General features: G+C 47.1%; 1 protein-coding gene across 1 annotated transcript; it reads right to left on the reverse strand.

The window, feature by feature from the left end:
* Window positions 1–1772: 1772 nt before the first annotated feature.
* Window positions 1773–96313, reverse strand: LOC137318230 (serine/threonine-protein kinase MRCK alpha-like; the record flags this gene model as incomplete). Its single annotated transcript, XM_067981161.1, has 10 exons — window positions 96165–96313; window positions 50702–50795; window positions 49869–49898; window positions 43072–43272; window positions 36993–37241; window positions 30364–30443; window positions 26604–26770; window positions 25037–25159; window positions 9223–9356; window positions 1773–2015 (listed from the first exon to the last, which is right to left on the reverse strand). Coding segments are annotated over exons 1-10 (1470 nt in total), but the record flags the coding sequence as incomplete, so codon positions are not given.
* Between the last annotated feature and the right edge of the window lie 18063 nt (window positions 96314–114376).

Genomic DNA, 114376 nt, shown 5'->3' on the forward strand with positions numbered 1-114376 from the left:
GGAGGAATAGAAAGGGTCAGTTACCGCGGGACTAGTTTGGAAAATGCTAGTGACTGGTGTACGGGGATATCCAACTCGTGTAAGTCTGTGGGGGTGTTCATAATACGGAAGTGGCCTCAGAACCAGTTGATTGATATTGCACGGTTTGAACAGGATCCAAATGGAGTTCGCAAAGCACTGATCTGCTGTACGGTGTCGCTCAATTTTGGACAGCTCCATCACACCACGGTAAATGCTATATTCAAATCATCCCCTCTCACTCTTGGTCACAGAACAATTCTTTAAACAAAAGTTTCAAGCCTTCTTTCTGAATTTAAAATTATGAGTGAGAATATGCCACATAATGCACAATGTCTTCTCCTCTTTCCTCCCAAAAAATAATAAAGATAGGCATCCCACGAGTGGCTGATCGCCTTCACCAGGGAGGAACACAGAAGATTTTCAGATACAACATATTTTGTGAGCAGGGACTTAAAACATACAAAAAATGTCCGTTTCCTAGGTAGCAATGAAGGGCAATAGCTGTAAGAGTGGGAAAGGTTTCCTCCACTCAGTGCTTTAAGTTTTACCAAGAGTATGTGTGAAGTCCGCGGAGTGCTTTGTCTCTATTTCCCTCCCCCTCCTCCATGTCATGGAGGAAATAACCAACACTGGCACTTAAACGCGCTTCAGACTCTAATTTAAACAGTGCCTGTGAATGGAGTGGAGGGCATCAGCTGATTACTGCTTAATATTCAGCAGCACTGGACTTCACACGTACTCCTCGTAAAACTTAAAGCCTATCCCCCCCACCCCCCCAAACAAAATGTAACACAACGGGGAGGCGATGAGAGAGCGAGACAAAGCAGATGTGGTAAAGGTAAAAATTGAAATTCTGTGAAAGATGCTGTTTCACAACAGTTATTGTGCAGGCAATGTCGAGCTGTTCATATTTCTTCGCTAGTTGCACAAAATTTGGTTCCACTATAAACCATAACTCTAACTGTATTGTTCAAGAGATGGCCCATCCTGGAACTGGACCTAGCTGCACAGATAAGTCAGAGGTTAACACTCCATCAGTGCAGTTCACCTCTCTGGATATCCATGAAGGAGAAATAAAACTAGATGAATTTTTTTTGAAACAGGGTGCCCTGATGATCCAGTGGGTAAATGCATGATTTGTTGCGGTGCTGAGCCAAAGCAGCCCCAGGTTTAATTCCTGGTCTGTTCCCAGTTAGCTGACCTATGGGATGTGAGAATTCCTGAGCCAAGGAGAAAAAGATCTAGAATCAGCCGAGGCTTCTGCTCTCGATTGTTATCCAGTGACTCAACGCTGAAAAGCGTGCATGTGGATATCGGTTAAGGACAGCATCAAGCTGGTCTGTGAAGCCCACCAGGCAAATTGTCTGCCAACACTCACTGTCGAGGCTCAAGGTGAAGAATAGCCACTTGGACGAGGTGCTGAACAGCTGCAGTGCTCCAGCATGAGATTGTAGAAAGAAAATTTGGAGCAAATTACTTAATGCAGTCAACTTGAAGAAATTTTAACAGTCAAAAACTAATAAAAATCATGTGTGGAGAACAGCCCTCCGTATTGCAACTCCACATGAACCCAATGCTTCTAATCCCTTGGGCTCTGGTCTTCCAGAATCCAAATACAAAGCTTTTCACCTGTGAGTCCTGAAGAATAGTGCAGTGGAGTTGTAAGTGAAAGGCAAAATGTGGAGGAAAGGGAGGCTATTTACTGTTAACTTGTCAGCTATCCCGATCCAAAAACAGACGATCAAACCCACCTCTTTTTTGGCCCGCTCCACTTTCCGTAGATCCTGGCGCAAACTCTCGGCTTTCTGCATCGTCATTTCCATCTCCTCTTCTTTGTCCCGAAGCTGTCGGGAAAGTTTCTGTTTTTGGGAGCGCAGGTCTGTGACTCTCTCGTTCATCTCCGAGAACTCCTGCATGGCCAGTTTACGCTGGCTGTGGGCATCTTTAAGCTCTTTGGTTTGCGATTTCAACCTTTCACTCGATTCAATCATTTCCTGTATTGAGGACACAGATTAAAAATATTTGAGGATTAGCAGACCATTTTAGATTCATTAAAAAACAAATGATCCAAAATGGCAAAGGAGAACAACAGTACAGTCCCAACAGTGTGAGTGAGCAGAACTAACAGACAAACTGTGCTAAGATCCGTCTGTGAGCTTGGTGTAGTAACAATGTAAACCCATTCCATACAAAAGTGTTTATAATTTCGCCACCTCTAAATGCACCTCCTTGCATGTTGCTGAGATATATACTGCACAGGACACAGTGAAGACTAAAACTCCTGACAACATCCCAACTGTGGTGCTGAAGAACTGTACACCAGAACTAACCTCCCTCTGGCCCTCACCCCACCCAAGCTATTCCAGTGGAGCCACGACGGTGGTATCTAACCAATATAGAAAATTGCTCACGTATGTCCTAACAACAAAAAGCAGGGCAAATCTAACCTGGTCAATTACCACCCATTCAGCTTGCTCCCAATCAGCAAAGTAATGGAAGGGATCACCATTAGTGCCATCAACCGACACCTACTCATCAGTCAGCTGCTTCCTGATGCTCAATTCGGGTTCTGCCAGAACTACTCGGCTCCTGATCACACCACAGCCTTGATCCAGGCTTGGAAGCGAAAGGCGAGGCGAAACTGCCCTCTACAAAAAAGCAGCATTCATCCCAGTTGGCACCGAGGAGACCTAGCAAAACTGAGGTCAAGGTGGATCAACAGGAAAACCCTCCAGTGGCTGGAGTTATGCCTGATTCAAAGGAAGATGGTCGCAGTAGTTGGAGGCCTATCACTGCAGCAAAGTGCATCACTGCAGGAATCCCTTAGGACAACGTCCTTGGACCAACCATTTGTTCCCCTGCTACTGGTCACAATGTCTACCCTCTCCACCAATGGCGCACTGTGCCTGCTTTATCAATGACCTTGCCTCCATTATAAGATTAGTAGGGCTGTTCGCTAACGATTCCAGTGCTCAGCTCCATTCACAACTCCTCGATAACGAAGCAGCCTATGCCAGCCTACAGCAGAACCCAGGCAACATTCAGGCTTGTGGCAGGCAACATCTGTGCCAGTTAGTTGCCAAACAATGACCATTTCCAACAAGAAAAGATCCAACCACCCTCCCTTTAACCTTCAACAACCCCACTATCAACATCCACGGGGTCACCATAGACCAGAAGCTAAATTGAACTAGCCATATCAACAAGAGCAGCAGGGTAGAGGGTAGATACTCTGGAATAGGGCCTCATGCCCTGACACCTCAAAGTATCTCCCATCATAAGGCTCAAGTAGGAGCGTAATGGAATACTCACCATTTACCTGGATGGATGCAGCCACAACACCGCCATCCAGAACAGTGCAATCCCCTGTTAATATCTACCCTCTCCATCACTCCAGTATATACGATCTACATGATGCACTGCAGCAACTCACCAAGTTTGCTTCAACAGCACCTCCCAAGCCTCATGATTCCTACCACCGAAAAGGACAAGAGCAGCAAGATCATTGAAGCACCACAGCTCCAAATCACACACCATCTTGACTTGGACATGTTTCGTTGTTCCTTCATCATTGCTGGGTCAATATCCTGGAATTCTCTACCTAGCACCAGCGTGGAAGCACCATCACTGAAAGGACCGTAACAATCCAGGGAGAAGGCCCATCACCACCTTCTAATGTAACCTTGCTAAAGTCGCCCTCATCCCAACAACATATATAAAAAAACACAGAACAAGAAAGTCCCAATATTCGATTCTGGCCTGTGCTGAGTTAAGGTAGTTGGCTGAGATTGACACGCCAGCCAACAAAATAGTCTTTTCCTGTTCATCCCATCAAAACCCTTCATAATTTTAAAAACCTCAACTGACTCTCTTAGCCTGCTCGGCTCCAGTGCAAACAGCCCCAGTATCTCAAGTCTCTCCTCATAACTACAACTTCCCATTCCTGACAGCATCCTGGTGAGTCTACATTATATGCTTTCTATGGCTTTAATGTTCTTTCTATAATGAGGCACTCAAAATACCAAACAAAACTCAAACTGTGGTCTCATCATTGTCTGGTACAAATTTACTATTTCTTCACTCCTGTACTCTTATATGATACTAGTTATGAAATCTAAAACCAAGGGAGGGCTAAGAAGCATGCACAAATAGCTCCCTTAATAATAGTTCAGGTTGGATGGCCATTCTAATATTTTTTTTTATTATTCATGGGATGTGGGCGTTGCTGGCGAGGCCTGCATTAATTGCCCATCCCTAATTGCCCTTGAGAAGGTGGTGGTGAGCCGCCTTCTTGAACCGCTGCAGTCCGTGTGGTGAAGATTCTCCCACAGTGCTGTTAGGTAGGGAGTTCCAGGATTTTGACCCAGCGACGATGAAGGAACGGCGATATATTTCCAAGTCGGGATGGTGTGTGACTTGGAGGGGAACGTGCAAGTGGTGTTGTTCCCATGTGCTTGCTGCTCTTGTCCTTCTAGGTGGTAGAGGTTGTGGGTTTGGGAGGTGCTGTCGAAGAAGCCTTGGCGAGTTGCTGCAGTGCATCCTATGGATGGTACACACTGCAGCCACAGTGCGCCGGTGGTGAAGGGAGTAAATGTTTAGGGTGGTGGATGGGGTACAAATGAAAAGCTCTAATGAAAAGTTTGCTTTAATAGTCTCAATGTGATTCAAAAACATTGATAAATTGCACAAGAAAGGCGTTTAATAAGAGTTATAAAATCAGCTAATACGATGGCAATGTGAAATTATTGCATATAGGACAATGCACAGGATGGAGCGTGATCCAAAGCAGTAAGAGTTCAAAGAGTTCAGGTGACATCATGAACTGCAAAAGATTGGCTTCAATGGCTCAGTGTATCTCCAGAGTTCAGATTGTGTGTCTTTGATATACCCTCCACAAAATATACATAGGTGGAGCTCAGAGGGCACTATACACAGAAGATGTTGGAAATACACAGCAGCTAAGTCGGCCTCAAAAAGGCAGCTTAACATTTGGGTGGGATCCTTCCTTAAAAACTGTTCAGTCAAAGAGACCACCCAAAATAGTGAGCCATCTTTACCCTTTCAGATGATGGACCTGTTGTGTTTCCGACACCTTGTTTTTATTTCCATAATTTAAAGAGGGGTTTTCTCTTTACCTTAGTGGCTTTATCAGAGATGTAGCAAGCAGGAATGGAATGCAACATAAAATCTTACAGCACAGGAGGCCGTTTGGCCCATTGCGCCGATGCCGGATCTTTGAAAGAGCTATCCCATTAGTCCCACCCCCCTGCTCTTTCCACATAGACCTGCAAATTTCTCCCCTTCAAGCATTTATCCAATTCCCTTTTGAAAGTTACTATTAAATCTGCTTCCACCGCTCTTTCAGACAGTGCATTCCAGCTCATAATAAGTCGCTGTGTAAAAAAAATTCTCATCTCACTTCTGGCTTTTTTGCCAATTATCTTAAATCTGTTTCCTCCAGTTACTGACCCTTCTGCCAGTGGAAATAGTTTTGCCTTATTTACTCTATCAAAATCCTTCATAATTTTGAATGCGTCTATTAAATCTCCCTTAACCTTCTCCGCTCGAAGGAGAACAACTGCAGCTTCTTCAGTCTCTCCACATAACTGAATTCTCTCATCCCTGGTATCAGTTGGGTAAATCTCCTCTTTTTTTAAATTCGTTCATGGGATGTGTGCGTCACTGGCAAGGCCGGCATTTATTGCCCATCCATAATTGCCCTTAAGAAGACGGTGGTGAGCCGCCTTCTTGAACCACTGCAGTCCGTGTGGTGAAGGTTCTCCCACAGTGCTGTTAGGTAGGGAGTTCCAGGATTTTGACCCAGCAACGATGAAGGAACGGCGATATATTTCCAAGTCGGGATGGTGTGTGACTTGGAGGGGAATGTGCAGGTGGGTGTTGTTCCCACGTGCTTGCTGCCCTTGTCCTTCTAGATGGTAGAGGTCGCCGGTTTGGGAGGTGCTGTCGAAGAAGCCTTGGCGAGTTGCTGCAATGCATCTTGTGGATGGTACACACTGCAGCCACGGTGCGCCGATGGTGAAGGGAGTGAATGTTTAGGGTGGTGAATGGGGTGCCAATCAAGTGGGCTGCTTTGTCCTGGACGGTGTCGAGCTCCTCGAGTGTTGTTGGAGCTGCACTCATCCAGTCAAGTGAAGAATATTCCAGCACACTCCTGACTTGTGCCTTGTAGATGGTGGAAAACTTTGGGGAGTCAGGAGGTGAGTCACTTGCCGCAGAATACCCAGCCTCTGACCTGCTCTTGTAGCCACAGTATTTATATGGCTGGTCCAGTTAAGTTTCTGGTCAATGGTGACCCCCAGGATGTTGATGGTGGGGGATTCGGCGATGGTAATGCCGTTGAATGTCAAGGAGAGGTGGTTAGACTCTCACTTGTTGCGGGTGGTCATTGCCTGGCGCGAATATTACTTGCCACTTATCAGCCCAAGACTGGACGTTGTCCAGGTCTTGCTGCATGCGGGTACAGACTGCTTCATTATCTGAGAGGTTGCAAATGGAACTGAACACTGTGCAATCATCTGCGAACATCTCCATTTCTGACCTTATGATGGAGGGAAGGTCATTGATGAAGCAGCTGAAGATAGTTGGGCGTAGGATACTGCCCTGAGGAACTCCTGCAGCAATGCCTTGGGGCTGAGATGATTGGCCTTCAACAACTACTACCATCTTCCTTTGTGTTAGGTATGACTCCAGCCACTGGAGAGTATTCCCCGATTCCCATTGACTTCAATTTTACTAGGACTCCTCGGTGCCACACTCGGTCAAATGCTGCCTTGATGTCAAGGGCAGTCACTCTCACCTCACCTCTGGAATTCAGCTCTTTTGTCCATGTTTGGACCAAGGCTGTAATGAGGTCTGGAGCCGAGTGGTCCTGGCGGAACCCAAACTGAGCATCGGTGAGCAGGTTATTGGTGAGTAAGTGCCGCTTGATAGCACTGTCGATGACACCTTCCATCACTTTGCTGATGATTGAGAGTAGACTGATGGGGTGGTAATTAGCCGGATTGGCCTGCTTTTTGTGGACAGGGCATACCTGGGCAATTTTCCACATTGTCGGGTAGATGCCAGTGTTGTAGCTGTACTGGAACAGTTTGGCTAGAGGCGCAGCTAGTTCTGGAGCACAAGTCTTCAGCACTACAGCTGGGATGTTGTCGGGGCCAATAGCCTTTGCTGTATCTAGTGCACTCAGCCGTTTCTTGGTATCACGTGGAGTGAATCGAATTGGCTGAAGACTGGCTTCTGTGATGGTGGGGATATCGGGAGGAGGCCGAGATGGATCATCCACTTGGCACTTCTGGCTGAAGATGGTTGCAAACGCTGCAGCCTTGTCTTTTGCACTCACGTGCTGGACTCCGCGATCATTGAGGATGGGGATGTTTGCAGAGCCCCCTCCTCCCGTTAGTTATTTGATTGTCCACCACCATTCATGACTGGATGTTGCAGGACTGCAGAGCTTTGATCTGATCTGTTGGTTGTGGAATCGCTTAGCTCTGTTTATAGCATGTTGTTTCTGCTGTTTAGCATGCATGTAGTCCTGAGTTGTAGCTTCACCAGGTTGACACCTCATTTTTAGGTACGCCTGGTGCTGCTCCTGGCATGCTCGTCTACACTCCTCATTGAACCTCGTTGATCCCCTGGCTTGTTGGTAATGGTAGAGTGAGGAATATGCCAGATCATGAGGTTACAGATTGTGCTGGAATACAATTCTGCTGCTGCTGATGGCCCACAGCGCCTCATGGATGCCCAGTTTTGAGCTGCTCGATCTGTTCTGAATCTATCCCATTTAGCACGGTGATAGTGCCACACAACACGTTGGATGGTGTCCTCAGTGCGAAGACGAGACTTCGTTTCCACGAGGATCGTGCGGTGGTCACTCCTACCAATACTGTCATGGACAGATGCATTTGCGACAGGTAGATTGGTGAGGACGAGGTCAAGTAAGTTTTTCCCTCATGTTGGTTCGCTCACCACCTGCCGCAGGCCCAGTCTGGCAGCTGTCCTTCAGGACTCGGCCAGCTCGGTCAGTAGTGGTGCTACCGAGCCACTCTTGGTGATGGACATTGAAGTCCCCCATCCAGAGTACATTTTGTGCCCTTGCTACCCTCAGTGCTTCCTCCAAGTGGTGTTCAACGTGGAGGAGGACTGATTCATCAGCTGAGGGAGGGCGGTAGGTGGTAATCAGCAGGAGGTTTCCTTGCTCATGTTTGACCTGATGCCATGAGATTTCATGGGGTCCGGAGTCAATATTGAGGACTCCCAGGGCCACTCCCTCCTGACTCTTTATCACTGTACCGTCACCTCTGGTGAGTCTGTCCTGCCGTTGGGACAGGCCATACCCAGGGATGGTGATGGAAGAGTCTGGGAAGTTGGCTGAAATGTATGATTCTGTGAGTATGGCTATGTCAGGCTGTTGCTTGACTAGTCTGTGGGACAGCTCTCCCAATTTTGGCACAAGTCCCCAGATGTTAGTGAGGTGGACTTTGCAGGGACAACTGGGCTTGGTTTGCCTTTGTCGTGTCCAGTGCCTGGTGGTCCGATGCCGGATGGTCCGTCTGGTTTTATTCTTATTATGACTTTTTGTGGCGATATTGTACAACTGAGTGGCTTGCTGGACCATTTCAGAGGGCAGTTAAGAATCAGCCACATTGCTGTGGGTCTGGAGTCACATATAGGCCAGACCAGGTAAGGACGGCAAGTTTCCGTCCCTAAAAGACATTAGTGAACGGTCGTTTCATGGCCACTATTATTGATACTAGTTTTTTTTTGTTCCAGATTTTATTTAATTAATTGAATTTAAATTCCCAGCAGTTTGAACTCATGACTCCAGATTATTAGTCCAGGCCTCTGGATTACTAGTCCAGTCACAGAACCACTATGCTACTGCACCCTCTCTAAGACCTTGACATTCTTCCTAAAGCGTGGTGCCCAGAATTGGACACAATACTCCAGCTGAGGCCTAACCAGTGTTTTATAAAGATTTAGCATAACTTCCTTGCTTTATCAGGTCCATCAGGTTTTATATCATTAACAGGGAAATAGCAGGCCCTGCACACATTTTATCAGATACTTCTAAGAAACACAGTTGAACCATGTGTGACTATTTTACAAACCTTGGCCACCATTCTGGCACCCTCATCCTTTCTGTCAAGTGACAGAAGCAACAGTACCTGAATATGCAATTACCTTTTGAAGATCATCTTTCTCCTGCTTCATGGATTTGATTTGCTTCTCAAGTGCTTTAATTTGCCTACAACCCTCTTCAAAATCTCTCCTGATGATGCTCGCTTCTTCGAGCTGCTGCTCCAGCTGACCAGAATCTGGAACAAGCAGCAGAATAATTGGTTACTTCACCTCACAGAAATGTCATCTTTTACTGTTTAACAGCTGGCTTCTGTTTTAAACTGTTCCTCCTCAAAAAACATTATTAAAAGGATGGCCTATTGTGAAAACTAAAAGATTAAAGATGTTGCATTTAGTGGGGTACCAGGGCTGGCGGCTGACACAGGGGTCTGGTGGCAACACAAGCGTAAACTTACATTGTCCCCCACTTACAGTGGTGGCTGGTGTACACCGTTACGTAGTTTTCTCTGAAATGGAATTTTGCATCAACAGAAACTCAGCCCCTTCCAATTACGATTTAAAGACTATATCTAGATTCTGTACTTAATGTAAGGGGAAGAAAAGGGAAAAAATACAAAGATAGGCTCTGTTCCCTCACTGAAAACTTGTAAGATATCTAGGTTGACAGGCTGAAGTGCAGACAGTGCAGAAATTAAGAAGGGAGCCTTTGATGGAATACAAAATATTCCTGGCTCCTGAGCAGCTTTTGGTATTTTTAAAAATTCGGACCATTATTACAGGGACATGATATATATGGTATTTCAGTTTGAAAAACATCTTAGAGCAGAGGCTCCACAACACGCCACTACCGGTCTTGCAATGTAGACACTGATAAAATAGTTCAAGGTGTAACAGTATATGCAATCCACTTGGATTAGATGAATTTTATGGGATTAAGAGTGGAGTGAGTCAGAGATGGCTCCCCTCACCCCCGGCAAATTATTTCCTGATATAATCACCAATTCCAGAATGCCAGATAGGATCCTGTACAGCATCAGGCCAAGCAGAGGCAGGGTGGACAGCAAGAAAGATACCAGGACTCATTTAAGCACAACGTTAAGCTCCGTTATCTTGGTGTTAACAGCTGGGAAAACGTCACAGCTGATCACATGAGATGGCCAGCAGCGAAATGGGATCAATGCCAGCAATAGCGTTCTGCCCTCCTGAAGAAGTGGCAGAAACGTGAATAGTGGTTGACTGTCGAGCCCAGGAGGGTGTCTGTGTCTGTGAAATTTTCAGAAGAGTTTGTCTCTCTTGTATATATTAGCATCACAATCATCCACCGATTGCCTTTCTAACGGTTGTTATCTTCAAATACGAAGGACTCCCACCAACACAACTTCACATCCCACAAATCATGTTGAATATTCCTGCACTATGAAGCACCACAAGCAACCTCTGAAGTAGTGTTGAGAACCAATTCTTGCCCCTGCTTTAAGAAGGAGGTGCTCGTGATCTTTCAGCCACCACAATAATACTCCTTTGACTGAGAGAGCAATATAGTCCCTCAGGACAGTGAATGCTGCTGCTACTTGTTGTCAGCTCAAGGCATTTTCATTCCTCCTTTCCCCCAGGATTGAATTCTGGGTAAGCCATGTCCTTTTCACACCATTGGTGCATTAGGACTTTTTGAATCTCACCAATGTCTGATAGGCCGAGTGCAACACTTCGCATTGGATTATTTAATCTCCATTCCTCCTCCCCCCAATGTATATCAGACATTTGAAACTCCAGCTCTTTTCACAGTCGTCCCTCTTAGAAGGTCAGAGATTACAAGAGGTTTTAAGACATTTGGAAATCTCCAACGCAATGCATTGGTCTTTTGAATTCTCATGAATAAAACAGTGCAGCATGGAGAGCCCTATTTCACACTTCCATACTGTTCCCTAGGGCTCGCACCTGTGCCTGAAACAAATCAATAATCTATATGGAGAAATTCCAGGGACTGGGAAGGGTGATTTTGCAATTGTATTCTGGTGGGAGGGGGCTGCCATTTGGCGCAGAACCCAGATGCGCCGATTCCTGGCCCATGTTCATTTTGCTGGATACATGCAGAGGGGCCAGGTACTTCTTCGGCCCACCCACGTGTTACATCCAGGGAAATGTTGGGGGCATGGCTGGGGGTGTTGACAGAAATTCTGCCCAGCTTACACACGTTAGGCTCAGCAGGACTTACACTCTGTCAAGAGCAGGCACAGGCTCTACTCTGGGCTTTAAGAAGGCCCCATTGTTGCAGCAAAACAAGTAATCGATCCCAGAGGGAAGTAGGATCAAACATTTGACTCCTTCTCTTTGGTACACAGGAGACCCCCATCGGAGCAGGGTGCCACTCAGACCTTCACCACCTCATTGGGGCGGGCACCTCAGTTGCACCTCCACAGCACACCTCTTCGCCATTCTCTGTACAGCAGTTAATGCTCCAATCCCTGCCAGTGTGGGAAGGTACCAAGGAGGGACCAGAGAGCAGGACAAACGCCTAGAGTACACCACTCCATCACACCACCCAGCAGCACTGGCAATGGTAAGCTGTCAAAGAACAGACCAAGCACTGGCCCCATCAGCCTGAAGTGCTGCATGAAGAAGGGAGAAAATATCAACAATTTAAAAAAACACATTGCTGTCTCACCATCAAGCAATAAAAATGTGTGAGGCTTTCAACATCATAGAAGTTTCACTATGGGAGGCCAATCATCCCAGTGCCAGTGCTATTTCCCAATCAGAGCAGGGCTGACTCAATAATCCCGGCTAAAAAGCTGCCAGGACTATTGCACAGGGGCCAAATTTCTCCCCACTGGGGTAATAAGCTGCAAGTCTAGTTCATGAATCTCATTTGAACACACTTGCGCAGGGAGTATGATGAAAGAGTCCGAGCAGAATAGTGGGAGGGTACAACTCTTAACGAGTTGCTGCTGAAAATTACAGGGCTAAAGAGTGCATGTCTAAAAAAACACGCGTGAGTGGACAGGGGAAAGAATGACAATCCAACATGGAGTCTGTAGGTGGACGGCAGGGCAGTACTGTTCTGCTGCATGATGTGGAAGCCTAGTTTGACATTCCAGCATGTGACCTCCAGAGACCTGCAGTACACTATGTCTGACAGGTGGGGGTGGCCAGGCTCAGCACGGTTTGCAGTACTTGCAGACGAAGAAGACGGCATACTCAAAGGAATTTGGTACAAAATAACCATCCAACAATACCAGGTACCAGGTTAGATGACATAAGATTCCATGCCACAAAGTGATGCCAATGAGGCTGTTCCACATTTAGTGCTCATTCATGCCATGCCCTTCCTTACCAATAGTTCAGAAAGGCACAAAGTCAAGATGCAACATACAATTGAAAGCCTTACCACATTCACACCTTCCAAGGGCTTCATATATCAAACCACTGTAAGATAAACATGACCACTTACTAACAACATGGGCAGTCATTGGGCAGTCATACTATTCAGTGAGAAAGGACATAAAGTGATTGCAACGGTCTGACCAACTCATCAGTCATCTGTGCGATCCATGTCTGGGTGGCACGTTAGCTAATATTGCAGTGCTAGCTGAGAATTAGCCATAAGCATGATGAGGGTAGCGATGACCTTGTCATTCACTGGCAGCGCCATCCTTGCTGCAGATGGCACACTCTGTCCTGCTGACTCGGAGCAAATTGAGGAAGCTGCCCTGGGTCACTGGCAGGTAAATGTACCATGGTATACAGATATACTGCTGAGCCTCCGTCATGCCTTCTTTCATATTGTACCACCTCAACCATCAAATACAGTATTCGAAGTGTTTTGAAAACAAATGTAAACATTACAAAAAGACGCAAAAAAATTTTGGAAAATAAAGATTTCAGAAATATGGAAAAAATGTTTCACAAGTGACATTGTTTAACAAGGATACTTTAAATTTCAGCATGAAAACATATAACGTCAATTCAAGAGCTTCTTTGGCCAGGGAGCTTCCCTTGTTCTCATTCCAACTGGATGCATAAAGAAGAACAAGCAAGCCAAGCACAAGTACAACTGAAAAGTGCTGGGTACTAAATTTAACATCTTTGCTTAAAACATGGAGCTGTAAAGCCAAAGTGGGCCCAAATATGTTAGCTCACTAAAATTTAAAAGGCACCCTCTTTGCAGGCTCGGAAGGAAGTGGCACATGGCCTGCTCACCCAGTTCAGTGCTTCCTCTATGCCAGTTGTGCAGCTGCTCTCTTACATAGAATGTACAGCACTGAAACAGGCCATTTGGCCCAACGGGTCTATGCCAGTGATCATGCTCCACTCGAGCCTCCTCCCTCCCTACTTCATCTAACCCTATCAGCATATCCTTCTATTCCTTTCTCCCTCATGTATTTATCTAGCTTCCCTTTAAATGCATCTAAGCTAGTCGCCTCAACTACTCCTTGTGGTAGCGCATTCCACATTCTCACCACTCTCTGGGTAGTGACGATTCTCCCGAATTCCCTAGTGGATTTATTAGTGACTATCTTATATTTATGTCCCCTAGCTCTGATCTATCCTGCAAGTGGAAACATTTTCTCTATGTCTACCCTATCAAACCCTTTCATAATCTTAAAGACCTCTATCAGGTCATACCTCAGTCTTCTCTTTTCGAGAGAAAAAAGAACCCCAGCCTGTTCAGTCTTCCCTGATAGGTATAACCTCCCAGTTCCAGTATCATCCAAGTAAATCTTTTTTGCAGCTTCTCCAGTGACTCTATATCCTTTTTATAATATGGAGACCAGAACTGTTCACAGTACTCTAAGTGTGGCTTAATAAAGGTTCTGTACAAGTTTAACATAACTTCTCTGCTTTTCAATTCTATCCCTCTAGAAATGAACCCCAGTGCTTGGTTTGCCGTTTTTACGGTCTTATTAACCTGCGTCGCTACATTTAGTGATTGTGTATCTGTATCCCTAGATCCCTTTGCTCCTCTACCTCTGTTATTTTCCAAGGAGTATGTGGCCTCCTTATTCTTTCTACCAAAATGCACCCTCAGCAAATCCTATTATGCCAGGCTGTACGACGCAAAGCCCACGGGCAGTACGGCCTCCCAGTCCTTCCTGTCCTCTATCACGGAAGTCTTAGAGGACAGCGAGTGGGACAGCATGGATCGGCCACTGACCTTGGACGAGCTGACAAAGACCACCTGGTCCTCTGAGAAAAGTAAACTCCCGGAAGCGACGGCTTACCGGTCGAGTTGTACTCGGCTCTGTGGGACTGGATAAGCCCAGACCAACTGGAAGTGTACGGGGCTATGCTTCTGGCAGGCAGCATGTCAGAGTCCATGAGGAAAGGCATCATCACCCTCATCTACAAGTGGGAGGGGACGAGGGAAGAAATCAGAAATTGGCGACCCATTTCCTTGCTAAATGTTGACTACAAGATTCTGTCTAAGGCCATCGCCAGCAGGCTCAAGTCTGCTCTGGAGTAGGTGATCCATCAGATCAGACCTGTACTGTACCCAGCAGGAAGATCTTTGATAGCCTTGCGCTGCCCAGGGGTATGATCGTGAAGGGGGGTGAACATCTGCCTCATCAGCCTGGACCAGGAGAAGGCCTTCGTCAGAATATCCCATACGTACATGGTGGACGTGCTCTCCAAAATGGGTTTTGGGGAGGGAATCCACGATTGGATCCGACTGCTCTACGCGGACATCCGTAGCGCAGTCCTAATCAATGGGTGTGAGTCGGAGAGGTTTCCGATCAGATCTGGAGTCAGGCAGCGTTGTTCTCTCTCCGGTCTTGTTCGTATGTTGTATCAAGCCATTTGCTGCGTCCATCAGGAAGGACGCAGGTATCAGGGGGGTGACGATCCCAGGCAGCGGAGGCTCTCAGGTTAAGGCTTCACTGTACATGGACGACGTCACCGTCTTCTGCTCTGACCAGCAATCCACACACCGGTGGGCATCTGCGGTCGTTTTGAGCTGGCCTCGGGGGCCAGAATGAACTGAAGTAAGAGCGAGGCCACGTTTTTTGGCAGGTGGGAGACCCGATCCTTTGTCCCCTTCACTGTCAGGTCCGACTACCTGAAATTGCTGGGGATCTGGTTCGGGGGGTGGGGGGTCCCTGGCTTGCACGAAGAACTGGGAGGAGCGGATCGTCAAGGCCAAACAGAAGCTTGGCACGTGGGTGGGCCGATCCCACTCCATAACTGGCAGGAACCTGGTGCTAAGGTGTGAGGTGTTGCTCTACGTGGCCAAGGTCTGGCCCATTCCTCACTACTTCGCTGTTACAGTCACCCGAGCTGTCTTCCACTTTGTCTGGAAGTCCAAGGTAGATAGTGTCCACAGGGTCACCATGTACAAGCCCTAGACAAAGCGGGGGAAGAGCGTCCCCAATGCCACTCTGATCCGGATGGCCACCTTTGTGTGTGGCTGCCTCAGGATGTGTATGAAGCCCCAGTACACAAACACCAAGGGCTCGATATTAGCAGGGCGGCGGGTCGACTGGGTGCGTGGGTAACGCGCCCGATGAAATCAGTGTGCTCTGCACGCAATCGCAGGTTAATTGGAGCCACTTACCTGTGCTTCCGCGTTTCCAGCTGGTAAACTGCATGGCAGGCGGACTGCGCATGCGCAGCAAGGTCTGTCAGCTGGAGGAGCCCTATTTAAAGGGGCAGTCCTCCACTGACTGATGCTGCAAGAAATAGGAAAAATTACAGTATGGAGCAGCCCAGGGGGGGAAGGCTGCTCCCAGATTTAATGATGCCTCACTCCAGGTATCATTGGATGGGGTGAGGAGAAGGGGGAGGACAGAGATCATCCCCCTGGCGGGCAGGAGGAAGCGGCCTGTCTCTGCCACCAAGGCCCGGCTCGAGGTGGCAGAGGAGGTCATCAGCACCACCAACATATCGAGCACCTGCATACAGTGCAGGAGGCGCTTCAATCACCTAAGTAGGTCAGCCGAAGTGAGTACACTTACTCATTCCCCTCCCCTCCGTCTGCCACATCACCGCCCCCACCCCACATCTCCTTCTGCACTGCCAACACTACTCTATCACATCACCCCACACACCCACTCAAACCTCATCCTCATCTTACCTGCACTTACTCACCTCGCCAGTACTCATCCCGCCACTACCACTCAACCCAATCCTCATACAATCTCATGGCTCTATCTCATACTCACCCGCTCATGCATCTCTTTCACGGTCAGCCTCACTCAACCTGCCACTACCTGTGCTGCAGCCACAGGGCATGCATCACATATGTGCAGTGGGAAGCGTAAGGCAAACGTGTCATGAGCATGAAGGGGATGCACAAGGGTGTTTGAGGGTTTGTCTGGTGTTTACCTATATTTAATTTCTGATCAACTCACATAACATATTATATTGTCACCACTACTGCCACGTCTTTGCGAATCTTGTCTGGTTTGTGCAATAATGCCCTTTCCTAAGGATCACAACGAAGACCCGCAACTGATGCCACCCATTGTGTCACTGCAGAGTGGATATAGGTGTATTTGCAGGGCTCTTTTGTGCAGATGACTGAGAGACGTCACAATGTCCCAGGTGGCACCTTGGAAGGATGCGGAGGAGAAGTTGTTGAGGGCAGTGGTGACTTTGACAGCGACAGGTAAGAAGATGGTACTCGGGCCAGCCGGGAGCAGCTCGGCATGAAGGAGGCTGCAGATGTCCACGACTACATGTCGAGTGACTCTGAGCCTCCATTTGCACTGCTGCTCAGAGAGGTCCAGAAAGCTGAGCCTAGGTCTGTAGACCCTGTGCCGAGGGTAGTGCCCTCTGCGACGCAAATCTCTCTGCCGTTGCCCTCCCTCCTGCTATGCAGGTGGATGTGTCACAGCACTGTGTTGTTGAGATCCATGTGTCAGAGGTGGACGGTGTGGCCGGCGAGGCTGGTGATGCTGTTCGCCCTCCGAGGAGGTCATGACTGCAGCTACGGCGGCGCCCATCCGAAAGATGTACATCTGAGGGGGTCCGCAAGGTAGGTAACATGTCTCTGGACCCCGGGGTAAGTGTGCAAGTTGGTGAATTTTATTGTTAGGAGGAGGGTGGTGGAGGCCAAAATTTGTCCAAAGTGACAGAGTGGCCTCCTGCAATGAGTGAGGGTCTCCCCCCCCACCTGTAAAATGGACCTTTGCAACTGCCACAGGCTGATGGCTGCAATACGTCCATTTCAACTGGGAGTGTTTCCCCCAGTACGGGAAACAGTCTCAGTTCATTGCAAAATCCCATCCCTGCTAAAATATCAGGTCAATCAGGTTTGTAAACAACCTGAATTACCTGTTTAAGTACTTTAAGTGGCACCCCGTCGGCTTTAATTGCCAGCGGGAGTCCTGTATGCAGGGGCTGCGCGCATCTAAGCGCGTCACTGGGGAACCCGGAAGTGGGCGGGTTGGAGCCGGGCTCCAGACCCGCTCCGGGAAGGCCCGATTTTCGCAGCCCCCCCGCCACGAACGCACCCGATTGCAGGTGCTAAAATCGAGCCCCAAGTGTCACTACGTGCTGAATTTCTACCTGTCCAACACACTGAAAAGGCTGGGTCTGGCCATGCTGGCCGTGCAGGAGCAGGATGTCCCGTCAGGCTGGACCGCCCTGCCCTGCCCCCAACACCCCCACCTAACTCAGGTGGAGAGGTTCCTGAGGAGAAACCCCTTCAGTTCTGAGAGCCCTGCAAGGAATGGAGAAGGTGGATTCAATTGGGTTTTTCCCCGGCCAGAAGGTCGATGCCATTTGGCAGAACTTCTCGTCCCCAGAACTGACAAACAGGCACCAGGATGTAGCCTGGATGGTGGTGAGAAGGACCCTCCCAGTGCGGTCCTTCCAACACGCACGGAATCTCAGCGCCACCACGAGCCGCCCTCGAGGCTGTGGCGGGGAGGAGGCCGAGGTCCACCTCCTGATGGCCTGCCCCTTTGTGCAGAGGGTGTGGGGAGTGATGCGTTGGTATCTGTCCTAGTTCATCCCAAACAGTTTGCTAACACAGGACGCTGTGCTCTACGGGCTGTTCCCCGGGACACACACCCAGACATTAACTGCGGCTAGAAGACCATCAACTCGGTGAAAGAGGCCCTTTGGTTCGCCCAAAACCTGCTGGTCTTCCAGCTGAAGGAGCTGTCCACGAGTGTTGCCGACTGGCACGCTCCAAGGTACAGGAGTACGTGCTACGAGACGCACTGAAGCGAGGTGCAACCTATGCAAAAGCGCTGTGGGGAAAGGCCACCCCACCTTATATTGTACAGAATGTATTAGAAAATATGTATTTAAAATTGTAATAATGAGATTATAGCGTATACAATCTGCACTGTATTGCCTGGAACTGCCTTGCTGCATTTTGTATCCTTCATTGAACTGTGTGCATCTTTAAATTTTATGGAATAAAGTATATTTTGAAATTTAAAAAAACCTACCAAAATGCACCACCTCACATTTATCGATATTGAAATTCATTTGTCAATTACACGGCCATTCTGCAAGTTTAATAATGTCACGGTGCACGGAACTGCTATCTACCCTAATCCAATTTCTTAAACGCCTGTTCATGTTCTCACTCAATCTAATTTCCTTCAATGAACAAATGCAATTCCTTCAGACTCTCCATAACTTTTGAAGACTTGCTGCGTTCCCTCTCCAATTCCTCAGGGCTCTTTTGAAGGCAGGGTGCTAAAAACTGCACACATGATTCCAAAAGCAACATCAACTTGGAGTCAAGTGCCCCAGAGATGTATGTCTCCTAGTTTAAAATTAATGCCAATAGCTACATTTTAAAAAAAATAAAGGAAGCTGGGTACACTTCTTTTAATTCATTCCTATATTCTTTGGGGTAGTCAAGAGTTCAATCGGAAATGTTTTGTCACATTAACTCTACACGATCCCCAAAGTAAAACAGAAAAAATAAGACTGTGCCACAATACTGCAAACCCGGCAAAGGTTCGTGAACATTGGCAAAGCTCAGCAACTGTTTCTGGTTAAGACATCAACGGAAAAGAAAGTCGTGCGCAGTGTAATACGGCGGGCCGACTGACTATGAACCCACTTCGCACAACCAGCGAAGACCAATTTCACCCCCCGTGAGTGCATAGTTTGGTCAAGTATTTGCAGGTTCGTTCAATATTCTCTACAAGTGAACACTGATCTTCCCATACTTGGTAACGTGGCTATTTCTTATTCATTTACTACTTTAAGCCTTACAATAAAGTTATAACCTTGACCACACTCTCCTAAAATTGGAAACACATGGTGTTCTGAATGCACAAAATGTCATGTTTTATCAAATTCCCCATAGGATTTAAGAATGAAAAGCCTGGCAAACTGAGCCAATAATCTTTTTTTTAAAAGCAGGAAATTTCATTAGGAATTCATCGACAGCAGGATTGAATCCCTTCTATACAAGTGTCCCTTTCCCTTTTATTGATCACAGGCACTGATCTCCATGTGTTAATTTAATGTAATGCACTGCAACGGATTGAGTGATTCCCTGAATTTACCCCTCTCTTGCACAAGTGCCTTCCCAGTTGTGTGCAAACTGCTCAAGCTAAAAATGCAGAGGACAAGGGTCAGTATGCTGCGATTAGAGTCAGAATTTTTCACATTTCATTCTGGGTCTTCTCATTCTGAAGAGCTCCATTCAGCCCTCTTGGAGATTGGGGGCTTAATACAAAGCAGGCTAAGGAGGAGAAGTAGGACGAAGGTGAAAGAAAAGAGCTAAAGAAAACCTCCAACGTTATAGCCTGAAATATTAGGAAGCTGAAATTTTGCCTACTGATGACCTACTATATCATTTGGAAGTGCGGAGGACCCTACAATCCATTAGAGTTCATTCCTTTACAAAATAAATTAAAATTGGCCAGCAAATATTTCACTGCAACCCAAATTTGATCAAATTTCACTTTTGTATATAACTGCTTGATGTAGAATTTGGCACATATAAAGGCATTTCCCTGAGGAGCAAACTACAGCACGATAATCCATCCTTCATTCTCTCCACTGAAATCCCGACAACATTCAAAACTGTGAATGTCCCTGTGGTTTTTTCCAATTGTATTTCCTAATCAGGTTAGCAATGACAGCCCTAGCTAACTAGTTAGATCTCCCTTTACACTGCATCCACAAGCACACTCGGGTCAGAGATGGCATGAGGCAGCTGCAGAATAAAGCTCCCTCAGGACAGAGATAGCATGAGGTAGCTGTAAACTCCTTCAACACAACCTCACAAGCACATTCAGTCAACAATGTGCCACAATCTCAAACCTCAAGAGCATGAGCCCCAACTAAAACGCGACATTTCCAGTACTGATGCCGGCATTAGGCACGGCATCGCCAAGTAAGTTTCCTAATTTGTGCAGTTTTGCAGTTGTACGCTTCAGATGGAGGCTGGCCAAACTTCACTAAGTATAGCAACCTGGAATTTACAGCTGCAATTTCCCAAAACCGCACGTCAGAAACATTATTTTGGGTTTGATTTGTGATTTGTCTCACACAGAATCCATTAAAGGTCTGTAAAGGAAAAGCAATTGAGCAACTGGCAGCCTCCTTTTCTCTTCCCTCCCACAGTGAATAATTTCCATAGCGTTAAACTTGTTTGTACTCTATAGTTACAATTAACGGTGTGAAAACTACTGCAGCTTTTGGGTTGGTCCATATTGTCCTCTTTCTCCCCTGGTGATGCTGACTGTCGCTGGGATATGTTGGCAAATTTGCTATAGCCCCAGGTTCCCCCTGGCATAGGCAGTCCTCCAGTCACCATTCTTCACTCGACAGCTTAGACAGCTATTCAAAAGGGTAGGGCATCGCAGTCAAGCTGGATTCTCTTCTCGCACACTTGCACATTTTTAGCAGGGCACAGTGGATTATGTATGTTTCTCCCTCCCTCCCTTCAGAACCCAGAGGCACTGAGGCTAATTGTAGCAACTCAAATACCTTCCTACCTCCGCCCAAACCGAGGACTGAACTGGGAACTTTCTGCTCTGTGTCCCTACCCATTTCCTAAGACGATGCAATTTTTGTTCTTCCGTAAGCTTGCACAAGACAGAGCTCTCCAATGTGAGCAAGATACGTAGGTTTATTGCAAGTGAGAAAACAAGGTACCTGCCTTCCCTGGGAGCTGTTCTATTCACTCTACAGGCTTTTCATGTGCTGGCAAACCTATTTAATTGATTCTGGGACACTGTACACAGCTGGGGATCATTAAATGATAAATCATTCAAGTAGGGCACTTTTAAAAAAAAAATCCTTGTGAATTATCGCTTATATAGGAGGCTAAAATAACATTAATTGCAACAGAATACAGCAGTGTAACATGCATCTGGATGATCAGTGAGTGAGGGAGCTGAGCTCAACAGTCTCAGATTCAGGTCTCTGTAGTTTTTATGTTTCACAGCAATCACTAAATAAACCACTCACATGGTAGCAAGAAACAAAAGCCTCCTTTGGCTTGTGTGTGCATATGCATAATTGCCCCTCTTTCATTAACCTACAGAAGGGTAATTTGGGTATCTGGCTTGGTTTGTATCATTCTCACCTCCAAGTCAGGAGACTGTGTATTCGAGCCTCAACACTTCAGCTCACAATCTAGGCTCACACTCCAATGCAATACGAAGGGGCGAGATGTTGAATCATGACCGCATTTGCCTGTTACTTGCAGAAGTGTAAGATCAGACTTTTCAATCCACCATTCACTCGCTGTACACAGAGCCACAATAAAAACACTTCCATGCTTTTCGCGAATATAAAGTATATCTCCTGACTAGGCACAACACACTCTGTTTTCACCCTTGTGCTTTACACAGTTGACTGCACTAACTGCGCTAAAGTCGTACTACACCATGTATAATGTGGCATCCTCTTTACAAATTAACTGCATAAACCTTAAGCCAAAGCGTTGACTTGGCAGAAAGGCTTCCCCAGGGTAACCATTTCTCCCTAAAAATATATGGCTGTTTATAGTACACTGATACTCCATGAGGTCCCCCTCTTTTTTTCCTGCTGTCCCCTAGCTATTTTCTCATTGAAATCGTCTCTCCATTGGCTGTAAAGGGCTTTGAGATGTTCTGAGATTGTGAAAGGCGCTATATAAATACAAGTCTATCTCAATTTGCTTTCTTTCCTTCTCCTCTACCCTTCTGTCCTCACTCAACCTCACATTAAATTTCAGCTCTCCCACCCATACTCATCAGCATCCCCCAACCTTGCAAATTCACAAAACCTTACCACCTCCGAAGTCTCGATGACTGACGAGGTTCTCTCTGGCTATGTCCTTATTTCCCTCACCATGCACATCCCTCTGCTAGTCTCCAACCCCTCTACCATCACCCTGTGCCCCTGGATACAAGTTTCCCAGTTACCTCTCCAGGACCCTCTCCAATTCCTAACCATCTCTGGCATTCCACCTATCACAACAATGCCACTTGCACAATCTGCTCAACAGGCCCTCCCTTGCCGTTATCCCCTTCAGATCCCTCATACATTCCATGCTTCTGTCTGGTATGACACCCACCTTCCGGTCCTCAAATCTAAGGGCTGCAGGATCAAATGCCCATTTGGCCTGGTCTTCCATTGTTAGATGTGGCTCAACCACCTGAAACAATATCGCTTCTCCCTTTCTATGGCCAATTGTCATTCCAGGATCGTGCCGGAAAGCAGGGGCAACACCAACCTCATTTTCCACTGTAGATCATGTCCTTCGATCGCCCTCCATCCTCAATTCTGATGTCAGGAGCCCAGGGATAACTTTGCCTTATAAACTGAGGCTATCCATTCAGCTGTTTCCTGTCACAAGCCCTCCTCAACTGCCACCGATCCGCTAACCCAGCTCTGATTCTTAATATGCTGCAGCTTCTCCCGTACCTCCAACCCAGCCCTCATCAGACAATCTTCTCCCCTCTTGTATACTGATGCCCTTCCAACCAGGATCGACTCAGCCCAATGCCCACTGGCGCCATCAACTGTTTCCTCGTGCTCTGCTCCTCCCTTTCAAAACTGAAATCACCGCCCTGCTTGAAAAGCAATTCTCAACCCTTACATCCTCCCCAGCTACCACCCCATCTCCAACCTGCTCCTTCCCCTCCAAGGTTCTGGAACGTGCTTTCAACACCCAACTCCATGACCATCTCTCCCTGTTTCAATCCATCTGGTTCACTTTCCAGGGACTTCTCCACAGTTTTCCACACAGTCAATTGTGCCACCCTCCTCCTCCATGGTCCATCTACATGTACTGCTTTCGCCTTTTCCCTTCCCCCTTGTCTCAATGCAGGAAGCATACCTCCTGCAATGGCTATTACTCCTGTGGCTGCAAGGTCACTTCTGGCATGCCCCAAGTTTCCATCTTTGACCTCTCCTACTTCTCATGTATATGCTGCCTCTATCTGTGATGAGAGGATATAGGTACGATAAGAGATTCTAAAAGTTAGGGGCAAAAAGACCCACGAACATGCCTCGTTTTTTTTAAAATTCCAGCTTTGGGAGAGGGGGTGCTGTGAAGAGCCCTTAGTATTTATTTTTCTGATTGTAGCTCCCAGGGTTTTCTCCTTCTCCACCCCCCCCCATCCCATCCGGCCACACTTACCTTCCTGGTTTCAGCAATGCTGCTACTTCCAGCCCCACTCCAACAGCCGTCAATTCTCTCCCCCCAACGCACTGAGCCTCTAAATCTCTTCTACCTCCCCGACAACCTCCAATACTGATTCAGTACCCCAGCTCCCCACTTTGTGTCTAACTCTGCTGTACCACCCCACTCCCTTCCTCGATCTCTATCCCGGATGTGCCTTCCCCGTCCAGCTTCACCCTAACCCTTCATTAACTTATCTATCCAGACTCTAACTCCACTCCATGTTCTCCCCTGCCCTGACCTCTAATCCTGCTTTACCTTTTCCTTTAATTCCACAGCCTCTAACCCTCCTCTACCATCATCCATACACCACCTTGTTCTACCTTCCATCTTTGGCCTCCATCCTCGCAGACGTATCTCTGCCTTTGTCCAATTAATACTTGCCCTTCAACCCTGCTTGACCTGAAGACGGCACTTGGTCTTGACTCCGAGTGTGCAATGCCACAGGTGATCGACTAGTAAGTAATAAAACAGGGGAATGGGGAAACTGGATTACAGTGAATAGCTCCAGTGTGGAGCTAGAACAGGCACTTTCTATCATTCCATGGAACAGATCAGGCTGAAGGCCTGCAACCGGACGCCCATTAAAGAAACTCCACAGTCACTAACCAGCAGGTGATTCTTTCTCCCACCCTCTAACCCTTTCCGTAAGGAAGCTGGTTACTACCCATACCAATAGAATTGAGATCAGGGGCTCATTTTATGAAGAACTGTTTAAGAACATAGGCTCCCAGCATTCTCCTGCAGCAGGATTGAACAGTACTGAAAGCGATCCTCAAGCAGGACACTGTTTGCCATTATGATCCGGGATACGAAAGCAGCATTAAATATTAAAACTGGGCTGACCTCTTACGACAGCAAGATCATGGGTCGGGGCGCATTTAGTGCACAGTTCCTTCTGGTGTTAGAAACTGTCTCTGCAGGAATACGAAGCAAGTTCACAATGGGCTTTAAATTTTAAAAAATCAAAATTCTAAAATCTTACAGCACAAGGCCGCCATTCAGCCCATTGTGCCTGTGCCGGCTCTTTGAAAGAGCTGTCCAATTAGTTCCACTCCCTTCAATTATTGTTCTTTTCAAGTACATATCCATTTCCATTTTGACAGCTACTATTGAATCTGCTTCCACCAACCTTTCAGGCATTGCATTCCAGATTGAAACAACTCGCTGCGTAGTGCAAAACGCATTAAAAAAAAATCTCAATTCTGACATATTATACAAAGCTTCTTCAGAACATTCAATTGGTTTAAACATCATCAACGTAATTTGACCAATGCAGAAAATTGGAGTAAATCCCAAACGTAAAACTGAATACGTTACCTAGTACTTGCTGTTTCAATTTTTCTACTTCTTCTTTCAAATTTTTAATTTCTAGTTCTCTGCTCGCAGTTACTGGACCATCCACAGTTGAATACTGAAGTGCCTGAACGGTCTGCGTAGACTCTATCAAATAAAGCCAAGTGAACCAGCGTCAGTGCTGTAGGAATTCTACGACTCTGCACCGTGGACAATGCAGAGATCAGATGACAAGACAAGATGCTCACACTAGTTTTTTTTTATTAAACTCCAACTGAATGGTCTGGGTAACCCGCGACTGTCTCATATAAAGTAAACACAGCAGCCTAGAAATGATGCTGTTCGACGCAGACAAAGGTGTGCAATTCTGCCCGCTGTATCGAGAAAGACAGCCAGGCATCGGAGAGGGTGCAGTGAAGGGCAACTAAACTTATAGCTGGGATTAGGCACCTGGGTTATAAAGAGGGGCTGAAGAAGCTGGGAATGTTTACACTGGACAAGAGAAGACTCAGGGTTAAAGTTATTCAAGTATTCAAGGTCCTATATATCACAGATGGGTTCTACATAACAGGGCATTGCCTCAGACTTTGAAGAGAGAGGGTAAAACGGTAGCTTACATTCAACTACTTTACACAGAGGGAATGGACTGTCAAAGAAGGCAGATGGTGTGATTGTATCTATAAATTCAAGAAAGTGAGATAAGTACCTGGAGAAAAATTTGATAGAGAGGTACCTGTGTATTATTCGAGAAAATGGATCCAGCTTTAATTCCTAGCCTGGGCTGTAGTTGGCCTCAATGCCACTGGGCTGGAGAGGAGAAGTATCTAGGGATCCTGCTCCTGCTATCCAATGATTCTTGCTGGAAAGTATACGTGGAACCACAGGTGACAACCAGGATCTGGCTCGGCTGTGATACTCTCTAACACTCACTTTCTGGGCTCACACTTGGAGTGGCCACCTGGGTGAGACACCAGAGAGCTGCCAGCACCTGCGGAACCGGATCCTCCATGGATTCAGAGCCTTCGCAGCAGTGGGGGGGGGGGGGAACGGGACACTTTGTGACTTTTCCTCCCTATTTTAACTGCTTGATCTTTGTCATCTGATTGAGTGTGACTTTGCTCTCTTATTGGGAGTTCTCTGAGGCCTTTCCCAACCAAATTATTCTATCCAGGCTAGAAACACAGGACATGTGCCAAAGATGAGTAATAGCTGCATCTTTGGCTGTCGTCTTTCTCCCGGAGCTAATACAATAATGGATTTATTGTATTAGCCCTTCACTGAAAAAGGTACCAAACCAAGAATTTAAGATAATCCATGAACAATTGCATCTCTACATTCCTACTGTTGAACAGAATAAATGATACTCCAGACAGTCCACTTGTCCAGGTGGGTGATAAAGTTGTAATGGGAAGCAGCTCATGTTATTCCGGAAGGATGAGATCAAGTGGGCTGAAGGACCTTCTTCAGACAAACCGATCTTATGAGCTTGTAAATTCAACAAGGTGGCTTAGCTTAATGATTTTTCAGGCAGCAGGAATGTGGTTTAATAATGTCCCCAAACCGGGCAGTCCCTTTGCAGCCAAACCCTCACCTTGAAGTTTCCTACTCAGTTCAAGTTTTTCTTGTTCTAAACGTCGTATCCTCCTCTCGTAAGCCTCCGTCGCTAAGCTGTCCTCTAATGTCCGCTGAACATTGATATCAACATCAGTTGAGGATGATCCAGCAGCATCTCTCAGACTGCTTCTGTCGGACAGAATACTGAGAAGGAAACCAAGGCATTAAAAAATAAACTCTGCACAAGCGGTAAAGAATTACTGGTGTGAAGCAAAACAAGATCTAAGCATTTAAGTATTAGTGCTGGAATTAGCACTGCAATAAAAAGCACAACTCCTCACAAAAATGCCCAGCCAAATGGATTTTACATCTGTGCCTTAAAAGTAACCAACACTTATAACCAGATCTGTGACAAACTAAGTAATTGGGAAAGTCTAGGAGCGGTATTTCCTATTGTATATATGCTTAAAAATAGTTTGAATTTTTTTTGAAGAAGCAACAAATTTCTCATAATATCATAGACCAACCATGTTGGGTCTCTGCTTCACGTTCACTCATGACTTCACCGACTAGGAGGAGCCCACTGCATTCTAGAGAGCAAATCCGCTGACTGCCAAGGGGAGGCCACAACTTTGGACCTGCCCGAGAGCTGCTCCAGAGTCACCCAACCCCAGTAAAACATACAGCCATAGGGGTATGTTACATCCTCAGCCGACTTTCCTGGGGTCATACTTTCTATTCAAAGTATGCTCCCCCTTTAAAAGAAAGTATTTAAAAAAGAAATAGACATTGGGGGACATGTTTTGAAGAAAAACTGTTCCTCTTTGGTGCTCCACTTTCAGTACACTTCAGATCAATGGCTCCTAGTCTGTAGATCGCAATTTATTGGCAGATTATGGGCAGATCAGAGTTGGTCCCATGTGGAGTCTGGCTTCAGGAGCTCTCGTCAGAGCGTAGCGAAGAACAAGTTTTGCAATACAAGAAGCTATGAAGGCTAGGCAGTCATCAATTACCAACAGAGAATCAAAATGCCACAATGGCAGATTTATTATGGGAAGGAAATGACAAACACCTTTGATTTCACTCCGAAGATGGAGAAAATATAGAAATGTTTTTCTTTTTTTCCAACTCTTAACAATTGTGCAAATACTGACATTACAGTGGGCAAAGTAACAAAGTTTGTTTCTACTTCATTGGGGATGTCCTGAGGGCATGAAAGGCTTATACAAATGCATGTTCTTTCTTTTGTTTTGCTACACAGATCTGCTCTTGAAGTTTATAGCACAATTTTAAGAACTGGAATTGGACTACAACTATGTAATTCTTTTACGGTGGATTAAAAACAGCAGCAAACCGGTGAAAATAGTGAAGACCCAGTTATCTATTGACAATGCTACCCTGAAGCTGAAGTAACCATAAATCATTTTCCATCAGCTACATTAGTAGATAATCATAAATTACAAAAGCAAAGAAGTAATAAAGAATTTACACAAAATATTGATTAGGCCACAGTTAGACTACTGTGTGCAGTTTTGGGCCCCATTTTAGAAAAGGCATTAAAGCAACAGGGAGCACACAGCATATATTCTCCAGGTATTGTCAGGGATAGAAAACTACAGTTATGAGGACAGAGTGGAGTATTTCTAATGGAGCACAGTGGACTAAGGAGGTGCAACAGATGTTTTTTTAAATTATACAGGATTTTGATAAAAGTGAATAGAGAAATATTATCTAATCTGGTTGAGGAGTCAGTGACAAGAGGGCATCAATTCAAAATTATTACTAAGAGAGTGAGGAGAGGGGTTAGGGGAAATGTCTTTACACAGAGCATTGTTGAAATATGGAATGCTTTGCTATAGGCAAATACAGGTATATGGAAAGAATGCAGGGCAGTGGGATTAGATTTGGATTGCTGTAGCATACAGCAGGTGCAGACACGAAAGGACGAATGACCTCCTCCCTCAATGTAAACTTCCATGGTTCTATCATGGTCAAAATAGTTCTTCCAGTTTGGTGTCCTTCAACAAACATACAAGGGCATCCGCTGGATCTGGAGAGGGTACTACACAGAGTTGGCATCTGATCCAACAGGCCACATTATGGCCCCAATTGTATGGAGATTAGAAAATCTGGAAGAAAGTGTACTGCGTGTACAGTATTCCTGCTGAATTCCTAAAAGCTGCTTGTGAAGAATGGGGGCCAAGTGGAAGTCTGCAATTGAACACTAAAGAAATCAAGGGATATGGGGATCGGGCGGGAAAGTGGAGTTGAGGTCGAAGATCAGCCATAATCCTTCCGAATGGCGGAGCAGGCTCGAGGGGCAGTATGGCCTACTCCTGCTCCTATTTCTTATACAAAGCTTTTGAAGAGCAGAGCCACGAACTACTGATTCACCTTGGAAGTACCCCTTCTGAGGCTGGTGGCTAGATTCTGTTTGACGCACACACCCCCTTGGTGTTTCAGAGTTTTGGTTTCTATCCACAAGGGGGATCCTAGTAAGACCAAAAGCTATCAATGAATCTCACCAATACAAGTAGCTCTTCAGATGTTTTTTGGGTTGTTAAGGCATATGTATCAAATGCTTTGCAGAGCCACAGAGTAATCAGAAAGGAAAAAGAATAGATTTCACTTTCATGAGGAATGTGTGGGATAGGTTGTTGACTTTGTACAAGATTGGGGAATGTCACAAGTTTCATCGATTCTCATAAGGCTTTTGTCCTAGTGCCCTCTTGAAGAAATTGGAAGCTATGGGAGTGCATGGCTAATTCTTGGATTTTATCTGGGATGTGCACCCCAGCTGCAAGATCTGTGTACGGGTAGATGTGGGACTCACTAAACCCATCTCTCTCCCAAAAGAGGAGTGAGGCAAGGTTGATTACTGCTACCCATCTCATTCAATGTCGTCAACATAAAGCAAAATACTGCAGATGCTGGAAATCTGGAACAAAATCAGAAACCACTAGAGACACTCAGCAGGTCAGGCAGCATCTCTTGAGAAAATATGAGTCAGGTATAAGGTTTCAGGTATAAAGGTATAAACCCTTCCTCACAGTGTTTGTTCTCAAAGAATTTGGGCACTCCTTTTCGCAGTACAAGAACACGGAGTGTCAGCCTGCTAATATCTCTCTTCCAGAAGGTGCCCAATGTCAGCATTAAACATTGCCAGATGATATCCAGCATGCCCAAATGCAAACCTTGCTGAATAAAACTGCTTCTACTCTTATCCCAACATTGTTCTTTATTCCCAAACTTATTCTGCACCAGTGCGAATTTCTCCATTTCTCTCACCGGTAATTTTTGTGGTCTCCCTGATTGAGACTGCCAATTTAATGGTAGAAGTGTACAACTGTAGGCAGTTTGCGCTGAGGGACACCATCAGATTGAGAATGCCCCAAATTTACTTTCTGTAGGGTCCAGAAGGAGGAGGTGACTTTCATCCCATTAGTTAGGACTGGATTTGCATCCAGATCCCAGAAATAAAGGAAGCAACAACCAATCCAGAACAGAAAGCCTTTTAATCAGGGAGAGTATAACAAATGAGGCTAGAATAGAGATGTGTCTAATAAGCGTAGAGCATTAGAAACAGAGCAACAGAGCTTTATCATGAGACATACTGATATGAGTAATCACTTGGTCCAAGTTATTTTCTTCAAGTTTGATACAGTCTTTATTTTTTTGCATGTACAATTTAAATAAGCCCCTCCGTCACTGTTTTACATTAGATGCTGAAGGTGCAGCTGGAAGTTTATAACCTGCACCTCCGCACAATATCACAGTAAAATACTCACTGCACTTACCAGTTAGTGGTGTACGTGAACCCTATGAAGGGAAGGTGGTGCCCAGAGAAAGCGGTGTGTGTAGGTGGAGGCATCGTCTCCTGAAATAGAACAAAAGGCAAGTTTAACTGACTTGTTTCGATGTCTTACACTTAGGATTGCCATTAGAAACAAGTTTAAGTAATGATGGCTTCCAGCTCCTTTCCTCACTGAAAATGTGTGCTGTTGCTTAATAAACTCTTCTCATTTGATAAGATTAGCTACTGATAGAGCAATCCTGCTGCAGCAAGTGCAGTGTGCGAAGGAAGGATTATGAGGGACAGTCTAAATCACCCTATGGAGGACAGTCTTCCCTTTCGTCTTCACTTGAAGATAATGGTTCTTCATTAATAAATCTCTCATCCCAACGTGCCTCACAGAAAGAATGACATCATGTAATGAATTACGTATTTTTGGGGTGCCATGACAGTTGTTATGTAGGCTGTAAGAACTGTGGTTTTCCCAATGTCCCTCTCTCCCAGTAAACAGGGAGCTCGGCTTTGCAAAACACATACACCCTCGGGTCCCTTCACCTCACCCACTTCTGCCTTGGCCCCATTCAAAACAGCCTAGCGTTAAATGCAAATGGCAGAATTCAGTGCTGAATTTGGAGTATGGAGAGCGTCGGAGAGGGGCGGAGAGCGTCGGAGAGGGGCGGAGAGGGGCGGAGAGGGGCGGAGAGCGTCGGAGAGGGGCGGAGAGCGTCGGAGAGGGGCGGAGAGCGTCGGAGAGGGGCGGAGAGGGGCGGAGAGGGGCGGAGAGGGGCGGAGAGCGTCGGAGAGCGTCGGAGAGGGGCGGAGAGCGTCGGAGAGGGGCGGAGAGCGTCGGAGAGGGGCGGAGAGGGGCGGAGAGGGGCGGAGAGCGTCGGAGAGGGGCGGAGAGGGGCGGAGAGGGGCGGAGAGGGGCGGAGAGGGGCGGAGAGCGTCGGAGAGGGGCGGAGAGCGTCGGAGAGGGGCGGAGAGCGTCGGAGAGGGGCGGAGAGCGTCGGAGAGGGGCGGAGAGGGGCGGAGAGGGGCGGAGAGGGGCGGAGAGGGGCGGAGAGGGGCGGAGAGCGTCGGAGAGGGGCGGAGAGGGGCGGAGAGGGGCGGAGAGGGGCGGAGAGGGGCGGAGAGCGTCGGAGAGGGGCGGAGAGCGTCGGAGAGGGGCGGAGAGGGGCGGAGAGGGGCGGAGAGCGTCGGAGAGGGTCGGAGAGGGGCGGAGAGCGTCGGAGAGGGGCGGAGAGCGTCGGAGAGGGGCGGAGAGCGTCGGAGAGGGGCGGAGAGCGTCGGAGAGGGGCGGAGAGCGTCGGAGAGGGGCGGAGAGGGGCGGAGAGGGGCGGAGAGGGGCGGAGAGCGTCGGAGAGGGGCGGAGAGGGGCGGAGAGCGTCGGAGAGGGGCGGAGAGCGTCGGAGAGGGGCGGAGAGCGTCGGAGAGGGGCGGAGAGCGTCGGAGAGGGGCGGAGAGCGTCGGAGAGGGGCGGAGAGCGTCGGAGAGGGGCGGAGAGCGTCGGAGAGGGGCGGAGAGGGGCGGAGAGGGGCGGAGAGGGGCGGAGAGGGGCGGAGAGCGTCGGAGAGGGGCGGAGAGCGTCGGAGAGGGGCGGAGAGCGTCGGAGAGGGGCGGAGAGGGGCGGAGAGGGGCGGAGAGCGTCGGAGAGGGGCGGAGAGGGGCGGAGAGGGGCGGAGAGGGGCGGAGAGGGGCGGAGAGCGTCGGAGAGGGGCGGAGAGCGTCGGAGAGGGGCGGAGAGCGTCGGAGAGGGTCGGAGAGGGGCGGAGAGGGGCGGAGAGGGGCGGAGAGGGGCGGAGAGCGTCGGAGAGGGGCGGAGAGCGTCGGAGAGGGGCGGAGAGCGTCGGAGAGGGGCGGAGAGGGGCGGAGAGGGGCGGAGAGGGGCGGAGAGGGGCGGAGAGCGTCGGAGAGCGTCGGAGAGGGGCGGAGAGCGTCGGAGAGGGGCGGAGAGGGGCGGAGAGGGGCGGAGAGGGGCGGAGAGGGGCGGAGAGGGGCGGAGAGCGTCGGAGAGGGGCGGAGAGGGGCGGAGAGGGGCGGAGAGGGGCGGAGAGCGTCGTAGAGGGGCGGAGAGCGTCGGAGAGGGGCGGAGAGGGGCGGAGAGCGTCGGAGAGGGGCGGAGAGGGGCGGAGAGGGGCGGAGAGCGTCGGAGAGGGGCGGAGAGGGGCGGAGAGCGTCGGAGAGGGGCGGAGAGCGTCGGAGAGGGGCGGAGAGCGTCGGAGAGGGGCGGAGAGCGTCGGAGAGGGGCGGAGAGCGTCGGAGAGGGGCGGAGAGGGGCGGAGAGGGGCGGAGAGCGTCGGAGAGGGGCGGAGAGGGGCGGAGAGCGTCGGAGAGGGGCGGAGAGCGTCGGAGAGGGGCGGAGAGCGTCGGAGAGGGGCGGAGAGCGTCGGAGAGGGGCGGAGAGCGTCGGAGAGGGGCGGAGAGCGTCGGAGAGGGGCGGAGAGCGTCGGAGAGGGGCGGAGAGCGTCGGAGAGGGGCGGAGAGGGGCGGAGAGGGGCGGAGAGGGGCGGAGAGCGTCGGAGAGGGGCGGAGAGCGTCGGAGAGGGGCGGAGAGGGGCGGAGAGGGGCGGAGAGGGGCGGAGAGGGGCGGAGAGCGTCGGAGAGGGGCGGAGAGCGTCGGAGAGGGGCGGAGAGCGTCGGAGAGGGGCGGAGAGGGGCGGAGAGGGGCGGAGAGGGGCGGAGAGCGTCGGAGAGGGGCGGAGAGCGTCGGAGAGGGGCGGAGAGGGGCGGAGAGGGGCGGAGAGCGTCGGAGAGGGGCGGAGAGCGTCGGAGAGGGGCGGAGAGCGTCGGAGAGGGGCGGAGAGGGGCGGAGAGGGGCGGAGAGCGTCGGAGAGGGGCGGAGAGGGGCGGAGAGCGTCGGAGAGGGGCGGAGAGCGTCGGAGAGGGGCGGAGAGCGTCGGAGAGGGGCGGAGAGCGTCGGAGAGGGGCGGAGAGCGTCGGAGAGGGGCGGAGAGCGTCGGAGAGGGGCGGAGAGCGTCGGAGAGGGGCGGAGAGCGTCGGAGAGGGGCGGAGAGGGGCGGAGAGGGGCGGAGAGGGGCGGAGAGGGGCGGAGAGCGTCGGAGAGGGGCGGAGAGCGTCGGAGAGGGGCGGAGAGCGTCGGAGAGGGGCGGAGAGGGGCGGAGAGGGGCGGAGAGCGTCGGAGAGGGGCGGAGAGGGGCGGAGAGGGGCGGAGAGCGTCGGAGAGGGGCGGAGAGCGTCGGAGAGGGGCGGAGAGCGTCGGAGAGGGGCGGAGAGCGTCGGAGAGGGGCGGAGAGCGGCGGAGAGGGGCGGAGAGGGGCGGAGAGCGTCGGAGAGGGGCGGAGAGCGTCGGAGAGGGGCGGAGAGCGTCGGAGAGGGGCGGAGAGGGGCGGAGAGGTGAGGGCGGAGAGGAGGCGGAGAGCGTCGGAGAGGGGCGGAGAGCGGTCGGAGAGGGGCGGAGAGCGTCGGAGAGGGAGGAGGGGCGGAGAGCGTCGGAGAGGGGCGGAGAGCGTCGGAGAGGGAGGCGTCGGAGAGGGGCGGAGAGCGTCGGAGAGGGGGCGGAGAGCGTCGGAGAGGGGCGGGAGAGCGTCGGAGAGGGGCGGAGAGGGGCGGAGAGCGTCGGAGAGGGGCGGAGAGCGTCGGAGAGGGGCGGAGAGCGTCGGAGAGGGGCGGAGAGCGTCGGAGAGGGGCGGAGAGCGTCGGAGAGGGCGGAGAGGGGCGGAGAGCGTCGGAGAGGGGCGGAGAGCGTCGGAGAGGGGCGGAGAGGGGCGGAGAGCGTCTGAGAGGGGCGGAGAGCGTCGGAGAGGGGCGGAGAGCGTCGGAGAGGGGCGGAGAGCGTCGGAGAGGGGCGGAGAGCGTCGAGGGGCGGAGAGCGTCGGAGAGGGGCGGAGAGCGTCGGAGAGGGGCGGAGAGCGTCGGAGAGGGGCGGAGAGCGTCGGAGAGGGGCGGAGAGCGTCGGAGAGGGGCGGAGAGCGTCGGAGAGGGGCGGAGAGCGTCGGAGAGGGGCGGAGAGCGTCGGAGAGGGGCGGAGAGCGTCGGAGAGGGGCGGAGAGGGGCGGAGAGGGGCGGAGAGCGTCGGAGAGGGGCGGAGAGGGGCGGAGAGCGTCGGAGAGGGGCGGAGAGCGTCGGAGAGGGGCGGAGAGCGTCGGAGAGGGGCGGAGAGCGTCGGAGAGGGGCGGAGAGCGTCGGAGAGGGGCGGAGAGCGTCGGAGAGGGGCGGAGAGGGGCGGAGAGCGTCGGAGAGGGGCGGAGAGCGTCGGAGAGGGGCGGAGAGCGTCGGAGAGGGGCGGAGAGCGGTCGGAGAGGGGCGGAGAGCGTCGGAGAGGGGCGGAGAGCGTCGGAGAGGGGCGGAGAGCGTCGGAGAGGGGCGGAGAGGGGCGGAGAGCGTCGGAGAGGGGCGGAGAGCGTCGGAGAGGGGCGGAGAGCGTCGGAGAGGGGCGGAGAGCGTCGGAGAGGGGCGGAGAGCGTCGGAGAGGGGCGGAGAGCGTCGGAGAGGGGCGGAGAGGGTCGGAGAGGGTCGGAGAGGGGCGGAGAGCGTCGGAGAGGGGCGGAGAGCGTCGGAGAGGGGCGGAGAGCGTCGGAGAGGGGCGGAGAGCGTCGGAGAGGGGCGGAGAGCGTCGGAGAGGGGCGGAGAGCGTCGGAGAGGGGCGGAGAGGGGCGGAGAGGGGCGGAGAGGGGCGGAGAGCGTCGGAGAGGGGCGGAGAGCGTCGGAGAGGGGCGGAGAGCGTCGGAGAGGGGCGGAGAGCGTCGGAGAGGGGCGGAGAGGGGCGGAGAGGGGCGGAGAGCGTCGGAGAGGGGCGGAGAGGGGCGGAGAGCGTCGGAGAGGGGCGGAGAGCGTCGGAGAGGGGCGGAGAGCGTCGGAGAGGGGCGGAGAGCGTCGGAGAGGGGCGGAGAGCGTCGGAGAGCGTCGGAGAGGGGCGGAGAGCGTCGGAGAGGGGCGGAGAGGGGCCGAGAGCGTCGGAGAGCGTCGGAGAGGGGCGGAGAGCGTCGGAGAGGGGCGGAGAGCGTCGGAGAGGGGCGGAGAGCGTCGGAGAGGGGCGGAGAGCGTCGGAGAGGGGCGGAGAGGGGCGGAGAGCGTCGGAGAGGGGCGGAGAGGGGCGGAGAGCGTCGGAGAGGGGCGGAGAGCGTCGGAGAGGGGCGGAGAGCGTCGGAGAGGGGCGGAGAGCGTCGGAGAGGGGCGGAGAGGGGCGGAGAGGGGCGGAGAGCGTCGGAGAGGGGCGGAGAGCGTCGGAGAGGGGCGGAGAGCGTCGGAGAGGGGCGGAGAGCGTCGGAGAGGGGCGGAGAGCGTCGGAGAGGGGCGGAGAGCGTCGGAGAGGGGCGGAGAGCGTCGGAGAGGGGCGGAGAGCGTCGGAGAGGGGCGGAGAGCGTCGGAGAGCGTCGTAGAGGGGCGGAGAGCGTCGGAGAGGGTCGGAGAGCGTCGGAGAGCGTCGGAGAGGGGCGGAGAGCGTCGGAGAGGGTCGGAGAGCGTCGGAGAGCGTCGGAGAGGGGCGGAGAGCGTCGGAGAGGGGCGGAGAGCGTCGGAGAGCGTCGGAGAGGGGCGGAGAGCGTCGGAGAGGGGCGGAGAGGGGCGGAGAGCGTCGGAGAGGGGCGGAGAGCGTCGGAGAGGGGCGGAGAGGGGCGGAGAGGGGCGGAGAGCGTCGGAGAGGGGCGGAGAGCGTCGGAGAGGGGCGGAGAGCGTCGGAGAGGGGCGGAGAGCGTCGGCGAGGGGCAGAGTGTGTCAGTGAGGGGCAGAGAGCGTCAGCGAGGGGCAGAGTGTGTCAGTGAGGGGCAGAGAGCGTCAGCGAGAAAGGGGAGGGAAAAGTAAGCAACATATTTCAAAACCAAGTACCAGAAAAATTCTACTTTGACAATATGGTTCGTAACTTATTCAGAAAATTTAAGCCAATTAGGATTCTAATGCACAGCTGATCTGTCAGTGTGGTCTCCAGAAAGTTTAAACAAGCGATGGACTGAACAGTATCACATAGAAAGAGAGTCAGTGCTGGAAAATATATTGTGCGAATGAGTCTTCAGCAACCATTTACTTTATTAAGAGACGCTTTAGGGCTTAAACGAGAAGTTAAGTGCATGGTTAAGTATTTCCAATGTAAAATACCCAGTATATAAATTTAGTCAGCCTTCCATTTGGTTCTTCAATCCTAAAGTTTCATGGACACCTTTATTTACTCTCAAACACTCCAAGATTTGTCAGCTGACATTAGGTGCAGCATTCATGCTGGGGTTAACTTGGATATTGTTGGGGAGATGAAGAGCAGGGAAAAACTTCAGAACCTGCACTTAACTTGTCCTTTAAGAAGCTGGCGAGACAGATATGCAGTAGAATGATGCGACAAAACAGAAAATGTTGGAAATGTACAAAACGTTCACTGACACTGAAAAGATAAAACGTTTTTTTCTTTCAGATGCTGATGGATCTGCTGTGTACTTCGAGCATGTTCTATTTTTATTTCAGAATTTCAGCTTCTGCAGATTTTTTTTTACTCTTCTACAGAATGACAAATTCATTTTATTTTTTAATCTCACTGTTGTATAGAAAATTCGGAGGGTAAACTTGCAAGAAGACTGACTGTCAGAGACGTGGGCTCACTTTAGAAGGAGCTGATTCTTCCAGATTCCATCCCCACCAGCCAATCTAAAGTCCATCCCTCCACACACAGACCCGCGTGAACAAACTTACAGAATTTTTCAAACAGTCGTCATCTACGTCAAAGTTTGACGTGTCTGTGGGGCTGCTGACTTCGGGGATGTAAGGTGCTTCACAGTTTCTGATGTTGTCCCAGTCAATGCCGGCAAAGAATGGGTGCTTCTTAAAGTCTTCGATCCCGTTTTGACCCAGCCGGTGCTCCCTGCTGCAGATAAGCCTCCGGATGAGGTCCTTGGCATTTTCGGAGACATCAGTGATTTGTATCGGGAACTGGAATCGTTCCTGGTTGCGGAGGAGTTAAACACGGAAGTTAATCACACGGTTTGAAACAAGAGGCTTCCAGGAACCAGTTGTTAAAGCATTATAAAATAGCCAGGCCTAAAACACGGTTGACATCGGCTTCCTGATACATGTGTGACACTTGTTGACATGTTTCTCCAAATTTTCTGGGGTAACACTCAGGAGGTGCTAAAAGTCCAGTTCCAACCTGAAAGCACAGGCTGCAGGCTAGAACATTCACCCTCCACATCTCTGCTCATCCTTCCCGTGGCTTCCATGACCTCTAAGTTGGCAAACCACAACCAGCATCATGTACCAAGCAACAGGCCCCAAGGATTGTCACGCACAGCATCACAGCCAGAAACAGAGAATTTTGAAACACAAGGTAAACAAATGAATAAAATGAATATATTAACATATCTACACACACCCCTTTAGTTTCAACTTATTTTTCACTGGAATTATTGTGTGGCAGACTGAAGAGGTGGAGGCTGACAGGAAGTGAGGAAGAGGGAATGAAGGGGTTAGAGGGAAGGGAGGTGACAGGGAGCAAACAAGGGGGGATGTAAAGGGAAAATGGGTAATGCAGACACTGGAAGTGAGGGGTGGTGTGAAGGGAAGAGGATAGTGGGAAAAAGTTTGTGTAAGGGAAGTGATGGGAGCAAAGAGATGGTGGGATAAGTAAGAGGGACAGAGTTGGGGGGATGGGAAGGCAGCTGCCGAGGGCTGCAGGCTGAACTTTTCCTGTAAATCGTCACTGGAAGATGCATCAAATGCAACCTGCACATGCACCTCACCACTTTCCACCCGAAAGGATAGAAAAAACAAAGAGAAGAGGGCAGAGAGAAAAGTAAAAGAGGACAGAGAAGCAGAAAAATGAAACAGAAGTAGACAGAGAGAAGCAGAAAAGAGAAAGAGAAGCAGACGAAATTAAAAAGCAGAACCACAAAGGTGATAATCTCTGGATTATTACCTGAGCCACGAGCAAATTGGCACAGGTAAATCAGATCAGAGAGATGAATGCATGGCTCAAAGATTGGTGTGGGAGAAGTGGGTTTCGATTCATGGGGCACTGGCACCAGTACTGGGGAAAGAGGGAGCTGTTCTGCTGGGACGGGCTTCACCTGAACCATGCTGGGACCAGTGTTCTGGCAAACTGAATAACTAGGGCGGTAGAGAAGGCTTTAAACTAAATAGAGGGGGGGGGGGGAGGGCTCAGGTGGGGCGAAATTTAGATTGATAAAGAGAAAGGACATGGAAGTAGTACAGGAAAGTGATGGGGGTAATGATAAACAGACTGTGTCAGGAAGGGACAGAGCGTACAAACATAAGAGTGCACTGGCAAATGGGGCCGGGGTAGGAAAGAATGGTAAAAAGACAAAATTAAAGGTTCTTTATCTGAATGCGCACAGCATTCGTAATAAGATAGATGAATTGACGGCACAAATAGAAACAAATGGGTATGATCTCGTGGCCATTACAGAGACGTGGTTGCAAGGTGACCAAGGTTGAGAGCTAAATATTCAAGGTTATTTAACATTTCGGAAGCATAGGAAAAAGATAAAGGTGGTGGGGTAGCTGTGTTAATAAAGGATGCGATTAGTATAATAGTGAGAAATGATCTTGACTCAGAAGATCAAGATGTCGAATCAATTTGGGTGGAGGTAAGAAACAGCAAGGGAAAGAAATCACTGGTGGGACGAGTATATAGGCCCCCTAACAGCAGCTACACTGTAAGGCAAAGTATTAATCAGGAAATAAGGGGGGCTTGTAAAACAGGTAATGCAATAATCATAGGCGATTTTAACTTTCACATAGATTGGACAAATCAAATTGGCAAAAATAGCCCTGAGGAGGAGTTCATAGAGTGTATTAGGGACTGTTTCTTAGACCAATACGTCAGGGAACCAACCAGGGAACAGGCCATTTTGGATCTGGTAATGCGTAACGAAACAGGATTAATTAATGATCTTAAAGTAAAGGATCCCTTGGGAAGCAGTGATCATAACATGATAGAATTTCACATCCAGTTTGAGAGCGAGGATCTTGGGTCTGAAACTACTGTATTAAACTTAAATAAGGGCAATTATAAAGGAATGAGGGCGGAATTGGCTAAAGTGGACTGGGTGAGCAGATTAGATGGTATGATGGTGGATAAACAATGGCAAACATTTAAAAAGATATTTTATGACTCGCAACAAAAATATATCCCTGTGAGGAGGAAAGACTCCACAAAAAGGGTGAACCAACCATGGCTAACTAAGGAAGTCAAGGATGGTATCAGGTTAAAAGAAAAAACATAAAACATACAACATGGCAAAGATTACTGGTGAGCCCGAAGATTGGGAAAACTTTAAAAACCAGCAAAGGATGACTAAAAGAATAATAAAGAGGGAGAAAATAAATTATGAGAGCAAACTAGCAAAAAATATAAATACTGACAGTAAAAGCTTCTACAAGTATATAAAAAGGAAGAGGGTCGCTACAGTAAACACTGGTCCCTTAGAGGATGAGATTGAGGAAATAATAATGGAAAACAAGGAAATGGCAGAGGAATTGAACAGATATTTTGTATCTGTCTTCACAGTAGAAGACACTAATAATATACCAATAATAGTAGAAAATCAAGGGGCAAAGGAGGAACTAAAAACAATCACTATCACAAGAGAAAAAGTACTAGGTAAACTAATGGGTCTAAAGGCTGACAAGTCCCCTGGACCTGATGGCTTGCATCAGAGGGTCTTAAAGGAAGTGGCTGCAGAGATAGTGAATGCATTGGTTGTAATCTTCCAGAATTCACTAGATTCTGGAAAGGTCCCAGCGGATTGGAAAACCGCAAACGTAACACCCCTAATCAAGAAGGGAGTGAGACAGAAAGCAGGTAACTATAGACCTGTTAGCCTAATCTGTCATTGGGAAAATGCTAGAATCCATTATTAAGGAAGTAGTAGCAGGACATTTGGAGACTTATAATACAATCAAGGAGAGTCAACATGGTTTTATGAAGGGGAAATCGTGTCTGACAAATTTATTGGAGTTCTTTGAGGAAGTAACGGGCAGGGTGGATAAAGGGGAACCAATGGATGCAGTATATTTGGATTTCCAAAAGGCATTCGATAAGGTGCCACATAAAAGATTACTGCACAAGATAAGAGCTCATGGTGTTGGGGGGAACATGCTGGCATGGATAGAGGATTAGCTGACTAACAGAAAACATAGAGTCGGAATAAAAGGGTCATTCTCAAAATGGCAATCTGTAACTAGTGGGGTGCCGCAGGGATCAGTGCTGGGGCCTCAACTATTTACAATATATATCAATGACTTGGATGAAGGAACAGAGTATCTTGTAGCCAAATTTGCTGATGATACAAAGATAGGCGGAAAAGCAAGTTGCGATGAGGACACAAAGTGTCTGCAAAGGGATATTGACTGGTTAAGCGAATGGGCAAAAATTTGGCAGATGGAATATTACGTGGGAAAAGGTGAGGTCATCCACTTTGGGAGGAAAAATAAAAAAGCAAAATATTATTTGAATGGAGAAATATCACAAAATGCTGTGGTACAGAGGGATCTGGGTGTCCTCGTACATGAAACACAAAAAGTCAACATACAGGTGCAGCAGGTAATCCGGAAGGCAAACGGAATATTGACCTTTATTTCTAGGGGGATGGAGGAGAAAAGCAGGGAAGTCATGCTACAACTGTACAGGGTGCTGGTGAGACCACACCTGGAGTGCTGCGTACAGTTCTGGTGCCCTTATTTAAAGAAGGACATACTTGCATTGGAGACAGTTCAGAGAAGGTTCACTAGGTTGATTCCGGGTATGGAAGGGTTGTCTTATGAGGAAAGATTGAACAGGTTGGGTCTATACTCATTGGAGTTTAGAAGAATGAGAGGAGATCTTATTGAAACATACAAGATGCTGAGGGGACTCGATAGGGTAGATGCTGAGAGGATGTTACCCCTCATGGGGGAATCTAAAACTAGGGGGCATATTCTCAGAATAAGGGGTCACCCGTTTAAGACGGAAATGAGGAAGAAATTCTTCTCCCAGAGGGTCGTGAATCTTTGGAATTCTTTACCCCAAAAAGCTGTGGAGGCTGAGTCATTGAATACATTCAAGGCTGAGTTAGACAAATTTCTGATCAGCAAGAGAGTCAAAGGATATGGGGAAAAGGCAGGAAAGTGGAGTTGAGGTAAAAATCAGATCATCCATGATCTCATTAAATGGCAGATCAGGAGAGGAAGAGCCAAAAAGGAGAGAAAGAGAAGCAGGAGACAGCACAGGGAGAAGGAGAAAAGAACACAAGAAATAGGAGCAGGAGTAGGCCATATGGCCCCGCGAGCCTGCTCCACCATTCAATAAGATCATGGCTGATCTTCTACCTCAACTCCACTTTCCCACCCGATCCCCATATCCCTTGATTCCCTTGGTGTCCAAAAATCTATCGATCTCAGTCTTGAATATACTCGATGACTCAGCATCCACAACCCTCTGGGGTAGAGAATTCCAAAGTTTCACAACTCTCTGAGTGAAGAAATTTCTCTTCATCTGAGTCCTAAATGGCCGACCCCTTATCTTGAGACTATGACCCCTAGTTCTAGACTCTCCAACCAGGGGAAACAGCCTCTCAGCATCTACCCTATCAAGCCTTCTAAGAATTTTATACGTTTTAATGAGATCACCTCTCATTCTTCTAAACTCCAGAGAATCTAGGCCCATTTTACTCAATCTCTCCTCATAGGACAGCCCTCTCATCCCAGGAATTAATCTAGTGAACCTTCATTGCACTGTCTCTAAGGCAAGTATATCCTTCCTTAGGTAAGGAGACCAAAACTGTACGCAGTGGAGGGAAGCAGAAAACAAGAGAGACAGAGAATATTCAGCAACACAAAGATAACAGGGACTAGTAAGAGAGGCCGGACGCTCTGGCTTAGCATGAGCAGTGGCACAGGAGATGCATTTGTGATAATGTATCAAAAGTCTTCCGAATAAACATTCTGTAAAAGGACGGCATCTGTCACACCTTTTTCACCTTCCTCAATGACTTTTAATCAGTTAAATTTATTGCAACTTCCCCAAAATTTACTCTACTCTAACCAATTTTTTAAAATTATTTCCGATTGGCTGATTCAATTACATTATCAATTCCCAGCCCTCACTCCTACTTTCCCAACAGCTACAGCAGACCATGGGGAAGTATGTTAAAATAAACTAAAAACAATGCAACAGTTCCACACTAGGTGTAACTGGAGGAATGTTTAAACTGTTTAAAGAATGATTTTTACAATTATTTACACTTTCAACCTCCTGAACTTAGGAGTTGCAAAGCCGTGGTGTGTTTTAGCTCCCTCTCTCTGAAAACATACCAGTTTCCATGCTATCTCCAACTTGTTAATTGACCAATCAATCAAACAAACCCAGGGCTCTTTTCACTAGCCTGTCCTATCACTGAACCCACCATTCACTTCAAGAACTACAAGCCATAAAGAAGTCGACACCAACACACCACTTTACATGGCATAATGTTCCCATCCTTATGAAGTAGCATATCTATTAAAGGGACAGACAGACACCATTTTACATGGCCAAATGTTCCCTTCCTCATAAAGCAGCACATCCATTTAAAGGATACACAGACACACCATTTGACATGGCATGATAGTCCTGTCCATATAAAGCAGCACATTCTCCGACTTACGGGAGATTCATTAAATCTTCGGTTACAAGTGAATCTGTTAGGAACTAAATGTGATTACAGCCATATTGACATCGGACAGGAGAATACATGAAAAACATGCTAGAATGGAGAGAGAATAGAGAGGCACTCACTTTGTGGTTCATGATTTTCCCGTAAGTCTCTACTAAAGATTCAGCGTAAAAAGGAGTCTCCCCGAAAAGCATTTCATACATGCAAACGCCTAGTGACCACCAATCACATTCTGGCCCGTACTTTCCTTTGCCGTCTTCCATGGCCTGCAGGATTTCAGGGGAAATATAGTCAGGGGTCCCCACTGCCACAGAAGACTGGACCTGTGTCAGAAAAATAAGCATTAGATATCTTGGAATCACACTGAAGCTCGATCACCAAAAACAAGTCAAGAATCAATACCGCACCCACCCCCCCCAACTCACCGCGCGCACACACACACGCACGCACACGTTTGCTTAATGTCAGGTTCCACATGTACGCTGACCACACCCAGCTTTAACTCACAACCACCTCCCTCGACCCTTCCTCTTTTTCTCATTTGACACATTGCTTGTCCGACATCCAGTACTAGATGAGCAAAAATTTCCTCCAACTAAATATCGGGAAGACAACATCCATTGTCTTTGGTCCCAGCAGCAAACTCCGTTTCCTAGCCACCGACTCCATCCCTCTCCCTGGCCACTGTGTGAGGCTGAACCAGACTGTTCGCCACCATGGCGTCCTATTTGACCCTGAGATGAACTTTCGACCACCTATCCGCTCCATCACCCAGACTGCTTATTTCCACCTCCGTGATGTCGCCTGTCTCCGCCCCTGCCTCAGCCCATCTGCTGTTGAAACACTCATCCATACCTTTGTTACCTCTACACTTGACTATTCCAATGCTCTCCTGGCAGGCCTCTCAACTTCCACCCTCCATAAACTTGAGCTCATTCAAAACTCTGCTGCCCGTATCCTAACTTGCACTAAGTCCCATTCACCCATCACCCTGTGCTCACTGACCTATATTGGCTCCCAGTCCGGCAACGCCTCAATTTTAAAATTCTCATCCTGGTTTTCAATCACTTCATGGCCTCACCACTACCTATCTCTGTAATCTCCTCCAGCCCTACAACCCTCCAAGATCTCTGCGCTCCTCCAATTCTTGCCTTTTGAGCATCCCCGATTTTAATCGCTCCACCATTGGTGGTCGTGCCTTCAGCTCCAGAGGCCCTAAGCTCTGGAATTCCCTCCCTAAACTTCTCAATGCACAAGTAACTTCTGATGGACCAGTTCTGATGAAAGGTCATTGACCTAAAACATTAATTCCGTTTCTCTTTCCACAAAAGCTGCCTGACCTGCTGAGTGTTACCAGCATTTTCTTTTTTTATTGCACGAATAACTTCTCAGATTTTAATCCCCGCTCCCCAGCAACCACCTCCCTAGTCGGCACTATCCAAGATCAGCTGTTCACTGTGAAGAGTCTGGGTCTGCGTCATGCTGGTTAGACAATTTTTATTCTTTGGCCAGCAGTAATTCCTCCCTTTGGCAATGGGATAATTCACCCTCACCTGCGAATCGTGGCCTAGCAGTAACTACTAACTGCTGCATTTCAAAGCAGATTCCAATAAGAAAGTATTTATATAGCACCTTTCACAATGTTCCAAAGCACTTTACAGCTAATGAAGTACTTTTGCAGTGTAGTCACTGTTGTAATATAAGAACATAAGAAATAGGGGCAGGAGTAGGCCTTCCAGCCCCTCGAGCCTGCTCTGCCATTCAACAAGATCATGGCTGATCTTCTACCTCAACGCCATATTACTGCACCATCCCCATATCCCTTGATGCCTTTAATATCTAGAAATCTATCAATCTCTGTTTTGAATGTACTCAGTGACTGAGCCTCCACAGCCCTCTGAGGTAAAGAATTCCAAAGATTCACCACCCTCTGAGTGAAGAAATTTCTCCTCAACTCACTCCTAAATGGCCTACCCTTATTCTGAGACTGTGACCCCTGGTTCTAGACTCCCCATCCAGGGGAAACATCCTCCCTGCATCTACCCTGTCGAGCCCTGTAAGAATTTTGTATGTTTCAATGAGATCACCTCTCATTCTTCTAAACTCTAGAGAATACAGGCCTTATCTACTTAATCTCTCCTCATGTAATGTAGGAAATGCGGCAGCCAATTTGCACACAGCAAAATCCCATAAACAGCAATGTGATAATGACCAGATAATTTGTTTTTATGTGTTGGGTAAGAGATAAATACTGGCAGGGACATCTCGGAGAACTCCCCTGCTCTTCTTTGAAATAGTGCCATGGGATCTTTTACCTCCACCTGAGAGGTCAGACAGTTTAACGTCTCATATGAAAGACGGCACCTCCAACAGTGCAGCACTCCCTCAGTAATGCACTGGGGTGTCAGCCTGGATTTTGTGCTCAAGTCTCTGGAGTGGGACTTGAACCCACAAACTTCTGACTCAGAGACGAGACCACAAAGAGAATGTGAAAAAGAATTATATACAGGATATATAGTGTTAGCAATTTGCATGCGATGCTTATCCAACCCAGACACTTGTGCATTAACGGCTATCATGTTTCAGGATTTTGTTCATCATATTTTTTACATAAAATATTTGGAAAAAAAGTTACTTAAAAAGTTCTATTTTACAGGCATAGTACATTATTGCAAATGAAAGGTACTTAAGATGCTAATGAGCTAACCTTGATGTTTCCTAATCAATTGTAAATAGTAAGTAATTTGGTGGCTCATCTCTGAAATTGCTAAACACTTTTCACCCATTGTGTTGGAAGGTTTTTGATCTCTTTTTAGCTGTACAGTCAGGAATAAAACTGGGTGTCAGAGACCTTAAAAAGGCAGTCTAGCTTTTGCAACAGAGAAACTGCTGAGGTCAAAAGGCCTCAGAAAAGGTAGACTCAAAAGGTAAGTGTCTGTTTAAGTCAAGCAAATGACTCACTGAAGTGGGGCAGTGTAGCATATGCATTATTTTAATGTTATTTCAGAGCTAAGTTGTATCGATTGAACCAAGTAAATTTGATCATAGCTACTGTTCTGTACGTTCACCTTGCTGCGGAGTAAAGCAGATTAACATTTCAAAGCAAGCCTCACTTCATCTAGCGTTAACTTGGATTGTTTTGGCGAGATTGAAGAAATACGCATGCAAAATACACAGATATCTGATTCAGGTCACAAGGGGTTACACTCCCAAGTCACACCATCATACAAATAGATATGGGCAGTGCGCATCACCTCCGGTAAAAGCAAGGTGCTCAGACTGCTTAGGGGAGCAACTAACACCAATGAACCTGAAAAGGTATACGGCAGACCTGAGTTCATAGCAGGGGCCCTGAATTCAGTTATTTGATAAGATCATATAAGCGTTCTCCAAGGCAGCCTTCGAAACACACGACAACGCAAAATTGTCGAGCAGAAATTGATAGCCAAGTTCCGCACCCATGAGGACGGACTCAACCAGGATCTTGGGTTCATGTCACGCTACATGGAACCCCACCAGCGAAAAAAAAGTTATCTGTTTTTAATACAACTGGTCATTCTCTCTCTCTGTCTTTGTGATCTGACCCCTTGTGTATTCAGTATTCTGGGATGTAATGTTTCCCTGGCTAACCTGTCTGAACACCATCCACTCCTTTGATTGCTGTGATTGTCTCTCTGCCGAGGTGTGATAGGGGGCAGTTGGAAAGACTCTCTGTAATCACCAGGCATTGTTCTCTGACTATATATGCGGTGCCTTTATGGAACCCTTCACTCACCTGACGAAGGAGCAAAGCTCCGAAAGCTTGTGATTTCAAATAAAGCTGTTGGACTATAACCTGGTGTTGTGCAACTCCTTACATTTGTCCACCCTAGTCCATCATCGGCATCTCCACATCATATTAAATCCAATGCTTTTTCTGTTTTAATCATGGTTCACTTTTTTGGAGGAGATGGGGGGGGGGGGAAGGGGGATTAGAATTTGTATCAATGTTTTTCCCCCTCTTATGACTGCAGGTCACTCCAGTGGTCGCAGGTGATTGTATATATTTCTGTCCTAAAGCCTGCACTATTCATCACCCATTAGTGACCCAGTCATGCAACAAATGCCATTGTGCTTACGGAGCAAGTAGCTTTGTGGTTTTTCTTCTAGCTGCAGGGTATTTCAGTGTTCGGCGATGACCCTGCCATGTTTCTGTCCTAAAGCCTGTATCATTAATCAGAAATGCATGACCCAGATTCACACAGAAATCATGTCAGGATGTGTTAACTGCATGTTCTTAAACAGCGAGAAGTTAGCAGTTTGTTTCAGTGGCGCTGTGCTGCTGGGAGGTTTTCATAATAAGGCAACCGACTTACCTAAAATTTAATTTTCACAGTGACTCACTAACATAATCCAGGCGCAGTGTTCGCCCCACGTGGGCCTACCTTGATGAAAGCATTCCATTTATACTGATTTATTAAACCCTCCCCACATGAAAGCACCAACTCCTTGCTGGAATATGGGTTCATAGGCCCTCTGGTAAGTTCACCCAACTGACCATTCTGTACAATTGAGCCAAAAGAGTGACTGTCAACAGGCAAATTGGCCATCACAGTCAAGCCACTATTAACGTGGTTTACTTCAATTTACAGTGCCAGCCTTGGCTTTTTTTAAAATTCGTTCATGGGATGTGGGCGTCGCTGGCGAGGCCGGCATTTATTGCCCATCCCTAATTGCCCTTGAGAATTAGGCTCAGTGTAGAATTTTTGCCTCTGAGTCAGAAGGTTGAGATTTCAAGCCTCCACTTGAACACAGGCTGGCATTTCAGTGCAGTACTGAAAGAGTGTTGCACTGTCAGAGGTCCCATCTTTCCAATGAGGCATTAGACCGACTCCCTGTCTGCCTGTTCAAGTGACGTAAAAGATACCATGGCGTTACTTGAGGAAGAGCAGGGAGTCCTCCAGATGTCCTGGCCAATATTCCTCTTCCAACCAACACCCCCAAAATAGATTAACTGGTTATATATTCAATTGCTGCTTGGGATGTCCTGAGGACGTGAAAGACACTATATAAATGGAAGTTGTTTCTTTGATATTAACAGCATCATATTCTAGGGCTGGTGTGCCCGTTAGTAACAGTTACATGCTGTTTTGGTAGGATATATATACTTCACCCAGCTTCATAACAGCAGCTCTCCAGAAACAGCAGATTTTCCCTCAACTGCCCAAAATCACCTTTCTCAAAATAGTAGATAGTTTTCAAGAAGAGTGCCGGCATTAACATATTACAAAAATCAATAAATATCACATTTAACAATGTATGAACAGGAGTCCACGTTACAGAACGTGTGGCGGATCAGTGACTCATCCATTTCAAGAGCAAAACCTAACATTTTTTAATTCATTCTGGGGATATGGGCGTCGTTGACAAGGCCAGCATTTATTGCCCATCCCTAATTGCCCTTGAGAAGGTGATGGTGAGCCTTCTTCTTGAACCGCTGCAGTCCGTGTGGTGAAGGTGCTCCCACAATGTTGTTAGGTAGGGAGTTCCAGGATTTTGACCCAACGATGATGAACGGCGATATATTTCCAAGTCAGGATGGTGTGCGATTTGGAGGGGAACATGGTGATGGAGGTGACTGTGTTCCCATGCACCTGATGCCCTTGTCCTTCTAGGTGGTGGAGGTCACGGGTTTGAGAGGTGCTGCCGAAGGAGCCTTGGCAACTTACATGGCCAAATTCAAAGTTATATCACCGTAGTCTGCACACAGAAACCACCTGCTATAAAAATCTCTGTGGCTTGAAAGAAAAGTGCCAGTCCTATTATGGTCCAATAAGTCGCAGTGAAATATGTCAAAATACCGTTTTGCCTCTGTCCATTCAAGTTGGGTACAAGACTCAGAGGGAAGAGGAGAATCCAGTAGCAACAAGCACTCTGAGCAGAAATAACTCAGCGGACAGTGAGCAAAAGCATCTCAAAACCAGCAAAAACATGCAACTTTGTGGCTCAGGATACAGTGTGGGAATTGAAGGGCACACTTGTATTTTAGTACTTAAAAATAACATTTCTCTTTCAGTGTTCAACTGAAGAATCTTCACCACCACAAATTAACTGCTGGTGCTGATCCCGATTAAGATAATATTTGCTTGTGCTACAGAAGCTGTGATATGCTTTCCAATTTGCAACAATGGGATAAGCACCAAGTCTCTATATCTGTACACATGTATCAGTATACAGAGGTGAAGTTTTCTATGAAATATTAGAAGAAAAATGAATTATTAAAAGGCTTCACTGAGAATTTAGTACGTGATGAATTATACGAATAGTGTGCAGCAGACACATGTTGCTGGCAAAATGCAGCTTGTGTACCCAGCCGTGTCAGGGCAGTACTGCTGAAAAAGGTGTGTGTGCACATGCATGTGCAAGAGGGAATGAACATCAGTGCTGGTGAAGTACATAGTAAGCTTGCGTGCAAGGGTACACCTCAAGAGTGTAGAGCCAGCAAAGTGTAAGGCGTCCATGTCAGGTCTAAGGTGCTTTTAAAGGGCAGAGTGCATGAAGTCTGTGTGTTCCTCTGTCCGTCTGTCTCAGTTGTAGTGCTGGTCCAACCACGCATGTCCAGTCTGTAGTCCTGGTAAAAGGCTGTGTGAGCACGGTGTTTAGTCCTGGTAAAGGTGGTGGTGGGGGAGGGTGTGTGTGTGTGTGTGTGTGTGTGTGTGTGTGTGTGTGTGTGTGCGTGCGTGCGTGTGCGTGCGTGATAGAGAGTGAGTGAGTGAGTGAGTGAGTGAGTGAGTGCACAAGCAAACGTGTGGTGGCTGTGGTGCTGGTATATTTCTGCCTTGTGTCTGGGTTGTGGTATTGGTAATGTGCAGCGTGGTCCCCAGTGCTCAGAGTGGAAGGCGCGAGCGTGAGACACACACGTGCTGCCTGCCTGGGTTACCTGATCCTTGCTGAGTAGAGAAATCGTTCGCTGGAATGAAAAAGGAACTTGACGTGAGTATATCACAAAGATAAGTACAGTTGAGAGAGGCCATTTAGCCCAACTAGCTCAACCTGCCAAAGGTAGGCACATTGCTGCCACAAAGGTTATACTTAAACACTGTAAAAAAAAAATTATACATTTTTTATATATATATATATATATATATACACACAGTATTTGTTTAATTGCAGGTGCTACAAGCCCAAATATTAACACACAAACTGAGTGCAACATAACATATAACACTGGTTGAAAACAATAGCTAGTCAGGTATTTAGAATAAGAGGCATTTTATTCTGACAATACCCAGCTGGCTGACTTTTTGAACTGGTGCTTTGTGTAATGTTTCACTCCCTGTGTGTTTTAGTGAGGTATTTTTGTTACTATTATAAATCGAAATGGATAATAAAACAGAGTATGCATTACTTAATCAAAGTGCCACAGTTGGAACGGCCCCACACTTTCTTGGCTGCACGCAGCATTTGACAGCCCTGAGATCGGGGGCCCCGCAGCACGGAGCAAGATCTTGCGGACAGCTGGTGTGGGAAATGGAAAGTCACTCGAATACAATGAGGTGGGGGGAGGGAGGATGATTGGAGGTCGAGAGGAGGGGGAAAACTCTACAGAGGTATGGGTTAAGGCATGTCAGGGAGCTTTACTCTGCATCCAAAACATGTACCCGAACTCAGATATAAAAATGCTGGAAAATATTTTATTCCCAGTGTTCACATCTCTTGTCTTAATAAGTACAAATGCAGCAAAAGTTAATAAAACAGTTTCTCATAACTTACTGTCCCATCTTCCATGAGCTTGAGACAGGAGCCAAAGTCCGCCAGCCGGATGTGCCCGTTCACATCCAGAAGAATGTTGTCTGGTTTGATGTCCCTGCAACAAGAAAAGAACAGGTTTTAAAACAGCACAAGTTTCATCTCCACACCAAGTATCACCCACAGTGATCGGATGTCGTTTCACACAAACAGGTTTTGCCTTAGATTCACCGCTCAATTTCCCTCTCCGACTGCCCCCCCAAAACAAATCGCAGCTAATTTTTTTGTACTTAACATGCTCATTTGATCCACCTCTTTTTAAGACTCACCCTGCTCACAGTTAAGTCTATGCAGATATGGTGCTTGATGTGGGATGCAGGAAGAACGACAGGCAAAACACAGGCTAGATGTAACATTATTTCTGTACTACACACCTCCTGTGGCATTGCTCATAGTAAGTTAGATCATGCCTGCCTCCAGACATTCCTGATCCAAAGTCACTCAACTTATAAGAAATACTCAAGACATGTTAACCCTCAAAGACATCAACAGTTGTACCATGGCAATGGTACTACAAATAAGGATTTCATTTCAGGATGAATTTGTGTCTCAGACATCAGCAACAGCAGGCAAAAGTCCCTCACCCAAACCCAGTGGCAAATCAGATAAAGCTTGGAATTCAACCAATTACTGGATAAATAATTGTGTAGGATGATTACTGAGTACCTTTTAAGAGTTAAGTTACAAGTTCCGTTACATTTTCCAACGGATGACCCTGGCAACCATGTGTGCAGGAAGTGTGTCCAACTGCAGCTACTGGCTAACCGCATTTCGAAGCTGGAGCTGCGGGTGGATTCACTGTGGAGCATCCGCGATGCTGAGATTATCGTGGATAGCACGTTCAGTGAGGTAGTCACACCGCAGGTAAAGATTATGCAGGCAGAAAGGAAATGGGTGACCGCCAGGCAGAGTAAAAGGACTAGGCAGGTAGAGCAGGAGTCCCCTGGGGCCATCTCCCTCTCAAACAGATATTCCGCTTTGGATACTGTTGGGGGAGATGGCTTATCAGGGGAATGCAGCAAGAGCAAGACCGTGGCACCACGAGTGCACAGGAGGGGAGGAAAAAGAATGGGAGAGCAATAGTGATAGGGGATTCTATCGTAAGGGGAACAGATAGGCGTTTCTGCGGCCGCTGACGTGACTCCAGGATGGTATGTTGTCTCCCTGGTGCTAGGGTCAAGGATGTCACAGAACGGCTGCAGGACATTCTGAAGGGGGAGGGTGAACAGCCAGAAGTCGTGGTCCATATCGGTACCAACGACATCAGTAAAAAAAAAGGATGAGGTCCTGCAAGCAGAATATAGGGAGTTAGGAAATAAATTAAAAAGCAGGACCTCTAAGGTAGTAATCTCAGGATTACTCCCAATGCTACATGCTAGAGAGAGCAGAAATAGGAGAACAGACCAGATGAATGCATGGCTTGAGAGATGGTGTAGGAGGGAGGGTTTTAAATTCCTGAGGCATTGGGACCGATTCTGGGAAAGGCGGGACCTGTACAAGCTGGACGGGTTGCACCCAAGCAGAACCGGGACCAATAGCCTCGCGGGGGCATTTGCTAGTTCAGTTGGGGAGGGTTTAAACTAGTATGGCAGAGAGATGGGAACCAAAGGGATAGGATAAATTCAGACCAGGAAACGGGAAGCAGAAAAGTAGTTAGCGACTCAGAAAGGCAAAAGAAGCAAAGGTTAAATAGTGTTCAGCACAGGAATTTGACGGGGTTAAAGGGTACATACTTCAATGCAAGGAGTATTACAAACAAAGCAGATGAGCTAAGGGCACAGATAGACACATGGCAGCATGATACCATTGCTATAACAGAAACCTGGCTTAAAGAGGGGGATAATTGGCAGCTCAATATCCCTGGATATAGAGTTTTCAGGCAGGATAGAGTGGGTGATAAAAAAGGAGGGGGGGGGGTAGCATTATTGGTTAAAGAATCAATTACAGTTGTGAGAAGGGATGATATGCTAAATGGATCATCAATCGAGGGCATATAGGTTGAGCTAAAAAATAAAAAAGAGGCAGTCACACTACGAGGAGTGTACTATAGACACCCGAATAGCAAAAGGGAGATAGAAGAACAAATATGTAGGCAAATTTCTGAGTGCAAAAATAAGAGGGCAATAATAATAGGGGACTTCAACTACCCTAACATCAACTGGGATTCAAACAGTGTGAGGGGCACAGAGGGCGCAAAATTCTTGACTGGTGTCCAGGAGAACTTTTTTAGCCAGTACGTGACAAGCCCAACAAGAGGGGATGCAATTCTAGATTTAGTCCTGGGAAATGAAGACGGGCAAGTGGGTGAAGTGACTGTGGGTGACCATATTGGGGATAGTGACCACAATTCAGTTAGTTTTAGCATTATTATGGAAAAGTACAGAGTTAAATCAGGAGTAAACATTTTAAATTGAGAGAAGACAAATTTTACAGAACTAAGAGGTGATTTGGCAGAAATGGACTAGACACAACTACTTGAGGAGAAATCAGTGGCAAGCCAGAGGGAGGCACTAAAAAGTGAAATCCTACGGGTACAATGTGCAGACACGTCCCCTCAAAGAAAAAGGGTGGCACTGGCAAATTTAGAGCCCCCTGGTTGTCTAGAACTATATAGGGCAAGATAAAGCAGAAAAAGAAAGCTTATGACTGTCACAGAAAGCTAAATACTGCAGAAAACCTAGAGGAGTATAGAAAGTACAGGGATGATGTAAAAAAGGAAATAAGGAAAGCAAAGAAAGGACATGAAAAAATATTAGCTAGTAAGGTTAAAGAAAACCCAAAGATGTTTTATCAGTACATTAAGAACAAGAGGCTAGCTAAGGAAAAGATGGGATCTATCAGGGATGATAAGGGTAACTTGGGTGTAGAAGCAGAGGATGTGGGTATGGCTTTAAATGAATATTTTGTCTCCATATTCACAAAGGAAATGGATGATCCAGATGTAGTAGTTAAAGAGGAGAGGTGCGCATTATTGGATAAGGTAAACATAACGAGAGGGACTGGAATCCTTGAAAGTTGATAAGTCACCAGGGCCGGATGGATTGTTTCCTGGGCTATTGAAGGAAGCCAGGGAGGAAATAGCGGATGCTCTGAGGATCATTTTCCAATCCTCACTAGATACAGGGGAGGTACCAGAGGACTGGAAGACTGCAAACGTAGGAACCGTTGTTTAAAAAGGGTACGAGGGAAAGGCCGAACAATTATAGGCCGGTCAGACTTACCTCGGTGGTGGGCAAACTATTAGCTTATCCTATCTCTCAGTATTGATTCTGTCACTTAGAAAGGCATGGTTTAATCAGGGATAGTCAGCATAGATTTGTTCAGCAAAGGTCATGCCTTACAAATCTGATTTAATTCTTTGAGGAAGTGACATGGAGGATTGGTGAGGGTAGTGCAGTGGATATTGTCTACATCGATTTTAGTAAGGCATTTGACAAGGTCCCACATGGCAGACTGGTCAGAAAGGTAAAAGCCCATGGGATACAGGGAAATGTAGCGAATTAGATCCAAAATTGGCTCAGTAACAGGAAACAAAGGGTAAAAGTCGATGGATGTCTTTGCGAATGGAAATCCGTTTCCAGTGGTGTGCCACAGGGCTCAGTGTTGGGTCCCTTGCTGTTTGTGGTATATATTAATGATTTGGACTTGAATGTGGGGGTATGATTAGCAAATTTGCAGATGACACAAAAATTGGCCGTGTAGTTGACAGTGAAGAGGATAGCTGTGGACTCCAAGAAGATATCAATGGGTTGGTGGAGTGGGCGGAAAAGTGGCAAATGGAGTTCAACCCGGAGAAGTGTGAGGTAATGCACTTCGGGAGGGCAAACAGTAAAAGGGAATACGCAGTAAACGGGAATATATTGAGAGGGGTAGAGGAAGTGAGAGACCTTGGAGTGCATATGCACAGGTCCCTGAAGGTGGCAGTACAGGTAGATAAGGTTGTGAAGAAGGCATACGGAACGCTCTCCGTTGTTAGCCGATGTATAGAATACAAAAGCAGGGATGTAATGATGGAACTGTGTAAAACGCTGGTAAGGCCACAGCTGGAGTATTGTGCGCAGTTCTGGTCACCACATTACAGGAAGGTCGTAATTGCTCTGGAGAGAGTGCAGAGAAGATTTACAAGAATGTTGCCAGGGCTTGAAAATTGCAGCTATGAGGAGAGATTGGATAGGCTGGGGTTGTTTTCCTTGGAGCAGAGGAGGCTGAGGAGAGACTCGATTGAGGTGTACAAAATTATGAGGGGCCTAGATAGAGTAGACAGGAAGTACCTGTTTCCCCTAGCAGAGAGTTCAAGAACGAGAGGACATAGATTTAAGCTGATTGGCGGAAGGATTGGAGGGGACATGAGGAAAAACTTTTTTACCCAGAGGGTTGTGGGTGTATGGAATTCGCTGCCCAAATTGGTGGTGGAGGCAACGACCCTCAACTCTTTGAAAAAGTACCTGGACCTGCACCTAAAGTGCTGTAAGCTGCAGGGCTACGGACCGGGTGCTGGAAGGTGGGATTAGAATGAGCACCTGATTGTTCTTCGAGCCGGCACAGACACGATAGGCCGAATGGCCCCCTTCTGTGCTGTACCTTTTCTATAATAATTTTTTTAGTGTACAATAAAGAGTTGCCCAAAATAGTTGTCATTTCATAAGAATCTATTGGCGAAACTTTTTTTTAAACAGCCTGATTTTAGGAGGGAAGAGACATTATATTGTGTTTGGAGACCACTCCACCGTGCCAATCGGAGTCCTCCTTCAAAAGCCTCTAAAAAGCCCACCTCCCGCTTAACCTTTTCCACCTTCTACTCAGTGGTGTCCTCTCCCACTTTTGACTAAAGTTGCTCTCCTCTTCCCTCCCCTCCCCCACTGAAGGCTCTGCCTCATGCTGGAGTACTGTTCCACGCATGTCTGTCGCCCTCCAGTACCTCGCTCAAGTGACTCATTGCTCACGAGAGCCCAAAATAGCCTTGGTAGCTACTCAACTACTAGAAGAATCACAGTCAAGCCCAATCCTGTCCTCACCCAAGCAAATTTTCCAGCAGTGGTCGCTGTATAACTAGCAGGATCATGACCTGGGTTGATGCGCCAGCCCCAAGCTGAGGTCATGAGGACAACTGTGGTGGCCCAACTGTTGCTCCAGCTGAGACCAACTAACCAAGCACAGTCAAGGCTCGGAGCCTGCCACCTTCCTGATCTGTTTAGTATATGTACATAGAGTCATTGGGGCGCCCAGAAGGTTATTTACATTCTTGTGAAAATGATAAGCGTGGAAGGCTCCTAACGCAACAGCTGCACACCAAGCTTGTATGTCTTACACTATATCAGGAGCTATATGTAGTTCTGCTAAAATATTTCTGGCACCAGTCAATGAGGTACTTTTCAATTGTAGTCACAATTGTAAAGGTATAATCACTGAGCCACTTCCAAATCCTTTTCAGCCTCTGCCAGTAGAGACCCTTCTATGCAATCGACATGCGAAGCTCCTTGGGACATTTTTCTACATTAAAGGTGCTCCATAAATGCAAGGGTTTGTTGTTCCTATGTGCATTACCATACATCTGTATGCAGAGGCTGAACCAATGAGGAAGAATGAAGATGATAAGACCTCCCTCACTACTTGGATAAAAATCCACCCCTAGGTACAAAGCTCCCTTTTGGTCTGACCCTTATTTCTCTTTCTAATCGGGTACAGTTTGAAGCTGCTGTACTGTTTTATGTTTCAGTGTTCTTTGATGTTTCACTCAGGTCTTTGCCAAGCTCCACTAGCTCACTGGTCCTCTGGTGCAGCAACTTCAAAATACACTTCTCATTTTCAAATCCATCCACCTCATTTTATCTGAGGAATCTTCTCCCAACAGTATGTCCCTGCTGCTCCCTCCACGCCTTCAACTCTTGTTTATAACCCATCTCCTGCTGCTCCCTCATCTCCTTCAATTCTTGTCTATAACCCATCTCCTGCTGCTCCCTCCACTCCTTCAATTCTTGTCTATAATCCATCTCCTCCAGCTACCTCCACTCCATCCAGCTTCTGTCACTTCGCCCCTGCCCTATGAAATTTTCGCCGAAAACCGCTCCACCATGTCATTGAGTCTTCCTTCAAAAGCCTCTGAAAAGTCCAGCTCTTCAACCTTGGGCTTACTTCTGCCTGCTTAACCATTCCCACCTTCTACTCAGTGGTGTTCTCTCCCACTTTGAGCCTCGAGTCATTCTTCTGCCTGAAGGGCTCGATATAAATGCAAGTTGTTGATGCCTTGTCTGGTCGAAGAACAACTGGATACGAACTTCTATGCAGGAGAGCATGGGAAAGTCACCCGATGAAACATGGTGCAAAGTCACTAAAGAGGACTGTCGTTCTGCAGTAATAGTGTAGGTATGTGCGTGAGCATGCAAGTGTGCCTGCGTGATAAACAAAAGAATCCAAGCTCTGCTTGCCTGTGAAATCCAAACCCCGAAGCACTTCATGACACTTTGAATAACAAATTACAACAGTTTTAAAAAGGATTTTTCATTCCAGTTTGACAGTGTTTACAGAAGAACGCAAAGGTGAGCAGCAGTTAGAGTAAACCCAACTTTTTCTGTGTTGCATAATGGATAGAAGCTGGTACTGTATTGAGGAATATGGAGAGGCAAGTCAGCACAAGAATATACTTAAAGAGATTGGCAAAATGGAATGAGTCAGTGTTTCTACAGCTCTCCACACACAATGAAATATCTCGGAGCATGTAACAGCACGGACTAGAGACCAAAGGCAAAGTCAATGAATCATAGAAAGGTTGCAGCATGGAAGGAGGCCATTCAGCCCTTCGAGTCCATGCCGGCTGCATGCAAGAGCAATCAAGCTAATCCCACTCCCCACCCTATCCCCGTAGACCTGCAAATTTTTTCCTTTCCATTACTTAGTCAATTCCCTTTTGAAAGCCATGATTGAATCTGCCTCCACCACCCACCCCTGGCAGCACATTCCAGATCCTAACCACTCGCTGTGTTAAAACGGTTTTTCCTCATATCATCTTTGGTTCTTTTGCCAATCACCTTAAATCTATGCTCTATGGTTCTTGACCCTTCCACCAATGGGAAGAGTTTCTCTCTATCTACTCTGTCTAGACCCTTCATGATTTTGAATACCTCTATCAAATCTCCTCGCAACCGTCTCTGCTCCAAGGAGAACAACCCCAGCTTCTCCAGTCTATCCACGTAACTAAACATAAGAACATAAGAAATAGGAGCAGGAGTAGGCCAATTGGCCCCTCGAGCCTGCTCCGCCATTCAATAAGATCATGGCTGATCTGATCCTAACCTCAAATCTAAATTCATGTCCAATTTCCTGCCCGCTCCCTGTAACCCCTAATTCCCTTTACTTCTAGGAAATTGTCTATTTCTGTTTTAAATTTATTCAATGATGTAGCTTCCACAGCTTCCTGGGGCAGCAAATTCCACAGACCTACTACCCTCTGAGTGAAGAAGTTTCTTCTCGTCTCAGTTTTGAAAGAGCAGCCCCTTATTCTAAGATTATGCCCCCTAGTTCTAGTTTCACCCATCCTTGGGAACATCCTTACCGCATCCACCCGATCAAGCCCCTTCACAATCTTATATGTTTCAATAAGATCGCCTCTCATTCTTCTGAACTCCAATGAGTAGAGTCCCAATCTACTCAACCTCTCCTCATATGTCCACCCCCTCATCCCCGGGATTAACCGAGTGAACCTTCTTTGTACTGCCTCGAGAGCAAGTATGATTTTTCTTATGTTTGGACACCAAAACTGTATGCAGTATTCCAGGTGTAGTCTCATCAATACCTTATATAACTGCAGCAATACCTCCCTGTTTTTATATTCTATCCCCCGAGCAATAAAAGCCAACATTTCGTTGGCCTTCTTGACCACCTACTGCACCTGCATACTAACTTTTTGATTTTCTTGCACTAGGACCCCCAGATCCCTTTGTACTGCAGTAGTTTCCAGTTTCTCGCCATTAAGATAATAACTTGCTCTCTGATTTTTCCTGCCAAAGTGCATAACCTCACATTTTCCAATATTGTATTGCATCTGCCAAATCTCCGCCCACTCACCCAGCCTGTCTATATCCCCTTGTAGGTTTTTTATGTCCTCCTCACTCTCTACTTTCCCTCCCATCTTTGTATCATCTGCAAACTTTGATATGTTACACTCGGTCCCCTCCTCCAAATCGTTAATATAGATTGTAAAGAGTTGGGGACCCAGCACCGACTCCTGCGGTCCATCATCCCTGGAATCATTCTAGTAAATCTCTTCTGCGCTCTCTCTAAGGCCTTCACATCTTTCCTAAAATGCGGTGCCCAGAACAGGACACAACACTCCAATTGTGGCCGAACCAGTGTTTTATAAAGGTTCATCATGACTTCCTTGCTTTTGTATTCTATGCCTCTCTTTATAAAGGCCAGGATCCCATATGCTTTTTTAACTGCTTTCTCAACCTGTCCTGCCACCTTCAACGATTTGTGTACACATACCCCCAGATCTCTCTGTTCCTGTGCCTCTTTTAGATTGTGCCCTCTAGTTTATATTGCCTCTCCTCATTCTTCCTACCAAAATATATCACCTCGCATTTTTCTGCGTTAAATTTCATCTGCCACGTGTCCACCCATGCCAGCAGCCTGTCTATATCCTCTTAAAGTCTATCACTATCCTCCTCATTGTTCACTACACTTCCAAGTTTTGTGTCATCTGCAAATTTGGAAATTGTGCCTTGTACAACCAAGTCCAAATCATTAATATATACCAAGAAAAGCAGTGGTCCTAGTACCGACCCCTGGGGAACACCACTATTCTCATCCCTCAAGTCCGAAAAACAGCCACTACTCTCTGTTTCCTGTTTCTTAGCCAATTCAGTATCCATGCTGCCACTGCCTCTTTTATTCCATGGGCTTCAATCTTGATGACAAGCCTATTATGCAGCACCTTAACAAACGCCTTTTGAAAATCCACATACACCACATCAACCCCATTGCCCTTATCAACCCTCTCGGTTACCTCATCAAAAAAACTCTATCAAGTTAGTTAAACACAATTTGCCTTTAACAAATCCGTGCTAGCTTTCCCTAATCAATCCACACTTGTCCAAGTGACTGCTAATTCTGTCCTGGATTACCGTTTCTAAGTGTTTCCCCACCACCGAGTTAAACTGACAGGCCTGTAGTTGCTGGGTTTATCCTTACACCTTTTTTGAACAAGGGTGTAACATTCACAATTCTCCAGTCCTCTGGCACCATCCCCATAACTAAGGATGTTTGGAAGATTATGGCCAGTACCTCCGCAATTTCCAACCTTACTTCTCAGAGGGTTTGGAAGGTAGGGAGGGAGGTTGAATGGCAAAGTGGTTTGGGGAAAGAATTCCAGACAGCAGGGCCATAGTGTCAGAAAGAATAATCTTTGAAACCAGAGCAAAAGGAACAAACAGTAATTGAGTGTCAGCAGAGAGGATGATGCACATGTGTGACATAGGAACAGAGAAGATCATTCTGCTCGGGTGCAGAGGAACTGTCGACAGATTTGAAAATTAGTTTGGGGCCTTGAATTCAAATTGCAGGGGCAAAGGGAGCCAGTTGAATGTGGCAAGGACAGGGAGATAACATTAAATTTAGAGCTAGGCCATTCAGGGGTGATATCAGGAAGCAATTCTTCACAGAGGGTAGTGGAAATCTGGAATTCATCCCCCCCACCCCAAAAAAGCTGTTGAGGCTGGGGGTCAATTGAAGATTTCAAAACTGAGATTGATATATTTTTATTAGGCAAGGGTATTAGGGTTACAGAACCAAGGCAGTTAGATGGAGATGCCTACTCCTGTTCCTATGTAGATATGAGCATGTGGGACGTGGTATGGGACGGGACGTGGCTGTAGAGTTTGAAGGAGTTAAAGTTTGTGAAGGCTGCAGACAGGAATGGTCAATAAGAACAGAGTTGCAGAGGCCAATCCTTGAAGTGATAAAAATATGGATCCGGCTTTCAGCAGCTGGAGGTATAAACAGGCAATGTACCAGAAGTGACATCAAGGCAGCATTTGACCGAGTGTGGCACCAAGGGACCCGAGTAAAATTGAAGTCAATGGGAATCAGGGGGAAAACTCTCCAGTGGCTGGAGTCAGACCTAGCACAAAGAAAGATGGTAGTGGTTGTTGGAGGCCAATCACCTCAGCCCCAGGACATTGTTGCAGGAGTTCCTCAGGGCAGTGTCCTTGGCCCAACCATCTTCAGCTGCTTCATCAATGACCTTCCCTCCATCATAAGGTCAGAAATGGGGATGTTCACTGATGATTGCACAGTGTTCAATTCCATTCGCAACCCCTCAAATAACGAAGCAGTCCGAGCCCGCATGCAGCAAGACCTGGACAACATCCAGGCTTGGGCTGATAAGTGGCAAGTAACATTCACGCCAGACAAGTACCAGGCAATGACCATCTCCAACAAGAGAGAGTCTAACCACCTCCCCTTGACATTCAACGGCATCACCATCGCCGAATCCCCCACCATCAACATCCTGGGAGTCACCAATAACCAGAAACCTAACTGGACCAGCCATATAAATATTGTGGCTACAAGAGCAGGTCAGAGGCTGGGTGTTCTGCGGCGAGTGACTCACCTCCTGACTCCCCAAAGCCTTTCCACCATCTGCAAGGCACAAGTCAGGAGTGTGACGGAATACTCTCCACTTGCTTGGATGAGTGCAGCTCCAACAACACTCAAGAAGCTCGACACCATCCAGGACAAAGCAGCCCGCTTGAGTGGCACCCCATCCACCACCCTAAACTTTCACTCCCTTCACCACCAGCGCACTGTGGCTGCAGTGTATACCATCCACAGGATGCACTGCAGCAACTCGCCAAGGCTTCTTCGACAGCACCTCCCAAACACGCGACCTCTACCACCTAGAAGAAGAGCAGCAGGTACATGGGAACAACAACACCTGCACATTCCCCTCCAAGTCACACACCATCCCAACTTGGAAATATATCGCCTTTCCTTCATCATCGCTGGGTCAAAATCTTGGAACTCCCTTCCTAACAGCACTGTGGGAGAACCTTCAGCACATGGACTGCAGCGGTTCAAGAAGGCGGCTCACCACCATCTTCTCAAGGGCAGTTAGGGATGGGCAATAAATGCTGGCCTTGCCAGCGACGCCCACATCCCATGAACAAATTTTTAAAAAGCAGTCTTAGCTCAGGGCCAAGCTAGCACCAGATTTAGCCTGAAGCACAGGATGATGGAAAGGAGGCCAGATAGAGCTGAAAAGGGATTGTATTGGTTTTGCTGATGTTGATCCTAAGGAAATCGGAGAGTACAGCACCAGTTTGGAATCGATGGTGATGATGGCAGAAAGCTAGAGTTGGAGGTTGCTGGAGTGCATGTGGAAGCTGACCCTGTGTATGCTGATGACTTTGCAGAGAAGTAGCAGTCAAATGATAAAAAGGCAGGTGCCAAGGATGGTCAACACAAAGGGTTTTGTGAGGACTGTCCATTAATGGTCTCAACCAGCCTCAATAGCTTCTGACTAAATGCTGCATCGTCACAGAGTTTTAAAGTTCGGTTTTCAAAAAGGAATCATCATTGAGTCCCCCTTCTAAAAAGCATTATTGATTAGGTGAAACATCTTTTTCTTGTAAATATTTTCATTTAAATGACAAGTACAGCTGACACCACCGAGGCTCAGAGGAGTTACTGAGCCCCGCAGTCTGTGCAATCTCAATTATAATGTGCAGCTGAAATGACCAGATTGCTGAGGGGCTTCAGCGGCTTCACCACATCCCTCCCACTGCTGGGTTAATCACTGTATCTCTAATATTAATTGACTTCCCTCCCACTGCTGGACTCAGTTAATTCCTCAGAGGCAGCTCCTCCCACGAGGTCTTTAGCAGTTGTACAAAAATGCTCAAACATCAATAGAGAGATAATAAATCAACAAAAACAAAGTTAAAGATCACAACTTCACTCATTTATTTTTATAAGGGCTTTTTGAAGATAAGACTTTCTTTTTAAAAAAAAATTATTCTCTGTTTATTTTTCTTCCTGATTGTGTTATTTTTACCTGTGTTTTACAATCAGAAAGTACCAAAGTTGGAGACATGGACATTGTATACCGACCTGCAGAAGGATGTCAAATGTAACGAGAATGTGGGCATCATTCTGAGTGGTGACCTGATAGAGGTCTTTAAGATTATGAAAGGGTTTGATTGGTTAGATATGGAGAAAATGTTTCCACTTGTGGGGAGTCCAAAACTAGAGAACATAAATATAAGATAGTCACGAATAAATCCAACAGGGAATTCATTTGAGAAACTTCTTCACCCAGAGAGTGGTTAGAACGTGGAACTTGCTACCACAAGGAAGTAGTTGAGGTGAATAGCATAGATACATTTAAGGGGAAGCTGGATAAACACTCGAGGGAGAATGGAATAGAAAGATATGCTGATAGGGTTAGATGAAGTAGGATAGGGGGAGGCTCATGTGGAGCATAAACACCAGCATACACCAGTCGGGCCGAATGGTGTAAATTCTATGTCGTTCTATGCAATCTTTGATGAGTGCAAAAATAAACCAAAAAAGAGTTTGTTTTTTTAAAAAGTGCGATAATAAGTTTGTTATAATTTTGCTTATTACATGGCTAGGGTTACAACGTCTGGCAAATTAAACCACATGAACAAAAATGATCTGAAGACTGATTTCAGGACAGAATGTGGCACACGGGTGGCGTATTCCAGAAGGCTCACTGGTTTCTCAATCTCTCTGTTCACGGCAGCAGAACAATGTGACGCATTAGATAAGTAGTCTTTGAATCACATTTCAGGTTTTGCATTATCTCATCAGCCTGTGACAGCAACATCTGGTTAAATATCTGACTTAAAAAGTGGAGGAAAATAATAAAGACTAAACACAAGTCCTAATTACTTTCATGGGATAAGCAAGAACTATTTTTGGCTTCAGAACTCCAACAAATGAGCAACTCCTTAAATAGTAGCACACTAAAAGCTGGCTGCTCCGGCATTTCATCATCAGCTGTTAAATAGAATTGATTGTATAATCATGCCGACATTGAATTGCAACATTTGTCATCAATAAAGCAGAATGTTCTGCGATGACAGCTGCCAATGAGAATTGGAAACATCGAGAAAGAATAATTTGTTTCCTACAAGTTTAAAAGAAACAAAGCTTCTTGAAATTAAGAATAAGAGTATTATCCCCTTCAGGTGCATTTCTGAAGGATTCTTTTTAAAACCTTTATATCTGATTGAGGTGAATAACAACAATTCTGACTCAGATGGCTCCAGGTGCCTTCACATCAGTTGGACACAATGGTCGGGCGAATGTATGTGTCATTGTACCACAGGCTGCCCATAAAATGGGGTCAGGCTGCAACTGGGCAGGAATGCAGAGCTGCAATCTGCTCATCTTACCCACAGTGAAGCTAGGAGAGCAGCAGAGGACTGCTCTGCTTGAGATGTTTGATTACCTATATAGGTACGGTCTTCCTCATTCTTAGAAAGGTCAACCTCCAGGTACAGACATGATTTTCTGCAGATGGGAGAGATGGAAAGGAGAATTCAAAGAGGTTTCAAGTGACAGTTTTGACAAGCAGCTAAATGAGGCAGTGACTGAAGGAACAAGATGACGGTGATTGGCCCTTAGTCTCAATAAAGCTACATTTAGCAGTTCAAATAGTGGACTTTCAGAGGCTAGGAGCAGAGATAAAGTTGGCTTAGCATGCTTCTGACTGATCGAGATGCCACGTACAATCAACACACTATTCTTAAAACACACAAGAATTGAAGCAAGTTGCAGTGCCAGAATCAGGGAACAGTGAGATAACCAGGGAGAATATCAGTTACTTCAATGGCAGAGAGAGACGGATCAAAGGAGTAAAGCAGCAACTGGTCCAAGGAAAAGCACAAAACACATTTTTGAAGACCATCCCAGCTGACTGGCTTACATCAGCAAATAAAACAGAACTGGCTTACAGAGTGTGATTTGGTACAGGGTATTCTGCAAGAGGCAGATCAGAGGCAGTGGTCAGAAGAACCAGTAAAGGGAAGACAGATAAGAGTTAGGATTGGAGGCTAGGAGATTATATGGTTTAGCAGGATGATCGAGGCGCAGGTAGAATGATTGACAATGTTCTAGGTCATTTAGGCTAGCAAAGGGACTCAAGGTTGGAATAAGGGAGGGTGCCAAGAAACAAAACTGCTCAGTAATAATCAACAGAAAGCACACCTTGCAGGCCAGAAGCGGGCTCCCTGCCAACTGTTCCCTCTTTTGGAGAAGGAATCTTTCAGTCAGTTACTTCATCTAACTATCCCATCAAAAAAACAATGAAGTTCCTCCCACGATAAGAAAGCAACCTTGCAAACACAGCCTAACACGGGATGCAATAGCTTACAACAGAAACAGACATGGATTTTAATAATTTATTACTACTGTGGGGATGTGATGTGAATTCTTGATCCTACTACTTGAGAGGCACAGCTAGTGGCAGCAGGGTATCAGTCTTCCAACAAGATGTTCAAACTAGTTATTTAAGTTAAAATATTACCGGCTTAACAAAAAAATCCAGACAAAATGCAAAAAAAATGTAAAAAGATGTCCATAATTCTTATAATGGTTTTGTCTAAAACCGAGGTCCCGTCTGCTCTCTCAGGTGAATGTAAAAGGTCCCACAGCACTTTTTGAAGAAGAGCAGGGGAGTTCTCCTGGTGCCCTGACCAACATTTAACCCTCTACCAACACCTGAAACAGATGATTTGTGAAGCTTGCTGTGCATAAATTGGTTGCTGCGTTTTCCTACATTACAACAATAGTAACTATGTTTCAAAAGTACTTCACCGCCTGTGACGTACTTTGGGACGTCCTGAGCTTGTGATAGGTGTTATGTAAACGCAAGTTCTTTCTCTTTCTTTACCCAACATGGAAAAAAACCTGAGAGAATGAATTGGTAAAAATGAACCTTTAATAGTGCCTCGTCATTACGAGTGTACATGGGTTAAGAACATAAGAGCATAAGAGCATAAGAAATAGGAACAGAAATAGGCCATACGGCCCCTCAAGTCTGCTCCACCATTCAACAAGATCATGGCTGACCTTAGACCTCAACTCTACTCTCCCACCCTATCCCCATACCCCTTGATTCCCTCAGTGTCCAAAAATCTATCGATCTCAGTCTTAAATGTACTCAACAACTGAGCATCCACAGTCCGCTGAGGTAGAGAATTCCAAAGATTCACAACTCTGAGTGACATTTTTCCTCATCTCAGTCCTAAATGGCCGACCTCTTATATTGAGACTATGACCCCAAGTTCTAGACTCTCCAGCCAGGGGAAACAGCCTCTCAGCATCTACCCTGCCAAGCCCTCTCAGAGTTTTATACGTTTCAATGAGATCACCTCTCATTCTTCTAAACTCCAGCGGATATAGGCCCATTTTACACAATCTTTCCTCGTAGGTGAAAACCCTCTCATCCTAGGAATCAATCTAGTTAATCTTCTTGCACCATCTCCAAGGCTAGTGTTTCCTTCCTTAGGTAAAGAGACCAAAACTGTATACAGTATTCCAGGTGTGGTGTCACCAGAGTCCTATATAATTGCAGCAAGACATCCTTACTCTTATACTCAAATTCCCTAGCAATAAAGGCTAACATACCATTTGCCTTCCTAATTGCTTGCTGTACCTGCATGTTAACTTTTTGTGATTTGTGTACAAAGTCATCCAAATCCCTCTGACTACCAACATTTCTTAAACTCTCACCTTTTAAAAAATATTCTGCTTTTCTATTCTTCCTACCAAAGTGGATAATTTCACATTTCCCCACATTATACTCCGTCTGCCATCTTCTCGCCCACTCATTTAACCTGTCTTGATCCCTTTGCATCCTCCTCACAGTTTACTTTCCCACCGAGCTTTGTATCGTCAGCAACCTTGTACACATTACACTCGATCCCTTCATCTAAGTCATTGATATATATCGTAAACAGCTGAGGGCCAAGCAATGATCCTTGCGGCACCCCACTAGTTACAGCCTGCCAATCTGAATTGACTTGTTTATTCCTACTCTGTTTTCTGTCTGTTAACAATCCTCAATCCATGCTAATATATTACCCCCCATCCCATGAGCCCTAATCTTGTGTAACTACCTCTTGCGTGGCACCTTATCGAATGCCTTTTGAAAATCTAAATACACTACATCCACTGGTTCCCCCTTATCTACCCTGCTAGTTACATCCTCAAAAAACTCTAATAGATTTGTCAAATACGATTTCCCTTTTATAAAACCATGTTGACTCTGCCTAATCATATTGTGATTGTCTAAGTGCCCTGTGACTACTTCCTTAACAATAGAATCTAGCATTTTCCCTACTACTGATGTCAGGCTAACTGGCCTGTAGTTCCCTGTTTTCTCACTCCCTCCGCTCTTGAATGGCGGTGTTATATTTGCTACCTTCCAATCCACGTGAACCGTTCCAGAATCTAAGGAATTCTGGAAGATCAAAACCAATATATCCACTATCTCGCCACCTTTTATAAAATCCTAGGATGTAGGCCATCAAGTCCAGGGGATTTGACGGCTTTTAGTCCCAATAATTTCTCCAGTACTTTTTCTTTACTAATCTTAATTATTTAAGTTCTTCACTCTCATTAGACCCTTGGTTCTCCACTATTTCTGGGTTAAGCTGTACTTGAGCACCAAATCTAGGCAGACACGCTAATGCTGTGCTGAGGGAATGCTGCACTGTTGGAGGTGCCATCTTTCAGATGAGGCCCTATCTGCCATCTCAGGTGAATGTAAAAGATCCCACAGCAATGTTCGAAGAACAGCAGGGGAGTTATCCCCGGTGTCCTAGCCAATATTTATCTCCTCAACCAACATCATTAAAAGACAGATTATCTGGTCATTATCACATTGCTGTTTATGGGACCTTGCTGTGTGCAAATTGGCTGCCGTGTTTCCTACATTACAACAGTGACTACACTACAAAAAGTACTTCATTGGCTGTAAAGCGCTTTGGGGGGTCCTGAGGTCGTGAAAGGTGCTATATAAATACAAGTCTTTCACCTAGCAACAGGGAATCTCCCTGTACAATCAGCGATAGACGCCTAGCAACAGGGAATCTCCCTGTACAATCAGCGATAGACACCCAGCAACAGGGAATCACCCTGTGCAATCCGCGATAGACACCGAGCAACAGGGAATCACCCTGTACAATCCACGATAGACACCTAGCAACAGGGAATCACCCTGTACCATCAGCGATAGACACCCAGCAACAGGGAATCACCCTGTACAATCCGCGATAGACACCTAGCAACAGGGAATCACCCTGTACCATCAGCGATAGACACCCAGCAACAGGGAATCACCCTGTACAATCCGCGATAGACACCTAGCAACAGGGAATCACCCTGTACAATCCACGATAGACACCTCGCAACAGGGAATCACCCTGTACCATCAGCGATAGACACCTAGCAACAGGGAATCTCCCTGTACAATCCGCGACAGACACCCAGCAACAGGGAATCACCCTGTACAATCAGCGATAGACACCCAGCAACAGGGAATCTCCCTGTACAATCAGCGATAGACACCCAGCAACAGGGAATCTCCCCGTACAATCTGCGATGGACAACTAGCAACAGGGAATCATCCTGTACAATCAGCGATAGACACCCAGCAACAGGGAATCTCCCAGTACAATCCACGACAGACACCCAGCAACAGGGAATCATCCTGTACAATCAGCGATAGACACCTAGCAACAGGGAACCTCCCAGTACAATCCACGACAGACACCCAGCAACAGGGAATCACCCTGTACAATCAGCGATACACGCCCATCCACAGGGGATGTCCCAGTAACATCATTGATAGACACAGCCACATAGAATGTCCCTGCATAATTGCCAATAGTCACAGTCATCAGGAACATTCCTGTACCATCACAAATATTCATTTTGCCACAGTAATCATCATTGATTGAAAGTTGGCTCGAGAAATCATCTCTGTATCATCATAGTTAGGCACTTCACCACAAAGGACATCCTTGTACCATCACCATTTAGCACTTAGCCATAGAAATATTCCGCACTATCACCAACAGGATATAACAGAACACCCTTGTAACATCACCACCATACATTTAGCCATAAGGATCATCCTTGTACCATCACTTGGCCTATATAATGCTTAATTTTTGTACTTCAGTAATGTGCTGTGTAGAGCCCCTGGAAACCTCTGCATTAGGCACCTGGGGGTAGTGAACACGTATCAGGCCTTTCAGTATGTTTACTTCACAGAGCAGCAACTGTCCTCTGACTGCTCTCATTGAAACCATTTAGGGCCAAACGTTTCAAGTCCACACTGAGTGATGTACAGACTGCCAGAGATGGAGCTACGCAGAGCTCCGCCGAAGTCCTGTAATCATTGCTCAGAGGCTATAATTGATACAAAATACTGAGGAGGTCAAGTACTTATTAGCAATGGTGCTTTGTTGTAGTTAGGTTACTTTCAGTTAAAAGTTAAAAACCTCCTCCTCCCCTCTGTGCAGATAATAGAAAATGCAACTAAACTCCCCCACCACCACCGTCTCAAACTCAAACTTCTCCACTTTTGCTTCCTTCCACTTGCTGTTTCTCCTGCAATAAAATATGCCATCTTCAGACCAGAGGTCCTAATTTGATTGCCGATCTGTGCTGAATTATCTGGTTCTCAGCTGGAGCAACAGCAGAGATGCTGCAATTGGTCTGAATGTCCCCATGCTGGAGAGAGAAAAAAAACAAGCTGTCCAGGTCTCCTCTTCTTGGTTACCATCCCTGCTATAAGAGCATACACATGCACATCTGTCGATAGACAGGACTGGGCTGGACTGTGATGCCCTGCACAGTCAAACAGCCTGCTGAAGAACAGCCAATTGGATGACAGATCAGAGAAGCCAGCATCCGTGGAACCAGACAGTAGGAGACGGCCGAGGAAAAGTGGAGGGAACATTTTTTAAAAAGTAATTGTTCACAGCATTTCCAAATATTGTGGAGTGGAGTTCACACCCAATAGTACAGCCCCCATCATTCATTTCATCCTGGATCTCTTTCAAAGATGAACGTCAATGGTTTAACAACTGCAACACCACCCCCCGCGTCCCGAAACAGGGTAAACTCTGGACAATGCTGCTTGTTACTTGCATTCCTGTAGGTTAAATTTGGTGATTACAGAGATAACTGGCAGTCCAAAACACTAGAGGGCGCTCCCCACTCACTGACACGACAATGCCATAGACAGCTAATGGCCGCTCTTAGTGTGAGGAAGTCACTACACCCATAACAGGCCTCAAATTTCCCTTGTATTCTAGCATTCCAAGCATACCAAAACTGAAAACACTGTATGAATAATAAATCAGTAACGATTACATGTGGTGTAAGGATAAATAACCCCAAATGCACTTCAAGAAAACTCGGCAGTTATAATATCTCCTGGCTAGTTTGGTGGAATATCAAATACGCGTGTTTTTTTATTGTTGAGCTGAGATTAGAAGCTCACTGTTTGGGGAACTGTAGACTCAATTTGCAATTCCCCCACTCCACAGTGTATTGTACTGGGGCTTCAATGTGTTATGACGTCAGGGTTTATTTTCTTCCCCCTAACTGCAGCAATCAAGCGAAAGCTTGGATAACAAAAATAATTTCAAACTTGATTTTACCCACAATATTTTCAAGATCTTATGTTCCAAGTTAAGTCTTGCCATACCCCAACCCTCCTCAAGCTAACTTTTTACACTGCTTTACCCCTGAACTATACTTATTCTTAACTCCTCTCCATCTGCTCTAAGGTAAAGCTCTTAATCACACACCACTGAGCTTACTAGTTCAAACTCACACCCACAGCTCTCTCTATCCTTGGTCCTAGTATTCACACAAGTTCAGTTCCTGTGAAATCCATCCTTCCTCTATGGTCACCTCAGGCTGTTGAAAGAAGGAGATAGTAGAGACCATGGACAGAATCATTCAATCCACCTTAAATAAGTAAATTGTACCATGGGACTGGAGAGTAGCCATTGTAAGACCTTTGTTCAAGAGAGAAGAATAAACCAGGTAGCCAAAGGCTAGTTAGCATAACATCAGTAACAGGCAACCTCTTGTAATCCATAAACAAGATAAAATTAGTGAGCATTTGGAAATGCATGAGTTAATCAAGAACAGCCAGCACAGATTTGTTAAAGGCAAGTCATGTTTGTCAAACTTGAGTTGTTTTGAAGAAGTGATTGATTGGCTAGATAAAGGGACTATAATAAATTAGTCTTTATGGATTTTTAGAATGCACTCATTAAGGTGTCTCAAGACTCTAGTTAGAAGAATTCAGGTGTATGGTGGAAAAGGAAATGCAGCTACAGGAATAGAAATGTGTTTAGACTGAAAAGGAATAGTTAGGTCAAATGGGTATTGCTCAGACTGGAAAAGTGTTGGTTGAATAGATGATTTGGATATAGGGAACACAATCTCGAAATGTGCTGACAACGCAAAAGGAGGTTGACAAACAGTGATCAGGACTGTAAATGACTTCAGGAAAACACAGAAACATTAGTGGAAAGGGCATACAGGTGGTCAATGCAATTTAATGCAAGTGCGGTGCAATATATTTTGGGAGAATGAACAAAAATGTTCATTTATATAGCACCTTTAATGTAGAAAAACATCTCAAAGTGCTTCACAAAGGCGCAATAAAAAAAACAAAGCATTGGAGTATACACCCAATGGAAAGACACGGAATGGTGTGGGTAAACATAATGACCCAGGTGCTCAAATAGATCATTCCCTGAAAATGAGTGTAGGTAAATAAAAGAGCCAATATAATTTGGGATTTTATAAATGGGGGCATAGAGTGCAAGAGGAAAGAAGTAATGATGAATTTGTACAAATCAATGATTAGGTCATAGTTAGATTACTGTGTGCAATTTTGGGTGCTCCATCATAGAAAGGAAATTAAAGCCATAGAGAGTGTATAGTGTAGATTCATCAGGATGATGCCAGGGATGTGAAACTGTAGATATGACGAGAGATGTGAGATGCTATGACTATTTAAGAGAGAAATCAGGAGGGCAAAAAGGGGACATGAGATAAGGCAATGGAGAATCAAAAGAGCTTCTACAAGTACATAAAGGGCAAAAGAGTAACTAGGGAGAAAGTAGGGCCTCTGAAGGATCAACAAGGTCATCTATGTGCGGAACCACAAGAGATGGGTGAGATCCTAAATGAATATTTCACATCAGTATTTACGGTTGAGAACGGCATGGATGTTAGGGAACTTGGGGAAATAAATAGTGATGTCTTGAGGAGTGTACATATTACAGAGAGGGAGGTGCTGGAAGTCTTAACGCGCATCAAGGTAGATAAATCTCCGGGACCTGATGAAATGTATCCCAGGACGTTATGGGAGGTTAGGGAGGAAATTGCGGGTCCCCTAGCAGAGATATTTGAATCATCGACAGCTACAGGTGAGGTGCCTGAAGATTGGAGGGTAGCAAATGTTGTGCCTTTGTTTAAGAAGGGCAGCAGGGAAAAGCCTGGGAACTACAGACCGGTGAGCCTGACATCTGTAGTGGGTAAGTTGTTAGAGGGTATTCTGAGAGACAGGATCGACGGGCATTTGGAGAGGCAGGGACTGATTAGGAACAGTCAGCATGGTTTTGTGAGTGGAAAATCATGTCTCACGAATTTGACTGAGTTTTTTGAAGGGGTAACCAAGAAGATAGATGAGGGCTGTGCAGTAGACGTGGTCTACATGGACTTTAGCAAAGCCTTTGGCAAGGTACCGCATGGCAGGTTGTTACATAAGGTTAAATCTCACGGGATCCAAGGTGAGGTAGCCAATTGGAATCAAAATTGGATTGACGACAGAAGACAGAGGGTGGTTGTGGAGGGTTGTTTTTCGGACTGAAGGCCTGTGACCAGCGGTGTGTCTCAGGGATCGGTGCTGGGTCCGCTGTTATTTGTTATTTATATTAATGATTTGGATGAGAATTTAGGAGGCATGGTTAGTAAGTTTGCAGATGACACCAAGATTGGTGGCATTGTGGACAGTGAAGAAGGTTATCTAGGATTGCAACGGGATCTTGATAAATTGGGCCAGTGGGCCGAAGAATGGCAGATGGAGTTTAATTTAGATAAATGTGAGGTGATGCATTTTGGTAGATCGAATCGGGCCAGGACCTACTCCGTTAATGGTAGGGCGTTGGGGAGAGTTATAGAACAAAGAGATCGAGGAGTACAGGTTCATAGCTCCTTGAAAGTGGAGTCACAGGTGGATAGGGTGGTGAAGAAGGCATTCAGCATGCTTGGTTTCATTGGTCAGAACATTGAATACAGGAGTTGGCTTGTCTTGTTGAAGTTGTACAAGACATTAGTTAGGCCACACTTGGTCACCCTATTATAGAAAGGATATTATTAAACTAGAAAGAGTGCAGAAAAGATTTACTAGGATGCTACCGGGACTTGATGGTTTGACTTATAGGGAGAGGTCGGATAGACTGAGACTTTTTTCCCTGGAGAGTAGGAGGTTAAGGGGTGATCTTATAGAAGTCTATAAAATAATGAGGGGCATAGATAAGGTCGATAGTCAAAATCTTTTCCCAAAGGTAGGGGAGTCTATAACGAGGGGGCATAGATTTAAGGTGAGAGGGGAGAGATACAAAAGGATCCAGAGGGGCAATTTTTTCACTCAAAGGGTGGTGAGTGTCTGGAACGAGCTGCCAGAGGCAGTAGTAGAGGTGGGTACAATTTTGTCTTTTAAAAAGCATTTGGACATTTACATGGGTAAGATGGGTATAGAGGGATATGGGCCAAGTGCAGGCAATTGGGACTAGCTTAGTGGTATAAACTGGGCGACATGGACATGTTGGACCGAAGGGCCTGTTTCCATGTTGTAAACTTCTATGATTCTATTTCCACTGGAGCAGAGAAGGCTATTAGATTTAATAGAGGATTTTAAAATTATGAAAGACTTTGACTGGGTGAATAGGGAAAGACTATTTATTTTAAGTTGATGATCCCCTCATAATTGATTCTCCAACTAAATGAGAGAGTGGTTAGCAGAAATTTATATACACGGTGTTGCTGGAGCATGGAATGCTTTGCATACAGCCAGGGTTCCAGTTCCTAATCCACTGAACACTGCTGGAAGTGCATTTGTGTGGATATTCATAGAATCACAGAAGGTTACAGCACAGAAGGAGGCCATTCAGCCCATCGAGTCTGCGCTGGCTCTATGTACATTTTTTTTTGTTTCAAGTACTTATCCAGTTCCCTTTTGAAAGCCATGATTGAATTTGCCTCCACCACCCCCTAAGGCAGTGCATTCCAGATCCTAACCACTCGCTGTGTAAAAAAGTTTTTCCTCATGTCGCCTTTGGTTCTTTTGCCAATCACCTTAAATCTATGCCCACTGGTTCTTGACCCACCTACCAATGGGAACAGTTTCTCTCTGTCTGGACCCTTCATGATTTTGAATACCTCCATAAAATCTCCTCTCAACTGCCTCTGCTCCAAGGAGAACAACCCAGCTTCTCCAGTCTACCATGTAATTTAAGTCCCTCATTCCTGGAATCATTCTAGTAAATCTCCTCTGCACCCTCTCTAAGGCCTTCACATCCTTGTTGGATGAAGAAAGAATCAGGCTTGGCTCCCTATGCTCCTGATCGAATAGACTTCTAAAACTCTCATCACGTACGAAGACAGCTAATTAGGCAAATACCACAGCCCACGAAACAAACATCAGCACTTCCACAGAACTTCTTTTGGCCATGGTATCAGGTCAGGAATTTGAGTTTAAATATATCACAGCAGCATATTAGCATTGAATTTATCTGATTCATACATTTAGTTTCAATACATTGGTCCAAACTTTTCAACACTAATCAAAAACATTTGTTTCTTCCACTACGACTTTAAAAATTGCATGTTTGTGGACTTCCAGTAAACATAGAAAATAGGAGCAGGAGTAGGCCATTCGGCCCTTCGAGCCTGCTCTGCCATTCAATATGATCATGGCTGATCCTCTATCTCAATACCATATTGTGTCTAGAAATCTATCTAACTCCTTCTTAAATATATTCAGTAAGATCCATATAAACTGACCAATGCATATAGTGAGCAAATCGCGTTAGCACCAATGCGCCCATTATAGTGGAATCATCCTAGTAAATAATAAATACCTGGGAGGAACTACTACGGCAGAGTCGAATTGGGTGGGTTCAGATGATTTATATATAGAATAATGCATGCCTGGGAGTAACTACAAGGCTGTTATCTAATTGAAGGATTCAGATAGTTTGCAAACTGAATGGCTAATTTGGTTCCTTGCCAAGAGTAACATTGGCAACAGCCTGGGACAAATTCTTTCACTCCGCAAGTTGATTTCATATTGCAGTCCAGGTCTTGAGTGCAGCCTACTGTGTTGCAATCTCATTTACTTGTCAATAGTACAAACAATCTTCTTGTAAACCAGCTAGAGTGTGGGGCTTACTGCTCTGCACCTGCACAGGACGGCCATAACATTTTGACCAGTGTGCATGATGGTGTTACTTTTAGAACGTGCTGCTGCTGCTGCCAGGGATAGTCCACTTACTAGCCCCAGAAAGACCACTGATAGTCAGGAAGACTCAGTAAGAACAGGTTACTCCAGGCCGCTGGTCTTGACAGTTCCAGCAAGTTTATTCTAATGCTGCCATGATACAGCGGCTTATAACATTGTTGGCTACGACCTGCATAGCCATAAGTAGTGAAAGGGTAAACTGGGGATGGAGGAAGTTGTGGAACATTAGGGGTAACGAAGGGGAGAATAATAGATATCGGAGGACAATCTTAAGTTTAATCTAGCCAAAACGTTCAGCCATGATACTGAAGTTATATATCTAAACCCAGAAATGTTGTAATATATACTCATTTCATTTCAGTGGGAAAACCAATTGTATTTTCTTTGATGTGTTAAAGCAGCAGTGGTTGTCAGTACACTCCATCTCCTGGAAGCCTGGCAATATTCCGATAAGAGGATTAACGACTGTAACAGCATTGCTGTGGGTTTAGCAACAAGTAATCTCCAACTAATCAGGAAACCACATCCTCAGTGTAGACAAGTATAGAAGGGTTCTGTGGGTCTATACATTTCTTAATTCTTCTTTAACAAGTTGGCCTGCAAAAGTGCAACTAAACTCTGGGTGAGTGGGTGGATGGGGGGTGGGGGTGGAAGAGAGAGAACATCACTTGATGCAATACTAACATCATGATCCTCCCAGCCATATTAGCGAGCTAGGCTGTTCGAAGTATGTGGATTGAACAAATAGGGACAAATTAGAATTTTTGTCTCAGTTGATGAGAAAGGTCGCACAGAAAGAGATCAGTAATCAGACAGTTAACAAGTGCTAGGAAAACTAGGCAAACTGGGTTAAGGCTGCAGCTGCACATTCCCTATGGGCAGCTCCAGTACAGCACCACATTTCACATTGACCCAGTTTGGCTCCGTGATGATCCACCCATCGAAGTAGATATAAAAAGGTACCAAAATTATACATTCACTAAATTTTAAATACTGATCTAAAGCAGCACCACAATGAGTCTGCTTAATTTTAATGCGCCTGAAAATTATACAACAACTTACATATAGCGCCTTTAAGATAGGAAAACGTTCCAAGGCACTTCACAGGAATGTAATGAGACAATAATTGGTACTGAGCCAAAGGAGATATTAGGACAGGTGACTAAAAGCTTGGTCAAAGAGGTAAGTTTTACTGAGGGTCTTAAAAGAGGAGCGAGTTAGAGGGGAGGAGAGGTTTAGAGAGGGAATCCTATAGCTTAGGGCGTAGACGGCTGAAGTCACAGTCGCCAGTAGTGGGATGATGGAAATTGTGGATGTACAAGAGGGCAGAGATAGAAGAACACAGAGTTCTCAGAGGGTTGTAGGGCTGGAGGAGGTTAGAAAGATAGGAAGGGGCGAGGCCATGGGGGATTTGAGCATGAGAATTTTATAACTCAGATGTTGCTGGACTGGGAGTCAATGTAGGTCAGAGTGTTCAGGCGTGATGGGTGTAGGTTAGAATGCGAGCAGCAGAGTTTGGATGAGCTAAAATTTATGGAGTGTGCGCTATATATGTTTAAGTCTGCATCCCTTAGACTTAATGGAGCGAAGATGGGGGCTATGCCAGGGGGAACGACCAGAGTGGGAGAGAGTAAGGGTTTTACTGGGAACAAGGGCATCAAAAGGCAGAGATGAAGGTGCGATTGCGCAGATCAGTAGCCGCACAATTATCATGGTGAACAGAGGACCAAAGGCTAGACAGTTGGGAGGTTGAAAGCGCCATTGAAAGTAACTTGGGCGAGAGTTTTTTCCGGGGCGGATGCAGAAGGGAGTGGGTTTGGAAGGGAGAAGGGGAATGTGAGTGGTGAGGCAGAGAAGGAAATAATCAAAGATGGCCATATTTGTGAATGAGACAATGAGAATCGAGAGGCCCCGTGAGATGGCACGGTCGAGTGTGTTTTTAAAATCTCATAAGTGACACACTCAGCTTACAGCCAGAGTGCTCATTACTTTGATTAGTCTCACTGCAGTGGTAACAAAGTCCTTCATGAAATTATTGCTGCTATGAGGCACAGCGATTTATAAATGAAAAATCCAGGAACTGGAACGAAGCAATTTCCTGAATCTAAATGAATGGAGGTCCTTGCAGTTGACTCATTTAGAAGAGATAATTAATGATTAGCAGATCCTGTTTTGGAGATTAACCATAATCTGAGCAAGCATACATCGTCCCAGTGGCTCACGTTGTCCTCTACGGCATGCAGCAGCGCTTTATCTCACAGAACACGCCAAGATCAGCAGTTGTTTACATAGCTGTGACTGCGCTCGGAGACCTCTCCAGCATTTAGACGGAACAGCTTTATTGTAAGATGGCAACAACTCCAAATTGAGCTGCAGTTTAAAAAAAAGCAATTATGGATCATGAGAGATCTAGTGCTGCAGCAACACAGACAGCAACACGGAATGCATCTGCAGAACAATTAGACTTTCATTTCCTCCTCTCGTGGGTGATGGGGTACGATTTGACTACCGTCCAAGCGCCTCACCTAGGTGGTCAATCTTCACGTACAAGTCCAGACAACTGTGTCGGCAGACTGTTCAAACACTGGAAGGATGGGGCGTCATAATCTAACCAAATCCTCTCCTTGCCTGATGTCGACACAGCTGCATTTTCCAGTAAAGGGGGAGGGGGGACTGCAGATTCTTTTCATCTGCAATAAAGCAGGGGTGCACTGACCAAATGTAGCCACAACCATCCCATTTCTTTAAAAAAAGAACCTCAACTACGGAGGGGAAAATATTCTTTGCTCTCCAGTGCTGTGCTTTGTTTTGCACTCAATTGGCAGCAATGAAGAATAAAGAGATTACTTCACAACTAATTAGTGAATCTTTTCCAGCCAATCTCTCCTGATTCTCCTCCTCTGTATCTTCTCTCACTCCATCCCACACTGGTACCCGAACCTTCATCTGTCTTGGTTACATAGAATTTACAGCAAAGAAACAGGTCTATGCCAGTGTCTGTGCTCCACATGAGCCTCCTCCCACTTTATTTACTTCATCTCACCCTATCAACATATCCTTCTACATTCTGAAATGCTCTCCCCAAGTCCCTTCACCTTGATAACTCTCTACCTGTCTCCAAAAGCCTTCTCAGAATCTACTTCTCTGATCATGAATTTGGTTACCTCTCCATCTCTGCTCAACAAATATTTCTTATCTGAAGCACCCTGAAATTAAGTAAAAGTAAATTGTTGTGAACTAACAACCATGGCATATGTCTGAAACCAATGTTAATTCTCACGCTGATACAAATTTTATATTTTGCAGATTGTTGCTGACTAAGGGGTATACAGTTTAATATGTAGACACACTGGTTTCCTGGTAAAATATGCACTTGCTATGTTGTGATTCAGTGTTATCTTTACTGTGCTAACAGTTTTAATTACAATTGCATCAAATATGCCAAGTGCCACCCAATAAACCGAAGATAAAATTATTGCTTTTAGCGCTGCTGAGAAACGGGATTTAATCTTGTTTGTTAGTTGCACTGTGAATCGGTAATGAGTGGATATAAACTCAAGATTCATATTAGAAGCATAATAGGGAGAGCCGTTTATAAGAAAATTTTACACACAAAGGATTAAATGAATAAATTACCTAAAGTGACTATTGAAGACTAGTCAATCACAGGATCACACGAACAGAACAACACAGGAACAGGAGTAGCTCATTCAGCCTCTTGAGCCTGTTCCGCCATTCCATTAAATCATGACTAATCATGGTCGAAGGTTGTGGGTTCAATTCCCATTCTGGAGACTTGAGCACATAATCTAGGCTGACACTCCAGTGCAGTACTGAGGGAGTGCTGCACTGTCAGAGGTGCCGTCTTTTGGATGAGATGTTAAACCGAGGCCCTGTCTGTCCTCTCAGGCGGAGGTAAAAGATCCCATGGCACTATTTCGAAGAAGAGCAGAGGAATTCTCCCTGGTCTCCTGGCCAATATTTATCCCTCAACCAAAATTCACTAAAAACCAGAATATCTGGTCATCATCACGTTGCTGTTTGTGGGACCTTGCTGTGCGCAAATTGGCTGCTGGTGTTTCCCACATTACAACAGTGACTACACTTCAGAAGTACTTCACTGGCTGTAAGCACTTTTCGTTTAACATCTCTTCTGAAGGACGGCATCTCTATCAATGCAGAACTTTCTCGATAATGCACTGGAATATCAGCCCAGATAATGTGCTCCAGTCCTGGAGCAAAACAGCAAACTGCTGCTCCTGATCTCACACTCAATGGCCTTGGTGCATGTTGTTTTTTCCAGGGCTGTGATTTCAGTTACAGGTTTCAGTTTTTTCTCTCCATGTTGGATTATTTTACATTTTTGTTACAAATTTTATATTCCTATAGATCGACACTTGTTAAGTAACAAATAGAAAACAAACATCGGAGATCAATATTTTTTCTCCTGAATGTTCGTGGACTGAGCAATATTTTCCGATGTTCCTAATCGAAGAACAGCAGTGGTTCATATAGCAGTGGGGAGAGGAGGGAGAAAGCAAACGTGAAAGTACCTCACCACTATTAAACTAATTAAAATGAAAGACTGCAGGAGTCTCGCTCCTTTCACCAAGTTAAAACCTTCAACCTGAGTTAAAAGAGACTTGAAATTTCAAGTTGGAAACTTTGTGAAATTTGTGTGATACACAAATGTTAAAATCCCAGTGAGAACTTCAGCAGAGAGAACCCTACGACCTGCTCATTCACTAATAGGACTCATCAAAGAGCTGAGGGAGGAAATAAGATTGTTTCTTTTAAGAAATTTATGATTGTGACTATCATAATTCAATGTACTGAACTGTGTTTTACATTTCCCAGAAAATGACAAAAAAGGTTTTCAAAAGCAGCAGAGTCGAGGTCAGCGGGAACATGGCTCAAATTCACCAACTAATAAAAAAAACACACACACAATACAGCAACACAGAAAATCCCCAGAACGCACAAGTAAAATGATTCCAGCAACATAGCTCACTGTCTGGGTGCACAAAGTATGCAGGGCTTCATTAGCATCCCACTGCTACTAAACGTTGAGACAAACTGTCAGCAGCTCAAGTGAGAGAATACAGGAGAGGCACACTGCGAGCCACACGCCAGTGTCACTCAAAAAGGAGAGTTTCCAGAGTTACTTGCCAGCTTTCTGAAAGCAGCGGGAAGCGACACATGGCTTCTTATAAAGCAGCTCAAATCCATTTGAAAGAAAGCTACTAGAATTAGTTGGAAAGTGACTCAAGTTGCTGATTATGAGCTGAAAGGGGTATTTTTGCGACTCACCAAGGCAAGGAGATCTGCAGTTTGCCCAAGATCCAGAACTACATCTCAGTTCATTTTTGTACAATCCCTTCCCTTGAGTGTTTTTTTAAAATTGAGAAACGAGGGTGAGGGCCCAAGGCCCATGATGCAAGACACCAAGGGTAAAAAGAGTAAAAGAGGTGAGATAAACAAAGGGAAGATTCTTATGGATCTGTACCCCAGGTGCAACGAATATAAGAAAATCAAGCAAATCAGAACACAAGCCTGTGAAGGGACACACCCACCCATTCATTTCACTGGAAGAAAATCAGGCAGGTTCCTTTACAGGCGTGCGCGCCAACCCACCTGATCTTCCAATAGTCACTGAGCCCAGGTGATCCAAAGTGCCCGGGGGACAGACCCAGGAAAATCTCCCCTGAAAGGTTTTCAAAATTGAGGGTAAAAAATGACATTGTTTCTTCTAGTTGCTGATTCGGCAATCAGAGGGACATAGATTATGGGTTATTACTAGAAGAACAAAGGGGGAAATTAGAGAGAATCTTTTTGCACGGAGGGCAATTAAGAGCACAGAATGCTTTACCACTTGTGGCTATTGAGGCAGAAAATAAAAGGGTATAGGGAAAGGGCAGGGAAATAGAATGAGTAAATTGGTCTAGTTGAAGAGCTGGCAGCGACACAAAAGCTACCTCCATGAATCCGTTTTCTCATTTGTGCCAAACATAGTTTTCTTCAACAACTCTTAACTGTACAAAACAGAAGGGCATCCAAGATTGAGTATAGCTCTCATATCTGGGGAAGCTTTTCTTCCACCACTTTCTCATTGGGCTGAATGGCCTTCCTCCTGTGCTGCAAATTCTATAACTAAGATTCTTTTTTTTTTATTCGTTCACGGGATGTGGGCGTCGCTGGCAAGGCCGGCATTTATTGCCCATCCCTAATTGCCCTTGAGAAGGTGGTGGTGAGCCGCCTTCTTGAACCGCTGCAGTCCGTGTGGTGACGGTTCTCCCACAGTGCTGTTAGGAAGGGAGTTCCAGGATTTTGACCCAGCGACAATGAAGGAACGGCGAGATATTTCCAAGTCGGGATGGTGTGTGACTTGGAGGGGAACGTGCAGGTGGTGTTGTTCCCATGCGCCTGCTGCCCCTGTCCTTCTAGGTGGTCGAGGTCGCGGGTTTGGGAGGTGCTGTCGAAGAAGCCTTGGCGAGTTGCTGCAGTGCATCCTGTGGATGGTGCACACTGCAGCCACAGTGCGCCGGTGGTGAAGGGAGTGAATGTTTAGGGTGGTGGATGGGGTGCCAATCAAGCGGGCTGCTTTATCTTGGATGGTGTCGAGCTTCGAGTGTTGTTGGAGCTGCACTCATCCAGGCAACTGGAGAGTATTCCATCACACTCCTGACTTGTGCCTTGCAGATGGTGGAAAGGCTTTGGGGAGTCAGGAGGTGAGTCACTCGCCGCAGAATACCCAGCCTCTGACCTGCTCTCGTAGCCACAGTATTTATATGGCTGGTCCAGTTAAGTTTCTGGTCAATGGTGACCCCCAGGATGTTGATGGTGGGGGATTCGGCGATGGTAATGCCGTTGAATGTCAAGGGGAGGTGGTTAGACTCTCTCTTGTTGGAGATGGTCATTGCCTGGCACTTATCTGGCGCGAATGTTACTTGCCACTTATCAGCCCAAGCCTGGATGTTGTCCAGGTCTTGCTGCATGCAGGCTCGGACTGCTTCATTATCTGAGGGGTTGCGAATGGAACTGAACACTGTGCAGTCATCAGCGAACATCCCCATTTCTGACCTTATGATGGAGGGAAGGTCATTGATGAAGCAGCTGAAGATGGTTGGGCCTAGGACACCGCCCTGAGGAACTCCTGCAGCAATGCCCTGGGGCTGAGATGATTGGCCTCCAACAACCACTACCATCTTCCTTTGTGCTAAGTATGACTCCAGCCACTGGAGAGTTTTCCCCCTGATTCCCATTGACTTCAATTTTACTAGGGCTCCTTGGTGCCACACTCGGTCAAATGCTGCCTTGATGTCAAGGGCAGTCACTCTCACCTCACCTCTGGAATTCAGCTCTTTTGTCCATGTTTGGACCAAGGCTGTAATGAGGTCTGGAGCCGAGTGGTCCTGGCGGAACACAAACTGAGCATCGGTGAGCAGGTTATTGGTGAGTAAGTGCCGCTTGATAGCACTATCGACGACACCTTCCATCACTTTGCTGATGATTGAGAGTAGACTGATGGGGCGGTAATTGGCCGGATTGGATTTGTCCTGCTTTTTGTGGACAGGACATACCTGGGCAATTTTCCACATTGTCGGGTGGATGCCAGTGTTGCAGCTGGACTGGAACAGCTTGGCGAGAGGCGCAGCTAGTTCTGGAGCACAAGTCTTCAGCACTACAGCTGGGATGTTGTCGGGGCCCATAGCCTTTGCTAAACCAGGAACTAGTGGTTAGGCAATACTATACTTGGATTTTAAATGCCTGTAGATGAAAGAGGAGGGAGAAACTGACAGAGTCAAGGAGTTCTATAATTTTGAGGTTCTGGGAAAGAATTAGTTAAGATTAGGAGACTGTGCAATCATAGAATCATAGAATCATAGAAGTTTACAACATGGAAACAGGCCCTTCGGCCCAACATGTCCATGTTGCCCAGTTTATACCACTAAGCTAGTCCCAATTGCCTGCACTTGGCCCATATCCCTCTATACCCATCTTACCCATGTAACTGTCCAAATGCTTTTTAAAAGACAAAATTGTACCCGCCTCTACTACTGCCTCTGGCAGCTCGTTCCAGACACTCACCACCCTTTGAGTGAAAAAATTGCCCCCCTGGACCCTTTTGTATCTCTCCCCTCTCACCTTAAATCTATGTCCCCTCGTTATAGACTCCCCTACCTTTGGGAAAAGATTTTGACTATCTACCTTATCTATGCCCCTCATTATTTTATAGACTTGTATAAGATCACCCCTCAACCTCCTACTCTCCAGGGAAAAAAGTCCCAGTCTATCTAAACTCTCCCTATAAGTCAAACCATCAAGTCCCGGTAGCATCCTAGTAAATCTTTTCTGCACTCTTTCTAGTTTAATAATATCCTTTCTATAATAGGGTGACCAGAACTGTACACAGTATTCCAAGTGTGGCCTAACTAATGTCTTGTACAACTTCAACAAGACATCCCAACTCCTGTATTCAATGTTCTGACCAATGAAACCAAGCAAGCTGAATGCCTTCTTCACCACCCTATCCACCTGTGACTCCACTTTCAAGGAGCTATGAACCTGTACTCCTAGATCTCTTTGTTCTATAACTTTCCCCAATGCCCTACCATTAACGGAGTAGGTCCTGGCCCGATTCGATCTACCAAAATGCATCACCTCACATTTATCTAAATTAAACTCCATTTGCCATTCATCGGCCCACTGGCCCAATTTATCAAGATCCCGTTGCAATCCTAGATAACCTTCTTCACTGTCCACAATGCCACCAATCTTGGTGTCATCTGCAAACTTACTAACCATGCCTCCTAAATTCTCATCCAAATCATTAATATAAATAACAAATAACAGCGGACCCAGCACCGATCTCTGAGGCACACCGCTGGTCACAGGCCTCCAGTTTGAAAAACAACCCTCTACACCCACCCTCTGTCTTCTGTCGTCAAGCCAATGTTGTATCCAATTGGCTACCTCACCTTTGATCCCGTGATATTTAACCTTATGTAACAACCTACCATGCGGTACCTTGTCAAAGGCTTTGCTAAAGTCCATGTGGACCACGTCTACTGCACAGCCCTCATCTATCTTCTTGGTTACCCCTTCAAAAAACTCAATCAAATTCGTGAGACATGATTTTCCTCTCACAAAACCATGCTGACTGTTCCTAATCAGTCCCTGCCTCTCCAAATGCCCGTAGATCCTGTCTCTCAGAATACCCTCTAACAACTTACCCACTACAGATGTCAGGCTCACCGGTCTGTAGTTCCCAGGCTTTTCCCTGCCGCCCTTCTTAAACAAAGGCACAACATTTGCTACCCTCCAATCTTCAGGCACCTCACCTGCAGCTGTCGATGATTCAAATATCTCTGCTAGGGGACCCGCAATTTCCTCCCTAACCTCCCATAACGTCCTGGGATACATTTCATCAGGTCCCGGAGATTTATCTACCTTGATGCGCGTTAAGACTTCCAGCACCTCCCTCTCTGTAATATGTACACTCCTCAAGACATCACTATTTATTTCCCCAAGTTCCCTAACATCCATGCCTTTCTCAACCGTAAATACCGATGTGAAATATTCATTTAGGATCTCACCCATCTCTTGTGGTTCCGCACATAGATGACCTTGTTGATCCTTCAGAGGCCCTACTTTCTCCCTAGTTACTCTTTTGCCCTTTATGTATTTGTAGAAGCTCTTTGGATTCACCTTTGCCTTATCTGCCAAAGCAATCTCATGTCCCCTTTTTGCCCTCCTGATTTCTCTCTTAACTCTACTCCGGCAATCTCTATACTCTTCAAGGGATCCACTTGATCCCAGCTGCCTATGCATGTCATATGCCTCCTTCTTCTTTCTGACTAGGGCCTCAATCTCCCGAGTCATCCAAGGTTCCCTACTTCTACCAGCCTTGCCCTTTACTTTATAAGGAATGTGCTTACCCTGAACCCTGGTTAACACATTTTTGAAGGACTCCCACTTACCAGACGTCCCTTTGCCTGCCAACAGACTCTCCCAATCAACTTCTGAAAGTTCCTGTCTAATACCATCAAAATTGGCCTTTCCCCAATTTAGAATTTTAACTTTTGGGCCAGACCTATCATTCTCCATAGCTATCTTAAAACTAATGGAATTATGATCACTGGTCCCAAAGTGATCCCTCACTAACACTTCTGTCACCTGCCCTTCCTTATTTCCCAAGAGGAGGTCAAGTTTTGCCCCCTCTCTAGTCGGGCCATCCACATACTGAATGAGAAATTCCTCCTGAATACACTCAACAAATTTCTCTCCATCCAAGCCCGTAATGCTATGGCTGTCCCAGTCAATGTTGGGAAAGTTAAAGTCCCCTACTATTACCACCCTATTTTTCTTGCAGCTGTCTGTAATCTCCTTACATATTTGCTCCTCAATTTCCTGTTGACTATTCGGGGGTCTGTAGTGCAATCTTATCAACGTGATCTCTCCCTTCTTATTTTTCAGTTCTACCCATATCGACTCCGTGGGCGAACCCTCGGATATATCCTCTCTCACTACTGCCGTGATGTTCTCCCTAATCAAGAACGCAACTCCCCCTCCTCTCTTACCTCCTGCTCTATCTTTCCTATAGCATCTGTACCCTGGAATATTTAGCTGCCAGTCCTGCCCCTCCCTTAGCCATGTTTCAGTAATAGCTATAACATCCCAGTCACATGTACCCATCCATTCCCTGAGTTCATCTGCCTTGCCCATCAGACTTCTTGCATTGAAATAAATGCAGTTTAATCTAGACTTCCCTTGGTCTTTGCCGTGCTTTCTCAGACCATTTGTCCGGTCATGTTCTGTACACTCTCCCTTACTGCCTTTTGTTTCTGTCACCACTTTATTTCCCACTGACTTCCTGCATCGATTCCCATCCCCCTGCCACTTTAGTTTAAACCCTCCCCAACAGCACTAGCAAACACTCCCCCTAGGACATTGGTTCCAGTCCTGCCCAGATGCAGACCGTCCAAACTTGTACTGGTCCCACCTCCCCCAGAACCGGTTCCAATGTCCCAGGAATTTGAATCCCTCCCTCTTGCACCATCTCTCAAGCCACGTATTCATCCTCGCTATCCTGTCATTCCTACTCTGACTAGCCCGTGGCACTGGTAGCAATCCTGAGATTACTACCTTTGAGGTCCTACTTTTTAGTTTAACTCCTAACTCCCTAAATTCAGCTTGTAGGACCTCATCCCGTTTTTTACCTATATCGTTGGTACCTATATGCACCACGACAACTGGCTGTTCACCCTCCCCCTCCAGAATGTTCTGCAGCCGCTCCGAGACATCCCTGACCCTTGCACCAGGGAGGCAACATACCATCCTGGAGTCTCGGTTGCGTCCGCAGAAACGCCTGTCTGTTCCCCTTACAATCGAGTCCCCTATCACTATAGCTCTACCACTCTTTTTCCTGCCCTCCTGTGCAGCAGAGCCAGCCACGGTGCCATGAACCTGGCCGCTGCCACCTTCCCCTGGTGAGCCATCTCCCACAACAGTATCCAAAACGGTATACCTGTTTGAGAGGGGGATGGCCACAGGGGACCCCTGCACTACCTGCCTGCACCTCTTACTCTTCCTGGTGGTCACCCATTCACTTCCTGCCTGTACTGCCTTTACCTGCGGTGTGACCAACTCGCTAAACGTGCTATCCACGAGTTTCTCTGCATTGCGGATGCTCCACAGTGAGTCCACCCGCAGCTCCAGCTCCGAGATACGATCGGTCAGTAGCTGCAGGTGCAAATGATTTTAACATAGTGAGGGAGGTGGGAGAGCACGTTAGCAGCATATCCGTAAGAGTAAGAGCAGCAGTGGACAGTAGTATTGGCAAAATAGAGGCTTTGCTGGAGAGTTATCGGAGGATGAAAATGGTTGGGGCAGGATCCAAGCCTAACAACCTTTGGTTTGCATCCTGCCCAAGGATAGGTTTTAAAAAAGCCCCTCTCATAAACTCAAGGCTTGGACAGACTTGGGCTTCATCGGGAGTTAAGAGTTGTTATGGGGGAATGAGTGTTTGGCACAAAAGAAGAAACCAAGCTTCTTGAAGGTTGCTATATTAAGGAGGAAGGTAAGGGATTTCCACTTGAGGTCAGAGGAAATAGAAGCAAAGAACAGCGAAAGACAAGTCAGTGGTGAATTTTTGGGGTCGCATTAATGCTTTCTGCAGAAATTGGTTAGTTTAGGCCTCTGTCAACTTCCACCATTGTTGTCTTCTGCCACTGAGACAGACAGAACAGGAGGGGCGGGTGTACAAGTCATGCTTTCTGAAGCAAGAGGCATTTTTACTTCATTAACATACCCTTATAGCTTGGTTGCTGGTGCCCATGTGAGGATAATTTATAAACCTCTTCCTACCGAACAACAACTTGTATTTATAGACCTTTAATGCAGAAAAACATCAAACCACTTCACAGGGGCATAACAGGAAATAAATGGACACTAAGCAAAATGAGATATTAGGTCAAATAGGTGGGTTTTAAGGAGGGTCTTAAAGGCGAAGAGGGAGGTAAAGGGGTGGAGAGGTTGAGGGGGGTTTTCCATAGGAATAGTCGAATTTGGAGTGACAAAAGCATTGATGAGGGCTTCAGTGGAAAATGGGCTGAGGTGGGCGAAATTATAGGAGTGTAAGTAGCTGGTCTTTGTGATGGAGAGTATTCAGTGTCAGAAACTCAGATTATATGAAAACCTTGTTGAATGTTTCTCCATAATTGTTTCACATCACAATCTGGTGACATGCAGCTAAGCACCATATTGATTAGCAGTAGATATCAATTTTAAAGCAGTAAAAGTGCTTCAGTGTTCCCAAAAACATAGTATTTTTAAAAAACTTTTTTCAGTCAGGGTGAATTTGTTCTCCTGAAGGTAAAGGACAGTTTTCTAGTTTGGAGCATTGTGTACCCATTCCAACATTATGTATTCTCAGCTCAGGTATTGAAAAGTTAGATGCAGAGATAAAGCTCCATCCACTTCACACCATTTCAAAAACAGCATTCCTACATCCCTGTCAGTCATCCATTCCCTGTGCCGTGTCAAGTGAGATGACTGATTTCTGTTGATTTGTGAGTAGTTTTCTACAGTGGACTTGCACCTACTAAGAATTTTTTCTGAGATTGTTTCAACTTTGTTTCATTTAAAACCTTCACAGGTAGTTGAGAAACATTCATCCCTTCCGCCTGGACTAAGCACAAATATGGGTTCCAGAGATAAACTTCAGTATCCCAACTGACTGCATTGCCCCGTCCTGCTGAAAAACCTTTGCAATGTACAATCTTTTCTGTATATTCTGAGACAGGGAGGAGTCAGCCTGGGCAGTCTCATGTAACTCCCAGTAGCCAGCTTCAGAGTGACACTGGCAGAGGCCTGGGCAAAGGTCACCCTCATTCTATTTTGAGTGCACCTCTTAATGTATTCACAGAAATTCCTATCTGCTCCATACAGACTTTAACCAGTTTATATACACGTTTAAAAAGAAGCCACAATGGAATCTCATTGGAAATATTAAAAGTTTATGGGTAGTTTTAACCTGTTTGTTTCAGAACGGTTGGATTTGGTGTCACGCGAGAGGAATGCATTTACAGAGATACTGAGGTGACAATTTAATAGAGACGCACAAAGTGGATACCATATTGACAAGCTATGCCTTTAATCTTTTTGATGTTCAGACGGAGTAAGTTCTGGTTCATCCACAGCGTAATGTTGTCAGCACATATATGAAAGCTGACCCCATGAATTTAGATGCTGTCACCAAGAGCAACATATAGAAGAGGAGATGACCAAGGAAGGGACCTTGGAAGTCTCGGGAGGGGATATTTATGGGGCAGAAGGACATACTGGATGCATTGGGACAAGTAGGCGTGGATAAAGTCACGGTAGTCCCACAGACCTGGATCACGGAGGGCAGCTTTCTGAAGACACCAGGGAGAGGATAAGGAGGCCTTGTTCCTAGTACTAAGTTTCTCAACTTAGTGAGAAACCAAGATATCAGCTGAAAGGACTTTCAAGAATGGTGTGATTTCATTGGTAATCCTTTGACTCTTCCTCCTTGCAGTTGTTTGCTGACTGTCCATTTTTGATTTATAGTTTTGCAAATTCCTAATTGGCAGCTTTTGTTCCCAGCTGTGTATTCATTGGTCGCTCCCATATCTGTTCACTTGTCACTTGTTGCTACTTTACGAATACCGAAGTTCACCCAATCAGTGCAAACGTGACTCAGAACTTTGCCTGTTACATGATGGACACGAGCTCATGCAGGACATCTCTTAACGTGATCGTTCGATAGACAATTAAATAAGCTGCTCTTCAAGTTAAATGCAAAAAATCAATTCAGCAGCAATTTCCACCTACATGGGTTGAATTAAAATGAAGAGACAAGAGCAAATAATATGCATTTAAAAATAATTCATATTCTTGTAATGAGCTGTCTCGACCATCCACCTTCCGTCTGCCATCAGGACATATGGAAACAGGAAGGGTTATGAATTTCTTGTGATGGGTCAAAAGGAAATACACATCTTAGAAAATGGCAATTGCTTTAAGATTGTTGATCTCAGCCAGGCAGTGGTGGGTGAGGAGTGTGCTACGGTTGGTCTCTGCACTGAGTCTTAGGAGGGGGTGAGGGTAGAAATCTGCCAGAGTCCTATTCCTCTCCTTATCCAGCAACTACTGGTGGACATGAGATAAAGACAGCATCAGTCTCCACTGTGGTGCCCCTGTGGTTGAATCGCTTGCTGACATATAAAGAATGAGCACTTTGGTGGGAGTGGTAATTACGGGCCCTGTCACATTTTGCTCCAATGCTTCTTTAAATTGCTACATTATACAAGATGTTTCCATGATGTAATTTCTATGCAGCCTAGCAATAAATCTGTAAATGCTTTGACTTCCCTTTCAATTTAGTTAATATTAGCTACGTGGCATCTCATAGCGAGACTGACAGCTAATGGAAGGGGGCAGAATGTACAACTGGAGGAGGGCTCTACATATTTGCTGCTACCTAATTTTTTTTTAAAAAACATTGCAGATTTACTGAGTTGTGCAAAATTTACGTACTTCATGTCAGATATATTACAAATTACACAGCACTTACAAATACATACACCAAGGTTATTGCCAGATTTAACTTGGAACCAATAGATACTGTGCCCTGCAGAAGACAAGTCAATGTTCCCAGATGTACAGATAGGCAAGACACTGTCATTAAAAAAATTCTTTGCAACTCCAGCATAACCCAGGGGAACCAGAGGAGATTAACACTATTACGTCAAGGGACATCCATAATTCTCATATTTTCCACAAGTTCCTCAAAGTTTTTTAAAAAAACAAAAAGCATACACACAGGAACATTTCCAAACAGACTCCAGTGCCTGTTGAGGAAAGGAGTCATTTACAGAGATACTGAGGTTTCTCACAGATACATAAATGGGGTATGTGGACTGTTTGGAGTCTATCCATTCTCAAAGGAATCCAGCTTCGCGTAGTTTCCTAGCCAATTTGAGGTTGCATTCTTCAGCCTTTCTAGGAGCTCCAAAAATAAGTCTGGCAATGAATCGGCCAAGAACACAAATTATAAAACCAACACTCTGAAATCAGATCTTTTCCGCACAGTGGAGTCTCTGGCTGAGCATACAGCTTGTACCTCCCAAAGTCATAACATGCTTTTGTGTTAGGTGAGTGTTGTTGATTCCAATAGCATTCTGTAACATATAGCAGGAGAACTGTGAAGACTCATATCTCCGTGCATCTTGCGAGCTGCACTTGAATGCAACACCTTGGAGCCAGATTCTTACCCTTTTACCAATGGGAATCACGGGTATCTGGCTTCAAGTGGAACTCGATTGAAACAGCAATCACCAGGTACACGGGGGAGGGAGAGGTACACAGAGGTCTAGAGTCTTGAGCACTGCTTTTCCAAGACCCTTCTACACAATGTAAAAGTGCCTAAAGAAATAACAATCAGCTTTAATGATGGCTTCAGCTCTCCTTCCAGTTAGTGAAATCAAACATCCATGAAGGTGTTGCACAGAGTTCTGTCATCTCATAGGTCATAAATATATGTGACACAATTAAAGAAAGAGATCTTTAAATTTTGATGAGAGGAGCTTTCAACAGGAGTCAGTTACAACATATTACAACAGGAGTCTGTCATGACAGGGTGCAGACATCGCCAGCATTCTAAGGGTCAGGACAGTGACTTGCAATTATATAGCGTCTTTCACATAAAAAGCACTGCAAGGCACTTCACAAAGTAGGAAGAAATGAGGAAATGGAAGCTGAGCAAACTTTGTTGAAAAGATGGGTTTTGAGAAGATTTTTACGGGTGAAGAGAGAGGTAGAAATATGGGAGGTGTTTAGGTAGGGAGTTCAGAGCACAGGACCAAGACAACTGAGGACTCCACCACCAATGGTGAGGCAAAGGAAGGAGGAAATGTGAACAGATCAGCATCAGAAAATTTGATGTGTGGGAGGGAATAGAGGGCTGGAGGAGAGGAGATTGATAAGACAGGGTGAGGCAAGGCCATGGAGAGATTTGAAGACTAGGAAGAAGACTGTAAATTTAATGTATGGTGGACAGGAAGCCTATGTAGGTTAGTGAGGGCAGGACATAGGCAAGTATTACTGAAAAAGAAAGCATTAAAACCCACACACTGAATACTTAAAGCAAGGCCACTTTGTAGGGTGGGAGACAGAACAGGAGTAGCTTCGTTGTGGTGTATTCCTTCATTTATGGATGCGGGCAAAAATTTCCCACTTGCTCCCCACTGGCACCAGGTGCTGTGGTACTGTGCCATACGGACCAGGAAGGTCTCATTTTCAATCCCTGATGTTTGCTGAGTCAGCCAATCTTGGCTGGGCAGCAGTTCCGATGCTATAATTCGCATTAGTGCCCTAGTAAAGCAGCAGTAAAACTGCTTAACGTTCCTACTTTTTATCACCAACTAGAGACTGTCGCTGAGAGGTGTGGGCATTTGACCACCAAAGCTCACTATCACGGCTCATAAAATAAATGGCAAGTGTGTTCAATTTTAATTCAAGGCATCAATTATTACAGATGTTGTTTACGTTGTGCTAACTTCTGAGCCGAGATCACTCTGACTTCCCAATATTTTTGTCCCTTCGCTTTTGAAATTGGTGTCCCTATTATCAAGCTGCAATCTGGTCCTTAATGAAAGCATTTTCCAACACATTTTCACACATCCATGATTTTCCTGGCTGGGGCCATTTGCGTGGAGCCAGGCACATGCCCAGCACAGCCCGCCCAGGGAGGGCCTTGTGCTGAGAAATGGGGTGGCAACAGGAGTAAAGTGGCATGCTCCTAGCTGCCAGCCGTGGGGCCTCTGGCTGCTACTTTCCTGATTATTGTGCAGGGGCAAAGAGACGTAATAATCTCAAGTTTCCCTGTATCTTTGGGATGCCCGAGGATTCCCACAAACTGTCCTGACACAAGCTCTACTGCCAGGTTTGTTTTCAGGCGCCTCACCATTTGGGTACCCAATGTAGGCTGGGAATGCCCCATTCTGCTTCATTGTACTGTCTACACTGGGCTTGCAGTTATTCCAGGTACAAACTCCACTTTGCCCTTTCGGAGTGGCTCAGAAATCCTGGGAGCCCATAATGGGGGCAGAGACTTGACATAACGGCTTTCCACCCTGGCTGGGTGCTCCCAGGCACAATTATGGGAAAAATCGGCCCTGATGGTAAGAAGGGGGAGAGAAGAACTAGAGGAAGGGGAAAAGATTGCAGAATGACGGGAGATATGTTAAACATAGTGGGTATAATTGATCCAATCCTGAAAGACTGAACTTGTACCAGCTGTTGACAGGGCAAATAAAATGTTGCCGGGTTAAGGAGATCCGTAAGTGGACACTTAAAGCATCAGTGAGTCCGTGTGTGGAACATTCTGCAAGTGTGGCAGCCACACTGGCACAAAAATAGAAATAGTGAAAAAGATGCAGAAAATGAATCATTCTATGATAAATGATACCAGGGTTTTAAACCTATAAGGAGAGATTAAGGGTTTTAAATCTGTTCTCAGGAGAGCAGAAAAAAGGCTAGGGCAAATATGATCCAAGTCACTGAATTAATGAAAAACTCGTAAGATCAATGAAGCTTGGGAACCAGAGTACATGATTCCAAGAAAAGGAAATCATTAACTAAAATTTAAGTAGTAACTTCTTCACACTATAAACCTGGCTTACAGACTGATTCAAAAAGGAAAGAAGTAATGGTGAATCTATATAAAATCTTAAGACCACAGTTGGAGAACAGCATGCAGTTTTGGACGGCACACTATAGAAGGATGTTGAGGCAATAGAACGGGTACAGTGCAAATTCACTAGTATGCTGCCTTGTTTAAGAAAATACAAATAAGAAGAATGATTTGAAAAATAGGGCTTTTCTCATTAGGACAGAGGAGATTATGGGTGATTTTATAGAGGCGTTTAAATTATGAAGGGATCGGACAGAGTAGATAGAAACCTTCTAATTCCAGTAATTGAGGAATCTAGAACAAGAGAGCATAGATAGAAGATCAAATCTAAGAGATTTAGGACAGAGAGCAGGAGAAACTTTATTTTTACAGAAAGGGTTGTGAGGCTGTCCATTAGTGGAGTTAACGATTGAAGCAGAGACCATATCAGCTTTTAAGAATAGGTTATATAGGTGGGTGAAAGAAATGGGAAGAGGAACAAGGCAGGCACATGGGATTAGAACTACTACTCGTATGGAAGGTAAACACCAACTTGGACTGGTTGAGCCGAACAGCTTGTTTCTGTGTTAAAAATTCTATGTAATTCTCTTTAACTAGTGGAAAATAAATGCAAACAGCAAGAAGCATCAATGGATTTGGATGGAAAAACTTAGGAACATGAGTAGGCCATTCAGCCCCTCAAGCCTGTTCTATCATTCAATTACATCGTGGCTGATCTGTATCTTAACTCCATCTACCCGTCTTTCATAGCCTTATCTAACAAAAAATCTATCAGTCATGGAAGTTTCAATTGACCCAGCATCCATAGCCTTTTAGGGCACAGAATTCCAGTTTTTCACTATCCTTTGTGTGAAAAAGTGGTTCCTGACATCACCCCTGAACAGCTTAGCCCTAATTTTAAGATTGTGCCCCCTTGTTCTAGATTCCCCCTCCAGAGGAAATAGTTTATTTGCATCTCCCCCATCAAATCCTTTTATCATTTTAAACAACTCAATTAGATGACCCCTCAACCTTCTAAACTTAAGGGAATACAAGTCAGGTTTGTACGACCTGTCCTCATAATTTAACCCTTTAAGCCCTGGTATCATTCTGGTGGGTCTGCATTGTATCCCTTCCAAAGCCAATATGTCCTTCCTGAGGTGCAGTGCCCAGAACTGAAGGCAATGCTCCAGGTGGTGTCTGATTAAGGTTCTGTACAACTGAAGCTCCCTGTATTCCACCCCCTTGAGATAAAGGCCAACATCCCCTAGCCTTTTTAATTATTTTTTGTACCTGTGCACCAGCTTTTCGTGATTTGTGTACTTGGACACCCAAATCACCCAAAGTAGGAGTAAGCTATAGATAGCATGACACATCAAGAAATTCCTGTAACCTTTATCCTAAAAATACACCTGTACCCACATAGTTGCTGAGTATGGCAATCTTTTCATTCTTTCTCCCTTGGTGCATTGGCATACAGGAGCAAAGACAAAAATACATGGAAAAATGGGTACGATCTACAGAAATGAGCGTGGTCAAGATATAGTAGCAATGACAGAGGGGTGGGAGAGAAGAAAGGAAGAAAAGTTACCTAGCAACTTAAGTTTAAAAAGGAGAAATTATGTGTACATCAACTATTTGTTATGATCTTACAACGGACTGGTGCGATAACTTCCAAATTATTCTTCATTTTCAAATGCAAGCGCTGTGCTTTCAGACTAGCGTTGCATTGGAATCCTTCCAAGTGCCCAATCACTGCAGTGTGCCAACAAAATTTAAGTTTGGGTCAGGATTTCTAGCAAACCCAGATAAAAATAGGCAGTGTGAATCGCATCTGTTAAGGGCAGGGCAGTGTTGAGGACGATGGGAAACCAGGTGCAAAGCCCTATTGCTTAAAAACAGCTGCAAGTAGCTGGAATGGACTCCAAATCGAGTGTTTGGTTTCAACTTTTTAATTTAATCGCCATGTTGGCTCTTTGTGGTTTTATATTTATCACAAAATGCCATACCAACTCTTGACAGAATTGTACTGTAAAAGGACAGAGATAATACTTAAGTTTGCAACTCCCAGCACTTCCAGGTGGCAACAGCCTGATCCCAGACTCACTGCCCCATATTAGCTTCATTTAGTAATGAGGTTACGGAGCAAGTGAAGTATAAACTTGAAATATAATGATCCTATCCTAAAACAAGTATTATTGCAGAAATCACATTGAGTCCAGTACCACAATACCATTTAAACATGAAATACAAAGTTTGTATAGTTAACATCCTAAATTAAAAGTGACTAGTCCCATGCCAAATTTTAACAACTCTTTGTTGTCAAAGATATGATGTGGAGATAAACCATTTTGGGTTTGCAGTTAATGCACTGAATGCTCTAATTTTTCATTTGCAGAACTGATGTCTACATAATGCAATGTATACAGATTATTATAGATGTAGGATTAGTGGGTGATACGGCTGTAATTTACTCCAGAGGTACTTCACATGGCGAATTTAAAGTTCTTGCTGAAGCAGATGCAACAAGCAATTGTCTAGTCACCAATGGCTAGGTGGTCCTTTACGGCCTTACTGTCCTCCTGCAATGCCTTTCCTCCGCTCTGCAGCACAGTAGGACTGCCCTCACTTGATTCCACTCTTACCAATCCGATCGCAGCCAGAGCATCTCCAGCAACAGTTTTCTTCCGCCCTCCGCATCGTTACCTCCCGAGTCTTCCAAGGATCCATCTTCTTCCTCATCTACACGGTGCCCCTTAGCAACAATATCCACAGACATAGGGTCAGCTTCCATTTGGACGCTGATGATACCAAGCTCTACCTCTCTATCAAGTCTCTCAACCGCTCTACTGCATTTGTGTTGTCAGACTGCTTGTCTGACATCCAGTCTTGGAAACGATGGTAAGACTGATGCCATCATCATATACTTCACACCCATGTCATTGATTCCATCTCTCTCCCTGGTCATTGTCTCAGGCTGAACCATACTATCCAAAATCTCAGTGTCCTATTTGACCCTGAACTGAACTTCTAACCCCCATGTACTCTCCACCACAAACACCACCTACTTCCACATCCGTAATATTGCCTGCCTCCATCCCTGCCTTAGCCTATATGTTGCTGAAACTCTCATCCATGCCTTTGTCACCTCCAGACTTGACTATTCCAATGTTTTCCTGGCTGCCCGCCCAGTCTCCACCCATCCCAAATTGCAGCTCATCCAAAACTCTGCTACCAATATCCTATCATGCACCAACTCCCACTTACCCATCACCCCAGTCCTTGATGATCTATTTTGGCTCCTACACCCTCAACGCCTCCAATTCAAAATTCTCATTCTTGTGTTTAAATGCCTCCATGGCCTTGTCTGTCCATATCTCTGTAACTTCCTCAAAGCACCAGCACCACCCCATCCAAACTCTCTGGTCCTCCGACTCTAGCCTTTTGTGCATCCTCCCTTCCTTCCTTCTTCCCGCCATGGGGGGCCTGTGCCTTCAGCTGTCTAAGCTCCACAGTCTGGAATTCCCTTCCTTTTTTTTATTCGTTCATGGGATGTGGGTGTCGCTGGCGAGGCCAGTATTTATTGCCCATCCCTAACTGCCCTCGAGAAGGTGGTGGTGAGCCACCTTCTTGAACTGCTGCAGTCCATGTGGTGAAGGTTCTCCCACAGTGCTGTTAGGAAGGGAGTTCCAGGATTTTGACCCAGCAACGATGAAGGGATGGTGTGTGACTTGGAGGGGAACGTGCAGGTGGAGTTGTTCCCATGTGTCTGCTGCTCTTGTCCTTCTAGGTGGTAGAGGTCGCAGGTTTGGGAGGTGCTGTCGAAGAAGCCTTGGTGAGTTGCTGCAGTGCATCCTGTGGATGGTTACACACTGCAGCCACTGTGCACCGGTGGTGAAGGGAGTGAATGTTTAGGGTGGTGGATAGGGTGCCATTCAAGTGGGCTGCTTTGCCCTCGATGGTGTCGAGCTTCTTGAGTGTTGTTGGAGCTGCACTCATCCAGGCAAGTGGAGAGTATTCCATCACACTCCTGACTTGTGCCTTGCAGATCGTGGAAAGGCTTTGGGGAGTCAGGAGGTGAGTCACTCGCTGCAGAATACCCAGCCTCTGACCTGCTCTTGTAGCCACAGTATTTATATGGCTGGTCCAGTTAAGTTTCTGGTCCATGGTAACCCCCAGGATGTTGATGGTGGGGGATTCGGCGATGGTAATGCCGTTGAATGTCAAGGGGAGGTGGCTAGATTCTCTCTTGTTGGAGATAGTCATTGCCTGGCACTTGTCTGGCGCGAATGTTACTTGCCACTTATCAGCCCAAGTCTGGATGTTGTCCAGGTCTTGCTGCATGCGGGCACGGACTGCTTCATCATCATGAGGAGTTGCGAATGGAACTGAACACTGTGCAATCATCAGCGAACATCCCCATTTCTGACCTTATGATGGAGGGAAGGTCATTGATGAAGCAGCTGAAGATGGTTGGGACCAGGACACTGCCCTGAGGAACTCCTGCAGCAATGTCCTGGGGCTGAGATGATTGGCCTCCAACAACCACTACCATCTTCCTTTGTGCTAGGTATGACCCCAGCCACTGGAGAGTTTTCCCCCTGATTCCCATTGACTTCAATTTTACTAGGGCTTCTTGGTGCCACACTCGGTCAAATGCTGCCTTGATGTCAAGGGCACTCACTCTCACCTCACTTCTGGAATTCAGCTCTTTTGTCCGTGTTTGGACCAAGGCTCTCCTTGCCTCTGCCTCTCCTCCTTTAAGGCCCTCTGTAAAACCCAATCTCTTTGACCAAACGTTTGGTCACTCCTCTCTGTTTCTTTCTCCACAGATGCTCCTTCACTTGCTGAGCTTTTCCAGCATTTTCTGTTTTTAATCTCTTTTTTTGTCTGATTACGTTCCTGTGAAGTGCCTTAGGACGTTTTCCTCATTAAAGGAGTTATATAAATGAGAGTTTTTGTTGTTGTTGTTGGTCAGGTTCTGGCTGCAATGTCGAAGATCAGCAATAAACATTGTCCTCTGACCCCGTGCAATCAGTTCCCCCTCAGCAACAGGAAAAGTTTGTCTCAAATAAAGCGCGAGTTCAAAATTTTTATTCAATGGCCTTACTTGTATAAACACATTAAAAAAATGAAATCTTATTTTTGATATATTTCCCCTGTCACTTGCACCTCAGTTACTTACAGGTATTCTGCTTGGGTGACAAGGACTGCAGCGGTTCAAGAAGGCGGCTCACCACCACCTTCTTAAGGGCAATTAGGGATGGGCAATAAATGCTGGCCTCGCCAGCGACACCCACATGCCGAGAATGAATTAAAAAAAACAGGGGTAGGGTGAAAATAACACCTAATTTGTCCACAGCAACTAGAAATCAGCAGCATCTCAAGGCTCAGGTGAAATTTCTAATTCAATCCATGGAGCATGGGCAACATAGATTCAGGGTGATGCTGGGCATGGGAAACTTGAGTTGTGAAGACAGACTTGAGATATTGGGACTATTTCCACTGGAGCAGAAAAGGCTAGGAGGAGATTTAATCGAGGTTTTTAAAAAATTTATCAGCTTTTAAAAGGTGAGTAGGGAAAGACTATTTCCTCTGGTTGGGGAGTCAGTGATGAGAGGATGTCAATTTAAAATTCTCAATAAGACGGTGTGGAGAGGGGTTAGGAGAGATTTCTTTATGCAGCCAGTTGTTGATGGAATGCTTTGCCACAGGGAGCAGTTGAGGCAGAGACCACTGCATTTTCAAAGGGAAAAGTAGAAAAATATTTGAAGCCGAGAAAGGTACTGGGGGATGGGGAGAGAGCAGGATAGTGGGATTAGTTTTGGATTGCTCTAAGCAAAGAACCAGCGCAGGCATGGTGATGAATAACCTCCTTCTGTGCTGTAAACATCTATGACTCAATCATCAAGCTGCAGCTGAAGAGCGGGGAAATTTCTGGTCAAGCATTTCTAACACTAAACAACCAACATGGGAAAATGTCATTTTTTTTTCAAAATTATGTAATTTTTTAAACTTCTTGTTTGTAGTCTGTCTGCTCGGCTTAGTGGTAGCAGTCTCGCCTCCGAACCAGGTTGTGGGGGTTCAAGCCCCATTACAGACTTGAGCACATAATCTTGGCTTCAGTGTTGTACTGAGCGAGTGCTGCAGTGTCTTTCTTTCAGATGACACAATTTGAAGAGAGGCGGTCCCAGCCAACACCAAAAAAACAGGTTAACTGTTCATCTATTGTCATTTGCTATGTGCAAATTGGCTGCCAAGTTTACCTGCAAAACAGTGACTATACTTCAAAAGTAAATGATTGGTTCTACCCATTCAACCCCTCAAGCCTGTTCCGCCATTCGATTAGATCACGCCTGAACTGTATCTCAACTCCATTTACCTGCCTTTGATCCATATCCCTTGATGCCCAGGACAACCCAATGATGTGAAAGGCACAATATAAATGCAAGTTCTTTCTAAAAGTTACTTCTAGGTGTTTACACTGATCTGAGTGAAAGAGGTCATGGCAGCTGAAAACCAGGTGGGAAAATTATTTGGAGCAATTTGACTGGTTGTTTTTGTGGTACTTGCTGGCTTGTGACCAGAGGGATTTAATTTCTCCTTTTTCTTTCGGTTATTCAGTCATTGGTACTTTTTGATGGACTCACATCTTGGCATCTGATATGTGATTGGTAACTTGATGGATAAGTGGTGATTTAAGCCAATCACAAGCTTGTATCCTACAGACGTGTGATGTTTTGGAGGCATGGCACTTTTGAGATGTAAATACTTCGGGACCAAACATTCAGATGCATCTCCTTTGTAAGTTGCGATGCAACAGACACTCAGTAGATGCAAGACTTTTCCTTTGCATAGATGGTACATGTCGGTATCAAAATAGAAATCAAGCCAATGAGAAGTAAAAGAGGTGCTGAAATTACATTAACAGAGTGATGCCAATCACAAGAGGGAAGGACATTCTGTAATTCTGAAGCAGAGAATACAAGCTGGGTGGGACTGATTGAAAAAAAAATTGCTTCAGATGACACCATAAACTGCAAAAATGAGATCTGTATTCTAATCACTCCCACCCATTATCAGTATTAATATCTATATATCTTTGCTCCAGCACCGACAGATCAAGTCTGCCATGTCATCATTATTCTGTATCAGCGATTTTCAAACTTTTCTGTGGGAAACCCTATGCAAACACTGGCACAAAGCCTGCAACCCCAGTCTTAATGTCTGAAATGTGTCAGCTACACAAAGTAAAACAGTGCAATCACTGCAGAATATGTAACGTATACAGCAACAGAAGTGAAGTGCTGGTAGAGAAAGAAACCGAGTGACCTCAGGGAGCCTCTAGGGTCTTGGAGACCCAGTTTAAAAATTTATGATTATATATATAGAATTCCTTTAAGATATATATTTTAGTATTCCTATCACCCAGAATTGAAGTCTTTCATATTCTGAAGAAAGCAAATTGTGTTCAAGGTGGTTTTTGCTGCTTATTTTAGGAAGCAAGGTCTAACTAAAGCCATCTAACATGGAGACCGCAGCTTTAATGTTAGGACTACAAACCACAAACGGTTTTGCACAAAGCAGCTGCTCATTGTGAGGTCACCCCATTTCTTTGTGCTTATACACCCATTGCATATGCATTAATGAAACAGTGGTGACATCTGAACATTGAGCACAAAGCACAGTATCCATTCATCATAGGGGCTTGGGGCTACTTTTTGTTTTTACAACACTACAGGGAGAAAAAGTTGTTCTTCTGACTAAGTGCAAATAAAGTCAGGCGCGTGCTTAATACAAGCCAAGGTTGAAGGTCGTCGTCTGATTGCTGTACCTCTGGCCCAGTAGCCCTACACGTTATTGCCATTTTCCACAATCACCTTGCCAAGCAGTACTTCTGAAATAGCAACTAAGTTTGCATTTTCTGGCATGAATACTGGCATGAATAATTGTAGAAACTATAGGGAAAGAAAGGAATGTATATATACACACACACACACACACACGTGCTTTTAAAGCAGGAGGAAGTAACCATGTCATTTTGAGTCATAATTGCTATGCTTGCGTTAACTGAGCTTCTTAACCCCACTGGAAGATCGTAAGATAGGAAAGATTCTTTAGGGCTGCTGAAGAACCACGTGCATCTCAGGTTTAAATAATACTTCATCGCTGGTTCTTAATCTGATCTCCAACCAAAGAACTTTTTTGCAGTTCATTTATAAGAGTCTAATGATTGTGCTGCAGACAAAGACAATAGTCATTCTGCATCAGCAAGGCCCACTAATCTGTTTTTGTGAGGTTATTGGTTGAGGGAGGAATGCTGGTCAGGACATTGGAAGAATTCTCTGCTTTTCTTGAAATAGTCACATGGGATCTTTCCTGTTAGCCTGTCAGACAGTCAGGATCTCTGGTTTAGGATCTCATCCAAAGTTCGGCATCTCTGACAATGTAGCACTCACTTATGACAGCACCGGACCAACAGGCAAGATCAGGAATGGCAATCTTTTGGAGCATCATGTGATGCAACTAAAGAGTGGGTCACATTGAATTACGGTTGCATTTACACTACAACTTTAGTGGGAGTGGGAGCTGCAACCTAAATACAAATGGCACTATTAAAGGCCACAGCACAAATTCTCAGTCCGTGGCAGCAAATAAGAAAAGAAAGAAACATAGAATATTGTGAATAGCTGGGGCCCAAGCACTGATCCCTGCGGTACCCCACTAGTCACCGCCTGTCACCCCGAAAAAGACCCATTTATTCCTACTCTCTGTTTCCTGTCTGTTAACCAATTTTCAATCCATGCCAGTATATTACCACCAATCCCATGTGCTTTAATTTTGCACACTAACCTCTTATGTGGGACTTTATCAAGGGCCTTCTGAAAATCTAAATAAACCACATCCACTGGTTCTCCCTTATCTATTCTACCAGTTACATCCTCAAAAAACTCCAGTAGGTTTGTCAAACATGATTTCCCTTTCATAAATTCATGTTGACTTTGTCTAATTCCGTTGATTTGTTCTAAGGGACCTACATTTGTTTTCACTAATCTTTTTCTTTTTACATACTTGTAGAAGCTTTTACAGTCCACTTTTATGTTCCTTTATAATGGACTCTAGCATTTTCCCTACTACTCATGTTAGGCTAACCAGTCTGTAATTCCCTGTTTTCTCTCTCCCTCCTTTTTTAAATAGTGGGGTTACATTTGCCGCCCTCCAATCAGCAGGAACTGTTCCATAATCTGTAGAATTTTGGAGATGACAACCAATGCATCCACTATTTCCATGGCTACCTCTTTTAGTACCCTGGGATGCAGATTATCAGGCCCTGGGGATTTTATGGCTTTCCGTCCCATTAATTTCTCCTGAACTATTTCTTTACTAATACCAATATGCTTTAATTCCTCCTTCTCACTAGTCCCTTGGTTCCCTAGCATTTCTGGGAAGTTATTTGTGTCCTCTTCCATGAAGATAGAACCAAAGTATTTGTTTAATTGCTCTGCCATTTCCTTGTTCCCCATTATAAATTCTCCTGTTTCACTAATCTTTTTCTTTTTACATACTTGTAGAAGCTTTTACAGTCCACTTTTATGTTCCTTGCAAGTTTACTCTCATACTCTATTTTTCCCCTCTTAATCAATCTCTTGGTCCTTTTTTGCTGAACTCTAAAATGCTCCCAATCCTCAGGCTTGCTACTTTTTCTGTTAACTTGATATGACTCCTCTTTGGATCTAACACTATCCTTAATTTCTTTTGTTAGCCATTGTTGGGCAATTTTTCCTTTTGTGTTTTTGCGCCAGAAAGTAATGTATAATTGTTGCAATTCATGCATTTGTTCCTTAAACATTAGCAATTGCCTATCCACCTGTTAATGAAGCTTCCCAAACTATCACAGCCAACTCACTCCTCCTACCTTCGTAGTTTCCTTTGTTTAGATTTAGGACCCTAGAAGAAAGAACCTGCATTTATATAGTGCCTATCATGACCTCAGGATGTGCCAAAGCTCTTCACAGCCAATGATGTACTTTTAAAGTGTAGTCACTAAGGAATGAATGCATGAATTGCAACAATTATACATTCCTTTCTGGCGCAATGTAGGAAACGGAGGACACCCAGTGGTGGGCACTCTTGCCTCAGTCAGAAGGTGGTGGGTTCAAGACTTCCTCCAGGACTGGTGTGTATACCTAGGCTGACACTTCTATACTGAGGGACTGCTGAACTCTTAGAAGTACCCATTATAGAGTGAGATGTAAACTGTGGCCCTGCCTGTCCGTTCAGATGGGAGTAAAAGATCCCATGGCATTATTTGAAGAACAGCAGGGGAGTCCCTCTACTTTCTTGCCCAAAATGCATCCCTCACTCAACTCTGCCAAACCAGATTAACTGGCCATTTACCTTTTTGCTGTGCGATCTTGTTGGGTCCCTTTTTTTTTGTAAGCCCCTGCAGCTATCATAATATGTGACTCCAGACTCACACTAACATGTGGTTGATTCTTCACAGCCCTCTGAAGTGGCCCTAGCAAGCCACTCTGTTGTCCATCATCTTCTCAGGGCAACTAGGGATGGGCAATAAATACCAGCCTTGCCAGCGACACCCATATCCCGAGAATGAATCTGAAAAAACCTCTGATGGTCAATGATATCTGCAATGAATTATGTAATCAGTGTCATTACTGGTTAACTTGGACTGTCTCCTCATATTTATCAGAATTCCCTACATATTTCTGTGGATGGAGGACCTGTCTGCATAACGTTCCTGCTACTTTGTGCAAGTGCCGTGATTTTTGGTAGATTTTTGCTTTAATAAAACACCAGCCCTAGTATTGAAGCATGGCCACTTTTATGCTGTCCATTGAGACAGAGGAGAATTAGCTTAATCAAAAAATATATATATTTTTTAAATCAGTTGTCAGCTTGAACCATCACAACTTTGAATGTCATCTGCTGGGCAGGAGTCAAAACCTAAGACTGTAACCGAGTCTCGAGGCCTTATCCTTCTGCTGCCATTCAAAGCTGAAAATGTGCTTTCAGCTTGAAGCATGGCTTTGACCCGCTTCTAACAGCCCTGATCCCAGCCGTTCCATTCAGCTGCAATTTCACATTGTTTCTCCCATGTGGCACATAACTTTATTACAACACACCCATCGCAGCAGCACAGGGCAGCAATCAGGTCAAGATTCAAAGCCAGGGCTCCGATGAACATTAACCTCCATTTCAAATTCATTTCTCCTTCACGCAATCAAGAAAGAACTTAAAGCACCATCCGTTTTACGGCACCAATTTCCTGCCATTGGAGCCAGTTAGCACATTTTTTATTCTATCTATAGTATATAATATTCATAATGCAGCCCGATACAAATGGCACTACTAAAGAACACAGCGCAAATTCTCAATCTGTGACAGCAAATTGACACTACACCTCCACTTACCAAAGCATTAGGAACATAGGAACAATAGTATGCCATTTAGCCCCTCGGGCCTGCTCCTTCTATTAGATCATGGCTGACCTGTACCTCAACTCCATTAGTGAAGGAAGAGCTCATGGTCTCATTTGGGAGTGTAGCTTCGTTGCATCGCCCCCACTGATGACCAAAATTCAGAAAACTAAACATTTAGAAGCAATGAAATATATTACATGTAGTAATATGTTGGTCAACATACAGAGAGAACTGGTTTGAAGAAAAGGCCAGCAGAGATATCAAAATATTTTAAAGTTAATATTTTAAACCCGATGGAGGTCTTTAAAATTAAGAAAGGGTTTGATAGGGTACACATAGAGAAGATGGGGAAACCAAAACTAGCGGCCATATGTATAAAATAGTCACCAATAAATCCAATAGGAATTCAGGAGAAACTTCTTTACCCAGAGAGTGGTTAGAATGTGGAGCTCACTACCACAAGTAGTTGAGGCAAATAGCACAGATGCATTTAAGGGGGAGCTAAATAAGTACATGAGGGAGAAAGGAACAGAAAGTTATGATGATAGGGTCAGATGAAGTAAGGTGGGAGGAGGCTCATGTGGAGCATAAACACCAGCACAGACCAGTTGGGCCAAATGGCCTGTTTCTCTGGTGTACATTCTACGGAATTCTATGTAATATTTAATAAGAAAAAAATGCAGCAAATTGGAAATAAAAACAAAGTGCTGACAAAACACAGCAGGTCCTTCAGCATCCTTTAATATTTCAGGTGTAACCCTTTGTCAGAACTGAAAACTCAGAGATAACGATGCCCTTTTTAAAGGACCAAACGAAAAGTCAGGGAGCCTCAACCCAGATCCTAGTGTTAGGAGCGCCACCACACAAAACTGCCCACCAATTAGGTGTTATAAAGATGGCTGTTGTAGAAATGGAACAATTCACACTGGTGCAGCCCTGGCACAGTGCAGAGCAGCTGCACTCAATTCTGGGCCTGCTTGACGCTCAACAGTAATGTTGTCACCAGGCATTTAAAGAGCTGCAGGCCTGATACATTATAAGGTGACCCCACCAGAGGATGGCCCCAGTACATCACTGGGTGGCTGGATATGTTTTAAATGTGACTTACTTCAGGAGCCATAGAAATTTAGCAGTCAATATGCATTCCCATGTTAAAGAAGCAAAGGAAACACTAATTGCCACTGATTAATGAAGATCACAAAGTCCCACAAAATGCCAGAGATTGCAATCTTCTTTCAAGTAGCTGGTCAGCATTAACACACCAGGTCTTGACTGGGTTTACTGTACACAGATACTCCCATGGGTCGCATCTGTTACCACCACTGTGGTGGAACTAAGATAATTTGCTATTGTCACTGACAGGATGTGGGTGGACAATATTCACTCAACCCTTTGTCTGGAATGTGCAACTGGATCCAGTTTGCTGCAGAGTAATTCAAGTTCTCTGTAATGTGTAATTCGATCCAGTCATTGTCAGGCAGGCTAAAGAGTTCAAATAAGGCACAGCGAGAACACTCCCAAGTCTAGAGAGCGCGCGGCGCCGACACTCCCGAGTTCAGAGAGCGCGCGGCGCCGACACTCCCGAGTTCAGAGAGCGCGCGGCGCCGACACTCCCGAGTTCAGAGAGCGCGCGGCGCCGACACTCCCGAGTTCAGAGAGCGCGCGGCGCCGACACTCCCGAGTTCAGAGAGCGCGCGGCGCCGACACTCCCGAGTTCAGAGAGCGCGCGGCGCCGACACTCCCGAGTTCAGAGAGCGCGCGGCGCCGACACTCCCGAGTTCAGAGAGCGCGCGGCGCCGACACTCCCGAGTTCAGAGAGCGCGCGGCGCCGACACTCCCGAGTTCAGAGAGCGCGCGGCGCCGACACTCCCGAGTTCAGAGAGCGCGCGGCGCCGACACTCCCGAGTTCAGAGAGCGCGCGGCGCCGACACTCCCGAGTTCAGAGAGCGCGCGGCGCCGACACTCCCGAGTTCAGAGAGCGCGCGGCGCCGACACTCCCGAGTTCAGAGAGCGCGCGGCGCCGACACTCCCGAGTTCAGAGAGCGCGCGGCGCCGACACTCCCGAGTTCAGAGAGCGCGCGGCGCCGACACTCCCGAGTTCAGAGAGCGCGCGGCGCCGACACTCCCGAGTTCAGAGAGCGCGCGGCGCCGACACTCCCGAGTTCAGAGAGCGCGCGGCGCCGACACTCCCGAGTTCAGAGAGCGCGCGGCGCCGACACTCCCGAGTTCAGAGAGCGCGCGGCGCCGACACTCCCGAGTTCAGAGAGCGCGCGGCGCCGACACTCCCGAGTTCAGAGAGCGCGCGGCGCCGACACTCCCGAGTTCAGAGAGCGCGCGGCGCCGACACTCCCGAGTTCAGAGAGCGCGCGGCGCCGACACTCCCGAGTTCAGAGAGCGCGCGGCGCCGACACTCCCGAGTTCAGAGAGCGCGCGGCGCCGACACTCCCGAGTTCAGAGAGCGCGCGGCGCCGACACTCCCGAGTTCAGAGAGCGCGCGGCGCCGACACTCCCGAGTTCAGAGAGCGCGCGGCGCCGACACTCCCGAGTTCAGAGAGCGCGCGGCGCCGACACTCCCGAGTTCAGAGAGCGCGCGGCGCCGACACTCCCGAGTTCAGAGAGCGCGCGGCGCCGACACTCCCGAGTTCAGAGAGCGCGCGGCGCCGACACTCCCGAGTTCAGAGAGCGCGCGGCGCCGACACTCCCGAGTTCAGAGAGCGCGCGGCGCCGACACTCCCGAGTTCAGAGAGCGCGCGGCGCCGACACTCCCGAGTTCAGAGAGCGCGCGGCGCCGACACTCCCGAGTTCAGAGAGCGCGCGGCGCCGACACTCCCGAGTTCAGAGAGCGCGCGGCGCCGACACTCCCGAGTTCAGAGAGCGCGCGGCGCCGACACTCCCGAGTTCAGAGAGCGCGCGGCGCCGACACTCCCGAGTTCAGAGAGCGCGCGGCGCCGACACTCCCGAGTTCAGAGAGCGCGCGGCGCCGACACTCCCGAGTTCAGAGAGCGCGCGGCGCCGACACTCCCGAGTTCAGAGAGCGCGCGGCGCCGACACTCCCGAGTTCAGAGAGCGCGCGGCGCCGACACTCCCGAGTTCAGAGAGCGCGCGGCGCCGACACTCCCGAGTTCAGAGAGCGCGCGGCGCCGACACTCCCGAGTTCAGAGAGCGCGCGGCGCCGACACTCCCGAGTTCAGAGAGCGCGCGGCGCCGACACTCCCGAGTTCAGAGAGCGCGCGGCGCCGACACTCCCGAGTTCAGAGAGCGCGCGGCGCCGACACTCCCGAGTTCAGAGAGCGCGCGGCGCCGACACTCCCGAGTTCAGAGAGCGCGCGGCGCCGACACTCCCGAGTTCAGAGAGCGCGCGGCGCCGACACTCCCGAGTTCAGAGAGCGCGCGGCGCCGACACTCCCGAGTTCAGAGAGCGCGCGGCGCCGACACTCCCGAGTTCAGAGAGCGCGCGGCGCCGACACTCCCGAGTTCAGAGAGCGCGCGGCGCCGACACTCCCGAGTTCAGAGAGCGCGCGGCGCCGACACTCCCGAGTTCAGAGAGCGCGCGGCGCCGACACCCCCGAGTTCAGAGAGCGCGCGGCGCCGACACCCCCGAGTTCAGAGAGCGCGCGGCGCCGACACCCCCGAGTTCAGAGAGCGCGCGGCGCCGACACCCCCGAGTTCAGAGAGCGCGCGGCGCCGACACCCCCGAGTTCAGAGAGCGCGCGGCGCCGACACCCCCGAGTTCAGAGAGCGCGCGGCGCCGACACCCCCGAGTTCAGAGAGCGCGCGGCGCCGACACCCCCGAGTTCAGAGAGCGCGCGGCGCCGACACCCCCGAGTTCAGAGAGCGCGCGGCGCCGACACCCCCGAGTTCAGAGAGCGCGCGGCGCCGACACCCCCGAGTTCAGAGAGCGCGCGGCGCCGACACCCCCGAGTTCAGAGAGCGCGCGGCGCCGACACCCCCGAGTTCAGAGAGCGCGCGGCGCCGACACCCCCGAGTTCAGAGAGCGCGCGGCGCCGACACCCCCGAGTTCAGAGAGCGCGCGGCGCCGACACCCCCGAGTTCAGAGAGCGCGCGGCGCCGACACCCCCGAGTTCAGAGAGCGCGCGGCGCCGACACCCCCGAGTTCAGAGAGCGCGCGGCGCCGACACCCCCGAGTTCAGAGAGCGCGCGGCGCCGACACCCCCGAGTTCAGAGAGCGCGCGGCGCCGACACTCCCGAGTTCAGAGAGCGCGCGGCGCCGACACTCCCGAGTTCAGAGAGCGCGCGGCGCCGACACTCCCGAGTTCAGAGAGCGCGCGGCGCCGACACTCCCGAGTTCAGAGAGCGCGCGGCGCCGACACTCCCGAGTTCAGAGAGCGCGCGGCGCCGACACTCCCGAGTTCAGAGAGCGCGCGGCGCCGACACTCCCGAGTTCAGAGAGCGCGCGGCGCCGACACTCCCGAGTTCAGAGAGCGCGCGGCGCCGACACTCCCGAGTTCAGAGAGCGCGCGGCGCCGACACTCCCGAGTTCAGAGAGCGCGCGGCGCCGACACTCCCGAGTTCAGAGAGCGCGCGGCGCCGACACTCCCGAGTTCAGAGAGCGCGCGGCGCCGACACTCCCGAGTTCAGAGAGCGCGCGGCGCCGACACTCCCGAGTTCAGAGAGCGCGCGGCGCCGACACTCCCGAGTTCAGAGAGCGCGCGGCGCCGACACTCCCGAGTTCAGAGAGCGCGCGGCGCCGACACTCCCGAGTTCAGAGAGCGCGCGGCGCCGACACTCCCGAGTTCAGAGAGCGCGCGGCGCCGACACTCCCGAGTTCAGAGAGCGCGCGGCGCCGACACTCCCGAGTTCAGAGAGCGCGCGGCGCCGACACTCCCGAGTTCAGAGAGCGCGCGGCGCCGACACTCCCGAGTTCAGAGAGCGCGCGGCGCCGACACTCCCGAGTTCAGAGAGCGCGCGGCGCCGACACTCCCGAGTTCAGAGAGCGCGCGGCGCCGACACTCCCGAGTTCAGAGAGCGCGCGGCGCCGACACTCCCGAGTTCAGAGAGCGCGCGGCGCCGACACTCCCGAGTTCAGAGAGCGCGCGGCGCCGACACTCCCGAGTTCAGAGAGCGCGCGGCGCCGACACTCCCGAGTTCAGAGAGCGCGCGGCGCCGACACTCCCGAGTTCAGAGAGCGCGCGGCGCCGACACTCCCGAGTTCAGAGAGCGCGCGGCGCCGACACTCCCGAGTTCAGAGAGCGCGCGGCGCCGACACTCCCGAGTTCAGAGAGCGCGCGGCGCCGACACTCCCGAGTTCAGAGAGCGCGCGGCGCCGACACTCCCGAGTTCAGAGAGCGCGCGGCGCCGACACTCCCGAGTTCAGAGAGCGCGCGGCGCCGACACTCCCGAGTTCAGAGAGCGCGCGGCGCCGACACTCCCGAGTTCAGAGAGCGCGCGGCGCCGACACTCCCGAGTTCAGAGAGCGCGCGGCGCCGACACTCCCGAGTTCAGAGAGCGCGCGGCGCCGACACTCCCGAGTTCAGAGAGCGCGCGGCGCCGACACTCCCGAGTTCAGAGAGCGCGCGGCGCCGACACTCCCGAGTTCAGAGAGCGCGCGGCGCCGACACTCCCGAGTTCAGAGAGCGCGCGGCGCCGACACTCCCGAGTTCAGAGAGCGCGCGGCGCCGACACTCCCGAGATCAGAGAGCGCGCGGCGCCGACACTCCCGAGTTCAGAGAGCGCGCGGCGCCGACACTCCCGCGTTCAGAGAGCGCGCGGCGCCGACACTCCCGAGTACAGAGAGCGCGCGGCGCCGACACTCCCGAGTTCCGAGAGCGCGCGGCGCCGACACTCCCGAGTTCCGAGAGCGCGCGGCGCCGACACTCCCGAGTTCAGAGAGCGCGCGGCGCCGACACTCCCGAGTTCAGAGAGCGCGCGGCGCCGACACTCCCGAGTTCAGAGAGCGCGCGGCGCCGACACACCCGAGTTCAGAGAGCGCGCGGCGCCGACACTCCCGAGTTCAGAGAGCGCGCGGCGCCGACACTCCCGAGTTCAGAGAGCGCGCGGCGCCGACACTCCCGAGTTCAGAGAGCGCGCGGCGCCGACACTCCCGAGTTCAGAGAGCGCGCGGCGCCGACACTCCCGAGTTCAGAGAGCGCGCGGCGCCGACACTCCCGAGTTCAGAGAGCGCGCGGCGCCGACACTCCCGAGTTCAGAGAGCGCGCGGCGCCGACACTCCCGAGTTCAGAGAGCGCGCGGCGCCGACACTCCCGAGTTCAGAGAGCGCGCGGCGCCCGACACTCCCGAGTTCAGAGAGCGCGCGGCGCCGACACTCCCGAGTTCAGAGAGCGCGCGGCGCCCGACACTCCCGAGTTCAGAGAGCGCGCGGCGCCGACACTCCCGAGTTCAGAGAGCGCGCGGCGCCGACACTCCCGAGTTCAGAGAGCGCGCGGCGCCGACACTCCCGAGTTCAGAGAGCGCGCGGCGCCGACACCCAAGTGCAAACAACGGACAGGGCTGACACGACCCAGTTCAGAGAACGGACAGGGCTGACACGACCCAGTTCAGAGAGCGGACAGGGCTGACACGACCCAGTTCAGAGAGCGGACAGGGCTGACACGACCCAGTTCAGAGAACGGACAGGGCTGACACGACCCAGTTCAGAGAACGGACAGGGCTGACACGACCCAGTTCAGAGAACGGACAGGGCTGACACGACCCAGTTCAGAGAGCGGACAGGGCTGACACGACCCAGTTCAGAGAGCGGACAGGGCTGACACGACCCAGTTCAGAGAGCGGACAGGGCTGACACGACCCAGTTCAGAGAGCGGACAGGGCTGACACGACCCAGTTCAGAGAGCGGACAGGGCTGACACGACCCAGTTCAGAGAACGGACAGGGCTGACACGACCCAGTTCAGAGAACGGACAGGGCTGACACGACCCAGTTCAGAGAACGGACAGGGCTGACACGACCCAGTTCAGAGAACGGACAGGGCTGACACGACCCAGTTCAGAGAACGGACAGGGCTGACACGACCCAGTTCAGAGAACGGACAGGGCTGACACGACCCAGTTCAGAGAACGGACAGGGCTGACACGACCCAGTTCAGAGAACGGACAGGGCTGACACGACCCAGTTCAGAGAACGGACAGGGCTGACACGACCCAGTTCAGAGAACGGACAGGGCTGACACGACCCAGTTCAGAGAACGGACAGGGCTGACACGACCCAGTTCAGAGAACGGACAGGGCTGACACGACCCAGTTCAGAGAACGGACAGGGCTGACACGACCCAGTTCAGAGAACGGACAGGGCTGACACGACCCAGTTCAGAGAACGGACAGGGCTGACACGACCCAGTTCAGAGAACGGACAGGGCTGACACGACCCAGTTCAGAGAACGGACAGGGCTGACACGACCCAGTTCAGAGAACGGACAGGGCTGACACGACCCAGTTCAGAGAACGGACAGGGCTGACACGACCCAGTTCAGAGAACGGACAGGGCTGACACGACCCAGTTCAGGTGCAAGAGGGAGGGCTTCAGATTCTTGAGGCATTGGGACCAGTTCTGGAGTAGAAGGGACCTGTTCAAGGACGGGTTGCACCTCATCACAGCTGGGACCAATGTCCTTGTGGGGAGGTTCACTACTGCCGTGGGGGAGGGTTTAAACTAATTTGGCAGGGGGGTGGGCACCAGGATATAGCATTAGAAAGGAGAAACAAGGTGCACAAAGGATTGGGAGAGACAGATAGCACTAGAGTGAGAAACAGTAGAGTATTTGGTGGGATCAGACCAAGAGAGAATATGAGATGGTCTAAGATAGTTTAGAAAGCATTTATGTAAACACACAAAGCGTGATAAATAAGGTTGGTGAGCTTCAGGCACAAATAGCCATATGGCAATTTGACGTAGTGTCGATAACTGAGACATGGCTCAAAAAAAGGGCAGGATTGGGTGTTAATGAAAGACAGGGAAGGAAAAAAAAGATAGGGGGGTGGCAGTATTGATTAAGGAGATTATTGCAGTGGTGGAGAGAGTGTCTAGGTCCATTCCCACAAGGGGGAGAGGTTGGGCAACCAAAGCCAGAGCTCCCTGGATGACGAAAGAGGTAGAGAGTAAGATGAAGCAGAAAAAGGGAGCATATGACAGATGTCAAGCTGAACATAGAAAGAGAAGTGAAAAAGGAAATAAGAGGGCCAAAGAGAGAGTATGAGAATAGACTGGTGGCCAACATAAAAGGGAATCCAAAAGACTTCTATAGGCATATAAATAGTAAACGGGTAGTAAAGAGGAGGGGTGGGGCCGATTAGGGACCAAAAAGGAGATCTACGCATGGAGGCAGAGGGGATGGCTGAGGTACTAAATGAGTACTTTGCATCTGTCTTTACCAAGGAAGAAGATGCTGCCAAAGTCACAGTAAAACAAAAGGTGGTTGAGATACTGGATGGGCTAAAAATTGACGAAGAGGAGGTTCTAGAAAGGCTGGCTGTGCTCAAAGTAGATCAGTCACCCAGTCCGGATGGGATACATCCTAGGTTGCTGAGGGAATTAAGGGTGGAAATTGCAGAGGTACTGGCCATAATCTTCCAAACATCCTTAGATACGGGGGGTGGTGCCAGAGGACTGGAGAATTGTAAAAGTTACATCCTTGTTCAAAAAAGGGTGTAAGGATAAACCCGGCAACTACAGGCCAGTCAGTTTAACCATGGTGGTGGGGAAGCTTTTAGAAATGATAATCCGGGACAAAATTAATAGTCACTTGGACAAGTGTGGATTAATAAAGGAAAGCCAGCATGGATTTGTTAAAGGCAAATCGTGTTTCACTAACTTGATTTGAGTTTTTTGATGAGGTAACTGAGAGGGTTGATGAGGGCAATGCAGTTCATGTGTGTATGGACTTCCAAAAGGCATCTGATAATGTGCCATACAATAGGCTTGACAGCAAAATTCAAGCCCATGGAATAAAAGGGGCAGTGGCAGCATGGATACAACATTGGCTAAGTGACAGGAAACAGAGAATAGTGGTGAATGGTTGTCTTTCAGACTGGAGAAAGGTGTTCCCCAGGGGTCTGTACTGGGACCACTGCTTTCTTGATATATATTAATGACTTGGACTTGGGTGTACAGGGAACAATTTCAAAATTTGCAGATGACACAAAATTTGGAAGTGTAGTAAACAGTAAAGAGGATAGTAACAGACTTGAAGAGAACATAGACAGGCTGGTGGAATGGGCAGACACGAGGCAGATGAAATTTAACACAGAGTGGAGCGAAGTGATACATTTTGGCAGGAAGAGCGAGGAAAGGCAAAATAAGCTAAATATTACAATTCTAGAGGAGGTGCAGGAACAGAGAGATCTGGGGGTATATGTGCACAAATCTTTGAAGGTAGCAGACAGGTTGAGCACGGAAGTTATGTTGAACCTTTATAAAATACTGGTTCGGCCAAAACTGGAGTA

This window comes from Heptranchias perlo, unplaced genomic scaffold, assembly GCF_035084215.1.
Source record: "Heptranchias perlo isolate sHepPer1 unplaced genomic scaffold, sHepPer1.hap1 HAP1_SCAFFOLD_668, whole genome shotgun sequence".
NCBI lineage: Eukaryota > Metazoa > Chordata > Chondrichthyes > Hexanchiformes > Hexanchidae > Heptranchias > Heptranchias perlo.